This window comes from Mercenaria mercenaria, chromosome 17, assembly GCF_021730395.1.
Source record: "Mercenaria mercenaria strain notata chromosome 17, MADL_Memer_1, whole genome shotgun sequence".
In the NCBI taxonomy this organism is placed as follows: Eukaryota; Metazoa; Mollusca; class Bivalvia; order Venerida; family Veneridae; genus Mercenaria; species Mercenaria mercenaria.
Window position 1 is genome coordinate 43,841,703 of NC_069377.1, and position 133,066 is coordinate 43,974,768.

General features: G+C 35.8%; 6 protein-coding genes across 7 annotated transcripts; 3 read left to right on the forward strand and 3 right to left on the reverse strand.

The window, feature by feature from the left end:
- The first annotated feature begins 539 nt into the window (after nucleotides 1–539).
- LOC123535762 (PHD and RING finger domain-containing protein 1-like) lies at nucleotides 540–22,044 on the forward strand. 2 transcript variants are annotated; one of them, XM_053528043.1, is made up of 9 exons: nucleotides 540–669; nucleotides 7,346–7,540; nucleotides 9,945–10,204; nucleotides 13,089–13,172; nucleotides 14,195–14,402; nucleotides 15,043–15,179; nucleotides 18,449–18,724; nucleotides 20,994–21,202; nucleotides 21,892–22,044. In XM_053528043.1, the coding sequence occupies exons 2-9, from the start codon at nucleotides 7,378–7,380 to the stop codon at nucleotides 22,007–22,009; spliced, it is 1,455 nt and encodes a 484-aa protein (XP_053384018.1). In that variant the 5' UTR covers nucleotides 540–669; nucleotides 7,346–7,377; the 3' UTR covers nucleotides 22,010–22,044. The 2 variants fall into 2 exon arrangements, with proteins under 2 accessions (XP_053384018.1, XP_053384019.1); XM_053528044.1 differs by having other exon boundaries at nucleotides 540–621.
- A 6,822-nt stretch (nucleotides 22,045–28,866) lies between these two features.
- On the forward strand, nucleotides 28,867–30,341 carry LOC128549992 (uncharacterized). Its single transcript, XM_053527810.1, has 3 exons — nucleotides 28,867–28,966; nucleotides 29,403–29,612; nucleotides 30,019–30,341. Exons 1-3 carry the CDS (start codon nucleotides 28,867–28,869, stop codon nucleotides 30,339–30,341), a joined length of 633 nt encoding a protein of 210 aa, XP_053383785.1.
- A 20,371-nt stretch (nucleotides 30,342–50,712) lies between these two features.
- LOC123535761 (complement C1q-like protein 4) lies at nucleotides 50,713–51,228 on the reverse strand. The gene has a single exon (XM_045318511.2). The coding sequence runs from the start codon at nucleotides 51,226–51,228 to the stop codon at nucleotides 50,713–50,715; it is 516 nt and encodes a 171-aa protein (XP_045174446.2).
- A 2,752-nt stretch (nucleotides 51,229–53,980) lies between these two features.
- LOC123537227 (uncharacterized) lies at nucleotides 53,981–55,660 on the reverse strand. The gene is made up of 2 exons (XM_045320868.2): nucleotides 55,090–55,660; nucleotides 53,981–54,565 (listed from the first exon to the last, which is right to left on the reverse strand). The coding sequence occupies exons 1-2, from the start codon at nucleotides 55,658–55,660 to the stop codon at nucleotides 54,102–54,104; spliced, it is 1,035 nt and encodes a 344-aa protein (XP_045176803.2). The 3' UTR covers nucleotides 53,981–54,101.
- A 4,554-nt stretch (nucleotides 55,661–60,214) lies between these two features.
- On the reverse strand, nucleotides 60,215–60,799 carry LOC123535760 (probable serine/threonine-protein kinase DDB_G0286627). The gene has a single exon (XM_045318510.1). The coding sequence runs from the start codon at nucleotides 60,797–60,799 to the stop codon at nucleotides 60,215–60,217; it is 585 nt and encodes a 194-aa protein (XP_045174445.1).
- Nucleotides 60,800–65,570: 4,771 nt separating this feature from the next.
- Nucleotides 65,571–82,431, forward strand: LOC128549993 (pentraxin fusion protein-like). Its single transcript, XM_053527811.1, has 4 exons — nucleotides 65,571–65,721; nucleotides 68,688–68,900; nucleotides 69,970–70,179; nucleotides 82,181–82,431. The coding sequence occupies exons 1-4, from the start codon at nucleotides 65,571–65,573 to the stop codon at nucleotides 82,429–82,431; spliced, it is 825 nt and encodes a 274-aa protein (XP_053383786.1).
- The last annotated feature ends 50,635 nt before the right edge of the window (nucleotides 82,432–133,066 follow it).

Here is a 133,066-nt window from a genome sequence, read left to right on the forward strand (position 1 = left end):
AAACAAATTCATGTGCGGTTCCAGCCAATATTCTCAAGGGGGTAGGGGCGGGGGTCCGACCGAACCGTTACTACGACAAACCTGTGTGTTTATGCTTCATTTTCTGCATTCTGGGCATTTTAGGGGCATTTAAGAACACCTTTTCCACTGCAATTTTATATACAACATACCCCTTATTTTCACATTCTTATGAGCTCACCTGTTAAATCTAGAAAAATAATAAAATTAAGTTTTTTGCTAAAGGTAAAATTCTTCGTTTCTTTGAGATAATTAACATAAGTATGAATTACGTCGGGGTCGTATATTGCTGCAGCCACATACACTTTGAATGCGGTCGGCTAATGTTGCCTTTTCGAAAAATCGGACCCCCGGACCCCCTCTGGATCCGCGCATGAATTTCTGCAGAAAATGTTTCTTTGGCTTTTTAAAGATGATACTGCAGTCAGATAATGAAATGAAACGATTGAATTTATTAAAAAGAAACGATTTACACCTGCCTACAAAAATGATAATTATCACGCATTTTATGTTTGCATGCACCGAAATATCCGGGCACTGCGTTCAAACATGGCGGATAAATTGCCGATTTTGCCAAATTGGTGGAAATCTTGCCGATAGATTGTAAATATGAGCATAATTCTTTGCATCGTCAAGCCAGATCATTGCTAGGTACAGTCTAATAACTGTAAAGTAACGTCATTATGTATCTTATCTATGGAAGACCACCCACTCGTATTTATTTCAGAGAAAGTGCGCAAGAAAGCACGTTACTGAAAATTTGGCAGTGGTTAGGGGTCCAGTAATCGAAGAAAAAATAGAGCTATTGCACTCGCGTCGGCGTAGCCGTTGGTTAAAGTTTTTGATAAAGTCAAATATCTCTGTTATTATCGAAGCCATTGACTTGAAACTTTAAAATAGTTATTTAATATGAACTTAGCCTTAGGTGCTACCTAGAAGGCAGAGCTCCCTTGAAAAATCACCAGTGCCCCTTGAAAATTAAAGGAGTGCTGCTGGAATGACCTGGAATTATGGATCCGTTTTAGGAAGTTTATGTTCTTTAAGATCTATTAACATTTTCATGAATTAATCAGTGATTCATTTTGAAATCTGAAGATACGAGTCCATGGGACTCACATATTTTGAAACAATGAGTCCCATCTAGTGAGTAATGAGTCAAAAAGGGACTCAGTTTAAAAATTATATATCATGAAACAGCAAGTCCCAAATTTGAATTGTTTGCTTTTTCACAACCTGTACATTGTATATTGGTTGACTGATTAATTGATTTAATATGTTTTACATCCTATATATCTGCACCAGAACTGAACTAAACAGGATGAGGAGAAAAAAAATTTTAAAAGTTGTATTTTGAAAGTTTCTGTTCTTTGCAGCTTTGTTCATACCGTTCATTTTTATGTTGTCAGTACAGATCAGGGTTTTCCCTCGGGTTTTTTATTTGGGAGTCCATGGACTCCCATGGCTGCTAATTTAAGGGTCCCTAATAATTTTTGGGGGTCCACAAAGTATTGATCTTGAAAATGGACATTATTACTATAAAAATTTACCCTAAAACCGAATGAACTTAATTGTATCTTTTTAATTTAGATAGCAGTTGATTCAATATTTCGGAATGGTATCTTTCAAAATGGCATGAGCTTCTCAATTCAGACTGATTACAAAAGGTGTGATAGTCTTTTTGTTATGATTAAATAGCCAGTAATTACCGGCAATTAACGTGTCACCTCGTGTCAGTTATGTTGTTCACAGTTTTATCTCGGTTAAAGATAATACTCGATCCTTAATTAGTATCATAATTTCTGTGATTTATTAATATTTTGTCATCAAAATACTTTAAATTTATATGAAATTAATGTTGTTTAACAAAAAAATAAACCATTCAATCTTTTACGGAACGTAACGGCAATCTTAGATTTTAGCGGTGACAGTTAGCGGGGAGAGTAGGTTCCCTTTACCAAAATGGCGAACATCGATAACAAAACTTGTTTTGAAGTTGGAAAATCGTCTATACCTGTGTATAATGAGCACCCACGATTCCGTGATGGTCCCGGTGGTAAAAAACTGCGCATTTTACATGGGTATCTGCGCAAAGGAGGCTTCAGTGCAAAGGAGTTTCTTGACCGATTTTGCGGGTCCAGTGGGATGCAGAGGCACTAAAAAATGCGAGTTCAAAGCAGTAAAAGCGCGTCAGAGACGCAGAAAACCTGCGTCCGGGAAAACCCTGACAGATTGTTCAGTACATATAATCTTCACTTTCGTCATAGTGTTACCACGAATAAAGAGTGAGCCATTTAGAAACAAATTTTCTTTTTTTCTTATCTTGATTTTCCGACGTGCTCGCAGCCGCTGCTTCATTTTTAACCAGGTTTTCGTTGAAAACCTGAGTTATTAGATTGGGGTAGATGTCGGGCGGGCGGGCGGCGGCGGCGGCGACAAACTGGTGTTTCCGGTCAATAACTTTTGTTTCGGTAAAGATATTTGAATAAAACTTGGTATGTATGTAGCTTATATCAAGACAAAGGCTGGGATTGATTTTGGGGTTTCTGGGGTCAAGGTCAAGGTCACTGTTACTTAAAATAGAAAAAGGGTTTCCGGTCAATAACTTAACTTAGGAATGAGCTATCATGATGAAACTTGGTGTATAGAAAACTTATATAAAGTTGTAGCTTGGGATTGATTTTGGGGTTTCTGGGATCAAGGTCAAGGTCATTGTTACTAAAAATAGGGTTAGGGTTAGGATTAGCATATCTTCTACATGCATGGAGTGATTTTGATGAAAGTTGGCACAATTGTTCACCATCATGAGACGGAGTGTCATGCGCAAGAACCAGGTCCCTAGATCTAAGGTCAAGGTCACACTTAGAGGTCAAAGGATACAAGAATGAAAACTTTGTCCGGAGCATATCTTCTTCATGCATAGAGGGATTTTGATGTAACTTGGCACAATTATACACCATCATGAGATGAAGTGTCTTGCGCAGTTCCCTTCTTTAGAATTACTTCCCTTTGCTGTTACTATAAATAGCTTATATTGTAACTTTTTCATTACTAGACGTAGGGAAAAATCGAGACCACTTTTCTGTAGTACAACATGCATGTTACATCCAATTTTGAGGTGTATTTTGACCAATCTCTACCTGGTAAGGTTTTTTTTTTTTTTTTTTTTTTTTTTAAGATTAACTTCCCTTGGTTGATACTGTAAATAACTTATATTGTAACTTTTTTTATAATTGACCGTAGGGAAAAACCAAGACCACTTTTCTGTAGTACAACATAGTTGTTACTTTCTAATTTTAGGTGTATTTTAAGGTATCTCTACCTGGTAAGGAGTTTTTTTGTGGACTTAGAAAAACAAAAGAATTACAATGATTACTAAACAACCACAAAATTAAAATTACATCTGCAAATACAGGTGCTAGAGTAAAGAAATTTGCTGTGACGGGCGTATATTGTGACATTCTGGCACTCTTGTTTATTCTTATGAAAAGTGTTGAAAACCTGGTTTCGTGGCATTGACGCGTTTCTTGTCTATTGAAATGCTCACTTCTTCAGTACCCGACGATTCACTCAAAGTTAAACCAAAAAAAAAAACTGGAAAGTTTTTGCTGTTTGGGATCTAACTTCTGCTGTTTCTTCAACGGCATCGTCAGATTGTTGAAATATTTTGGCCGAAATATCCGGGTACTTTGGAAACAATACTCCCAAACATAAAATAAATGACCGTCACCGATTGGTTAAAAAATCACTACTGTCCAATCAGAATATGCTTTACAAATCGAACGGTGATAAGGTAGTTTTGACGCATGAAAATTATCCACAACATCCGTTCTACTTTTTAAACCATTAGAGGAAGTAAACGAAGGTACACATTATGTCAGTGAAATTGTTTGCGTCCCGCAGCTGCACACATTTCAAATAAACGCGTCCCCGGTGAAAAATATGCGTCTTTGACGCAGGACATGCGGCAAAATGAATCACTAATTAATGATAATTCCTGATTTCTGAATGAATGTCTTAGAATGCATTAAGATTAAATCTAAAGAAAGTTACAGTTCTTTTTAGAAAGTAGAATGTGTCCAACATTAAGGCAAAATACTGCTATGATAGACCTCTGGTATGGCAGAATGAAAATCATTTACATGTACAAAGCTTGTTTAAAAACCAAAAGACTAGCTTTGTACATGTATATGATGAGAATTTTACCCAGAGAAAATCACTTTTTTGCCGAAATTCTTGAAAACTTCTGTTTTATTTACTGAACTGCGAAGTTAACATTTTTATGGTTAATCTTTTAGCACAACTGATATAGAATAGGAATGGTAGTTACTAGTAGGAGCCTTTTTGATGTTTATTGATAATTCATAGTCAATAGTTTTTTCCTAGTAATAAACTCTGGTCAGTGATTTTTAAGCTTGTGGATGAAATATATGTTAACAGGGAGAAGAGCATTTTGTGCTTTTCACAGTTCAATGCCTGTAAATTTTGATCCAAAAACCTTTTTTAAAAAAAAAGTTTTATCTACTGACTACTGTAGGCTACAGACAGTACTACATTGGAACCTGACATCACTAACAAAACACTTGTTAAATATCACATGAATGACTTATCTTTTTTTACAATACTTTCAAAACCCATAATAAATAAAATATAAAAAAACTGAAATAAAAAAGAAATTTAAAAAAAAAAAGACGCTTCTGGTGAGGATCAAACTCTCGACCTTTGCACTTCAACGCGACCTCGCTAACCACTGCACCAGTGTGGAAGTATGACGTCATAAACACAAATAAAAGTATATAGAATAAATTTCAGTTGCGGCAGCGTGACGAAAATCGTTTCACAATGAAAATATTGTATTTTACCTTTCTTTCTTCGTAGAAAATGTATTTAGCACTAAATTCTTATTATCAGGCGCTCATTTACATTTTTATTCAACGTTCAAAGCAGTAAGCGAAACGCTTTTGTCAACTGTAAACAGCAAGCGTCTATTGACGTCTTACTGATTAATTACTATGAGCATTGCTTACTGGAAGAAACCCGAACAACACCGATTCCAAAAACTTACCACGAATTTTCAACTCGATAGTAATGTCTGTACACAGTTTTATTCATTTTCTTTTTCGTACGTCTAACCGTAATGCGACGCTGTCGCGGCGCCGGTAGCTCTGCTGCTAATATGAATTAAGGCACTGCCTAGCATGGGGATTTATCTTTTATATATCTACTTACTGTATGAAGAAATATTCAACACTCAAAAGAAAGTGAAACTTCGCTCTAAACAGTGAAGTACATTTAGTGTCATCATACCTTTTACAGCGAATATCATACTTTGCAAAATTTATGGGTAGCCGTGACGGTAACTTCATTCACGGCGTTCTCACACTGGCTTTAGGTTTTTTTGTTTGTTTTTTTGCACTCCACGCAGAAACTTGGCGGCCTTAACACTTTCTCACTGTTTGAAAGTGATTTTAAGTTGCATGTACAGTTTTCATTACGAAAAAGAATCGTGTTGGCCCGGTTTACGAATTTCTGTGACTGATTCGGTGTGCTCGGATGTTCTTGCAGACAACCAGTCTGCGTTTTGTACATAAAGCGGAACCGGAAAACATCAAAAAAATTCTCAGTATATGCAGACAACAAAGACGAATAACTATATATGGACGTTACCGTCTCAGGGATTTTCATCCTCGGTGCTTTGCGCTGTGTATAAACCCCCTATCAAAGTCTACACCAGGAGAAACAATTCCCATAACTCTGGTTTGGGTTTTGTCAGAGTTATGCCCCTTTTTAACTTAGAATTTTTTTCAGGGATGTACCTGATGTACCTACTTTTGGAGACGCGAGTCGTTAGTTAGACTCTTGTGCCCCGCTCCAGGTTACTTCTTCAGCCCCTAGTTCCAGGATGTACCATATATTTAGTGTCTCCCATAAAATCATCCAATCTTGACTTAAATGTATTTAAAGATGGGTACACCTAAATTAGGTGATAATGCATGGATCCGATCTGTCAATCAAACCAATAATATTGGCCAATAAGATAAAGCGTTATCTGTCGATCCGTAGACTTTGTCGCTAAGGCGCCATTGTGTCTCACAAGCTTACCGTAACTAAGTACCTACAGACTGTAAAGTTCTAAATGAGGACAGTTTTCTTTTACGTTTCTCGACACGGCCATGTGTGAAAAAAGAGATGCTTTACATATAAAATGTAAATATGACATCTACAAATAAGAAAAGAAGTGACCACATGTAATTAATAATCGCGAAAACCCATGTAGCATGTTCGTTTATCAAGTGTATCATTTCAAGAAATTACAGCTATTTTTGAATTGGTTCTCAGACAGGTGTCACAGGATTTTGATTCAATGTTGCACTTGAGGAAACGATTTTTTAAGGCAAATAAAACATATACATGTGAACGGCGATCTCCAAATTTCGGCCACACTCTACATATTTTGTATAACAATTATAATGCTAAATATTCATGAACTGACTTTTTGCTTTTCTCCTAAGAATGTCAGAAGTAATGTCGAATGTATTATCATTATTAGTTTCAGCCACACTCAACAGATTTTGTGTAAGAGTTTAATGCTAGATATTCCGTGAATGGATTTTTTGTTTTTCTCCTTAAGAATATCAGAAGTAATTTTGAATGCGTTATTCATGTTTCTTGCCTTATTTAATGTTGCAGATGGTGCGTGAACCATCTGAAACGAAGAAAGATTGTTATGAAAATGATGTTGGTTGCGTTACCACAATCAGAAAAAAATAAAAATTATAGCCAGTAACAAGAGGAGCCATAGAACAATAACGCCTAACAAACATAAGTTGATGTTCTGGTTCTGATACATGAATTATCTATTTTTATAGATATAAATATGTATTTTTTCATGGGAATCAGCATACATTTGGAAGAAGGTGTTTCTGCATCTTTTTTTTCAACTTGTTACGTATATATTTCGGAATAATGTCTGTGAGTGCGTGGGTATGAGTGCATGAAAGTTTTAATATCACAATGATCAGAAAATTCCGTAACGATGTATAGACATAATTATATTTCTTAACTTTTTTGTTTTCAAAATCCAAATCTCAATGAATATAGAATTAACATGCGTTAAAACACTCTTCCTGTAGAAATCTTAAGTATTTGAAGAAGGCAAAGCTTAAATCATGCCATTGATATGTAAGTGGTGTGTAGTTGAATCATGTTGACACACTTGCAAATTGCCATCTATCTGCCTAACAGTAATAATATTGGGTGAGTTAATTTCGCTTTAAGTACCAATCCCCATATTTGTGTGTTGCTCTAACTTGAATTAATTTATTTTCAGATAAGTGCGATATAAAACTATAACTTTGGAGAATGGAAAGTGCTGATGAACAGCAAGATATAAAGAAGGAACAGGCAGAAGAGGAGGCAGGTTCAGGGATAGAAGATGTCTCAGATGATGATGATGAAGAGGAGGGTGATGGTGACGATGATGATGATGATGATGAAGAGGAAGAAGATGAGGATGGAGATGAAGGTGATTATGTGAAATGTGATTTACACAGTCAGATTAAGGACTGTTGCTGAGCATGTGAAATTGTGCACCTGGGTTTTTGTTTGAGGTTTCATTCAGCCAGACCAAAGTTATGGTCCTTATAGACCCACTACCACCTAGTGACCTACTTTTTTCTCCCACATCAACTTCGTGAAAATAATTCTGATATAACTGGTATAGTGTAGCTATATTACAAGATTACAGATGGACAATTAAGGCCTTGCCTGAATTAATGTTTTTCACAACTTGACCTTCAAACTTATTCAGTCAACCTCTGTTCAATATATTTTTAAAAACATAGATAAGTAACTATCATGCCCTGTAGAAGCAAACTGGTCTAAACTCATTTTATACATTAAATGCTGAGCATACTGATACATTCATTCAATGAAATATTTAGACATTGAACATATTGTCTTGGCATGATATATGTCGCTGTCAATTTGTAACGAGATACTTGTATTTTCACAATCTTTTTGTGCAAATTGTATATACTTACCGCCGTGGAAATACAAAAGGATACAGTTATCCGGTGGTGCGTCATTAAGTAAATAAGTTTGTCAGAAATGCACATGTGTCACATATCTCTCAAAATATATTTGACCTAGTCATGAAATTTTATATGAATTTTTTTAGCATGTGAAGTTGTGCCCCAGGGGTTAAGACTACATTTCTGTAAAATTTTGTTTATAGATTTCATTCTGTTTAACCGTTACCATGCTGGACACGATTGATTGTGCCTTTGCAGTCTGATCATGATCTGCACTGTTCATCATTCAGTTAGAATTTTTAGCTCGACTATTCGAAGAATAGTCTAGCTATTCTACTCACCCTGGCGTCGGCGTCACACCTTGGTTAAGTTTTGCATGCAAGTACATACAGCTATCATGTAAAGGCATATAGCTTTGAAACTTATTTATTCTTTTTCTAGGTCAATTACCAACCTCACTGGGTCAAGTTCCATAACTCTAACATGTATTTTGAGCAAATCATGCCCCCTTTTAGACTTAGAAAATTCTGGTTTTAAAAGTTTAACATGCAAGTTACTATCTCCAAAACTAATGCAGATATTGAATTGAAACTTCACATGTGTCTTTGGGGTTATAAAACTAGTTGATAGCACCAAGTCCCATAACTCTGACCTTTATTTTGTCCAAATTATGTCCCCTTTTGGACTTAGAAAATTCTGGTTAAAGTTTTGCGTGCAAGTACATACAGCTTTTACTAAAAGGCATATAGATTTGAAACTTATTTTTTCTTTTTCTAGATCAATTACCTACCTCACTGGGTCAAGTCCCATAACTCTGACATGTATTTTGGGCAAATTATGCCCCCTTTTGGACTTAGAAAATTCTGGTTAAAGTTTTGCGTGCAAGTACATACAGCTGTTACTAAAAGGCATATAGATTTGAAACTTATTTTTTCTTTTTCTAGATCAATTACCTACCTCACTGGGTCAAGTCCCATAACTCTGACATGTATTTTGGGCAAATTATGCCCCCTTTTGGACTTAGAAAATTCTGGTTAAAGTCTTGCGTGCAAGTACATACAGCTGTTACTAAAAGGCATATAGATTTGAAACTTATTTTTTCTTTTTCTAGATCAATTACCTACCTCACTGGGTCAAGTCCCATAACTCTGACATGTATTTTGGGCAAATTATGCCCCCTTTTGGACTTAAAAAATCCTGGTTAAAGTTTTACATGCAAGTTACTATCTCCAAAACTACTACAGATATTAAATTGAAACTTCACACGTGTCTTCGGGGTTATAAAACTAGTTGATAGAATCAAGTCCCATAACTCTTACATGTATTTTGGGCAAATTATGCCCCCTTTTGTACTTAGAAATCCTGGTTAAAGTTTTGCGTGCAAGTACATACAGCTATTACCAAAAGGCATATAGCTTTGAAACTTATTTATTCTTTTTCTAGGTCAATTACCAACCTCTCTGTTTCAAGTTCCATAACTCTTAACATGTATTTTGAGCAAATTATGCCCCCTTTTGGACTTAGAAAATTCTGGTTAAAGTTTTACATGCAAGTTACTATCCCAAAACTAATGCAGATATTGAATTGAAACTTAACATGTTTCTTCGGGGTTATAAAACTAGTTGATAGCATCAAGTCCCATAACTCTGATATGCATTTTGGTCAAATTATGTCCCCTTTCGAACTTAAAACTCTTTTGATATTTAACATTTTGGGTAATAATTTCCTGCTTCTGTGACAGTATTTCGAATAGTCGAGCTTGGCTGTCTTACGGACAGCTCTTGTTTTGGAAAGCACCCCTTTTAACAGTTTATGGTACTGTCTAATTTGAATGATAACAATTGTAGAAATTTAGCAAGGTAAGGGATAACGTGACACTAAAAGCTTGTTTTACAGAATGGGATTCTGATGAAGAAGTTGGAGAAGAAAATGAGGCTGATGATAATGGAGATGATGATGATGAGGGAGAAGAAGAAGAAGATTGTGATGATGAGGATGATGATGAAGGAGAAGCTGTGTTAGAAGCCAGTGACAGTGAGGGAGAAGATGGAGAGAGGTGTCCTATTTGTTTGAACAGATTTAAGGATCAGGATGTTGGTACACCTGAGGCCTGTGACCATGTCTTCTGTCTGGAATGTATACAGGAATGGTCAGCAGTAAGTAACTATAATACAGTTGTCAACAAAGAGAAGATAGGTCATAAATGAAGAAATACACAACGATTATCCATAATGTAAAAGGTATGGTCAGTTTATGATGAAAAGAAGGATCTTTAGTAAAGATAAATTACTAATGCTGATCTTTCGCAGAATACTTTAAAAATGTGATATTATAATACTTGACAGGATCTTTTTAGCTCATCTGATTTTTTGAAAAAAAATGATGAGTTATTGTCATCACTTGAGCGGTTGTTGGCGTCTGCGTCGGCGTTGCCTGGTTAAGTTTTATGTTTAGGTCAGCTTTTCTCCTAAACTATCAAAGCTATTGCTTTGAAACTTGGAATACTTGTTCACCATCATAAGCTGACCCTGTATAGCAAGAAACATAACTCCATCTTGCTTTTTGCAAGATTTATGGCCCCTTTTGTACTTAGAAAATATCAGATTTCTTGGTTAAGTTTTATGTTTAGGTCAACTTTTCTCCTAAACTATCAAAGCTATTGCTTTGAAACTTGGAATACTTGTTCACCATCATAAGCAGACCCTGTACATCAAGAAACATAACTCCATCTTGCTTTTTGCAAGAATTATTGCCCCTTTTGGACTTAGAAAATCAGTTTTCTTGGTTAAGTTTTATGTTTAGGTCAGCTTTTATCCTAAACTATCAAAGCTATTGCTTTAAAACTTGCAACACTTGTTCACCATCATGAGCTGACCCTGTACAGCAAGAAACATAACTTCATTCTGCTTTTTGCAAGATTTATGGCCCCTTTTGGACTTAGAAAATATCAGATTTCTTGGTTAAGTTTTATGTTTAGGTCAACTTTTTCTCTTAAACTATCAAAGCTATTGCTTTGAAACTTGCAACACTTGTTCACCATCATAAGCTGACCCTGTACAGCAAGCAACATAACTCCATCCTGCTTTTTGCAATAATTATTGCCCCTTTTGGACTTAGAAAATCATTTTCTTGGTTGAGTATTATGTTTAAGGCAACTTTTCTCATAAACTATCAAAGCTATTGCTTTAAAACTTGCAACAGTTTTTCACCATCATAAGTGGACACTGTACATCAAGAAGCATAACTCTGTTCTGCTTTTTGCAAGAATGATGGCCCTTTTTAGACTTAGAAAATCATGGGTAGGACAGTATTTCTATTATACAAAAAAATCAGATGAGCGTCAGCACCCGCAAGGCGGTGCTCTTGTTTATACTCCGTTTTGTAGAAAACAGGATAAATTGTTTTGCTCGTTACTGGTCTTTCATTTGGTGGACTGTTTGTTTTCTGATCAGTAACTAGAAAATGCTTTGGCCTACAATTATCAAACTTTATAGGGAGATTACCTGTGGTCAGTAAATGACCCCTATTGTTTTGGAGATTGGTTGGTCAAAGATCAATGTCTTTTTGATATAGAGATTGCAAACAGATCTTACTCAGTGAGTAAACAACACTGGTCTACAGTTGCCAACTTGATACGATGATTGTCTGTGGTCAGTAAATGACCCCTGTCGTTTTGGGGATCAGTAGGTTAGAGGTCAAGGTAACAATTACTTTGAGACTGAAAACGATTGCCGATAAATAACTAAAGAATCCTTTCACAGACAGCATCAAAGGTCATTGGTCAGTAGATGACCTTACTTTGTTTAGGGTCAGTAGGTGAAGTTCAGGGCCACAGTAATCTGGAGACTGAAAATAGTTTTAATTTAGAATCCTAAGATTCACTGGGCCTACTGCCTTTAAACTTTATAGGATGATTGCCAGTATTTTTGAGGTCAGTAGATCAATACCCCCCCCCCCCCACACACACACACACCACACTAACAAAAAATATGTGGAAAAACATTTAAATATCTTCTCACTAAATGCTGGCTGGATCTTCATCAAACATTTGTAGCATCATTATAACATTGTCTTTCAAACTTGTTCAAATGGTGGCACTTGGCCCCTTTTAAGGCCACTAGGGCTAAAACTAGAAAAAAACTCGATAGAACTGCTTGATGGATCCCCATCAAACTTGGTCTGTAGCATCATTGTAAGGTCCTCTCCTAAATTTGTTCAAATGGTTCTGCTTGGTCCCTTTTAGGAAACACCAGAGCTAGAAATAGAAAAAAGTAACTTCTTATCTTGAAGTTTTTTTCTATGTGTAATACATTTTTAGCTCGACTATTTGAAGAATAGGGGAGCTGTCCTACTCGGCATCGGCGTGAGTGTGAGCGTCACACAAATGTTAAAGTTTGCGTACCACCCCAAATATTTTCTAAGTCCATTGACATACTGCTTTGATATTTTGTATACTTGTTTACCATCATGACCCCTGTCTGTAAAAAGGAGGAGGCAACTCTATCAAGCATTTTGACTGAATTATGGCCCCTTTTCGACTTAGGATAAATGTTAAAGTTTGCGTACCATCCCAAATATTTTCTAAGTCCATTGAGATATTGCTTTGATATTTTGCATTCTTGTTTACCATCATGACCCCAGTCTGTAAAAAGGAGGAGGCAACTCTGTCAAGCATTTTGACTGAATTATGGCCCCTTTTCGACTTAGAATATGCTTATTGTAATGTTAAAGCTTATTGTAATGTTAAAGTTTTACTCATTGCTTATATTATACTATCAAGCACTGAGAATAGTCGAGCGCGCTGTCGACTGACAGCTCTTGTTGGGATATCACAGCAAAATATAGAAATACAAACTGAAAAACTTGTATTTCGATGCACTTCTTAAAGGATGTTCACCAAGCTCGGTCAGATGCATGATCAGATGGTCAAGGTCTTCTTCAGGCGAACGGCTTAGGTACATTTAGGCCTCTTGTAAAGTTGTATATTTTGCAGTTTGCAGAAACATATCTATGTTTAATTTTATTGTTTTACTTTTGTAGAATGTGAATACATGTCCAGTAGACAGACAAGTATTTAAATTGATTTTATGCAAGCATGGAGTTGATGATATCATATATAAAAAGGTAAGTATATTATATGCTTAGAGGTCAAGTTCTTGATAAGGGATTCTTGTGTAAACTGGTATAAAAATGAAAAGAGTTGACTAACAAACAGACGCAGATTCACTTGCTAAAAATTTACAGATAATTGCTTAGATGCTCTTCTTTCTAAATTGTTCAGACTGTTCCACTTGGTTGCACATAGTGGCCACCAGATCTAACAATAGTAAAATCTTCAAATAACATCTCCTGTTATGAAAACTGTGGATGACAGGTGACAGGAAATCACATTTGCTGCAGCTGTTTAGTCCATTCTGTTCATGGAGCAGCTTTGCTGACAAATACTGATATAAAGACTACAGTGTATATGAGAGAGACTGTTGAGTACTACACCAACTTCAGTATTACAGTTTTATTGTTTGAATTCTAGGGTACTACTGTTTTCTTGCAAACCTTTGGCCTCTGCGACCAGTGCATACCAAGATCAACCTGCACACCCCTGCCTGCATTGTTCGCCATTCAATCAGTAAATTTTCTGTGAACACCTTTTTGAATAGTATGTGATGCTGCCCAAATTGAATGATGGACCAATTTATTTTAGAAATTTAGGAGGGTAAAGGTTAAAAGTAAAGAAATATGACCAATAAATGTTAATTTCCTCTTTGAGCATAAGGTATAGCATGCAAGCAGGGCCTCTGCTGTGGTTTGCCAATGTCGCCATTTGCAATAGATTTGAGAATTCGGCAAGATTTTTGACAGTTGGCGAAAATGAGTCATTGACTGGCGAAAGCTTTTTTTTTAACCGTTGCTGCAATGATAAAAGTGGTTTAAATCATCATCATCAAGTGGGCATGTGCATATTCTTGGGAGTCTTATGTTTGATTATTTCTTTTTTTGACATTATACAATATTCTAAAACATTCTGTGGGATCTTATGTGGTACAATATTAACATCAGAATCACTAATATTATTCTTGTTTCAGTTTTATACACTGCCATTCTAAGTATGTCAGCAAAGTGATACAAGTAAAGTTTTCTATATTTAGCTGACAGTAGAAGATGTAAACAAACAAGCTGATGATGAGGAAGAGGAGGAGCCTACATATTGTGAGGTTTGCCATCAGTGTAACAGAGAAGACCGCCTACTTCTCTGTGATGGGTGTGACTTGGGTTACCATCTGGATTGTCTGTCTCCGCCCCTCAGTCAAGTTCCAGTAGAGGAGTGGTTCTGTCCAAACTGTGCAAGAAGAGAAGGTATTGATTATTGGATTATATTATCAGAAATAAACACAGAATGTGAGCCATCCCTCCCTGAAAAGTGATTTTGTTATTTTTGGGGAAAAAAAGAAATTTCAGTTCTTCCAGAAATCAGCTCCTCCCTAAAGTATTTTCACATTTTTGTTGAGAAAATAAAATGTTATTGTCAGTGCGCAGTCTAATTCATTCCTACTTTAAACAATATTTTTACAGGATGGCTGTGGCCAATTTACTTTGAATCACTTGTCACTTATAGCTTTAGGTTGGCTTGGATTATACAATTCTTTCATATGAGGACATTCAGCTTCATTGCTTTTATATAGAAGGTTGGTGTTTCTACCAGATGCTTACAGTGGAAGTATTGCCAGGAAGGGCACTAACTGGGCCTCTGTCCTTCATAAATGCTGGAAAAGAACCATTACAAACTACTCGGTATTTATAGGTTATTTATTGAAACAAGGATCCTAAGTCCACACGTATGATATAGCCATTCTTTGATAGATAAGAAAAAGCCAATCATTCCAAGTGAAAAAAACCAAAACATTTGCCAAGCTGTGTAAGTCTTATTCTTTATAAGTTCTGTTTGCTAATACATATAGGTTTGTTTATATTATAAAAGATACATTTCTGTAAACAGGTGCAGATGCAGACTATTTACCTGCATCAGGGTTCCGTAGACAGATTCCACGTACTCTTGTCATGGAACGTGTGCGAAGTGCAATAGAGGAAAGACGAGTGAGACGAACACTGCGTAGAATTGTCTCGTCGGATGAGGTTTGCATTCTGTCATTTCTCAACATAATAAGCACTAATATATATGCCATGAAAAATTGGTATGTCAGTTTATGGAAAAGTTTGATATATAGGAAGAAAAAACAAAATCTGTGTAACCTTTAGCCTACTGGTGGCAAGTGGTTTTGCCTTTGCGACCAGTGCAGACCAAGATCAGCCAGCACTGTATGCTATTCAGTCAGTAAATTTTAAGTGAACACCCCTTTGAATAAGAAGTGGTACTGCCCAAATTGAATGATGGACCGGTGCATTTTGGAAATTTAGCAGGGTAAACAGGCCTCGACCTTAGCGGTGGACCGTTGGACCGACGCAACCAAAATATCGGCAGGTCCACTAACTATGAAAAGTTGGGTAGACCGACGGTCAACCATTTTTCAGTCATGGTCTGCAAATAAAATAAAACCCTTAAAAGTAAAAAAATAGGAGGGAAAATCATACCCATATCGGCAAATTCACAAAACGAAAGTTGATTTTGCCTTAAGTACGGCATTCTACCGTTATAAGCATTGGCGAGTTAAAGTCAGGAGAGCACGAATGGACTACTCCACTGATCGGGCGAGTGGTTTTTACGTGGTAACTTTACCAAATTGAGAAATTACATCAGGCAAAATTACCTGGATTGACTGGAATTTACCCGCGAATCGTAAAAATATCAAAACGTCATGCTGGTAATTTTCCATTCCACAAGCAAGTGCGCCCTATCGTAATGTCTAATTTACATCGCGGTTACTTTTGACACAATAAACGCGCGTAGTGCATTCATTTTTTAATATAATCGCTTTAAATTTTCAACACCGCTTGAGAACTAATACAGTTTGAATTCTATAACAATTTAATAAGATATCGACAGGAATGTAGGCAAAATTCTTTAAAAATGATCAAATTTTCATATAATGTTTTGTAAAATTTCAAACAGCGCGATCTTGATTATTTATTTCTTTCTTAAAGTAAATATACGGTACATACTATGGTAATAAAATTCAGACTTTTGACCAGAAAGTACAAAAAACACAATTAAAAAATCTTAAATAATGAAAAAGCGGCAGCAATTTAAATACATGGAGTAAAACGATTTTTGGCAAACAGATTTCTGTTAGCGTGGCAGAATAGCTTATGTGACCTAATGAACTTAAATAGAAATGTGGTATAAAATAAAGCAGTATGATGTCGTTCCGGTTTTTAATAAGTTTTAAATGATTCTTTGTACATGTATGTTTTGACACAAGACTTTGTTAGATATTCTTCTGAAACAATAATGTAAATTTCTTGAGGGCAAATAGGTCACAGAGGTAGGACATCCACTATCATCGTTCACGGTTTGACACATTTACATGTCAGTTTATTCGGGATATTGCACATTCGCTTTTAAAAAATTAAAGAAAAAACTTTTTTACTGATTTCTTCTCAACAATTAAAGGAATCGAGAATACGATCAGACAGTGATGTGTCACATGGCGCGAAAACATGACGTAATGCCATGACAATCTCGAGGAAACTATACCGCTTTGATCTCCGCTTCAGATGCCACGAATAACCGACACACTTCTTTTAGCTCTTTGAGGGGGTGTTAATTGAAACTGAAAACAAGGCCAATTACTTAGTTTATCATCAGAATAATTACCGATAATTAATTGTTGATGTTTTCTTTTTTCACTTTCAACACGGGTCGGGAGGATGAAGATTATTGTGTCCATATTTTGGGACACTTTTCAAAATAATTATTTTCGGGATAACAGATTGCTACAGTCTTCCATTTTTAATTATTTTAGAAATAAGTCCTGTTTCTTTGAGTCATATGAAGTTATGACGTCAACAACATCACAATTTATGTGATAGAATTGGAGGTCCACTAAAGTCTGAGCAGGTCTACTAGATTTTAGCAGTTGGTGGACCTGCTGGCAACTGCTGAAAAAAGTTAAGGTCGAGGCCTGGTAAAGGTTAATAGTCTTCCTGAATATTGTATAACCTTGGATAAGTTTTATTCTAAGAAATGTATCATACTGTAAATTGATGTTGCAGAAGTTGCTTGGTAGAAGTTACATAATCCGGCTTCTGTGTTCTCATACATCACTGACCTTGAACCACTTGCCCTCTATAGATGTTTGTTCAAATCTTCTTGAGGATTTAGAATTTTTACCTCGACTCTTCAAAGAAAACGACTACTGCATTTGCAATGGTGTCGGGGCCTGCATTGCTGAAATTTTTTAGCTTGACTTTTCAAAAGAAAAAAAGGAGAGCTATTGCATTGGCCTTGGTGTGGGCATTTGGGTTGGTTGAAGTTTCTTATGAAGTCCAATATCTTCTTCAATACTTTAAGATATTCTATTGAATCTTGCTGCACTTGATAATTTTTATTAGTGAGACAAATTTTATCAATCAACCTGCATCATTTATAACCATTTTTAACTTAGAAATCTTGGTTAAGGTTTTTATAAAGATTCTTATCTTCTTCATTTCTTGAGGTGTTCAAATGAAACTTGCTATACTTGTGACAAGTTTACATTATTGTGACAAGTTGTGTAACTATACCTGCAATATTTCTAGAGTTATTCCCCTTGTTTACTTAGAATTTAAGGTTAATTTTGATACATTTTCACTATATCTCTGTTGTAACAGAAAGGATTTGATTTATACTTAAAAAAGTTGTTCCATATCTTCACACATTTCATATGACACAAGGGACATAAGTCATGCACCAAGATTTCATGAATAATGCCCCCTTTTCACTTAGAATTTCAGTTTAAAGTTTTGGTGCTCTTTCACTATCTCAGTTATTACTAAATGGATTTGATTCAAATTAAAGATAATTGTTCCACATAATCACCCACATCATATGGCACAAGGTCCATAACTCTGGCACCAATATTTCATGAATTATGCCCCTTTTTTACTTGGAATTTAAGGTTAATTTTGATGCATTTTCACTATTATCTCAGTTATTACGAAATCAATTTGATTCAGACTTAAAATAATTGTTCCACATCATGACCCACATCATTTGACACAAGGGCCATAAACCTTGCACCAGTATTTCATGAATTATGCCCAGCATTGAAATAGCGGAGAGTGCTGTCTCCTGTGACAGCTCTTTTTCAATTTGGAAGTTGTCAGTTTCTTGCAGGGAACAAGTCAGTTAACAAGCTGTACTGTATACTAGTACTTGTTATGCAAATTGGCCAAGTTACGGTACTGAAATATTGTTAAATAACTATTTTGAACATGTTCAAACAATTGTGTATCTTATGAATTAGGAAGAGGAGGAGGAGGAAGAGGAAATAGGACCGCTATCTTCAGCAGGGTCATCATCAGTATCTAGTCCAGCTAAAAAATCACCAGTCAAAAAACCTACAGCAAAAAGAAAAACCCCAAGAAAGTACACACGCAGAAAGAAAAGAAAAACAACTAAGAGAAAGACACCCAAAAAGACAGCTACTGGTAAGAAGAAGTCAACTATTAAGAAAAAGAGAACAAAAACTACAAGGAAGAGAAAAACAAAAAGAAGAGGCAAAAAAGGGAAGAAACTGAAGGTAAGTGTGAATGGCTTCACATCTGCTCTCTTGTAATTATGCTACCCAAATGGGGAAGCATATAGCTGCTGTTTCTTCCAACACACACTTCTTGTCCTGAGTGTTATTCAGCAACCACTGGCTGGAATTCAGCAAAACTTGATTTAGGAAGCTTCACTTAGTAGATGCATTGTTCTGGTTGAATGATATTTCACTGACTTATTGCCCTGTGATTATTCAACTGTAGTATACTATAGCACCAATTCTTGTATGGAGATTTTCTCAGCTACCACTATCTTGAATTCATTGACACTTCATAGGAAACCTCACTTTCAAGAGGAGATGGGCATATTGTCTTTCTGTTCCGGTCAGATTATTTTCACAGAGTTATTGTCCTTTGATTATTCAACATTAGTAAGCTATAATGCCATCCTTGGTCAGAGTATTTCTCAGCAACCACTAACTGGAATTCAGCAAAAATTCATATGAAGCTTCACTCTCGAGAGGAGATGTGCGTTATCTTTATGTTTCAGTTGGATAAATTTTGACTGAGTTATTGCCCTTTGATTATTCAACATTAAGAATATTCCTCAGCAATTCCTGGTTAATGCTCAATGAAAGTTCATAGGAAGCCACACTCCCAAGAGGAGATGTGTATATCTTGTGCTTTTTCTCAATAACTACTGGCTAGAGTTCTAAGAATCTTCTTTGGAAGCTTAATTACTAAGATGAAGTATGTGCCCTGTTAACAATTTCCACTTTTGTGCTTTGATATGCAATAATCATACTTTGGGGAGCATCCATTGGTTATACCGATATTTTCTTGTTTAACTTGAGCTGACATGAGCAGACAAGAATTTCCACCGAGTCAGAAAGATTTTCCTGTACTGTGCTAATCTCCATCTAGAAAATCTCAAATAAAAAAACTAACACACTAGAAAGCTTTATGTTGAAAAATTGAAATTTACAAATTTATTTGCCGACAAATTAGCAATTTTGGTTGAAACCAGCCTATTGACATGCCAACGAAACAGTGAGTTTACAGTTGTTAATTTAGATTTTTTTTCATCAGTCTTGGTAGTTGGGCAAGAAATGTCATAAAGATGTATTTGAACAAAAGAAGAAATTTAAAAGTGGTACTAGAAACAGTATTTGTATTTGTCATATGTAAAGGTCAGGGTAAGTTTTAAGCTTATACTTTGTCATTTTGTTTTTAGCTCATCTGATTTTTTGAAAAAAAATGATGAGTTATTGTCATCACTTGAGCGGTTGTCGGCGTCGGCGTCGGTGTCGGCGTCGGCGTCGGCGTCTGCGTCGGCGTTGCCTGGTTAAGTTTTATGTTTAGGTCAGCTTTTCTCCTAAACTATCAAAGCTATTGCTTTGAAACTTGGAATACTTGTTCACCATCATAAGCTGACCCTGTATAGCAAGAAACATAACTCCATCTTGCTTTTTGCAAGATTTATGGCCCCTTTTGTACTTAGAAAATATCAGATTTCTTGGTTAAGTTTTATGTTTAGGTCAACTTTTCTCCTAAACTATCAAAGCTATTGCTTTGAAACTTGGAATACCTGTTCACCATCATAAGCAGACCCTGTACATCAAGAAACATAACTCCATCTTGCTTTTTGCAAGATTTATTGCCCCTTTTGGACTTAGAAAATCAGTTTTCTTGGTTAAGTTTTATGTTTAGGTCAGCTTTTATCCTAAACTATCAAAGCTATTGCTTTAAAACTTGCAACACTTGTTCACCATCATAAGTTGACCCTGTATAGCAAGAAACATAACTCTGTCCTGCTTTTTGCAAGATTTATGGCCCCTTTTGGACTTAGAAAATATCAGATTTCTTGGTTAAGTTTTATGTTTAGGTCAACTTTTTCTCTTAAACTATCAAAGCTATTGCTTTGAAACTTGCAACACTTGTTCACCATCATAAGCTGACCCTGTACAGCAAGCAACATAACTCCATCCTGCTTTTTGCAATACTTATTGCCCCTTTTGGACTTAGAAAATCATTTTCTTGGTTGAGTATTATGTTTAAGTCAACTTTTCTCATAAACTATCAAAGCTATTGCTTTAAAACTTGCAACAGTTTTTCACCATCATAAGTGGACACTGTACATCAAGAAACATAACTCTATCTTGCTTTTTGCAAGAATGATGGCCCTTTTTAGACTTAGAAAATCATGGGTAGGACAATATTTCTATTGTAAACACAAAAAAAATCAGATGAGCGTCAGCACCCGCAAGGCGGTGCTCTTGTTAAAAAATTTCTTAAAATGTTTTACAGAGACTTGCTCGTACGGCCAAACCAGCTGCTGTAACTACAGTGAAGACCCGTATAGCTGGAGCATTAGGTTTGACAAACCCGCCCAAAGGTCGTACCATACCCATGCAGAAGTTGAAGCAGGAGAAATCCATTGATATGAAGAGGGCAGATATAGGGGCAGCATCGTTATCAATATTTGGTCACAGAGACCAAATTAATTTTTATGAAGAGTAAGACTTGCCCATCTTTTCCATTTTTGTGCATCTTTTCTTATACCTAACATAAGAAAGAAAGCATCTGTGTTCCATGTGCGAAAATATTTTTATATGTTTGGGTTTTTCAGAAGTATTTAAATTTCAGTCAAACTTCATTTGCTCGAACTCGGATAACTCAAGCACCACCCTCCACTCGAACTTATAAGTCCACGGCAAAATCTCTAGTTAATGTATATTGTACAGTAACTCGAACCTGCCAATAATTCAAACAAATATTGACAGTCCTGTCGAGTATGAGCAAATGAAGTTCAACTGTATGTTCTGAAGCTGGTTAACTTACAGTGTTTCTGATTACAGTGTCACTACTGACCTGTTCTCTTAAAGTACCAGACAAATGTCCAATACGTATTGAAGGTAGAGGATAAATTACTTAGGATAGATGTCTTTTGCTGAAAAATAATCTGTAATCTAGTAGAACCTTATAGTATTAAGGCATTGTTCATATTTGAACTGTATCGCAGTGATTTGGAAAAAAAAGATTGTGATAATTTATGTAATATGATCACAGAGTATGTTGTTTTCTGTTTCGTAATTACTTTACAAAGAAACCACAACTAAATTTGAAGTTCTGTATAAAAAAAAACAACAGAATTTTAATTGAGGAGCACTAAAATTACAACAATTTTCTAATCACTATATTTCAGTGAACAAGATGAGCCAGGTACCAGCAGTACTACTGTAGGTGGATCTGCAGGAACCAGAAAGTACTCCAAACTATCATTGTCTTCCTACAAACCCATAGGCAGGGTACCTGCTGTGTAAGTATTTGTCAGATAAAAATAAGATAAACCTGTCCTTTCCAAATTCTTTCAGATGGTTTCAAATAGCCCTTTTAAGGGGCCACCAGAGCTAATGATAGTAAAACTCGTGAACAAATTGATAGATCTTTACCAGATTTGGTCTGTAGCATCCTTGCATGATCCTCTCTCAATTTTTTTCAGATGGTTTGCTTAGCTCCTTTCATGCCACTGCCATTGTGGATTTGTGGAATCAAAATTAAATTCACAATAACTCTTTGTACAGTTTGTCTGCAATCAAAGGTCCTGCACTTGTATCAGTCTAGTTATCAATAAACAACAGTTACTGTTATACAGTTATTGTGATGCAGTTAAGATATGTTTATTGAAGCTATTTGCAAATCCTTTTAAGAGGTTGTTGCAATAACGCAGTTGGTATAGTGGTCAATTTTGTTATTGCTTGGGGATATCACAGTGTAGATGCTGAGTTTAACCATGTGTCCTCTACAAAAAATTGTCTTCGTAAAATTAAAAATCTTTTGTCATGCTTTTTAGCTTGCCTGAGCACAAAGTGCTCAAGGTGAGCTTTTGTGATCGTCCTGTGTCCGTTGTCCGTCGTCGTCAACAATTTGACTGTTAACACTCTAGAGGTCACAATTTTGGCCCAATCTTAATGAAACTTGGTCAGAATGTTACCCGCAATAAAATCTTGGACGAGTTCGATATTGGGTCATCTGGGGTCAAAAACTTGGTCACAAGGTCAAATCAAAGGAAAAGCTTGTTAACACTCTAGAGGTCACAATTTTGGCCCAATCTTCATGAAACTTGGTCAGAATGTTACTCTCAATAAAATCTTGGACGAGTTCGATACTGGGTCATCTGGGATCAAAAACTAGGTCACCAAGTCATATCAAAGGAAAAGCTTGTTAACATTCTAGAGACCACATTTATGACCATATCTTAATGAAACTTGGTCAGAATGTTAATCAAGTTCAAATCTGGGTCAGATGGGGTCAGAAACAAGGTCACTAGGTCAAATCAAAGGAAAAGCTCGTTAACACTAGAGGCCACATTTATGACTGTATCTTCATGAAACTTAGTCAGAATATTATTCTTGATGATCTTTAGATCAAGTTCAAATCTGGGTCTTATGGGGTCAAAAACTAGGTCACTGGGTCAAATCAAAGGAAAAGCTTGTTAACACTCTAGAGGTCACAATTTTGGCCCAATCTTAATGAAACTTGGTCAGAATGTTACCCTCAATAAAATCTTGGACAAGTTCGATATGGGTCATCCGGGGTCAAAAACTAGGTCACCAGGTCAAATCCAAGGAAAAGCTTGTTAACACTCTAGAGGTTAAAATTTTTGGCCCATTTTAAAGAAATTTGGCAAATTTACCTCAAAAACTTGACGATTTTGGAAGGGGGTCTCTGGTCAAAAACTGGGTCACCGGGTAAAAATCAAAGGAAAAGTTGTTAACATTCTAGAGGCCACTTTTATGACCAATCTTAATAAAACTTAGCAGAAGTTAATTTTGATGAAATAGGAAAGTTAAAATCGGGGTCAGGGTCAAAAAACTGGTCACTAGGTCAAATAAAAGGGAAAAAGCTTTTTAACACCGGGGCCCATTTAACTGTATCTTCAGAAACAGTCAAATGTTAATTTTTATACTTTAATCAAGTTCTAGTCTGGGTCTTATGGGTCAAAAACTGGGTTTCACGGGGAAGACAAAGAAAAGCTTGTAACACTCTAAGGTCAAATTTTTGGGCCCAATTTAATGAAATTTGGCAAATGCTACCCTCAATAAAATCTTAACATTCGATATTGGGTCTTCCGGGGTCAAAAACTAGGTCACCAGGTCAGACCAAAGGAAAAGCGTTAACACTCAAAGGCCCAAAATTTTTGGCCCAACTTAATGAAACTTGGTCAAATGTTACTCTCAATAAATCTTGGACAATTCGTACTGGTCATCGGGAGTCAAAAACTAGGTCACCAGTCAAATCAAAGGAAAAGTTTTTTAACTTTCTAGGGGCCCCACTTTATACCTATCTTAATGAAATTTAGCAGAATGTTAATCTTAGAAAAAGGGTCAAGTTCAAATCGGGGTCAGAGGGGCAAAAAGAATCACTAGGAAAAAATAAAGGGAAAAGCTTTTTTAACACGTAGTTCATGAAACTTGTCAGAATTTTAATCTTATGATCTAAAGGGTCCTTTTAAATCGGTCAAAAGGGTCAAAAACTGGGTCACCAGGTAAAATCAAAGAAAAAGCTAGTTAACACTCAAGGCCCATTTAGACCATATCTTAAGAAATTTGGTCAGAATTTTAACTTGAGATTCCTAGGTCAGGTGATGTACGGGGCCTTAAAGGGCCCTCTATTTTATAAATACGGGAATTATCATGCATAAATTGATATTTTCACTGTGCCCAAACTTTGTAAGAACACACTTGAATGCAAAAGAAATGAATAAACATCGGAGATTCTTTGCTAAAATACCTTTGAAAAAGAATATTATGAATACCTACACAAAGATAAAGGTTTATTAGATGACTTCCAACTGAAAAAATTAAAAGAATCTGGAACTTTTTTTAAAACTATTTAATTTTTAAACTATTTGTAATGTCATGAAATTTGATGTCATGAGCAATGCATGTGATTTTTGGTGTAAAATAGGTCTAATTTGTTAAATGTAAAAAACCCCATAAAAAGAAGAAAATTTGTTTTTTATTTATGAAAAAAAAATATATTTCATTTTGTGAACACAACAATTTTACTTTTCACTCTTGACTCCCCCACTCATGAAAATATTGCATAGGGGTGTTCACGCTGAAATATTTTAAAGATCTTTAATGAAACAAACAAATATCCCTATATTTTATTTTGTTTCAATAATATCTATTTTTTAGTTTTTCTTAAATATTTTTAGGTTGCCATTTAAAAAAAAAGAAAAGATAGGATTAAAGCATTACCAGGGCAACGGGGCAACGGTTTTGGTTTGACTACTTGTCTATCATGCAGGTCAAAAAAAATTTATCATAGCAGCAAAAAATGTCACCATCCAAGAGAGGGTCTGATAATTTCTCTTTGTTAAAGTATCGGGTACTTCATTTCCTGTAACAAATATTTGAAAGGGCCCTTTTTAATCGCTTTTTCACTGCCCAACATTTCTGTGTTTTTTAGCCGACTATTCGAAGAAAAGAAGCTACCACTTCCCACCACGGCGTCGGCCCCACACCCGGGTTTAAGTTTTTCGTACCTCCACCTTTTGACAAATCTTTTGAATAAAGCTTTGAAACTTTCAACATTTTGTTTACCACACCTGTCCATTTTTATAGGAAGAGATATAACTCTGCCAAGCATTTGACTAAATTTAAACCCTTTTGACTTAAAAGGTGTTTTCGTACCAGTTTCATATTGCAAAGCTTTTGAGATAAAGCTTGAAACTTTAACACTTTTTACCACACCATGCCATTGTGGGCAAATACAAACTCCTCAAGCTTTTTGGGTTAAATTATCCCCCTTTTTTTTTACTTAAAATCTTTTTTTAATTTTTTTCGACCAGTCTACATTTGACAAACCCTTTTGAGAAAATTTTAAACTTTCAACACTTTTTTCCCATCACCATATCCAGTTGTGGGCAAGATACAAAACCCCATCAATCTTTTTGGCTAATTATGGCCCCTTCTGACTAGAATCTTGGTTAAGTTTTCGTACCTTTTTAATTTTTTGTGAAAAGGGGTTTGCAAGGCTTTGAAACTTTATATCTTGTTCAGTATTATTCTCTATAAATAGGCAAGAGTAATAACTCTGTCATCTTTTTTGGCTGAATTATGCCCTTTTTGAACTTGGAAATTTTTTTCGTTTTCTATAGTCCAGTTTTTCAAGTTTATTTGACATAGGTTTTAAAAAACTTTAAACACTTTTTATCATATATTTCCATCCGGGCAAAGACTAACTTTTGACAACTATTTTGGCTGAATTAGGGCCCCCTTTTTTGGGTTTTTGACATTTTGTAAAAAATTTTTGAACGTGGTTTTGAAACGAAAACACATTTAATCAACATGATTTCCATCTGGGGCAAGTGTACTAACCTGTCAACTTTTTTGACTAAATTTATCCCCTTTTTTTGGATTGGAAATTTTTTAAACTTTTCATACAAGTTGTGTGCCTAACATATAATTTAATAACAATTTGCCATCAGGTCAAAACCATTGCCACTTTAGTGCAAGACTTATCGAAATCCAAAAATACGGGAAAAAATTTTTTTTTAATCCATTGTTTTCTTTTGTCAAAAAATCTTGGAAATATTTGACCCCATTCTTCAATCAATTCTTCGAAAGTCGAGCGCGCGTCTCCGACAGCTCTTGTTTAAGCTTGCTTTTGGGATGTAGTATACTTCCTTTGTGAGGAAGTCATCCACTTTCATTTACATGTCGGAAAAATTGTTGAAAAAGGCATTAAACCCGAACACACACACACTTTTCTTGTGGAAGATTGTTGGTTCTACATGTGGGAAATACCCAACCTGAAATAATATTCCTGCAAACTTCCTCTGGAGCTTGTGGAAGATTGTTGGTTCTACATGTGGGAAATACCCAACCTGAAAAAAAATTTTCCCTCAAATTTCCCTCGGGAGCAAAAAACCTATTTTTCCTAAGTTGCATGTACATAAAACCGACAAAAAAAAATGTAATAGAAAAAAATCCATTTACATCAGTTGTTCAAGAGCACAACTTCCATTAAAAGTTTTCATCAAAAATAAAAAAAGGTATATAAAGTTCCTATTTATAGGGACTGGTTTATACGGGTATAGAACCCCTAACAAAAGGGATTTTAATCCCTTCTGCATATAACGAAATACTTTTGAAAATTGGTGCAAAAAACCCAAAAAACAAACTTTATTAAAAAGTACTTTTTGTAAAAACAGTGAAAATTGTTTTTTTTCTTCATTCGTGCTTTATGAACGCATCTTTGCTTTGACAAGTTGTTGTTTTGTTTCAATACAAAAATGTAATTAATTATATTATTTTAAGTTGAAATCTACCATTCTGCTGGCTTAATATAAATGAAGTGTTGAAGATCAATGCAATTTAGTTGAGCAGTTCTTATCCAGTGTTTACCAGACTTGCTAACAATTTTAATGGGAATAATATCTCTGTCCGGTTTGATTACCAACTAGATCCTCCTTGATTTTCTCAAGTTACGCCCCTTGAACAAGAAAAATTGGGTGAAATTCGACTGTGTCTGCCTTTAACTTGACATTTTGATCCAGTTTCACAAACGGGCGTAATGCATCACAAACTTGGGTTACCACGGATTGTTTCAGTGGCTCTGGATTATGACTTTGTTTTACTAAATTGTGAAATTTTAACAGTGTTCACACTCTAGTGAGTATTTCTTATTGAATGTTCACCAAAGTTGGTGACAGATTTTATGTGCATAATATATCAGACAAGTTTTATAACAGCCAAATTGTTCCTGTCAGAGTTATGGCCCTTGAATAAATTTCCCAAAAATTAAAAAATAAGAGTCGACTTATTAATTAAACATCTTAATTTTCCCCAAACTTAGTCATATTTTTAAAAAGGGGTATTTGTCTGGGCCCAGGTTTGAAAAATCAGACAGACAGTCTTTTTTTTTTTGGGAAAAGGGCCCCCTTGAATTATTAAAAATTGAAAAGTAAAAATTTTTCTTCTGAATTAGGGAATTTTAGTAGTCAAAAGTAATTTGCAGTGATTGGCAAATATTCTGATAGTAAGTTACTGTTGTTATAAGTTATAGTTACATGGCAGATTTTTTACAAAGTTACCTTTTAACTTTTACTTTAAATAAATTGAGAAGTTGATAGATAAATTTTGTTTCATGTTTCTGCCGTTTTTTGACTCCCAATTTGTATCACGGGTTCTTAACTGCAAAACCTACAAAACCCCACGAAAACTGCCAAGAAGTTTTCTGAAAAAAATCCTACATTTTTCCATCTGTTTAAATCATCTTTCACTCTGTTGAGAGCTCCAAAAAACCAACCTCCATTCTCTTCTCTGTCGCTGGGAAAGTAAGTCGAGTCACCTCAAACAATCCTTGGATGAAGAGATGACCCGCTTTTCCAACGATAATTTGAGATGAGTCGGGTGCAGATGAAGTTAATGACAAAAATAAAAGCTAAAAGTAAATTTAGACCCACTATCCCAGATAATTTTATTCGGGAAAAGACTTACTGATAAGTCTAAAGATGTATCTACAATAAAGCTGATCAAAAAAGGGTAATAAAAAGGAAAAGACAGAATTAAAAAGGGAAATAAAAATATTTGTTTAATGTTGAAAAGGAAGAAAGCATTAAAAGGGATAGTAAAGGGGCCCCCCTGGCAAAGCTGAAGTAGTAACTAAAGTAACAGGCATTTCAGAAAAGTCACCTGGTGTTGCAAAACGTGCAGAGGTTTCAAAAGTCAAAGACTCTGCTATTTTTAGTAAACTTGAACCAAAAAAAGAACTTTAGCAGAAAGGGATAAAGGAAAAAGAGTCAATAAAAAGACTACCCTGAAATTTCATTTGCAAAAAGCAGAAAGCTCCTGAAAGATGGGTTCATTAGGAAAAAAATAAAACCACAAAAGAAATCTCCAGGTAAAAATTACAGAAACAAACAAAAACCTTTTTTAAATTTAAAAAACCGTTTGAAAATCAAGAAAAACACTTTTTGAAAAAGAATTGTATGGGGGGGAAATAATTTTTCTGAAAGTTATTTTACAAGGACTTTTCCAAAACTTTTGAAAAATGTCAAAAGAATTGAAGAATTTTTTCAAAGGCAAAAAAAGAAAGTGGAGCCAAAAGCGATGACACACAAACTGAAGTTGTAAAGCATGAAAAATCAAATTTAGAGAAATCAGACATGGAATCTGCTGAAAAATTAAAAGCAGAAAAAGTTAATTCAGACAAAGATGTAAAAGAAAAGTCCGAAAAGGAAATTTTAATCAAGTTATCTAAGGAAAGTAAACGGGTTCAAAAGAAAAAATAAAATTTTAAGTCTGAAAAAAATTTAAAAAAAAATAAAATTCCTGGAAAGTTCAAACCTACATTTAAAAATCAATGAAAATGTAGTACAACAAAAATATCATTTAGTGAAGATTTAAAAAAATAAGTAAAGATGAAAAACTCCTAAAATTACAAATTTTTGGGGAGGAAATCCTTTTCAAAAATGAGGAAATTGATAAAGAATGGATCTTAAATTTTGGGTAATGCTGATTTTGGTAAAAAAAAAGAAAAAAAAGGGGGCAAGAAAAGCAAAGAAAAGTTATTTTTAGATGAAAACCTGAAAGAGGGGCATAGAAGGTCTAAAGAAAATAGGGAAAAAAAAAAGGTGATCTGTTTATAAATATTTTAGAAAAAAAGGGGGAAGGTGAAGTAATGATGAATTTAGACTAAAAGAAAAGAAGAAAAGGGATAGGAAAAAGAGGAAAGTAGATAAAGAGAGAGATAGATTTTATGATGAAAAAGTGGAATCTGATATAGACAGAAGAATAGTGATTCAGGTGTCTCAGAATACAGAGGATCGAACAGTATGGGAGGAAGAGGAGAGACAAAGAAAGAAAAGAGACAGAGAAGAGAGAAGAAGAGATAAAGAAAAAATGAAAGAAAGTGAAAAAGACATTAAAAGAGAAAGAAAACATAAAAGGCTTCGTTCTCGTAGTAGATCTCATGAAAGGAGGAATAGGTCTAGATCTAGAGAAAAAAGAAGATCAAAATCTAGATCAAGAGATAGGGATAGATCAAGAGAGAGGTCTCGTAGAAAACGAAGAGAAAGAAGTAGATCAAGATCTAGAGAATGGTCTCCTGAAAGGTCTCGTAAAAAGAAAAAGCAGACGAAAAAGAATAAAAAAAGGATGAGACTTGAGTAAGAATGGAGTCGTAAAAGGGAGTGGGGAAGGATTGGAGTGGGGAAGAGACGGAGCTCAAAACGAGGTAGAGATAGAAGTAGAGGTCATAGTAGAGATAGGAAAAGAAGCAGGGAACATTCAGAAGATAAGGTAGATATTTTCGGCAGATCAAGAAGTCCCTTTACAAGAAGGGAATTCTGAAAGAAAAACGAACCTCCCCCAAAAAAAAACCAAAAGCAAAAAGCGAAAGAATGAAGTGTTGTCAATTCTCCCCACCCCAAAGAAACCGACTTATGACGAAGTTTCTTCAAGTGAGTCTGAGAAAGAACCAGAACCAGTGGCTGGAAAGATAGAAACTATTTCAAGGATTGAAGTGAAGGACAGTAGTGCTAGAGAAGTCACTGCTCCATTTGTTGAGGCAAACGACAAAGAAAATGATTTTGATTCTACCCAGAGGAAAACAGAAAAATTTCAGTATACAGAAGGATGAGTTTTTGGGGCAGAAAAAAAGAAACAAGAGACAAAATTTTAAAAACAATTGGGAAGTGGCAATGCTTATGATCCGCAATCCAACAAACTTCTAGTCCGCACCTCCCCTTTGCCAGACCCAGTCTCCCCCAACTCCTCCTTTCCCTCCGGGGTGGGGACTTCACACATTTTCCCCCTCCCCTCCGGGTCCCCACCACAGGGACCACCACCGGGAAGGGATCCTTCAGGAAGTCCCCCTTACATTTTCAGGCAAATGCCCCCCGGGCAAGGCATTTTTGGGGACGGTCAATTTAACTTCGGGGTCCTCCCCATTTTCAAGGGAAAAACTGGTCCTCCTCCGGGCTTTAAACCAAAAAAGGGCCCACCTAGTCGGTACCGTAAAAAAAAAAATGTTACCCCCCGGGTTATCAAGGGCTTGCCACCCACAATCACTCCAAAAGGGGCAGCTAATTTCACCCAAAAAGGGCAGGCCGCCCCAAGACTTAAAGGGGCTGCAATCCAGGAGGGAAAGGGTTTGGTTGGCGGGTCACAACAACCCCAAATACCCCAAAAATTTTGGGGTCAAAAATCCCTTCTCCAGCTTTTTTTCCCAGGTCATCCATTAAATGGTCCTTTTGAGGGGCTTCCCCCCCCAACCGAACCCCCTTCCCCAACTATTTAACCCCCGGGACACCCCCATTTCCTCCTCCTTCACTCCGGGAACCCTCCACATGTTATTGCTATCAAACAATACCCCTCCTCCAAATATTTTTCAAATCCCAAAAGGGGTAAAACCCTCCAAGACATTTGCCTCCACCGGGGACCAAACCTATTAATTCCCTGGGCCCCAACCCTAAGCCCTCCACCCCGTTGCCAATCATTGTTGCCCCACATAAAAACCCCCCCCCTCCAATTCATTAGGGTTTCCTTTCCCCACCAAAATTTTCAAGTTTAATGTCTATGCCACCTCCTGATCAACAAAACCAGAGTTTTTCCAAAGACTAACACCCCACCAAACCAGTCTCACAATTGGGTCGGGCAAGGAGGGGTACGGCACATTACCGGGCGGTATCCCAAAAGATTCCCCAACTGATTTCAACTGCAGTTATGGTTAAGGGTGAAGGGTTTCTTTCTTTTAACCATGAAAATCGCTTGAAAGCTGAAGCCTTTTTGAATGAATTAGAAAAAATAAGTGAACTTTTGAACACACAAGCTCAATTAATGGTAGTGTCCAAGGAAAGACAGAATTCAGGTGAGTCAGAGACTGTGGATTCTAACAAATCTGGAATCCCTATAAAAGTGAAATTTTTTTAAAGTGCCATTTTGTGCCACGGGAAAAGTCGGATTAAAGGGTGGGGGTTGATGCAACTGAAGTTGTTGAAGGCCCGGTTTTTCCCCATAAAAAGAAAAAAATTTTGAATTCCCCATTTTTTCACCAATTTTGATAACCTTATTGACAATCCTGAAGATTTGTTAGAAGAAGATTTTAATAAAAAGATGCAAAAACTACATGAAAAGGATGTGAAAATAGATAAAGAAAAACCCAAAGATAAAACATTAACTCCAACTAAAAATAAAGATGTGAAAGATCAGGAAAAGAAAGATTCGCCATTTAAAACAAAAGATAAAAGCAAAACCTCCTCTAAAAAAAAAAACCCTTTAAAAATCTGGACAAAAATCAAGAAGCACAAAAAAAACCCGGAAATGACTTAAAGAAAAAGCTGATGTGCACTTTTAGCCCTTTTGAAACTCAGGAAGTACCTTCATCACATGGATATGACCAACAAAAAAAAGGTAATCAAGTTCATTAAAAAAATCTTACTGTTTACGATGGACAATTTTCATAGATTTCATGGTTTGCCTCTTAATAAAAACTTAATGGACTGTTAAAATTTTTCATTTTTTTTTTTTGTAAATTTGAAATGCCAATTTATTTGAAATACCCCTTAGGTTTAAAAAAACCAAATTTTTATGACAACAAAATTAGATGATTGTACCTGTTTGCTGTTGTTCTACCAATTTTATTCGGGCATGTTTCAGTATGTATGCAAAAATAATGTACCAGATGAATTTTAAAATTTTTCAACAGAATTTAATAACACATTATATTTTAAAATTTTGGGGGTACTGGTATTCTTTAAACAGTAAAGTGTACTAGGGTGAAACGTACACGAAAATCGTCATTGCGATACTGAGTGCCCCCGATAGACATCATAGAAAAGTCAGATCCAAAAAAATCGCCGAAGTTTTTCCCTTTAACAATCAATAGTTTTTTAAAAAGTTTTTAATTTTAATAAATACAGAAAAGTTGATTTTAAAAAGCCAAATTTTTGGGAAAGTACTTTTTCCCCTCAACATTTGGAATTAACTTTAAAATAAAGACTTTTTTGAAGGTTTTGAGTATTAAATTTAATTTTTTGTTTCTTAAAAAAAAAAAACTTTTTGATTAAAAATATTTTTTTTTGAAAAAAAAAAAACCTTTTAAAAATTTTAAAAATTTGGGGGGAAAAAAAGTTTTTTTAAAGACAAAAAAAAGGGGGAAAAAGTTTAGGCTTCCTTGTAGGAAAAAAAAAAAATAAAAGGCAAACAGTTTTTTCAGGGTAAATTTGGGTCCCTTTTTTAATTTTATGCGGTTAAAAACCTTAAAAAAGTTTTTTTTTTTGAAATTTCCCGGGGCAAAATTTTTTTCTCTTTTCAAAAATGCTTTACCCTTTTTAAAAATTTAAACCCAACGGACATTTTTGGGGGGGGGAACAAAAAACGGGCAAATTTCCCTTTGAGTAATACCAAAAAAAAATTGGGGGATAGATTTTAAAATTGTTCCCCAAAGCCAATGAAAGGGGAAGCCCAGAAAAAAAAAGAAAAAATTTTACCCCGGGAAAAGAAAAAAAATTAAAATTTCCTGGGGGCCTTTCAGTATAAAAAAAATTTTTTAAAAATTTTTAAAAATTTTTTAAAAAACCCCAATTTTTAAAAAAAAAAACAAAAAATTTTAAAAAAAAACAGTGGGCCCCTTGTCTTAAACCCAAACCCCCTTTTTTTTTTGTTTTTTAATTAAAATTTTTGGGCCCTTTTGGTAATTTAAGTTTTTTTTTAAACCCTGAAAAATTTTTAAAAAAAATGGTTTTTTTTCCCAAAAAACTTAATTTTTAAAAAAAATTAAAAAATTATCGCCCCAAAATTTAAAAAGGGGTTTTTAAAAAATTGCCAAAAAAGAATAGTTCCAAAAACCAAAAAAATTTTTCACAATATCAATATTATGCAAAAGTCAAAATGGGCCCAATAGCCCCCTAAAGGACTCCTACTAAAAAATCCTTAAAAACAAGCAAGGAGAGTCCCCGGGACGTATGCTTTAACATTTGTTTACGGTAGTGGGGCCCAAACAAAAGTTTTTACATCGTTTTGTAGGGAAATTGGGGGTTTTTTTTTTTTTAAAACTTTTTTCGCTCATTTTTGGATTTTTAAAATTTAAAAAGTTTTTAAATACTTACAATTTTCATATTTTCGAACAAATAACTTTTTTAATCACCAATTTTTCAATCACTCTGCGTCCATGGTCCATCCGCCATTAACAACTTCCATTTTCGCTCTCCTCAGAAACTACTGGGCAGTTTTGACCAAACTTGTCAGAATGATGCATTTGGGACCCCAGTGTCCCCTAAAATCAACTGGTTCAACATTTTGAGTGATTTTTGGGCCTTTTTTTTATTTTTTTTCTAAAATAATTCTTATCCATGGCCCTCCAAGTAGTTAATTTGTTTTTATGGCCTTACCTTAGAAGGGGCTAAAGCTGCAGACACTAATGAGATAAAGAAATTTTAAGTTTCATTATTTTCCTATTACCATCAGCATGAATGGGCACCCTACATATTGAATTAATTTTTTTTATACTCCTATTTCCTGGGGGTTTTAAAATTTAGTTTAAAATAAAATAATTATATATGCATTCTTTGTATCATAGAAAAAAAAAATAAAATTGCTAAACCCATTAATGGTTCATCTCTCTTGTTTAGGGTGGTTTAATTATTAGTTATAATTATTATTACCCAAATTTTTGGGTCTTGAAATTTGGAACTTCAAAAATACTCAAGGGGGGCGCCAAGATCACCGTGTTTTTGTTAAGAATAACCCTTTTTTAATGACATACAATTTTTAATAGCGCGGGGATTTTTAAAACTTTAGAAAAACACTGTTAGTTAAGCGTTCAAATTAATCCATTTATTTCAAAAACATAATTTAAAACAATTTAAAATAAATTGCTTTTTTATAGCCTTTCCCTTGATCAAAAAAATTTTTGATTAAATTTTGTTTTTTAAATAAAATTTTGCCGTTAGAAAAAATCACGTTTTTCAAAAAAAAATTGGGTGTTCGGCCTCTGCCCACCGGATCCTGTCTTATTTTTTATAAATAAAAACCATTAGATTTTATACAAACATATCTCCCTATTGTTTAATATTTAAAAAAAAAGTAAAGATCATACACTTCCTGGGGAAACCCCCGGGCTTTTTTTTTTCTTCAATTTTAAAAAATTACAATTAAACATAAGGTTTAAAAAAGCGCTGCCAGGGCAGTATTGGAGGTGTAGAATCTTTTTTTTTTTAAGAATGTATTAAAAAATTTTTCCTTATTATTTTTTTTTTCATGGTTTAAAAGGTTAGTTTTTAAATGGTTTAATCATTAGACAATGTTCTAAAAAGGAACTGTTGTAATAATTGGTGTTACGGAACATTGTTCCCTGATGTCTTACTGAACGCAGTTTGTCTAAGGAAAATTGATGTACGCTATCTCTGATCATGGGTAGTTGTTTGTTACTTTACATAAACAAAAAAATGCTAAGGAATCCAAAATATTTGATAGTTTAATTGAATTTCTGTTGAACCCAACAACAGCAGCAGAAGATTCTGTTACATTTTTTGTTTTAAGAGTGTATAAACTAACTGTCAGCAAGATCTTATGATAGCGCGCTTGACTATCGGAAGGCCATGCAAACATTACCAGCATATGAACGATAAAAGCTTAAGGAAACTTTTTAAAGTAAAAAAAGGAGCATAGTTTTATCAAAAGTTAGCCAAGTATAAAAATTTTTTTCCCATGAGGGGCATCTCATGAAGCCAAACGGAAAGTTTTTGAAGCATTAGCAAGTAGATCCTGAGAAACCTGCTTACATGCAAAACTTCCACAAATTAAAAAGGGGCATAACTTTGAGAAAATAAAAACTAAAGCCTTGTGAGGTCATTTCATGGGGATGAAGGTATGTGAAGTTTCAATGCATGTTGCCATGTAGTCTTTGAGAAATCTGCTTCATGCAAAATTTTAACCAAAATTTCTAAGATAAAAAGGGCCATAATTTTAGTTATGTCACTGGTGTTGTGAGGTCATCTCATAATGCCTAATAAATGTATTAAGTTCGAAATGTGATATAATAAGTTTTAGAGAATCCTGCTTAAATACAAAACATCGTTGCGGGGGACACAAATGCTTGCGAAAGGGTGACAACAGTAGCTCTGCTATTTGAGAAATTTTGAAGTCAAGCTCCAAAAGATTGAGCACTTGTATGTGTTAAATGGAAAAAAAAATTGGGGAATTACTGTTTCAAACCTGAAAAAATTACATTTCAAGAGCTTTTTGGAAGAGGGAAAGATGGGGAATCAAAAAATTTTACTCACAAAAAAATCACAAAAGACAACAAGGGTATCCTCAGAAAGCTTGCCTAAGGAAACATTAAATAATTCTTAGTGATATAAAACAAAGAAAGACTAATCACTGGTCCTTCCTCAAGGGATTAGCCGTCAGATTAAAGTCAAAGTATCATAATCTTTAGAATTTGGGATGAATTCTCTGAAAACTTTAAAATATGACATAAAGCTGGAGGCATGCATCTTTAAAATACTGTTTAAGGTTGTGGGTCCATAATGGCAGTTGGCAATTCCCATGCAATAATGTACTCCTGTATGCTTTTTGGCATTTTTCAACTGATAACATTGGTCAAAAGGACATGTGCCTTCCATATCTTCTGGGGGATGGGAAAATCAGGGATGGAGAAAAGTAATTTAAAAAATTACGATTTTCATTACAGCTTCCTACCTTGGAAGAAAGAAAAGATTTTTAAACAGTGTTGGAACAGTCTTTTTTATCAGATTGTTTTGGAAAAATATTTGATTTTTAATGTATTTTAGGGGGAATTGAGACTTAATTTCAACGGCCTGCCATAGAAAAAAAACATAGTGGGGTTTCGACCAGCATGGATCCAGACCCGCCGCCCCCTCCACGCATCCTGGTCGGATCCATGCTGTTCCTGTCAAAGCCCATTTCAATTTAAAAAACTGTTACAAAAAAGCTGGATCCGACCAACTGCGCGGATCTGCCCTGGAAAAACCCAAAATATGGTTTTTCAACCCCCATGGATCCAGACCATGGCCCTTTTCCATTTTGGGCAGGGTCCTGCTGTTTGCTTCAAAAGCCTATTGCAATTTGAGAAACGTTGCAACAGCAGGATCCCCCGGATTGCAGGCGGTCTGGACCATACTGGTTGCAAACCCACTAAGTTGGTTTTCCCATGGCACGGCCAAATAGATAAGATGGAAAGTGTGTTTTTGGAAAATAGAAGAATAAAAAAAATCCATCGCTCCATTCAGACCAACTTTCCCGTCTCAATATACCAGGGCTGAACCCTTTTTTCTGTGCATTGGGAAACAAGTTTTGAAATTTACGAAATTTTTCAGTCTCATTTTCGGGTTTTAAACTTTGCAGGTTTTTTGAGGCACCATCCATGTCTTGTGGAAGGTTTAGTGGTTTTTCCCCCATTCCCCGCTTTTACCTGAAAAAATGTTGGGAGTGCTGTCTGACTTCCTTCTCAACCATTCAGACTTGAACGTTACCATATCCCCTGAATTGTATTGGGATGGCTTAGATTAAACAATCGAAAATTGGATGGTAAAAAAGCAACTGAGCTATTGTGGTATTTCTAATTTCAGATCTGTCACAGTAAGAGTGGGAACATTAACCCAATGAAGATAAAAAGCTTGGTTGAAGCATATGTACAAAAGTATACAAAACATTCTGACCATTCTAAAGCTGAAACATTTTTTCCCTTTCCCCCGAACTAAAAGGGGACATGCCCAAAACGAAGGTAGCACATATATTGTGTATTTATTAGAAAATTGTGAAGAATTTTATACATTCAAAATATAATTTTACAAAGATCATGTGTGTGTAAAATGTTCTGTAAATTTCATATCTTTTTTTTGAAGGTTTAGAAAATTTTTAATCAGTTCCATACGGTTCAAAAAAAGTTCTTTGACAAAGGGGTTTCACGCCGGGAATCATCTCATTCTGCCTGGGCACTAACTGCCCACAGAAATGAAATTTTAAGAGACTAACCGTTGCCAGCAAGATCAACCCCAGCTCAAAGTTTTTGGCAACTTAAAAAACAATTCGAGTTTGGCATAAAATGTTTCATGCTCTTTGGAAATTTTCAAACATTCTTTATAAATGGCATATTGTGTACTGGGCCTGTCCAGGCTCAATATAAAATCACAAAGAGGGTTATAAGTTTAAACGAAATAGCTTTCTGACTGAAAGATTTTTTACCTAGAATTTCTTCATTTACACACTGTAGTGAAAAGGTATGTTGGGTCTGTTTTAAAATGAAATTTTTACAGAGACAAGTACCATTTTAAAGATTTTGCAGACAAATTGTAGGATTTTACCATCATTTAAAGTTTTTATTTTCGTTGGGTTTTTTTTGTCTCTCCAACACTTTTGGACAGCCTTTTGGGAAAAACATTAAGGCAGGCCTGTTTACATTTTTGTCAAAATAAAATATTTTCCAAATTTTGGTTTAAAATTTCATAATATTTTTTGATAGTTGAGTAAGAACTTTTCTTGTAAAATAACTGGGCCCCTGAGTTAAACTTGGTTTTTGGGGGGCAGTCTGAAACCCCCAGGGGTTGGTTAAGTTTTTTGCTCAGGTTTGAAAGTAAACCAGCAAAGCTACATGTCTTTCATAACTGTCTTCAAACCACGTATAACCCCTTGGGGCCAATGGTCTCATTCTAGCCAATTTTTGGTTTTCTGTGTTTAATTAAAAAATTTTCGCATTTAAAATTTTTGTACATTTTGTGTTTTAATTCTTTTGACAAAGGGTGTAATTTTTATGTTTTAAATTTTATTTTAAAAAACATGTTTTCTGCTAGAAAGTGATGGGGTTTAAAAAGTTGACTTTCATGAAAGGGAAATTTCATTAAAATTTTTACATTTTTTTTTTGGTTTTTCTGAAATTTTTTTTCGGTTTGTAAAAGATTTTTTTAAAAAAAGAGAAGTTTAGCAAGTAATGTACATTTTGTTTTTTTTTAAATGGGGCTTTAAAATATATATAAATGTTTTCCCCTAGTGTTTTTTTTAACACTGTATTGCTGCCAGGATGCTGTAGGATTTGATTAAAAAATTTTTTGAAAATTTTGAAAAAAATACTGAATTTGCACGGGGGAAATACTTTTGCAAATTTTTCTGGCTGTTTTTCATGGGTCCAAGATGGGGGCCTTTTTCATTTTGCAATTTTCTATTTTTTCCATTTTTAAGATTAATCAACAACCTGTCGAAACTTTTGGACTAGACTTTTTTCCATATCACTTAATAGACTGTTTTTTTTTTTCTTTTTTATTTTAAACATAATTAATTGAAAAATAATATTTCCAATGAAATGGGTATTTAAAGACTTTGAATTTTTTTTTGTTTTTTTTAAATTGAAGGGAAAAATACTAAAAATTTTAATTACAACTGAACTTTTTTTTTTAAATAAAAGGATTAAAAAAGACAATAATGAGGTTATAAAAAGTGCCGAAGACTATCATTTAATTCCCTTTAACCTCAAAATTATAACAGATTTCTAAAAGACAAATCACATTTATTTTTAGCTCACCTGTCACATAGTGACAAGGTGAGCTTTTGTGATCACGCAGCGTCCGTCCCCCTTTGTCCGTTCGTGGCCCCTCCCCCCGTTTCCCCCGTCCGTAAAATTTTTCTTTTGACCACCTAGAGGTCACATTTTTTGTGGGGTTTTTATGAAAATTGTCAAAGTTTATCTTGAGATACTAGTCAATTCGAAACTGGGGCACGTGCCCAAAAAAAAGTCATAGGTCTAAAAATAGAAAAACCTTGTGACCTCTCTAGAGGGCAAAAAATTTTACAAATCCATGAAAATTGGGGCAAACTTCACCTTTATATATCTATAAGTTCGAAACGGGGCATGTCCTTAAAAAAAAGGGCATAGGTCAAAAATAAAAAACCTTTTGGGCCCTCTAAAGGCCCTTTTTTCATGGGGTCGTTTAAAACTGGTCTGAATGTTCATCTTGATGATTCTAGGCAATTCAAAAGGGGCAAATCGTCAAAAAATAGGTCATAGGGCAAAAATAGAAAAAAACCCTTTTACCCCCTAGGGCCCTATGTTTCATGGATCTTCATGAAAAAAGATCGAAAGTTCCCTTGATGATATCAGGGCAATTCGAAAGTGGACACGTTCACAAAAAATGGGCAGTAGGTCAAAAAATAGAAAAACCTTTACCTCTCTAAAGGCATATTTTTTATGGGATCTGTCAAAGTTGGGCTGAAAAATTTATCTTGATATTTAGTCAAGTTCGAAAAGGGGGGCCCCGTACCAAAAACTGGGCATAGTCTAAAAATAAAAAACCTTGTACCCTTAGAGGCCATTTTGAATGGATCTTAAAAATTGGTCAGAATGTTCATCTTTTATACAGGTAAAGTTTGAAAGTGGGTCACTGCCTCAAAAAGTAGGCAGTAGTCAAATAATGAAAAAACGTTGTGCCTCTCAGACCCTATTTTTCAGGATCTGTAAAATTTTTCTGAATTTATCTTGATGAAATTTTAGGTCAATTTGAAACGGGGCCTACAACAAAAACTAGGGCATAGGTCTTGAAGAAAAAACCTTTGGGCCTCTCTGACCAACCCTTGAATGGGTCTTTATGAAAAATTTGGGCAAATTTTCACCTGGGGAAAATCTAGTCAGGGGTTTAAACTGGGTCATGTGCCATTAAAAAAAAGGTCATAGTCAAATAATAAAAACCTTGTGCATTCTAGAGGCCATACTTTTTAGGGGCTTATAAATTGGGCAATGTTTCTTTATGATATCTAGGTCAATTTGAAACTGGTCAACTGCGGTCAAAAACTAGGGCAGTAGGTCTAAAAATTTTTAAAATCTTTGACCCCTCTAAGGCCAAATTTTTTAATGGGTCTTCATGAAAATGACTGAAGTTTTTCCTTGTGTATCTAGGCAGTTTCGAAACGGGTCCGTGCGGTCAAAAACTGGCCAGAGTTATAAAAATAGAAAAAACCTTTTGACCCTCTGAGGCCTATTTTCATGAGATCTTCATGAAAAATTTGTGAGAAATTCCCTTGATAATCTAGGGAAAGTTTTAAAACAGGGTCACGTACCTTTGAAAACAGGTCAATAGGGCTAAAAAAGAAAAACCCTTTTGACCTCTCCAAAATATTTTTTCAATGGATCTTCATGAAAATTGTCAAATTTTTTTCTTGAAATACTAGCATGTTCAAAACTGGTCCATGAGCTCAAAAACTAGGCACTAGTCAAATAATAGAAAAAACGACATCATCTCAAAAAGGGGGCATGGGGAAGAGTGACGATTTAACCATCAGGTCCTCTTGTTAAAACCTGGGAATGGGAGACATACTAATAAACTTGCAGCAACTGAAAACAGTCTACCATATTTGTTCTAAATTTTTACATAATAACACATAAGAATTAAATTAATACATATCAGATGAATCCCACACTGCGAGAATAACCAGTCGGGCTATAATCCAGGGGAAACATTTTCTAGGGAAATTTCACTTCTTTTACTTTTTAGATGAATTTAAAAATGCTTTTCCATTGATAACTTCTTAATGTTAATGCATTTTCAAAAGCTTTATTTTTTTGCATAGATATTTTTGAATTGGGTTGAATGTTTTTTTACGGGCTATACAGTTATATGGGGGTTTTTTATTTACTTAAAAATGAATAAGGAAACTAAAAAACATTCCGGAAAAAGAGGGTAGAATTTAAAAACCAGGCTTTTGGGATGAAAATACAGGGTGTGATTTTTTTTTACATATTACTTTTTTCCTTGTTTTCTTTTTCGTTTTTTTGGGAAATGTGCATGCATTTTGTTTAATATTTGTATATAGTTTCTAAAAGTTTTTTGTTTTTTTTTATTGAATATTTTTAAAATTTCCTCTTTTTCAAAAGGAAAATTTAAAAAAATTCAAAAAGTTAACAAGGGTTTAATGTAAATATCAAAGACTTCTATAAAAAGAATTTAAACATTTTCTGTTTTCTTATCAAGTAGGGGAGGTAATTATGTTATGTCCATAAGTTTGTACAAGCAGGGGAGCTAATTATGAAGCAGGAAGGAAATTATGTTCATATTTTTTACTGTGACATGTATATTGTATTTTAATCTGTCAATGTAAGTCATGATCAGGTATCTGATGATTTTATCATGTACATCTGTATAATATGATCATGGAAAATAAAATTTTCAGACTGAAGTTTTCTTTTTTTTTCTTTTGTGAGAAAGTAAACCTTTAATGACTGGAACTTTCTGGCCCTTGGAGTAACAATACTACACGCAGTTGTATATAGTAAAACAAAGCTGGTTGGTGAGTCCTAGGCAGTATTTATGGGGGAAAAATACAGTCAGTAAAATGTATACTTAGTCACACAGTAAAAAAAATTATGAAAAAATAGGAGGGATTTATATGTGCTTTATGTCAAGCTTATGAAAAGTTAGTTTATTAATTATACCCCCTCACTGGGGGAGATATTGTTTTTGCCATGTCCATCCATTGGTCACACTTCACTTCAGATCAATAACTTCAGAACCATTTTACTTAGAACCTTCAGACTTCATAAGGTGGTAGGGCTTATAGAGTAGACGACTCCATAACTGAACATAGAAATCCATTTCCAATCAGTAACTTGAAAACAATATGACCTAGAACCTTCAAACTTCATAGGATGATAAGACTTGTAGTAGATGACCCCAATTGTTTTTAGGGTCACTCCATCAAAGGTCCAGGTCACAGGGGCCATCTGTCTGTCAAAATCCATTTTTGATCAATTGACCATTTGACCTAGAACCTTCAAACTTAATAGGGTGATAAGGCTTACAGAGTAGATGACCCCTATTATTAGCTCACCTGTCACAAAGTGACAAGGTGAGCTTTTGTGATCGCGCGGTGTCCATCGTCCGTCGTGCGTCAGTGCGTGCGTGCGTGCGTCCGTAAACTTTTGCTTGTGACCACTCTAGTGGTCACATTTTTCATGGGATCTTTATGAAAGTTGGTCAGAATGTTCATCTTGATGATATCTAGGTCAAGTTCGAAACTGGGTCACGTGCCGTCAAAAACTAGGTCAGTAGGTCTAAAAATAGAAAAACCTTGTGACCTCTCTAGAGGCCATATATTTAACAAGATCTTCATGAAAATTGGTCAGAATGTTCACCTTGATGATATCTAGGTCAAGTTCGAAACTGGGTTACGTGCCTTCAAAAACTAGGTCAGTAGGTCTAAAAATAGAAAAACCTTGTGACCTCTCTAGAGGCCATATATTTCACAAGATCTTCATGAAAATTGGTCAGAACGTTCATCTTGATGATATCTAGGTCAAGTTTGAAACTGGGTCACGTGCCATCCAAAACTAGGTCAGTAGGTCAAATAATAGAAAAACCTTGTGACCTCTCTGAAGGCCATATTTTTCATGGGATCTGTATGAAAATTGGTCTGAATGTTCATCTTGATGATATTTAGGTCAGTTTCGAAACAGGGTCATGTGCGGTCAAAAACTAGGTCAGTAGGTCTAAAAATAGAAAAACCTTGTGACCTCTCTAGAGGCCATACTTGTGAATGGATCTCCATAAAAATTGGTCAGAATGTTCACCTTGATGATATCTAGGTCAGATTTGAAACTGGGTCACGTGCCTTAAAAACTAGGTCAGTAGGTCAAATTATAAAAAAACCTTGTGACCTCTCTAGAGGCCATACTTTTCATGGGATCTGTATGAAAGTTGGTCTGAATGTTCATCTTGATGATATCTAGGTCAAGTTTGAAACTGGGTCAGCTGCGGACAAAAACTAGGTCAGTAGGTCTAAAATTATTAAAATCTTTTGACTTCTCTAGAGGCCATATTTTTCAATGGATACTCATGAAAATTGATCTGAATGTTCACCTTGATGATATCTAGGTCAGTTTTGAAACTGGGTCACGTGCAGTCAAAAACTAGGCCGGTAGGTATAAAAATAGAAAAACCTTGTGACCTCTCTAGAGGCCATATTTTTCATGAGATCTTCATGAAAATTAGTGAGAATGTTCACCTTGATGATATCTAGGTAAAGTTCAAAACAGGGTCATGTACCTTCGAAAACTAGGTCAATAGGTCAAATAATAGAAAAACCTTGTGACCTCTCTAGAGACCATATTTTTCAATGAATCTTCATGAAAATTGGTCAGAATTTTTATCTTGATAATATCTAGGTCAAGTTCAAAACTGGGTCACATGAGCTCAAAAACTAGGTCACTATGTTAAATAATAGAAAAAACGACGTCATACTCAAAACTGGGTCATGTGGGAAGAGGTGAGCGATTCAGGACCATCATGGTCCTCTTGTTTTCTAGTTTACTAGATCGAAGGTCAAGGTCACAGGGGCCTGAACATGGAAAATCGTTTCTAATTCTAATCGATAACATAAGAACCACTTGACCCAGAATGTTGAAACTTCATGTGATGATTTGACATACAGAGCAGATGACCGCTATTGATTTTTGGGTCACTTGATCAAAGGTCAATGTCACATGGACCAGAACATCGAAAACAGTTTCCGATCAATAAATTGATAACCATTTGACCCAGAATGTTCACATTTCATAGAATGATAGGACTTACAGAGTAGATGACCCTTATTGATTTTGGGGTCACTTGAGCAAAGGTCAAGGTCACAAGGGTTTGAACATAGAAATTTCTTTCCCATCAATAACTTGAGAACCTCTTGACCCAGAATGTTGAAACTTCATAGGATGATTAGACATGCAGAGTAAATGATCTCTATTGATTTTGGGGTCACTCGATCAGAGGTCAAGGTCACAGGGGTCAGAACATGGAAATCAATTTCCAGTCCATAACTTCAGAATCACTAGGCCCAGAATGTTGAAACTTCGTGGAATAATTGGACATACTGAGTAGATGATCCCTATTGCAGCCAACCATCAGTGTTTCAGACTTTCGCTCCTGTCCCCTATTGACTTCTTGCCTATTACTACTATGCATTGGGGAAATCATGCGCTTTCCTACAAAAGCATCAAGTTTTGGCATTGTTTGTCCGTCTGCATCAGTCCAAAGTCCTATACATGGTTTGGAGTATAAAACGTAGTAGAAATGTTAACTGCTGTCTGCAAGTTTCAATCAGATTGCATGAGGAAGCAAGATTTATGGCCTTTTGTATTTTGTCCTTGGATATATATTGTATATTATAGTGATATTATTGCCGAGCCATCCTTCAGCTTAGCGAAGACATAGTTGTCCAAATGGCTGTTTGGTGTATGTGCGTGTGTCCGTCCGGATTTGTTTGTCCGGGCAATAACTTTGACATGCATGGAGCAATCTTGTTTATATTTGGCATGGATGTTAATCTCAGTGAGACGGAGTGGCATGCGCAAACTCCAGGTTCTCTCAAAGGTCAAGGTCATAATTGGAGGTCAAAGGTCATGTCAGATCTTGTCCGGCCCATAACTTTGACATGCATTGAGGAAGCATGTTTATATTTGGCATGAATGTTTTAACTCGGTGAGGCGGACTCTATCTCGAAGGTCAAGGTCATAGTTAGGAGTCAAAGGGCGGACTCGACATGTTGCCTGTGGGCATCTAGTTACATTTTCCATCCGTCTAGAGTCGTATACTAAACATGGTTTGAAGGTTGTTTTAAATTTAAACTACAAGGAAGTGCGGCCATGCATGTGCCAGTCTTAATGCTAGTGGAAGGCAAGATGTTTGGTCTATTGCGCTGTACTATTTTTTTTATGCCCCCACTCCCAACCCATCTGGGAAGGAGGGGGTGGGGGGGGGGGCAGGGCAAAGTGGGGAGGCAGCATACAGTAATGTCCCAACAGGTTTCGTGTCTTTTCTGTAATTTTGCTGTTCATAGATGAATTTTAAAAAAAAAACCTGCACAAATGATCAACACGACATGACGATCTGTTGCGTGCAAGAACCATAAATCTACCAGTCCTATTTTTAGCTCACCTGAGCCAAAGGCTCATGGTGAGCTTTTGTGACCGCTCAATGTCCGTCGCCCGTAGTCCTTCGTCAGTCGTCCGTCGTCCGTCGTGCGTCCATCAACATTTTCTAAAAAAATCTTCTTGAAAACCACGCGGCAGAATTACACCAAACTTCACAGGAATGATCCTTGGGTGGTCCCCTTTCAAAATTGTTCAAAGAATTTAATTCCATTTAAAATTCTGGTTGCCATGGCAACAGAAAGGAAAAACTTTAAAAATATTCTTGTCCAAAACCGCAAGGCCTAGAGCCTTGATATTTAGCATGTGACAACATCTTATGGTCCTCTATCAAAATTGTTCAAATTATGCCTCTTGGGTGAAAACAGGCCCCGCCCCAGGGGTCACAAGTTTTACATAGACTTATATAGTAAAAAACTTTAAAAATCTTCTTGTCTAAAACCACATGACCTAGGCCTTTGATATTTTGTATGTAGCATTGCCTTGTGGTCCTCTACCAAAATATTTCAAATTATGCCCCTGTGGTGAAAAGAGGCCTGCCCCTGGGGTCTCATGTTTTACATAGACTTATACAGGAAAAAAACTTTAAAAATCTTCTTGCTTGAAACTGCAAGGCCTAAGCTTTTGATATTAAGTATGTTGCCTGTCCCTAGGGTGAAAAGAGGCCCTGCCCTGAGGGTACCAAGTTTTACATAGACTTACATAGGAAAAAAATTAAAGATCTTCTTGTCTGAAAGTTCAAGGTCTAGGCATTCGATATTTGGTGTGTAACATTGCCTGGTGGATCTCTAACAAGTATTTCAAATTATGTTCCTGGGTTGAAAAGAGGCCCTGCCCTGTGGGTCACTTGTTATAATTAAGAGTTATATAAGAAAAAATACTTCAAAAATTATCAGGTCCGATTTCCTAGACTGTTTAATTATAATTACCTGATGACCCAAGCGATTAGGGATCACTTGACTGTGACCTTGACCTACTGACCTACTTTCTTGTCTTTTAAGATGCAGCCTTGAAATTTGGATGACATGTACAGTTTTGCACACCAATCTTAAGTCTGTCTTTCAGTGACAATGAATGCGACCTACTGACCTATTTTCTAATATTTTAGCATCAGTTTGTCATTTGAAACATGTGGCTCATATTACTCAGGTGAGCACTTCAGGGTCATCACGACCCTCTTGTTTAATTTCTCCCTTTAATGTATGTACGTCCGGATATCGTGGCCGGTCTGTAACTCATTTATCGATGGATTTCAAAAAGAATGGCATCAGTGATCAGCATGATCATTTATAGCTCTTTGGCATAATATGCAGATGTATCGAGTGAAAGAACCATAACCCAACCCTCCTTGTTTTCATCTCCCTATATTGATTTTTTCGTCTAGGGAAAAACTTCATTTTGCATTTAGTCGAATTGTAACGTACAAGCACCATACTGGTAACTTGTTTTCAGTTATCTCCCAGTGTTATACCCCATCGAAAAATGACTTGTTTCCATAGACACAGTACCATAACCACTGAGGCAACTGCCTCGGTGTTTTTCAGCAGACCGCATTTTTTTAGTATCTATAAAAATCGTATTTTTATGCAAAAAGAAAAAAAGCAACAACGACAACGACACACAAACACATACAGAAAGATCAATATATTATCTGAAGGTAAATCTACAATATTTCATTGTGCAACTTCCAAAATCGTTAAATCTTTTTAAGTTGTATAATAATAATATTAACATGACACTTGAAAGTGGTCTAACAGATCTACAGGCATTTCTAGCATATCCCGACCGGATTAAGGACGTATTTACCTGTTTAAGGGACATGTCAAAGTATTCCACTGAGGTTTTTGCCAAGTTAAAATAAAACCTTTCTTTCAGATGATGTCAGAATAACATTAATGTCACGACATTATTTATTTTGAGTCGTGCCATGAGAAAATCAACATAGTGGGTTTGCGACCAGCATTGATCCAGACCAGCCTGCGCATCCGCGCAGTCTGGTCAGGATTCATGCTATTCGCTAACAGTTTCTCTAATACCAATAGGCTTTGAAAGCGAACAGCATGGATCCTGACCAGACTGCGCGGATGTGCAGGCTGGTCTGAATCCATACTGGTCGCAAACCCACTACTGTTGGTTTTCTCATGGCGCGGCTCATTTATTCTACACCCGTGACTCTGGTGGACTAAATTTGATTTCAAACAAGGCACGGATATCTTTGCAACTTTTGTGTAGTCACACTGTACATATATAACAGGACATTTAGTTCTAACCTTGTTGCGCAGCAAAAATAAAGTCAATTTTTTTAAATGTATGTCAACGTTTAGACTTCTATTTCGACTCATTTATATAATGTTTGTTTTCAACGGTACAGATGCCTTAATTCATATACAAGTACAGATGTACAAATAATTACATTTAACAAAACGTGTGTAGGATTTGAAAGGATTTGTAGGTAGCTTGTAGTTGCAATAACATGTCATTTTCATTATAAATTTCTTGATATAAACTCCGCAACCGGTCCAGACGGAGACCGCCCACTCTATCATCTCGCACAATACATTGTTGGGCATCTGTCACTGAATGCAGATGGTTAATCGCATTATCTTAATTTTAATAATAATGATAATGATAATAATAATATTAATCATTCGGCTTATATTATTGTGTATTTAGGGACGAATAACTTTTATGTAACAACATTTTTGTCGTATTTTTATAGTGCTTTTTTAGCATAATTTTGCTATAATGCGTACACTATCTTCTGTTGAGTGATTTAAGAATTTAGGTAGCAGTGCATCTTAATTGTTAATTGCAGAAAAAATTCAGGCTGAAGCCATTTTCATGTGTACAATACAATAGTAAATATTAACAGTCATTTTTATATATACTGGATTCCGGTCCGTCCGTTCGTCTGTCCATCTGTAGACAAAATTTGTCCGGGCTATTTCTCAGCAATTATTTGCCAGATTTCCATCAAACCTTGTAATTATTATCAGTACCAAGCCTAGTTAAGCATGTGCGAAGCGGGTCCATTTGGATGATTTTTCACTTAGTTATGGCCCTTTTATTAATTTTTTCTTCCTATGTATATATATGGAAAACATTTGTTCGCACTATTTCTCAGTCATTGTATGCCAGACTTTAATTAAACCTTGTTATTATTACTTGAGCATTTGGGAAGCACGTTCATTTGAATGATTTTCACGAAGCTATATGACCTTGTTTAAAATATGAATAGTATGTTTGTTTGTTTTGGGTTTAACGCCGTTTTTCAACAGTATTTCAGTCATGTCACGGCGGGCAGTTAACCTAACCAGTGTTCCTGGATTCTGTACCAGTACAAACCTGTTCTCCGCAAGTAACTGCCAACTTCCCCACATGAATCAGAGGTGGAGGACTAATGATTTCAGACACAATGTCGTTTATCAAATAGTCACGGAGAACATAGCCCCGCCCGAGGATCGAACTCACGAGTTATATTGGAAAAAAACTTCAATAGTTTTCTAACATATTTCATATACTGTTGAGTATAAATAGTTGATGACCCTGAGTGATTACATGGTCCCTTGACCATGACCTTGACCTACTGACCTACTTTCTTCTTTCATAAAATTTGGACTACATGTACAGTTTTGAACATACATCTCAAAACTGACTCAGTGACCTTGATTTTGACCTACTAACTTTCAGTGACCTTGATTTTGACCTACTGACCTTTTTTCTTCTTTTTAAGATACATCTATGAAATTTGGAGATCTTATACAGTTTTGCACATTTTTTGTGCATCTTTGTACATTTTCTCACTGTACAATATACAAATGCACTGTATCATATTTTCAATACCCCTGTTCCTCTGACAATAAGCTGCTGTCTGGGGGTATTCATCACCAGTAGTGAGAGGTCTTGTTTTCATTGATTCCACATTTCAAGTTTCATGATGAACAGTACAGAAATAATGCGTCTCCCTGAAATGTTTCCTAATTTTAAAAATTTTTACTTCAACTGCTCAACTGTGCAGCGTAATGTCAACATTACGACACCTGAAGCACCTAGAATATGCAAAAATTAAAACGCTAAAACTTGACTTGTAAACAAATAATTTTATCTTGAACGGAATTTTTGTCTTATATATCAAATTCATATATATACGAAACGAAGGTTGCATGGCTATAATTATACCGATGTTATAATCCCATTATCGGACCTTTTTGAATATCAATGGAACAGGAACTTCTCTGTATTTTTCTTTGCGCGGACATCTCTTATTCTTAGGAGCTGCTTAAAAAAGAAATTGTATTTGCATGTATAAAGACTTAAATTTTCATTTTTCAATTCACCTCACTTTTGCACTATCTACCATACATTTATTGTTCTTTTAGTTGGAAATAATGGACACGTAGGCTATTGTAAATACCGGTATAGTTTACTTTCAATCGGAAAACTACTTGTATACTATTAAATAATCTTGAACCGGTGAAATGCGTCATTTCAAAGTAGAAAAGTGCTTGTTCACAGCAGTTTTCATTAAATTTTGTTTTCAGATCGGTCGGATATGTATTCATGGCAAGGATATACTAGTAGTTTTTCTCAGTGAAATAAAAGTGATAATCCACAGTTTTGAAACAGTAGATTATCATTTTTCATTTTTCACTGTTTTTGCCGAACTAGTTCCGATCCTCCGTCGCGATTGAAGTCAAATTGTATACCAAGCGTTATGAATACCGGGGACCATAATAACGATGACGTCGTTAAAATGACGTCATTTGTGTTCTGCTTTCAGCTGACCTTTCCCGCGATTTTCGACATTTTATAAATTACGCAACAAAAGTAGAGTTTTACACATGAAATAAAAAGAAAATTTGTTCGTTTCAGCGAAATATCAATTTTATTTCACTCATGAGCACCAAAAATGTCATTTTCACTCGTGGCTACGCCACTCGTGAAAATATCAGTTTTTGATGCTCACTTGTGAAATAAAATTGATATTTCACTGAAACAAACAAATATCCTCTATATGTTATTTGCTTTTAATGTCTTTTATATAGATCTAGGCTATTATAAAATTAAAAAGCAATTTGGAAAAAATTGATTATTTGCCAACAATAGCTTGATTTGAAAAGTCTTGTTGTAGCAGAAAGCCAGAAAATGCATTGTATGCATACCCGAAAAGATATTCATCAGGATCGATGTTTTGTACGGAGACACTGTCTCCTTGTTTTAACTCAAGCACAGTTGTCAGGGCGGAAGAAGTATAGGCGCCATCTTGACCACGAAGATAGATATTGCCCATCCCCGTCCCGTTCTTCACAATACGGTAGTGTGTTGTGTGTCCGCCATATGCCATGAGCGTTACTGAGAAAACATAGGTTCCTGATACAGGGGCCCTAAAATCTCCCGCATACTTGCTGTAAGCAGTTCCCAGATTTGTGATGACGTCATCGAAGACAATTGCCTGGTTCGCTCCTGCATGTTCAATATGATGTTGACCAACGGTAGCATAGAAAGCGACAATAACTTCGTTCTCTCTCCGCACAATGCGTTGTTCGTCAGCATCTAAAATATTTAACTGTATGATTTCACATATCAGTTCTTTAAAAACTGTCATATAAGTAAGAAATTTGCTGAATTTGTTTACACATACAAACTTTAATTTACAAAGATAACGCAGGAAAATGAAACATATATGACGTATTCGTCTTCTCCCCATTCCCACTATTTTATAGTTAAACTGCATACATATATATGTGTAATTATTGGTTTTGAGTAATTACCAAGATATCGTTTTGGAATTTGATTTGCATCTGGTATTTCTCTATTGTTCATGTTGTTCTAGTCCTTTTTCTTCAAATCGTCTGTCAGTTCATTCTGCACACTTGGTTCGTTTATTTCAGGCGCTATGTCATCTAGGAGATGTTTTGTTTCGAGTTCCGTGTCATTTGTTTCATTTGATAGACTTGTCTTGTGATCACGTATGTCAGTTTCTAGCGTGGAAAGTAAGGTTTGAATAAACATTTCGTTCTGCTGGTTCTTCGTTTGTAGCTTGGTAATTTGTGACTGAAGATCGGAGACAGCTTTATCTGTCTCTGCCGTAAGGAACGAAATATGTGTCTTCAAATTGGTGACTTCTCGCCGAAGTCTTCTGTTTTCATTTTTGATGTTGTTGTCGTTCGATTCAAGATGTTCGATACGGCGAACGATATCAAGTAAGTCGTTTTTGTTTAGGCTTTCAGTCAACAATGAAGCCTTATTTTCAAGTACGTCTGCTAAACCATATTTATCCATGTAGAATAAAACCAAGAACACATTTTGGCTGAATAGTATAATCCCTTTCATATTTTTCGTATTTCTGTACTAAAAGCAAATGTTAAAATGCAGACCGTAAGTACATTTGTATATGACCTACCGGTAAATACTGATAAGGCGAGTTCATAATAGTTTTGCGTTTGAAATGAGAATAAGAAGTAAGCTAACGCTTGTTTAGACAGACTCTATTGTCTTTTTGCTATTTCAATATTACATGTCTCTGTGACCCCTATATTTAGTCCCCTTCTGGTTTAAAACATGTTTCATGGACTATAGGTCTGCATCTCGTCTGTCCGTTCGTCAGTCTGTCTATTATAATACGTCTTCTTGGAATACAAATACAATTTCGCTCAGAATCTTATAATGCCACGAGATAGTTTAATATAATATTTGATCTTTTTAATTTAGTTAAATAGTGTTACAACCAAAACTATCATCTGAGAATGTAAGTCTCTTTTGTTCCCTTCACAACCTTGGTTTGCTTTGAGTCGACAGGTTTAATTTAGCTGGGGACCATACGCCGGTTATCGTGGGATTGCACTCTGTGTATCTTTGAAGGTTACACGCATACGTCTGCAAATATATCTTTAAATGTTTGTACTTTTCACATGAATAAATGTTCTGCTCAACCCGGGGCTAGAGTGCGTGGAAGATAGCTCGATTTCCACTACCTACTTACATAAACATGCTCAGTTAACCCGAACCTGCAACATCAACATTTTCATTTATGTCTTGTTGGGCGACCTGTGGAGTTTCCACTTTTTTCTCTTTTAAAATGTATGGAGTGGACACAAAATAAAGTTCTGTGAAAATTGTGACCTTGGCCTTGAACCTAGAGACTTGAATCATGCGTTTTGCACGGTGTCTTGATGAGAATATAGCAACTCATGTCACAAGAACGGAAATCCTTCCAGTAGTTAAGACGATTCATTACAGACACGAGAGAAAGTATTTTGACTTCCGTCCTCCAAGTGTGACATTGACTTTGGACCTAGAGACCTTGGTCACACCCTCTGCACATAGTTTTGACCAAGCTAAACAATTGGTGCCAGTTTCAAAAAGTTGACAAAAAAATGGAACAGACACGAAATAAAGCTGTTTAAATTTTGGCCACAAGATCTGATATTGACCGTGGACCTAGTAGGCGGTCATTTTAACTTTTGGAGTTGAACTAATTCCAACATTAACATTTTGGTGTGAAATAAGTTATATATACAGTAAGGAAATGAAACACAGAAAAAATCCTCAAAAATATCAATCTTGCGCATTTTTGAGATATTGCATCTGCAATTCTGAAGTAACGTCTACATCTAATACTTGTAAACTAAAGTATAGATATGTTCTTTGAATATCAGTGAAATCTCTAGCACCTACTGATAGCCTACCTTTAGTATTTTACCATCTTTGTCATAAAGCGTTGTGGTGTCAAAATTGAGAGCATAGATGTCAAAATTCAGAACAGAATTATCAACCAATGTATACATACATATTTCTAAAACAGACTCGTCGGCATAGGACTTAATACGTTTAAACACCAGACATGTGTATCTCAATGTCAGAAACAAGAGAATAAAAACAGTCACAGGGAATTCGTGAAACAAAAATGTATTCACAATGTTACTGCAGATGGGCGGGGTACTTTATAATATCAATATTTGCTCGAAATTCATAAACAGTTAAGACATTTATTTATTATCTTGAACTGCTTTATTATTAAATCCAATGCACGCATGTGAATAAAGAAATATACTAATATTTTGTTTCATCGATTTTTTGGGGGGATAAATAAATTTGCAAGACATTGTGGAATTAAAATCTAAAGGAAGCTGCCCTTAAATATCACATAATTTTCAGAGTCTGGCTTTGATTTTTTGAGGACTTTTTCCTGTATTGTATACTTAACTAAAGATTGTAAATCAGTAATAAAACTTGGAATAAGTTTGAGGTTCGAACATTTTGTCTAGTCATATAACCGGCCTAGTATGGAATCATGAACACTGGTTAGATTAATGACATTGAAAAAAAAAACATTCAAAGCGAATACAAAATACAACTAAAGAATTAAATATCATATATCTTAAAACTTTCCATTTTCTAAGACAGTAATAAATCCGTAAAATATATTTAAAGTTACAAAGTTATATTTATTTTTCGTCCGATAACATTCAAAGAAAATCATTTTCCAACAATTGCTGTGGAAGAATAATCTTGCTGCAGAAGAAACCCTGAAAACGTGCTGTAGGCGTAGCCGTGTAAATTTTTATCGGCATCAAGATTCTGTATAGACACATCATCTCCTTGCTGAAGCTGAAGAACTGCGGTCATGGCTGACGTAGCGTCCGAACCATCTTTACCGTGAAGGTAGAGGTTGCCCATAACTGTCCCGTTCTTTGCTATACGGTAGTGCGTGCTTTGCGTGTTGTATGCCATGAGCGTTACTGAAAACACGTAAGTTCCGGAGACTGGAGCTTTAAAATCCCCGGCATATTTATTGTAAGCATTGCCCAAATTAGTGATGACATGGTCGAAAATGATATTCTGGTTTACTCCTGCATGTTCTATGTGATGATTACCAACAGTAGCGTAGAACGCAATGTTTGCTTCGTTTTCAGCCCTTGTAATGCGATATCCTTTGTGCCCTGCAAATTGATAGAAATCAAAACGTTTTTTTTTATATAATATTTAAAATAAATTACATAATCATAACATAGTAAAATGTCGGGTGATTCAAGTCACATGTTTACGTCGTCGGGTTCTGATTTTGAAACAATAAATAGACATTCATTCTCAGAAAACATATCTTGTGTTTCGGAAGGATATACTATGTACTACTGCGCATAATTTGAAATACATGTCGAACATACGCGACAAGCAATAACCACACATATCAACTCATAATATTACAAAACTTTATCAAAAGAAGATAATATTTATCACAGACGTGTGAAAGAAGTATAGACCTAAGGTGACCCCAGTGGCTAAGTTGTTAAGGCTTATCTCTATGGGTTTGGAAATAGTTCTTTCGTATTTCAAGCTTTCGATTTGTTTTCGAAAGACTGGTGGTTCTATTCTAAAAGATCACCTGTGATTCATAAATCCTACTTGTGTGGCTGTGTTCAGCTAAACGAATTTGAGAGTTTATGGGAAATATTTGCGTACTCACCTGTCAGTCGTTTCTGTGTCTGGCCAGTTTTGAACCCAGATGCGGAAATGTTTGTAACTGGATAACCTTTCCTCTGCGACTCGTGCAACTGTTCATACTGCGGAGCTGATTGCGTCCAGTTTGTCTGGGACGCAATGTCGACCAGAGTGTCTTTGTTTTCAGATTGCAGGGCATATGTCTGGGATGGAAAATTCGACGTATTTTCCTTTATGTCACTTTGAAGTGTTGAAACTATCGACTGAATAATCTGTTCATTCTGCTTGTTCGCAACTTGTAGATCGGAAATTTGTGACTGAAGATCTGAAACAGTTCTCCTGTTCTCTGCATCAAGGGATGAAATAAATGTCTTTAGACTGGTCACCTCATCTTGAAGTTTTCTATTTTCACTTTTGATGACGTCATTACTTGATTCAAGATCTTCGACACGGCGAATAATTCGAGTAAGATCATTTTTGTATTCGTCTCTCTTCACAAATAATGACGTCGTTTCGTGCGCGTCCGCTGTAGCAAATTTATCCGCATTAAATAAAAGCAGGCATAGTATTTGGATAACTAGTATAGACTTTGCCATATTTCTAAAGTCGGATTTCAGTAATGAAAATGTAAATATTAAATTTCAGACCATAAGTTTTTGAACAAGTTATGAATACAGATAAGACAAGTTTCTTTATTTAGTTAAGGTTAAAACCAAAGAGTTCATTCCTGATAAGCTAAGTTTTATGGGGGCTAATTCTTGCCATGCCGCGCTGTCGTTCTGCTATGCTGGCGGAGACGCGAGAACACGACAAATTATTTTAGGCAAGTGGTATAGAAAATTTCGAAAAAAACCCAACAATGTTCAAACTCTCTATTTTACATACATATGTTGCGTTCTTGATGATTAAAATATTCTGTAAGTTTCACGTAGATCATGAGATAATGTGACAAATGCGGTCAAAAATTGCAACTGTCTGAAGTTTTCGCGATTTGGGAATAAAATATGTTCATGCAGACTATATGGAAAATATACAAATATTTAAATATCATGTTACTACAAAAATAATTATAATAAAAAAAATAAATCAGCTCATCTAAGAATGTGTTCTGTTTTATATTTCAGTCACAGGATTTGTATACACCCTATTTAACATTTCTTTGAAAAAATAGAGCAGATCAGTACGATCTTATATCTGCGTACGTTATTAACAATGAAAAAATGTGCCGCTACTACTGTGCACAAGAAGCTCTAAAAATGTTTCTGTATCCGATTTGCGTAATTTTGTTTATATATCTTTCATTAAAAAGTTTTTATTAAATATGATAGAACTGTTTGTTGGCGCATGCATGGCGCCGAATATTAGTAATAGCAATGTATTATATTTTAATTAGGGGACCTGTCCTTTTATACATCGTCATACAATTTACAGCTTCTGCTACATCGCGGTACAAATAACGTCTCTGTTAAAGTTCTAACAGGAATTTTTAGGAGGCATTATTTTCTGTCTGTATATGCAGTTTTACTCTATCTTTCTTGGTCCAGTAATTGAAACAGTACAATAGATACAGATCTGAATATCTAAGTACTCCATACCTTAGTCCTAGCTTTGTTGTTAGATAGTCGTGGGACTTACCACGCCTCATCACTCTTCCTTAACATGTGCTTCCGCTGCAATAATATACAGAAGTGTTAAATATAAATTGAGTTTGATTATTACGCGACTTCAGCCTTTGATCCGTTTCCTCAGCATGGAAATGTTCAACATTTAGAATTCACAATAAATGCAGCGTCGTTCCTGATTTCCGGTAAAACTATTCATATGATTTGAAAATAAACACGTATTTCCTCTTTGCATGAGACTGTTTTATAAATAATTTAACTATATTTGAAAACACAGTGTAAAGTCCACGTATTATGGAACTTAAGAGTCAGAGGATATAAACTTTTGCATACAAATCAGTCCCAAAGTAATATTTTGTCTCATTTTCCCCCGCATTAAAGTAATTTTTGTAGTTCTTCATACCCTTAAAATATCAAGTAGTTTATAATCTAAAGGATGACTAGATTTTACACGTTGTTAAAATTACAAGAGCTCGTAGAACACGAAATGCCCCCGCCCCCCTTGATCCATTCAGTAACTGCAAAAGGACCATAAAAATATTTAGGTCACTGTACACTGGACATATGACATCCTGCCCTGAAATCAATAATTTTGGGTCATTTACCAGTCATAAGTGTATCTGTATCAAAATCTGATATTAAACCAAAGCATTCTCTAGTAATTTAGCAAAAAAAGTTCTACTGTTCTGCATCAATGTGACCTAGACCTTTGACATACTGACCTCAAAATCGATAGGGGCCATCTGCTGTCAGGATCAACACCCCTATCAAGTTTCATGATCCTAGGCCCAAGCGTTCTCACGATATTGTCTAGAAACGCTTAAATTGTTCCGGGTCATTGTGACCTTGACCTTTGACATACTGATCTCAAAATCGATAGGGATCATCTGCTTGTCATGACCAACGTCCCTATCAACTTTCATGATCCTAGAACCAAGCGTTCTTGAGTTATCATCCGGAAACCGTTTAACTGTTCCGGGTCACTTTGACCTTGACCTTTGAAATACTGACCTCAAAATCAATAAGGGTCATCTGTTTGTCATGACCAACCTCTCTATCAACTTTCGTGATCCTAGGTCCAATCGTTCTTGAGTAATCTGTTTAAGTGTTCCGGGTCACTGTGACCTTGACCTTTCGCCTTCTGATCTCAAAATAATATGGTCCATTTGCTGGTCATGACCAACTTCCATTTCAACTTTCATGATCCTAGCCCAAAGTGTTCTTGAGTTATCATCCGGAAACCGAATGGTCTACATACCGACGGACCGACCAACAGACAGACATCTGTAAAACAATATACCCCTCCTTCTTCGAGAGGGATGGGTGGGTGGGTGGAGAGGGGATCACTTAAACTTTCCATGCAGATTAATGTGAATAGAACTCCATAAAGACTTCAGTTTCATTTTCTTGTCTGGTCATGACTTTGTTCTTATTCATCGTTGAAATTAGTGTACTTTCTTGATTAGTTAACTAATTTTGATTTTGGAGAAGTATTTATCGCTATCCTGGTCAATGATTTGTTATAATTTGAATTTTTTGTATGGGTTATACCTGTGTCATAATTTTTGCAACTGCTGTAAGCTTTAAAATTAAACAACAAGTATATAATTATGTAAAATGCTTTTACCCTTCCGAACTCTGATGGTATTTTACAATAATCTGCAGACTAATTCTTATGTGATGTTTGTTGATATGATTAACAGTTAAGGAGATATTGATATGAAGCTGATATTGAGAGGCCTGCTGTAGAACTTTAACCTGAAAACAGCGGCGACGACCACGTCAGCGTCAGATCTCAATATCCTCCTTATAGGTCAGAGACCACCAAATCAAATAAGTATTGGAACTAACTGGGAGTAAGGTGATGTGATCGTATACCTGGGAATAAGGTTATGTTTGTCCGTTCTGACTGGTCAGTAATGTAAACAAATCCAAGAAGTGTTGTTTTTTTCAAAATTTATATTTTTACTGCATTTATAGTATAATTTCATATTTTGACAATATTAGCTACATTATATGTGTATTGAAAAAAGTTTTATCACGCCATGCCAACGATGAAAGCAGGTTTTCTCATTCGCACGAAAATTACTCAAATTACTCAAATGAAGTAGGAAATATATACTTAATCAACAAAAAAAAGCCATCTGAAAATTCAACTGAATTGCGTCATTTTGTATCCTGAAGTAACATTTCTCTCACTTGATCCTCCGTTGATGCATGTCTACGTCCTGTCTCCTTTTAAAATGAGATGAATAAATATTCAAGAACACGAATGTTTTTGACTGATCAGATGGTTTGCAATAGTATAATTAAACAATCTTAACGAAGCCAGACTAGAAGTAAATTTTATGGGATACGTACCAGATAAACTTTAAAAAGTAAGAAAGGATAATGCTTACAATGTTTAAACAACAAAGGAACATTGTCAAAATTGCACTGAGAAATTAAGACAAGAGGACGAAATGGCCCTAGGCCGCTCACCTGAGAACACTGAATAATCTTGCTAAAATGTGACTGAAGAATTTGTGCTAAGAAAAGCCTGGAGAGGATTAATTCCATACAAAATGTTTTTCTTTTATTTGACTGGATGACCTAGTATGTGCCTTATACTCAATCTTGACCTAGATTTCATCAAGGCAAACATTCTGACAAAATTTCATGAAGATCTAGTGTAAAATGCAATTCCTATTGCATACACAAGGTTTTACTTTGGTTTGACCTGGTGACCTACTTTCGTATTCAAACTTGACATAGATTTCATCAAGCCAAACATTCTGATTGAATTTCATGAAGATCCAGTGTAAAATGCAGCCCCTATTGCATACACAAGGGTTTTTTTTTTATTTCACCGTCTGTCCTTGTTTCTGACCCCAGATGACCTATATTTTAACTTGACCTAGACTTCATCAAGACAAACATTCTGACAAAATTTCATGAAGATCCAGAGAAAATTGCAGGGCAACCTAAGGAACATTTCTGTGAAGTTTGATGTAAATCTGCCAAGTGGTTTTGAAGAAGATTTTTGAAGTTTACTATAGAGACATATAAGGAAAATAAGTTCAGCCCCCAGACAGTCATGTTTTTATCGAAATAGAACGGCTTGGGCAATTTTTGTAGAGTCATCCAAAGATCATTCCTACAAAATATTTTTCAAATCAAGCTGACAGTTTCCGAGAAGAAGATATTTAAAGATTTTCCTTTCAGTTGCCATGGCAATGACAATTCTGCATGGATTTCAATTCTTTGGGCAATTTTAAAAGGGGACCACCAAAGGATCATTCCTGTGAAGATTGGAGTAAATTTTCCCAGTGGTTTGGAAGAAGAAGATTTTTGACGGACGACAGTCATGGTGTGGTCACAAAAGCTCACCTTGAGCTTTTGGCTCAGGTGAGCTAAAATCACACACAATTTCAATCAACTATGAGACATCGTTAAATCTAACATAGGACTAAGCTCATGTGAGCCTATACAACTGAGATATATCTAGATTTAAACTCTGCAATAAATTCAATAGCTGCCTGCCGCTCTTCACTGTTGTAATTTTAGGCCACGACTGACCACGTTTACCACTCTTGGAATAGCCTGATCTTCCAACATGTTTCTGAAACTGTATAGTGTTTCCTTCTTTTCCATAAGTTCAGTGATTTCCTTCAGAGAATCTCCCTCTAGAGGCCATACTTGCTCTTCTGAAAATACCTCAGATATAATGCATGACAAGCTGCAAACATCAGTGCTGTTACAAGCAGGTGAGTGGTTCAAAATAATTTCAGGTGCTTGGTAGGCAGGTGTTCCGGGCTGAAGTTCGTTTTGATTTGCGAATGTTGTCAGTGTGCTGTTTAATGTATTTAATTTTGAAAGAGCTATATCGCACAGTTTCACAACATCAGCATTCTCTGAAAAAATAATGTTTTCTGGCTTGATGTCAAGATGAATTATAGCCAGTTTCTGGTTATGCAGATGTGCCACAGCTTGCGCAATTTGCAATGAAATTGAACACTTTTTGCCCACATCTAGTTTCTGACTTTCCTCACTAAATATTACATCATCAAGATTCAAACCTTTAAAATATTCTGCTTTCAGATACAGATGGTCTTTGGCCACTGCAAGATCCATTATGAGCACAATGTTGGGATGTCTTATTCTGCTGTGTGTAGCAATTTCACGCAAAGCTTCTTACAATACCTCATTCTTTTAACTTTGAATTTTTTAATAGCGATATCAGTGTCAATCCAATTGCCTTTATACACCTCTCTAAATGATCCCTCTCCTATCTTATTTCCAAAGACAATATCATGCAAATCAATATGTGCAACTGATATCTCATCAGAAGATAAGGTCTTCACCTCCCTAGTGACTGTCTTGGGCTGAGATAGACTGGTATCTGACTGATTCTTGGGCACACATGTATTATCTGCTTCTGTGGCAGACTACTATCTGTCTGAGTCTTTTGCATACTACTATCTGTCTGTGTCTGGGACAGACTGGTACATGACTGTGTCTGGGGCAGACTAGTGTATGTCTGTATCTGGGGCAGACTACTATCTGTCTGTGTCTGGGGCATACTGGTATATGTCTGTGTCTGGGGTAGACTGGTATATGTCTGTACCTGAGGCAGACTGGTATATATATATATGTCTGTGTTTGTAGCAGACTACTATCTGTCTGTGTCTTGGGCAGACTGGTATATGTCTGTGTCTGGGACAAACTACTATCTGTCTGTGTCTGGGGCAGACTGGTATATGTCTGTGTCTTGGGCATACTGGTATATGTCTGTCTCTGGGACAGACTGGTGTATGTCTGTGTTTTGGGCAGATTACTATCTGTCTGTTTCTGGGGAATACTGGTATATGTCTGTTTGGGACAGACTGGTATATGTCTGTGTCTGGGGCAGACTACTATCTGTCTGTGTCTGGGGCATACTGGTATATGTCTGTGTCCTGGGCAGACTTCTATCTGTCTGTGTCTGGGGCATACTGCTATATGTCTGTCTCTTGGGCAGACTGGTGTATGTCTGTGTCTGGGGCGGACTACTATCTGTCTGTGTCTGGGGCATACTGGTATATGTCTGTGTCTGGGGCAGACTGGTATATTCTGTATCTGGGGTAGACTACTATCTGTCTGCGTTTGGGGCATACTAGTATATGTCTGTGTCTGTGGCAGATTGATATATGCCTGTGTCTGGGGCAGACTACTATCTGTATATGTCTGGGGCATACTTGTATATGTCTGTGTCTGGGGCAGACTACTATCTGTCTGTGTCTGGGGCATACTAGTATGCAAATCTCGTCCAACATTTATAACCTGTCCATCCCTGTACCAATAAATCACTGGATTTTCCGGGACATTCCTTGTAACCACACCAAGAACCAAATATGTACCGGTATCTTTACCTCAAGCTGCTTCAAAACCATGTATATCATGGGGAGTATATATGACTACTTCATCTAACTTAGGTTCTGCATTTTGTGTGTTATCACTGGCATTTGTTTCCAGTACATTGTGTATCGTTATTCCATCAACTGACATATTTGCCATCCGAAATCCATACAGGAAGGGATTGTATTCTTCGAAGGTTGTATTCCTTGAAGTCGTTTCATAACATCCTTTCACGGAATATCAACTCAAATATGATATAGAGTTGTCATACAATGACTGTTTTTCTTTTGTGTACTTGATTGATATTTCCCCTGGTCTCATTCCATTTACAAGAAAACTTGACTTCTTAAAATTTTAATTTCATGTCTAGTTTCAATACCTTGTGTTATTGTGCTTTTCATCCCTGATTCATCTTCAGAGGCCTCTTTAGAAGATTCATCCTTTTTAATCTGTGGCAGCAATTATTTCCAATGACCTTGTTCTAAGGTAAACATAAAACTGAGAAGAATAAATTCCATTTGATCTCAAGTGTTCATGGAGACTTCACTTATTCCCATCAATGTCATGAAATGCTTCAATCTTGTCACCCTTAAATGTACTCGGACAAGCATCCATTTCTGACAACAAACCAAAACAGTTTTTGCCATGAGGGAAAAACATTTTTTGCCATTTCGAAAATTGTTTCAACAGACTGTAAACGTCCTTCTCATAAAAAAATTCTCGAGTGCCACCGCCATATCTAGATGTTACTTATCGAAACTTCCCTTTCTGGTAGTTCACCCAGCCAATGTGCAATTTGTACTTTGTAACCTTCGTTTTCGATTGTTTAGCAGTAAGTTCTGGTTCCTTTTCGTCCTCCTACAATGCCAAAAACAAGTTTCACTTAGTACATGTGATGTCATAGACAATGATAACAAGAGATGTCAGAACAACACAGAGGATGTGCTGTCAGACGAAATTTTCCAAGGTCACTATGACTTTGATCTTTAACATACTAGGGTCATCTACCAAAGCAGGAACGGCTTTTGTTTTTGAGACTTATGTGACCTTAACCTTTGATTTAGTGACCTAAACAACAATAGCGTTTATGTACTGACAATGACCAATCTTTTCGCTACGTTTGATGGTTCTACAACATTGCATTGGTAGATATTAAACACAAACGGTTTTTTCTATCTGATGTGACTGTTACCTTTACCTTTTAAATAGTGACTTTAGATACCATAGGGGTCACATAGAGAACATGACCAGCCATAAACGTTCAAGGTCCTAAGGTCATTGGTTTGTAAGATATTGAGCAGAAGCAGTCTTCTTTCCCAAGGTCACTACCCTCAAAGAACACCATGCAGAAGACAGGAATTTTCATTAGTTGATTATTGGACGGAACTGCTGGATAATTCAACTGTTTCGATCTTTCTCAATAAACAAACTTTATCTCAGCAAATTCGTATTCGTGGAAAATACGAAAAGTGTCTTACCTCCATTCATCCGGCTTTCTGGATCCAATATGGCGTTTTCCCGGGTGTATGGGGACATCTAATACCTAAGTTCTAAGATATACGATCTAAGTTTTAAGATCTAAGTTCTAATTTCTAAGATCTAAGTTAAAAAGTCTAAGTTCTAAGTCAAAACGGCCCCAATAGGCTTCCGTAAACGATTAACAGCCCAATAGGCAGTCAAGCGTTTACCAAACATACTATTTATCCTCGCGCACGTCGAACAAGACATTGTGCGGGAATCTTGAGGATAGGGAACTAATTTGCTTACTATTCAGATAATTGCGCTAACTGCCGTGCGGGAAAATGACACCCATTCATTTAAAATTTCAGGATCTCGTTTTGCTGCTTTGCAGCTTTTATTTGGGAGCAACACTTGTTCTTGGGAATGGTAAGTTGTCTTTATATCAATTTCTTTTATCTAAATTTAAGATATATTTTTTCAAAAGCATGTGACAATCCACTTAATTTACGCAAGTATGTGTTTGGCGTCCTTAAATTTAAGACACAATAGAAGTTATATAGCAGTATATATAATCTCACGGTACTTTTAAAAATGTCATTTATAAGATTTGCCAAAATTTTATAAATTTCAATGCCTTTTCTTTCCTGTTATGAAAATTGATTCGTTAATTGTCCCGAAAAAAGAGATATAAGATTGATAAACGAAAAATATTGATAAAAAGTGATTACTCTGATAGAAACGCATTTGTGTATAATATATACTAATGATCAAGAAATTTATATGACCAAACAATCTGGCTATTTAAAATACTGGTTCCGAAATGCAACACAATACGTTGGGATACTAAATCATATTTACAACAGTATTCAATTATCATGAAACGAGTCAAATATTATTGTGATAGAAAATAAAAGGATGCATTATAAAATGTTATGGTAGATCATTTTGTCTTAGGTCCAATTAATACTCAAGTCTAAACTGAACAAAAATGTTAAGAAACTGTTGTAAACAAGTAAATATGAGATGCCCGTTTACATGATACATTCATGAAATAATATTATCACATGTTTGACATCGTAGGAGTGAAATAAAGCCATTACATAAAATTGACGATACACTGGTGAAATAAAGCTCAGACGTCGACGTCGTTTTAAGTATAGGAGACGTTGGTCAAATTTTCTTGTTTATAATTTAGTTAAAGAAAGTAACTTTCTGATATTCCGACAGGAAAAGCTAACATGTGATAAATAGCATATTACATTTGTGACTTTCCGCATTGAATTTATTAAACGTAGAGCCTTGCATTTTATTATTTTATTCAACTCGTTTAATAAATTCAATATGAAAAGACACTCATGTAATATCCTCTATGTAATATAAACGTCACGTCGGCATTTTGTTTTACACAATACAGGCGCCGAAAAAGTGTTCGTATAACAGATCTTGTTACACTAAATTTAAACACTGTGACGCGTAAACTAATTCAGTAGACCCCGACTCTCACAGCATTTCTGTACGGTTAACATACAACAAAGTCTCACTTCAGTTTCTCTCTTGACAGGATAGACATACTTGATATAATATAGTCGCTTCAAATGTGCTCAAACAACATGAACATTTTTATTTAAAGTTGGCAGAATGATAGTATCTTTTTTTCCTTGCGTTATAATTTTGTGATCTTTCTACGGAATCCTATCGTTTAAGAAATGATGATCAGCAGAAGCCCGCGGGAATGTTTTTGTGACCGAGACCGGAGACTTGTATTGTTTTGATTTACGATTCAGGTACAATTTTGATTACCATTCCGTTGGTCTTGGAAACGGTCAACGTATACGTTCTAAATATTCATAACTGAGGCGCACATATCTACAACATTACCAAAAACACGAATTCAAGGTTTTATAAACGATTTTTTATTCCTCGTGATTACAAACATGGCATTACCTATAAACCTGTTCCGGTGTTTTCTGGTGATTGATCTACATTCTCAAAGGTATATTGCACTTTGGTAGTGACTTACTGTTATTTAAATATATTTCCATCGAGAATGCAAGCAAACCAGAAGAATAATGGTAATAATTCAATTCTTCGTGGTGGATTTAGCTCGCAGCGTGGACGAGGCGGTGGTCACAGTCATGTTGGCCTTGGCGGCCATAACACGAATGCGTGGCAGGTACATGACAACAAACGAAACAAACGTAAAAGAAATTCAACCGGTGGTCGTACGAAACAAATATAACAACAGAACAATGTAAAACATTGAGAATGGACGATAAATTAAACACCATATTTGATAGGCTATATAAAATGGAACATATTGAATCGAAAGTGCTAATTATAAAACATTCCATGCAAGATTTGAAAATGAAAATAAATGCACAGATTTTAGGCTGAAGATATTAGCATACAGAGGAGCTATAGACAATGAAGTAAAAAGTCGTAAATTGAATCTGGTTTTCCGTGGAATCAAGGAAGAACCCCATGACAAGTTAGAAAGGAAAACATCAGACATAATTGCATTGTACCTTGACTCTAAATAATATATGTAAACAGCGTGCATCAAGTGGGATTATCTAGTGCCTCGGTTTGCCGCCAGATTATAGTCTGTTTCTAAAATGAAAATGATATCGAACTGATTCTACGCAATGCGTATAAGATGAAAGGTTCTGAGTACGGGATAAATAGGGACTATACTTGAGAAATAGTTCAAGCACGCTCAAAATTACGGAAACGCTATAAGACTGAGAAATCCAAAAAATCCGAGAGAAACTGTTGTCATTGGATACCTGGCAAAACTTATAGATAAACGGAAGGTAGTACAAGATGAATTCCCGGATTGGAAATACGTGATGCGGGCTGCGAGAGGCCCGCGCTTGGAACCGTCTGTTAATCCCGGATCTGCACGTGCGGAACGTATAACCAGACAGAAGCTCGTGACAATGGCCACTGCCACGGTGTCCACTTCAAATATGTTCAGGGCACTTTCTACGGAGTCTGTGCGATCGGACTCTAGCACGGAAGGCTAAAATTCTGACCGTGAAACTACCTCTTCGGACAAAAGTGAGACGGAGTTGGACGACTATAGACAGTCCGTACTCCGAATGCAGGCTCAACTCAACTCGAGCTCAGGCAATGGATCGAGAATCTCCTCCGCTGCTACTGGTGGACCCAGTGACCAATCAAAACCGAGATCCATTACTAGTGCTATGGGCTAAGACAGTGGGCGGAGGGAAGAGCGACCGTGTGACGTGTCAACAACAGATTACTGTGAACCAAAATGTTAAAACAATAAATGAATCGAATGTGACTTGTGTATTCCATATCAATAAATAAATACTTTAGTTAAATATTGTCTGTTTCAAAAGCTAAAGTTTCCCTTGAAAATGTAATTCTCTTTCATAACATATTTTCAAATTGAAATTTTTAACACCATGTCATGTAACAATGTATTGTATTTAGAGCATCTGTTTGCTCATACATCAAGTAATATGATTTGAGACGAAATAAAGTGTTGTCTATTGTCTATTGTCCTATAACTTTACATATTACTGAAAACTCGGTAAAGAAGAACACAATTTCAAGAAATATAATTTTACTTTCTAGCTATTTTAAGTACGAATCGTTTTCAACATGCTTCTAAGATTAGAAAAAATCTGTGAGATATGAAATATGTAAAGGTAAATCAACTGTTTTTTTTTCCAAAGTCGTCATTATGATTTCTGAAAATAAAGACTCACGTAAATGTGACGTGATTCATTACATCTACGTTTTCCTCACGTCAAGTTTGAATGAACGTAAACAGCGACGCATTAATAGATATTCGGCCCTGAGCCAGAATTTCAGAACGAAATTTATGTATTAACAACACGTGGATTTCAATGTTAATGCACGATTTTCTCCCGTTAATACATAAGCGGATCCAGTGCGAAAAGTAGTTTTTATGTGAAAACATAATAACTAAACACTACAAATCTGCTAGACGCCGCGTAGAATAATTATTTTGCAGTCTTATGACCTCGTCATCTGCTTCGACTGTGTCAAACATCATGCTGCTTTATCTTAATTTTAATTCATTAGCAACTGAATTTCGCTACTTTGGAGTAATTTAGCTGAACGATGATTCATTTGTGAACTTTTTACTAATTAAACTTCAGATATAATGTCTGATACACAAATCATGTAATACTTTTTGTATATTATTTATTTTTTAATTTCAACGGACTAGAAAAAATTCTTATCTACTCAAAATGACGAAACAAGACATTTTTCAAAATAATCTAATTGTTTTAAAAAATGTACTTCCGAGAAATCTACCCGTACCTATTATCTTTTGTTTGGTATACTGAAGGGAGTTCCGTAATAAATTATGATAAAGCTAGCGGATCACATGGAAGCCTGGCTCCATTTTTGTCGTAGTTTACGCGGTACAATAAAGGCAGTGAAGTCAAACGTAAGGTTGAGTCTTTTTGTTGTTTAGTTTTTGTTCAACTCACGGGATGTCTAAGGTAGAAGGCATCATAAATGGAATCCGGTTAAACGAATGGTTACTTCCATTTGCTGTCGTGCTTTTATGCAACTCAGTTGTCATACAGAATATTTTTGTTCATGGAATTCAAAAGATTTAAGTTACTTCAAGGCAATACTCACACGGAAAAACACAAATCAATTAGGTGCATAATTTATAAAACCTCAAACAGTAGAGTCATATTATTTAGATAAACAATTTTTGATATCTATCTATCCATCATGTTGGAGAATCTTACTCAAATGTGTCCTATTATTTTATATGAACAAATATTGATACTGTTCATCATTCAGTCATTTTCAGGGTATAGTTAAGAATAATTTGTTAGTTGTTTTATAAACATATTTTGATTAAGAACCTTTCTGCAAAGGGCTCTTTTATTTTATATAAACTATTTTCAAAGTTGGTACTTTTTATTTATCATTAATCAAGCTGCAAATTGACCAGTCGTTTTTACAAACCGATTTTGATAATTTTCTCGCGATCACTTGGAAAGTATTGCTACATATGGTGATTTTATTATTGTCTAGAAAATTCTAGAAAGTCTTGATAATCTTTTTATTCATCATTATGAAAATCTTAATAAAAAGGGCCCTATTATTTACTATAAAGTAACCTTAATTTTCAATCATACTTTAGAGATTCTTGCACTTCACAAGATCGCCTATCAGTCATCTACTAAGGTACCGGCTGACTTAGCTGTAGACGGAGGACTGTCACAACATTATTTCCATGGTTCATGTACACATACAAGTGACTACGAAATTGCGGCAGGTACCTACTGGGAGGTAGACTTGTGCGGAAAAGCCTTCATTCATCACGTGACGATATATAACCGAGAGGATTGCTGTGGTGAGTACTACTATAAGTACTCATGTCCCCTATAAAATGTGTATGGTTCATATAATATTCTGTATATTCTGTTAAGTTGGTTTATGCAGTAAAACGAAATGTCGACATAAATGTATTTGATCAGATAGATGTATATTTTATACCGTTGAGGGTTACACATATCGTGCTGTCGTATCTATACATATTGTAATTTGGTTATAAGCGGATAAGATTCTGACTAGCTTTTGTGTGTCATTTCAAACTACTTCTTATTATAAACACACCATGTTAGCGGAAAGAATACACGACAAGACGACACATGACGAAATGACAATTAAAGAGTCATTCTGTCAGGATGTCGAGTCTGTGGGGTGAAGACACAACAATACGACAGCTCGACAAAGAAAGAGGACGAGAATGTCATTATCATACATATCTATTTGAAAACGGCTGTCGGGGTTGCGACTTTTTTGTCTTGTCGTCAATTCGCATAAATATGTCAAGTTATCATATCTTCGCCAAACAAACACAAAAGCGTCAGTCACACGAAAGTATAAGTTGCACGAAGGTGTAAGTCGCACGAAGGATTAAGTCGCACAAATGCGTCAGTCGCACTATGCCTATGTCGCCAAAGGTGTAAGTTGCACAAAGCTGTAAGCTCGGTACGTGTTATAATGCTAAAATATTGGCTTACAGTTGGCAGGGGCGGATGAGAGTGAGATGTCCTTACCCAAAGTGTCAGTGCTTGTTTCTGTTAGTACCAAAAAGTCTGTTTGAATGTACTTTGTTACAAACAATGGATCTGTCATAACATGAAAAGTATAGTTACGTAGTAATCTGATGTAACAACTTTACAGTAGGTACATGTATGATGTAAAGTTTTACATTACAGATCTGATTAGAAATAATTTAAAAACGAGCAAAGGTGTAAATTGCACGAAAAATGCAACTGACCACCAGTACATATTTATTTGTTCTGTAACACTGCACTGTCAAGATACAACATAAGACCAAAACAAAAACGTGAAGCTGTATATATGCAAAATAATGACGTTGATTTTTAATAGATGCTTGTATTTCCAAATTGCAGGTGACAGACTGAGAGATGTCGAACTATACATTGGTAATGAGAGAAGGAGCTACAGATTAGTTGGTTTTCATAAAGGTGTTGTAGGGTCTGTGTACACATTCGAACTTGAAAACGATGTGTTCGGGCAGTGGGTTCGGATAACAAGGATTCCATCTGTTATTGATATCTTGGCGCTTTGCGAGGTTCAAGTTTTTGGATATAAACTTCAGTGTAAGTAAATTCGGCAAATTTCTGTTGCCATATCTTAATAGAACATTTGTCTAATAATCTTTAATTTCAAGATTTTCGGAGGACTTAATAAATCAAATGTCAATCTAAGGTATCCATTGCATCAGAAAATAAAACCGTCTCTCGTCCTTGTGAATATTGCCATATATGAGCCGCGTCATGAGAAAACCAACATAGTGGCTTGGCGGCCAGCATGGATCCAGACCAGCCTGCTCATGACATGGCTCATATTATTCTTGTCATATTCTTATCACGTTACAATTAAACCATGTGTTCCTCTTCAATAGTTTACCAGCCATGTTGTCAGCTTTATCATTTTATCTAGTTAGTCCCAATATTTAGAAAATTAGTACACATTTTAGATATCCAACTCATTTATAGATACATATGTGACGTTCATGACGTCTGTTGTGAAAAGTTCTTTTACAGTTATATATTATATTGTTTTTGCGCTAGCTTCTTTTAGAAATGGGTCGACTGGTTTTATGACCGCTACTTTCCAGATTTTATTTTACACAAACTTGACATAGTTTATCAAGCTACATAGTTTTGTTGTAAAACCGAAAATTTCCAGAGCAGATAATTTTGAGGACTGCTATCTGAGTGATTGCCTTGTAGGATGTATCTACAAGAGAGAGCGAGGATATGAATCATTGAACGATTTAAAAACTTATATTCCATTCAATTGAATAAATAATAAATTGAATAACGAAACATAGCAAACTTAACTGATATGGCGCAGATATAATTCACAAAAGAATATAGTAGAGATCCTCTTATCTGTTCTAATGGACAACCATAAATAAATTACATATACAAGTACGTTAACTTATTAATATATCAATTAATGAATATACCTGTGTGATATTTCGAAATAAATTGTTCAAAATTGGTATTTTCTAAGAGCAATAAATGCACAGTCTGAAGAGGTTAATGCTAAAATACAAGTTTTTATAACCTTTAATAAAACGAATGTTCGATCTTATATTCTTGTATATTATTCAAGTTATTAATCATACAAAAGATGCATGTTTGTAGTCTTTAATGAAAACTACTGAATGGTATTTGATTATATTTTAAATGATCATACAATAATTGTAGACTGAACGGTCAGTCTACTGGTTATTGTGGGTATATCAGTAAGGTAACGGATTGCTTTCCATCTATATATCTCGAAAAGAAAACGTTTTTTTTATTTCTAAGATTTCAGGATCAGTGCGAACCAGATGGGTGCGGATATTCTTAGTTCAAGGTGGACTGCATCAATGATACATTGCGCTCACACTTGTTTCAAAACAACCGAATGTAAGGCGGCAAAATCTGACGAGGATACGCAAATGTGTTTCATGATGGCGTCAGTTTCGGATGGAGAAGATGATACAGGGACGATGATGATCACTTACTAAACGCAATTCAGTGTAATAGCTAGACATGTTAAAAAAAGACTTGATGTGTCTAATGACTTCTTGAAACATTCTTAAGAAAAATAGGCATTCATACAAGGAACCTTTACAATCGCTTTCTTCGTTACAATGCAAGCTGTTATGAATTGGCAAATAAAAATCAATAACCATGCGACACGCTTACAGCAACATTCGTTGTCTGTCTGACTTAATTTATGGCACTATCAACAAGTTATGCATCACATTTATCGATCTATTCACTTGAACACGACAAGAACAATACTGTCAATTATTAAGAATGTAAAATACTATCTTGTCCAGTCTCCTTAAAATCCACCTTACTCGTTACTCATATTTAGTTTTGAAAGTCTGGGCCTTGGCGTTTGAAATGATATTTAGTAAAGTTAGGTACCCTAAGACGGTGCAGCTGCAAGAAAATGGTAAAATAGATAGTGCCATTCACTGCTGGTCAGCTTTCAGTTATTTCTTCATTTTGTGTATTTTATCTGATATGTTTTCGCTAGGAAAATCAAATTCTTCTTAGAAGAACTTAACATTTTGTTTATATGTTTGTTGATTAACAACTCTCTAAATTTCGTAACAGGTGATTGCTTTATTAATTATGTTTTGGATTAATTGACTTTGTTTACTATTATTACTGGTCAAACATTGCGGGCTTCTCAATGGAAATTGATTTCATCGACCTAAATATTTTATAAATATTTTTAATGGAACTTTCATTGATTACTCAGAACTATTAAATACTTTGATTACTGGTAAAAAAATTGTTGGTTTTGACAACTTTAATATAGTGAATCACACTGGAATGTTTTGTCTATTAGATTTGATCTTAATTAGTTTGCTTATTTCAATACTTCACATGTTTTTATGAAAATACACGGTAGTGTCAGCTTTTAAATCTGTTGTTTATAGTTTTTTTGTGTACATATTAAACATCTTGAATGACATGATTTTGAAATTGCGATGAATATTTTGAAATAGTTTTTAAACATGTGTTTGCAATGCAGTTCTTGAAAAAGTATGAATACTCAGTAAAAAGCTTAGAAAAAGTAGAGAAACGGAAAATATTTTACAGAAAGGGAAAAGAACTACTGAACAATATGTATGATAGGAGATCCATTTAGAAAGAGGGACCGGTCATAGAGGGTTATGGAAGATATGGAAGGGGTTAGAATGGATTGGTTAATGTAACATAGAACTTTCGGTTTAGAGTAATAAATTACTTTAACGTTTGGCGTGACACAAAATCATTTAAGAAGCTGATGTATTTATACCTTGATTCTTAGTATAGTTCATATTGTAGGTATACTTTTATATGTTAAACTGCATACCGTCTTGATATATGTAACCTGCAAAAGGGCATCTGGTGCACATGTGACAAAGAGTTCAACAGAACATTTTGAACGATCCATAATGTGTTGTGGATATCTCAGCGAAAGTACTTAGGAAATATATATCATGGATACTCACGTGGATAAACTGAAGCATCAACAGCCGAAAAGATAGTAAATCAGAATTCCTTTTACATATGAAAATGATAAAACATTATTGGCGGATAAAACAACGAGAACAAATTGAATGATTACTATACGTCGAATAACTGGGGCATCAACAACGCATAAAAAGTTCGGATGCTTGATTGCCGATTCTGAATGAAAAGGAAAACTGGTCTGAAATATTACGAAAAGAACGCAAGTACATTTAAAAACCGCACACGTAATACTAGCCAATTAAAGACCTGCAACCGCTCATTACCGAACGAAGTAGTAACTGCAGAACTTTATGTAAAGTAATATCAAAGGAAGATGCGATAAGGGAAACTCCAGAAATATCTTAACGTTAGAGATTGTTCAAATTAATTCTCGCAAACCAACGTATATGTTCCGGATCGCACAATTTCGTGATATTATTGCAATAGAGACTACAATTAGGCAATCAAAATACATGTACTATTCATTTCGAAGATACAAGTAATTTACTTCTTTAAAAAACCGCTTAGACACGAAAGCATGATTAGTAAGATATGTTTAGTATTCATTACTTAAAGAGGCACGCGGTGTTGTAAAGGATAGCTCGGGATGTTGAATATTATGGTTTCAAAATGTGTAGAAGTAGAGAATGTTGACGATAAACTGTTATTTACAGCATAGATGCAGGTAAGTCTTAAAGCATACTAGGTAAAATTCTGTATAAAATGTGTAGGGCATACGGCGTGTGTAACGTCCTCGGAGCACGTGTAATGCTCAACTATAGTGAATAAGACGCTAGAAATGCGACTTTTGTAAAAATAAATTAATGGCAGTTTGTATTTGGAGCCAGAGAAATTTAGACTACTATTTTACTTGATATATTTGGAATGGCTGTTCAAGGGCGATATAGTTTTAAAATTTCGGGCATAATTTTAAGTATGATGGTTAAAAGGTCATAAGACCTTGTTACTTTTTTGAAAGAATGAAAAATTGTGTATCCTTATTTTAAAATTTCAATTTATTAGCTTAAGTTTCAAGGGAAGATATACAAAACAAATCTGAATATCGTAAAATATAATATTCCAAACCGTTGTCAGAGGTTTGCAGAGAACTGAACAGTCCTAACCAGTAAAACCTGGTGCAACGATTAAGGGCAATGATGATGATGTATGATAAAATGATAACTGTTGGAGTCGACGGAAAATACATGGATAGATTATATTTCAATAACGGCAAATCAGCACAGGAAGTACAAACGTTATTCGAAAGATTATATGCATATGTATCCTTGGATGAAATCATTCGTGATCGTGTTCATATCTTGAGAGTTTGTCGTAATTGTTATTATTCTATAGACGTGTTTCTTTTAATAGACATGTTTTTATCTTATAGAAATGTTTTCATTTTATAGAATGTTTTTTTTACAGAGGTGATTCTTTCTATAGACGTGTGTTTTCATCTTTAGAAGTGCTTTCTTTGTCTTTATTTTATTGACTTGATGTATGTAGTGACAGGTTTTAATCTCAGTTTTGTGTGCGTTTGATAGTTATAATTTTAGGAAAATGAAACAGATCAGTAACAACACTGGTTCAAAAAGATACCAAGGAAGACTTGATAGTTGGAGTGGGCTGAAAAACGTAATAGAAAAAAACTAAAGCCATGATTATCATTTTGGTCACATCTTTTATTGTGTTTGAGGAAATGACTAAATAACATTTGAGGAAACATGTAAAGTAAGGTAAACAGGTAACATAATATATATATTTCGATTGGTTATTAACATTGCTTAAAAGACAGTATTTTTAAATTTTGAATGTCGGTGCATAATACATTATAGCATTCCATTTTGATTTATCAATATCCAATCTGTTTCTACACCCATAAAAATCCCTTCGTTATATCACGCTTGAAAACAATTAAACCGTCGATGAAGTCTACAGATAAAAGTTTGATAGCTTACTTTTGATGTTCCATAATATATTGATTAGATTTTAGATGCAATCTTAAGTGACATTACTATAAATATTCTCGATTGATTAGGATAAACATTGATAGGGCCAGCTTTCATTTAATTTATTATTTTGTTTATTTTTTATCTGATATTGTTTAGGGTGAAAATCAAATAATTCTTAGAAATATTTATCATTTTGTTTACATGTTTAGATTATTGTTTATGTTTATTACTCTGGCAAATTTTGTAACAGCGGAATGCTTTATCCATTACGATTTGGCCTTAATGACTTCGTTTACTATTATAACTGGTCCGGTATTTTGAAGTGTTCAATGGAAACTGATTTCTTTGACCTGAATTATGTTTTCGATGGAACTTTCATTAATTGCTCAGAAATATTAATTACTTTGTTTACCTGGTCAGCAAATTACTGTTTTCTTTACAACTTAAAGAAAATGAACCACAGTCATTTTTATTGTCTGTTAGATTTGACCTTAACTATTTTGTTTATTTCAGTACTAGTCATTTATCTGCGAAAATACCCAGTTATGTTTGTTTCTACACCTGTTGCTTATGGTTATATGTGTACATTATGAACATTTTTATTGGCATGTTATTGAAATTGCCATGAATATTTTGAACTTTGACTTGTTAACATGTTTTAGAGACGTAAGCTTTGAAAAGGTATGAATACTCAACAAAAAATACTTTTAAAATAGAAGAATTAATAACTTAAAAGTTTGGTATGGGGGACAAAATCATTTAAGACGCTGATGTATTTATACCTAAATCAATTCTTAGTATCATCTTGTTAATAAACTTTTGTGTGTTAACAAAAACTGCTGACTTTCTCAATCTATGCAACCTTCAAAGAGGCATGTGGTATTATAGTCTAGACAATAGCTTTGGGTTCCTGTCTGGATGTATAGCTAACACAAATTTTGCATGCAAATTCAATAAAATGAATAAGGTAAGTGACACGTAGCGAAAAATAAAGTTTGATTTATTTTCGAGTGCGTTGCAAACTTTCGATTAATATTTTTGACTGGAGTTTACCGGAACAACCATTTGAGGGGCTTTACGGAAAGCATTAAACGTAGTGTCACGTATCGCCGGTATAAAATGGCGGATAATGTATATTCATATCTCTATGATTGACAGTTAAATGAGACGGTGTGTTCCGCGTTTCCGTGGTGTTTTCACTCGCAGAATCTAACATCCATTATAGTTTTAGATGATGAGAAAAAGACAAAATTAGGTCTTAAACTGATAAATTCTTAAATAATCATTCGCTGTGCAATATAAACGTTAAGGATTTATTTTTGTAAAAGTTACAAATACATGTATTGTTCGATCATCTGTTTTGACGCTCATGAGTTGTGAAGCCCATTTTTATTTTGCTGTCAAATAGTTATAAGTGACCTTTTAAGATGTTCAGTTACACTAGTTTGCAAAGCAGGCAATATTTTACTTTGTCAAATAAAAAATGTATGCATTTAGTATTCTTTTAGTAAGATTATACATTTTTTTCTTATTTTGGTATATTTGGTATATTTGTATGTCTTTTTAATAATGCAAAAATCTCCAATCCTTTAAAAACGTATTTCTTACAGAAGAAACTGTTGAAGAATTCAGATCTTGCGATGTTTGTCTCGTTCTCTCAGCTTTTTCATAGTCACAAGACACTCCTTTGACTGAATTTTTGAATAAATTTTAGATTTTTTACTCTGCTGTAGACTATATACCTTGTATCATTTAAAAACGTTTATTCATTTTAATTGAATATGGTTTTGTTGCTCTTCGTCAAACCTTATTGTAAATAAAGAAGGTCATTTTTCTAATAGGTTTTCACTGAAAGTACCAAAGTTAGAATTGCGAGAAAGTGCTATATATTTTTGTGTCCTCACTGTTTTGACAATGAGAATGACTGCTATTTAAGGAATGTAAAGTGAATAAAAAACACATAATTAACAAAGAAATAGTAATAACATAACTGAAAAATATTAATTGATTATAAATAAAAGATTAACTTGTTCATTGTCCTTTTAAGCTTCAGGTCTTGAGTGAATTCACATAGAATTATAACAGCCAGATAAGATTTTGGCCATACAGGCTACAAAAAAAGTGAATGTTTGGTTAAGAAAGCCAGCCAATAAAAAGTCGTCATTTATTATTCATCATTTTGCCCGAAAAACCCACAAAACAGAAATAAAGTAAAGGGAGACATTTTACAGTTTATAACAGTAGTATTTATCTATTTAATTGATCTATAGTATTAATTAAATATATGATAGACTACTTAAGGGCGTCAAAACTAATCACTTCAGGAGACCATGAAAAGTTGCACAATTCTTTCTATCGCATAAAATGCATGCAAACATAAGTACTAAAATCATTTTGGAATGATAAATATTCAGAAAATGGCATGGTTTTATAGTATATATAATAAATTGCCAAATGAATCAGTGATAGTCTATATTAGTTTTTATCTATAACATAACATTGTAAAATCGTCTCTTGAATAAATACATAACAAGAAAAACGAGATCAGTCATATTACACAAAGGAGCACTGACAGGCGAAATGAGGATTTATGCCTAGGGAAAATAGGACCTGGTGTCATAAATGTCAAATTTAAGGTTACTTAAACATGATGCGCGGATCAAACACCTACCTGCAATACGTGACACGTTCTGGACACATAACGTCCTTCAGCATCGCGCACTAACCACGCTTGGAGATGAAGTAGCTGCCCCGCCAACTTGCCAGTGGCGTTGCCGTGGTGCTCTGGCCCTCTGACACAGGTAGTGCGCCGTACCACCCTACGATACGTGACGCGTACTCACCTACCTACCTGCACTACGTGACACGTCCTAGACACAGAGCAGCGTTTCATATCTCATTCTAGTTACCTTCAGAGATCAGCTGGGTGCTGTACGCATTGGAGAGAGTGCTTACTTCCACAGTCTCGCCCTCCCACACACCGATTACGTTGTACCACTCTGCGATGCGTGACGCGTGGATCAAAAACCTACTTGCACTACGTGACACATCTTGGACACATAACGTCCTTCAGTATCGCGCTCTAACCACGTTTGGATATGAAGTAGCTGCCCTGCACACTTGCCAGCGGCGTTGCCGTGGTGCTCTGACCCTCTGACACAGGAAGTGCGCCGTATCGCCCTACGATACATGACGCGTACTCACCTAACTACCTGCACTACGTGACACGTTCTAGACACAGAGCAGCGTTTCACATCTCATTCAAGTCACCTTCAGAGATCAGCTTGAAGCTGTACGCATTTGAGAGATGACTTACTTCCACAGTCTCGAAACCTACCTGCAATACGTGACACGTCCTGGACACCTAACGGCCTTCAGTATCGCGCACTAACCACGCTTGGAGATGAAGTAGTTGCCCCTGCCCACTTGCCAGCGGCGTTGCCGTGGTGCTCTGGCCCTCTTAAACAGGTAGTACGCCGTACCACCCTACGATACGTGACGCGAACTCACCTACTTACCTGCACTACGTGACATGTCCTAGACACAGAGCAGCGTTTCATATCTCATTCTAGTTACCTTCAGAGATCAGCTGGGAGCTGTATGCATTGGAGAGAGGGCTTACTTTCACAGTTTTGCCCTCCCACACACCGATTACGTTGTACCACCCTGCGATGCGTGACGCGCGGATCGAAAACCTACCTGCAATACGTGACACGTCCTGAACACATAACGTCCTTTAGTATCGCGCTCTTACAACGCTTGGAGATGAAGTTGTTGCCCTAACCACTTGCCAGTGGCATTGCCGTGGTGCTCTGGCCCTCTGACACAGGTAGTGCGCCAGAGCGGCGTTTCATATCTCATTCTAGTTACCTTCAGAGATCAGCTGGGAGCTGTACGCATTGGAGAGAGGGCTTACTTCCACAGTCTCGCCCTCCCACACACTGATTATGTTGTACTGCCCTGCGATGCGTGACGCGCGAATCAAAAACCTACTTGCAATACTGTAAATCACTTTATATTAGCGTGATCTTTATTTCGCGAATTCCGGCACCCTGAATTATTTCGCGGATTTATGAATTTGCGACGGAAGTTTCAGAAATTTAAATTCGCGGAAGTTCATATCTCATGTTAGCGAAATTTCAGTTCCGGAAGTTGTGATTATATCAATGCCAATTTTTTTGTACCGTACCGAATTTATGCATGCCGAAGACTCGTCAAACACATGGTCCGTAACGTTTATTTCATTTTAGCAATCGGTTACTTTATTCACACAAACTGAAATAATCGAGCCTTTAGATCCTTTATTCAATTTACTGGCGATTCTTCTTATTACACTTTATAGCTGATAAAATGTTTGTTACAGCAATTTCATAAATAATCAACGTACAAGTATATAATACAATGGTGTGATAAATTGTCCGCTTATCTCTATTGTTGTCTAAATAAAATGTGTAAAAAATCAGGTTTGTTGAGAAGATAAGGGATGATATAGATCTTCTCCTCGGACAATACGCGCTCAGCTTGTTTGACACATACGAAGTGCATCCAGAAGATGCTCTCCGTTAATAACTGCCAGCTGCATGTAAATGTAACCTTAAGCAGTGTATTCTACATGAATTATTCACAATGTATTGAAATGTGAAATGATTTGAAATTCTTGCAATAAACACCGATGTATAGGCGGCTAGTATTCATTGCTGAACTTGACCGTATTTTGGACATATTTTCGGATATGTCTGTATGTTATGGAAGGATATTTACGCGGATTAATGATTTCGCGATGTACCCGATTCGCGAAAAATAGCGAAAATCAAAACACCGCGAATAATTCCGGATTTACAGCACGTGACACGCCCGGAACACATAACGGCCTTCAGTATCGCGCTCTAACCACACTTGGAGATGAAGTTGCTGCCACGCCCACTTGCCAGCGGCGTTGCCGTGGTGCTTTGGCCCTCTTAACAGGTAGTGCGCCGTACCACATTACGATACGTGACGCGTACTCACCTAACTACCTGCACTAAGTGACATGTCCTAGACACAGAGCAGCGTTTCATATCTCATATAGTGACCTTCAAATATCAGCTGGGTGCTGTACGCATTGGAGAGAGGGCTTACTTCTACAGTTTTGCCGTCCCACACACCGATTACGTTGTACTACCCTGCGATGCCTGACGCGTGGATTAAAAAGCAACTGCAATACGTGACACGTCCTGGACACATAACGTCCTTCAGTATCGCGCTCTAACAACGCTGGGAGATGAATTAGCTGCCCTGCACACTTGCCAGCCGCGTTGCTGTGGTGCTCTGACCCTCTGACACAGGTAGTGCACAGTACCGCCCTACGATACGTGACGCTTACTCACCGACTACCTGCACTACGTGACACGTCCTAGACACAGAGCAGCGTTTCATATCTCATTCTAGTTACCTTCAGAGATCAGCTGGGAGCTGTACGCATTGGAGAGAGGACTAACTTCCACAGTCGCGCCCTCCCACACACTGATTACGTTGTACCACCCTGCGATGCTTGACGCGCGAATCAAAAACCTACTTGCAATACGTGACACGCCCTGAACACATAACGGCCTTCGGTATCGCGCTCTAACCACACTTGGAGATGAAGCTGCTGCCACGCCCACTTGCCAGCGGCGTTGCCGTGGTGCTCTGGCCCTCTTAAACAGGTAGTGCACAGTACCACCCTACGATACGTGACGCGTACTCACCTAACTACCTGCACTACGTGACATGTCCTAGATACAGAGCAGCGTTTCATATCTCATTTTAGTGACCTTCAGATATCAGCTGGGTGCTGTACGCATTGGAGAGACGGCTAACTTTCACAGTTTTGCACTCCCATACACCGATAACGTTGTACCACCATGCGATGCGTGACTCGTTGATCAAAAACCTACCTGCAATCCGTGACACGTCCTTGACACTTAACGTCCTTCACTATCGCGCTCTAACAACGCTGGTAGATGAAGTAGCTGCTCTGCACACTTGCCAGCCGCGTTGCCGTGGTGCTCTGACCCTCTGACACAGGTAGTGCGCCGTACCGCTCTACGATACGTGACACTTACTCACCTACCTACCTGCACTACGTGTCACGTCCTAGACACAGAGCAGCGTTTCATATCTCAGTCTAGTTATCTTCAGAGATCAGCTGGGAGATGTACGCATTGGAAAAAGGACTTACTTCCACAGTCTCGCCCTCCCACACACTGATTACGTTGTACCACATGCCGCTGGCAAGTTGGCGTGGCAGACACTTCATCTCCAAGTGTGGTTAGAGCGCGATACTGAAGGGCGTTATGTGTTCAGGGCGTGTCACGTATTGCAAGTAGGTTTTTGATTCGCGCGTCATGCATCGCAGGGTGGTACAACGTAATCAGTGTGTGGGAGGGCGAGACTGTGGAAGTAAGTCTTCTCTCCAATGCGTACAGCTCCCAGCTGATCTCTGAAGGTAACTAGAATGAGATATGAAACGCTGCTCTGTGTCTAGGACGTGTCACGTAGTGCAGGTAGGTAGGTGAGTAAGCGTCACGTATCGTAGGGTGGTACGGCGCACTGCCTGTTTAAGAGGGCCAGAGCACCACGGCAAAGCCACTGGCAAGTGGGCGTGGGAGCAACTTCATCTCCAAGTGTGGTTAGAGCGCGATACTGAAGGACGTTATGTGCTCAGTGCGTGTCACGTATTGCAAGTAGGTTTTTGATTTGCGCGTCACGCATCGCAGGGTGGTACAACGTAATCAGTGTGTGGGAGGGCGAGACTGGAAAAGTAAGCCCTCTCTCCAATGCGTACAGCTCCCAGCTGATCTCTGAAGGTAACTAGAATGAGATATGAAACGCTGCTCTGTGTCTAGGACGTGTCACGTAGTGCAGGTAGGTAGGTGAGTACGCGTCACGTATCGTAAGGTGGTGTTAAAGAGGCCCAGAGCACCACGGCAACGCCGCTGGCAAGTGGGTGGGCAGCAACTTCATGTCCAAATGTGGTTAGAGCGCGATACTGAAGGCCGTTATGTGTCCAGGGCGTGTCACGTATTGCAAGTAGGTTTTTGATTCGCGCGTCACGCATCGCATGTTGGTACGTGACATGTCCTAGACACAGAGCAGCGTTTCATATCTCATTATAGTGACCTTCAGAGATCAGCTGGATGCTGACGCATTGGAGAGAGGGCTTACTTTCACAGTTTTGCCCTCCCATACACCGATAACGTTGTACCCCCCTGGGATGCGTGACGCGTGGATCAAAAACCTACCTGCAATCCGTGACACATCCTGGACACATAACGTCCTTCAGTATCGCGCTCTAACAACGCTGGGAGATGAAGTAGCTGCCCTGCCCACTTGCCAGCCGCGTTGCCGTGGTGCTCTGACCCTCTGACACAGGTAGTGCGCCATACCGCGCTTACTCACCTACCTACCTGCACTACGTGACACGTCCTAGACACAGAGCAGCGTTTCATATCTCATTCTAGTTACCTTCATAGATCAGCCGGGTGCTGTACGCACTGGAGAGAGAGGGCTTACTTCGCAGAGCAGCGGGTCATTCTCATTCTAGTTACCTTGAAAGATCAGCTGGGTACTCTACGCATTTGGGGAGAGGGCTGGTTATCGCGGCATTGCCCCCTTTTCACACTCATTACGCTGAACCTCCCTGCGATTCGTGAAGCGGACAAGAAAAACGTTACCTGTGATACGTGACACGTTCTGGACACATGACGGAGTTCAGTATCGCACTCTAATCACTCTCAATGATCAAATAGCTGCCCTTTCCACTTGCCACTTGCCAGCGGCGTTGCCGTTGTGGCCTGGCCGTCTGACACAGATGATGCGCGGTCTCGCCCTATGATGCGTGACAAATACTAAACCTACCTACCTGCACAACGTGACAAGTCCTAAACTTAGAGTAGCGTTTCATATCTCATTCTTGTTACCTTCAGAGATCAGCCGGGTGATCGACGCATTTAAGAAAGGGCATACTTTCGCAGTCTTGCCCTCCTACACATTGATTACGCTGTACCGCCCTCGATGCGTGCACGGACCAGAAGCCTACCTGCAATATGTGACACGTCCTGGACACATAACTATCGCGCTCTAATCACTCTCGGAGATAAAGTAGCTGCCCTGCTCACATGACGGCGGCGTTGCCGTGTAGCTCTAGCCCTCTGACACAGATAGTGCGCCGTACCGCACTACGAGGCGTGACGCGTACTCACCTACCTACCTGCAATACGTGACACTTCTTTTACAGGTATTGACTTTTATTTTTATAGTCTTACTATTTTCTGAAAACACTTGAAGGTAGAAAACACTTGAAAACTTGGTTCGTATGACTATTTTGCACGCACATAGTATGGTTACGCTATTACCGAGAACAGATACGTGAGATTTCATCGCCTACATACATCCAATACGTGACACGATTTTTAAAGATATTTACGTTTATTTTACTAGTTTTAATATTTTCTGAAGACACTGGTATGAAGAACACATTTGAAAACATGATTGATATGACTGTTTTGCACGCACATAGTATGATTACGTCATAACCGACAACAGATGCGTGAGATTTCTTCGCCTACCTACCTCCACTACGTGATACGAATATTACATATATTGACGTTTCATTGTATAGTCTTACAATTTTCGGATGCCAATATGATGAAGAAAACAGTTGGAAAGATGGTTCATATGACTGTTTTGAACGCACATAGTATCATTTCGCAATTCCGACAATAGATGCGTGAGATTTCTTCGCCTACCTACATCCAATACGTGACACGTCTTTTACAGATGTTGACGTTCATTTTTATAGTCTTACTATTTTCTTAAGATACTTGGATGTAGAACACACTTGAAAACTTGGTTCATATGATTGTTTTGCTTGCACATGGTATGATAACGCCATTACCGACAACAGATGCGTGAGATTTCATCGCCTATCTACATCCAACAATATCCGACGTTTATTTTTTTAGTCTTACTATTTTCTGAAGACATTGGGATGAAGAACACATTGAAAACATGGTTCATATGACTGTTTTACACGCACATAGTATGATTTTGCCATTCCGACATTAGTTACGTGAGATTTCTTCGCTTACCTACATCCAATACGTGACACGTCTTTTACAGATATTGACGTTTATTGTTGAAGTCTAACTGTTTTAGAGGCCAGTGGGATTCAGAACACAAACATACTAAGATTACGCCATACCGACAACAGATGCGTAAGATTTCTTCATCCACCTACCTCCACTAAGTGACACGTCTTATACAGATATTGACATTTATTTTTATACTCTTGCTAGTTTCTGAAGCCACAGAGATTGAGAACACAGTTGGAAACATGGTTCATAGGACTGTTTTGCACGCAGATAATATGATTACGCCATACCGACAAAACATGCGTGACATTTTTTTCGCCTACCCATATCAAATAGGTGACACGTCTTTTAGAGATATTTACGTTTATTTTTGAAGTCTAACTACTTTTAGAGGCCACTTGGATGTAGAACACACTTGAAAACTTGGCTCATATGACTGTTTTGCACGTTCATAGTATGATTACACCATACCGACGACAGATGCGTGAGATTTCTCCGCCTATCTACAGCCATTATGTGACACGTCTTTGACAAATATTGACGTTGCTTTTTATAGTCTAACTATTTTGAAAGGCAACTTGGATGAAGAACATAGTTGAATACCTGGTTCATATGACTATTTTGCATGCACATAGTGTGATTACGCCTTACCGACAACAGATGCATGAGAAGCTGTCGCTTACCTACCTTCAATACCTGACACGTCTTTTACATGTATTGTTGATTTTTTTGTAGTCCAACTATCTTGAGAAGCATCGAGACTACAATTGAAAACATTGCTCATAGGATTGTTTTGCATGCAGATAGTATATCGACAACCGATGTATGAGACGCTCTCACTTAACTACCTTCAATACGCGAGACGTCTTTGACAGATATTAACATTTGTTTTAGTTTTCCAATCATTTTTGAGGCCACGGATGAAGAATACAGCTGACAACGGGTTCATTTGACTATTTCGCATCCTTATATCTATATGATTACACCATACCGACAATACATGAGTGAGACACTCGCGCTTACCTTCCTCTAATTGGCACGTCTTTTACAGATAATAACGTTTATTCATGTAATCATTTTTTAGAGGCAACTGGAATGCAGAACATCGAACCGTGTGAATCTTTCATTTTTCCGAAATTGAAAAAAAAACAACAACAAAAAACAAAAAACAAAAACCGCCTATCTGGTACGAGCCCATTTGGCAGGAGATATAGGTTCAGACGTGCATTGGACTTTGCAGTTCACCAGTTTCTTATGGGTGTATCAAAAGATGAGTACGAAAATTGTTTCAAAAATTGACGGACAAGGAAATTCTGACAATAAGTTAATTTCATATGAAAGCCATCCTCAAGACTTTCATAACGCTGATTTCCTTTTTAATCGGACTATTATTGAAAAAGATATGGCGGTTTGAAATTTAAGAAAATTGCTGATAATGGAGGCAGCCATTTTGTGTGTTTATGACGTCATTTACACACTGCTGAATTCTTTATTTAGTAAATAACCTTCCAAAAAGGTTAATTTTATATATTTCTTGAGTGTAAGATGTAAAACATGGTAATTTATTTCATTATAGCTGGAAAAAATAGAAGAAATATGTTACAGAAATAAGTAAATAAAATTCAGATATGTGTCTAGAAATTTAATAAATACGTCATTTTGTTTTTGGTTGCCATGGAAACAAAATGGCCTACATTTTGATCAATTATTTAAATGCTCATAACTTTCTCATTTTTAAGTCGATTTTGAAAATTCTTCCACTTCTTTAAATGATTAAAGAAATCCCAGCAGATAGAATTTACTTCAAAACAACAAAAAAAGATATTTTGAAGGTTACTGGACAAAACAATAGAAACGCGTTATTAATATCTCTGAGAAAACCTGTCATTTGAAGATTCCGAACATACCTCGTATGTCAATAGATTCTGAAAATAAGGCGATCATTCGAGAGCACTGAGAGCAAAAGGAAACAGCGAAAATTGCAAACTCGGTTGAATTCTGTTCATGGGCAGTAATGGAAAAAGCAACATTGTCCACGCCCCTTAGCATCGGCTTTAGAGGTATTCAGTTTCAAATCTAAATGTCATGAAATCAATGATCTTGATGAGAGAAAGAAAATCAGAAAGTATGACAACACTGAAATAAAGTACGGGACAACGTTTTACGGCCGCCAAAAAGCACTCAACATCTGCTGTTGTGAAGTAATAAATTCTGAAATGAAATAAGGGAATCTTTCGAAAGCACTAAGAACAAAAGCAAACAGCGAAAATTTCAACCTCGGTTTAATTGAGCCTGTTAAGGCCATATACACAATGTATTCAATCGGGGTCTTGAAGAAAACAATGACTGTGATTATGAAATGAAAAAGTGTTAAAAGACATACTGCGTATCGTGCACCCTAGGCATTTGAAGATGCGGAGAAGCTCTCACCTGCCTGAAGTGCATGGTATGCAATATCTCTTTGGCGTATGGTTTAAAGTCGGAGGTTACATGACGGCAACATGAACCCCATTCTCGACTGTGTTATCTTCCAACAGGCTTCTTAAACTTGGTGAACTTAAAACATATGTCCGTATGTATGTTTGACATGTCGCATATTGAATGTAAGTCTGCGAGGTCGTGTCACGCATGAAGCATCTAATGACGGTATATCAAAATTATGATTTAGAAGCATGGGAAGGTAAGTTTAACACAATTCCTGGTGTGTTTTCTTCAAGAGAATTCCAAAGCATATTACAGAAGGATACATCAAGTATTGAGGGTCATTGTCACATCTAAAACACATTCAGACCAGTGTAAGCTAAATGTATGTTAACAGAGTGAAAATAAACTTCAGATATTATTAAACAAGAATATCGACTTTAATATGTTTATTTATTTGTAAACAAACAAGTCACACACTGCTTCAACATATTATTCTGTATAAGTAGTTATGGAAGTTCCGAAATTCCAAATTAAATGTTCTGGTGCTAACGGATTTGTTTAAGAAATAATTTATAGCAAAAAAGGCTATAACAATATTTATGCACGATGGGCGGTTATACGTCGGACGTAATAATTTCCCGGGAGCACAGCCCTCACTGAAAACAAACAAATTTTCTTTCTATTTTATGCTAATTTTCTGTTTATTACATGCTTACATGTTCAAATAAGACCAATGCATAATGACATTCGGATTTATTTAGGCTGCCGTGTTACATAAATTATGATGCGTCCGTTAAATCATTATGGACACTCACGGACATTGTTATTGAATGTTGTGATTAGGTCTGTGAAATCAACACGACGCTGCATTTAAAATATTTTGTTTAAAAAGTGCACAATCCGCGACCAACAGTCAGTAATTAAGTAATCATATTTATAACTTTTCGGGTCAATGCCATCAGTTCGTTGAATAACCGGAAGCTTGCTTTGTTAGCACTGATTGGTTTAATGGGCGTTCCCAGGCACCTGTAGACGGAGCTCTGGACTGAAACCTGACAGCAGGGAATGTATTTTTTGGTTATGCATCGTTTTGTTTAAGGAATAGCAGTGAGTATGAATTTGAAATGTTACTAGTGCTTAATTATCTCTGTTTTTAGGCTTGTACTGCCAGTATTAGTTACTTGAGTTTATTGTGATTAAGGGAAGACCCGGCGATTGCATGTTGGGAGTACACAAAATTTATATTTAAGAGCAATGTTATATATAGTTCGCATATGAAAAATATAATCTACTAGTATTTTTTCAGCTTTCCCTCATCTATTATTAATTGCATCTGAACATATCTTTGAAAATTTAATATTGATCTACAATTTGAGGGATATCACCGCCGATTTGGTTGATTGGTTAGGGCAGGGTGACGGTATCAATTTGAGAAAAATTTAATATTTAGAGAGCAATTTGTTATTGATACGTACGTTTGCAGGCTATAATGAAAAATATCGTACGGTGATTCTCAGACTTTCTCAAACTCCATCCGTATTCGAGTACTTGACTAAGTGTTTTGTCCTTATTATTGAAAAATATCTTGTAATTAAGCTTTTGATCTACCATTTGAGGGGTTTCGATCGGTTCATGGTTAAGGGCAGTGGACGAATCAATTTGAGTAAAATTGATATTTACAGAGCAAATGTTACTTCGTGTTGCATTGAAAAATATATCCCGACTAGTGTTTTTTTCAGTCTTTTACAAAACGCAATGGTAATTACGACTCAACGCAGGTAAGGAACCGCGTGCAATTCGCATTACAAGCCTGTTTTAATCCCGAGCTACTGTGACTTATGTGTTTGTCCTTCTCTATTATTGAAGATATATCTTTGAAATTAATACTGTTTGAGGGGTTTCACCACCGATTTGGTTCATTGGTTAGGGCAGGGTGACGGAATCAATTTGAGTAAAATTTAAAATTTACAGAGAAAATAATAGGAAATTGCGTGCAAATCGCAATTCAAGCCTATTTTATTCCCGGGCTGCTGTGACTTGTGTGTTTGCCCCTCTCTATTATTGAAGATATATCTTTGAAAGTAATATTGTGATCTACAATTTTAGGGGTTTTCGGTTCATTGGTTAGGGCAGGGTGACGGTATCAATTTGAGTAAAATTTAATATTTACAGAGCAAATGTTGTACGTTCGTTGCATGCATATGAAAATATATGGTACTGGGTGATTTCTTTTGCAGTATCCGAAAGTCAATTTATCATGTATTTAGGACTCATATCAGCCAAGAGTAGAACCGCGTGCAAATCGCATTACAAGCCTGTTTTAATTCCGGGCCGCTGTGACTTCTGTGTTTGTCCCTCTCTATTATTGAAGATATGTCTTTGAAAGTAATAGTCTGATCTACATTTTGAGGGGTTTCACCACCGATTTGGTTCATTGGTTAGGGCAGGGTGACGAAATCAATTTCAGTAAAATTTAAAATTTACAGAGCAAATAGTAGGAAACCGCGTGCAAATCGCAATTCAAGCCTATTTTATTCCCGGGCTGCTGTGACTTGTGTGTTTGCCCCTCTCTATTATTGAAGATATATCTTTGAAAGTAATATTGTGATCTACAATTTGAGGGGTTTCACTGCCGATTCGGTTCATTGGTTAGGGCAGGGTGACGGTATCAATTTGAGTAAAATTTAATATTTACAGAGCAAATGTTATTATACGTACGTTGCATGCATATGAAAAATATATGGTACTGGGTGATTTCTTTCAGCTTTCACAAAACTCATCCGTATAGGACTCAATGCAAATGAGGACCTCATATTACGATGTTACAAGCCTTAGTCATTCGGGCATCTTTGACCTAAGTTTTTTTCCTTATCTGGTCTTGAAAACATATTTGTGTGAATTAAACTTTTGATCTAGCATTTGAGGGGCTTTACTGCCGAATCGGTTTAGTGTTTATGGGAGGATTGCGAAGTCAATTTGGAGTACCAAATTGATATTTACAGAGCAAATGTTACTATAGGTTGCATATGAAATAAATATATCTCTAGTTGTTTTTTTCCAGCTTTCACAAAACGCATCCTTATTCGACTCAACACAGGTAGGAACCGCGTGCAAATCGCATTATAATCCTGTTTTAATCCCGGGCTACTGAGACGTATGTGCGTGTCCCTCTCTATTATTGAAGATATATCTTTAAAATTAATATTGTGATCTACAATTTGAGGGGTTTCATCGCCGATTCAGTTCATTGGTTAGGGCAGGGTGACGTTACCAATTTGAGTAACATTTAAAATTTATAGAACAAATAGTAGGAAACCGCGTGCAAAGCCTGATTTATTCCCGGGCTGCTGTGTCTTTATGTGTTTGTCTCTCTCTATTATTGAAGATATATCTTTGAAAGTAGTATTGTGTTCTATAATTTGAGGGGTTTCACCGCCGTATAGGTTCATTGGTTAGGACATGGTGACGGTATCAATTTGAGTAAAATTTAATAATTACAGAGCAAATGTTATTATACGTATAAAAAATATATGATTCTGGGTGATTTCTTTCAGCTATCACAAAACCCATCCGTACTGGACTCAACGCAAATGAGGACCTCATATTACGATGTTAAAAGCCTTACTAATTCGGGCTACTATAACCTAAGTTTTTGTCCTTATCTGGCCTTGCAAACATATCTGTGTGAATTAATCTTTTGATCTACCATTTGAGGGGCTTTACTGCCGAATCGGTTTAATGTTTATGGGAGGATGGCGAAGTCAATTTGGAGTAACAAATTGATATTTACAGATCAAATGTTACTGTAGGTTGCATATGAAATAAATATATCTCTAGTTTTTGTTTCAGCTTTCACAAAACGCATCGGTATACGACTCAACGCAGGTAGGAACCGCGTGCAAATCGCATTACAAGCATGTTTTAATCCCGGGCTACTGTGACTTATGTGTTTGAGGTGTTTCACCGCCGATTAGGTTCATTAGTTAGGGCGAGTGACGGTATCAATTTGAGTAAAATTTGATATTTACAGAGCAAAACTGTAATTACACGTACGTCGCATGCATATGAAAAATATGTGGTACTGGGTGATATCTTTTAGCTTTCACAAAACTCATCCGTATAGACTCAACGCAAATGAGGACCTCATATTACGATGTTACAAGCCTTAGTAATTCGGACTACTATGACCTAAGTTGTTACCGTATTACTGCAGTATTGAACAAGCATGTGCTTTAATTATTTCTCCAAATTAGCACCAAATATCTGAACAACTTATGACGCAGGATACCTCCTTTTTAGCAAAAGGAGTTCTACAAAAAACAAGGAAGAATATCCAACAGGGAAAGCCACGTTCAAAAAAACGCAGCCTCCCCAAAGACACACACGAACAACTCTTGCACACCATACACAAACATGAACACAAAAGGACAAAACAAACAAATACAGGAACACAGTGAGGCACCGCCTTGGAACGGTCAGTGGCAAAACCACCACTGGGGAGCTAAAACCGGTTTATGGTGCACCTAACCTCACTCTTACCCCCACCATGTTCTAAAGTCACAGGACAGTGTAGGTAAAAGTAATCCCCGCCAGGTGAAACCCTAACATACGTAAAGGCAACAGAAGGTACGTTATGTAAAACACAAAGATGCCCTTGTAGATATAATATAAAAATGCAATCCTTAAGAACCTAAAAAGCATGTACTACTTGCCTTTGCAGAAGACAGAGCAGAGCAACAAGGGAAACACCCTTAAGGGCCCGACGGAACAGGCCAGAAGACGGAAATCAAAATAGCTCAGTCCTGGTGGGATTTAAGAACTACTAATCATAGAGTCCTCCACCTGATCCGTCAGACTCAATCAAAGAGGAAAGCGTAGCGTCCAACTGTAAAAGGGTTGAACACCAAACATGCGGTGTGTCTCAAAACAGTTGGGTCATAACCTCTTTTCATAAAACGTTTAATTACTTTACTAAATACAATTGGAAAATTGCCACGACCCAAAATCTTACGAAGTTTGTAAACCACATCCCCATAAAAAGCGGGTTTTGATATACTTTCCCGCAGAAGTGATTTTAAATTGCTATTGTATTTTAAAACCAAATCTGAATTACGATAGTAAAATTTAGAAAAGCATTTTCGTAATTTATAATAACGGTAGCCCTGTTGAAGAAGCTTATTTGTAATAAATAAGTTACGTTCATTGAAATCTTCAACATGACTACACGCTCTTGCAAACCGAATTAACTGAGAAATATATACCCCATAAGATGTAGCCTGGGGTACATCTCCATCCAAATGTGGGAAATTTACAATACTGAAATTAAAATCATCCCTCTTCTCATAAATTTTGGTATGTATGAAATTGTCGTAAATAGAGAGATGTAAATCTAGAAATGAAGTAGTATTATCCGAGTTGTTAGTTTTATTTAACTGCAGCTCCCTGGGATATATATGTTCCACTAACTGATCAAAAAACGAATTATCCATATCAAGTATATCATCCAGATAGCGTGATGTATTATTAAATGCAGTTATAATGTCTGCCTGTGTATCTTGAGAAAGGCTCAACATAAAATCTCTTTCATAACAATTTTAAAAACAAATCTGCAACACGGGGTGCACAACTTGTTCCCATGGGAATACCAATTACTTGTCTAAAAACCGCATTCCCAAACCTGACGTAAATATTGTTCAATAAAAAGGAAAGGGCTTTACAAACTTCGTCACAGGTCCACATAGTAAAATTCTTTACAATGCAACCAGTAAAAAATGCTTTATCGAAGTTGCAAGCGAGAAAATAGCATTTTCCCTGGCAAAAGTCTTTTGAATTAGGGCAGTAAGATTTTCCTTTATTAAGTTATGAGGTAAGGTCGTATAAAGAGTGGAAAAATCGTAAGTACTGACTGAAGACACCCTGTAATTTTAAATTCTAAATTTATCTAGAATTTCGCCAGAATTTTTTACCGACCAAAATAAGTTTTTACCCGAGTTTTCGTATACTTTGTCACAATATCTTTTCACGTGGGCTTTAACAGCAGTAAGGCATGATGTTAATAACTTGGAAATATTTGTGGTGGTACAGGAGCTTGAATTAGCGATAAATCGGGCTTTATATGGCTGTGTATGTAATTTTGGAATCCAGTACATAGTAGGAAGTTTAATTTGCTGGTCATCTATACGAACTTTCAAATTAGAAACTTCAGTGATGTGAACATTGGTCAATCGTTGTTCATCAGAATTACTCGGTGCATAAGTTTTGGTACTATTTAGTTCGTTTCGTAAAACATTTATATAATGTAAGAGTCAAATGATGATAATATTGTTAGCCGCCTTGTCTGCTGGAACTAAAACATATTTAGAATGAAATTCTTGGATTTCTTTTTTCAGATGTCTTAAAGTGAACTTGGGCTTAGGTGGAAGTAGGTGCTCATTTGTTTTATAAAATTTAATACGGGAATCGACAATTTTAAAGATATTACGTTTCCAAGAGGATAATGCATTTGAATCAGCATCTTCACGTCGGCACCATTTTACACAAAAAGTTTCGATGGATTCTGCAATCTGACCACGACATGCATCAAAGTCGATATTTGAAGGAATTATGGTTTACAAGATTTGAGACATATATGCTTAAATGAGTGTAGTAGTAACAGGTAAAAAAACTTGACCATATTGCAATACGTTTATTGACAGTTAAAAGTTACATTTTTTAAAAGAAATTCGCTGCACATGATTGTTTTTACTTGGTTTAAATCACACCGACACAATAATAAGTTATATAACGACTTTCCAGCTTTTGGTGGTGGAGAAAGACTCCAGGGTGGCCCTCCGGGCATTATTTCATCATTGGCAAGCACCTTGGTAGATCAACATACCTTTCGTAAACCAGCTGGGTGATTTCCTCACATGATGAATTATACGCCCCATCGGTGAGGGGCAAGTGATTTGAAGTCATCGATATTAACCACTCGGCGACGGAGGCGCGTTATAATTGCATGACGGCTAGTTTTCTTAAAAAAGGAAAACAATAAAACTTGAATTATGTGACACAGAAAGTTACATATATGAGATATTCAGACGTTTTCAGTGTTCTCAAATAATTGAAGTAAAAAGTATAACAAAAAAAAAACTGTCTAAAAATATCTAATTTTGTATGTGTATCATTTTCGATATAATATGTGACGCTGTGAAGCTATCAACTTTGTAGACAGGGTGCTTCAAATTTGATGTAAGACGAGAACAAAAAAAAAAAATATAGTGAACTAAAATTACACTGAAGGCAGGAATTGATAGGTTGGCAAGGTTTGACAAGACGAAGGTTCGTTACTCCTCGGTTATGGACTTTTTCTGGAAACGTTTTTTGAGTCCTCATGAAAAAAATCCACACACACACACACACGCACACACACACACACACACACATATATAATGCCTAAATAACATATCTTATTATTGATCAGCAGGAAACAATTATACAACGAAAGAATCAATAAGTAAAAGTATTTTCTTCTTCTTGTTTGTGTAATAACATTTGGTTATTAAGTGGCGAGTAAACGTTGCCAACACTAAAACATTGATACGCTAGCTACATTTGTATGACAATGACAGAGCGTTTTGAAAGATTAAGCATATGAATTAAAAAAATAAGAACGCTAAAATGACATTTGCAAAGAAAGCGCAGACACAGAACGTCCGCTTTTATTCACTTTTGTATTAAATTATTCATATATCTGTACCCTTGATAGCCACAGTTATTCATATTCTGAATTGTTTATGAGTCATGGAAACATTACACGTGCTAAAGGCCCTGTAACTTTATAAATGACGTCATTAAATTAAACTCTATAGTGTGTGCCTGCTTTTTAATTGCCAGTTGAATAACTAACTATCGTCACATATTTGTTAATAATTAAATACAATGCCAAGAAAAAAATCTGTACTTTAGTTCTATCATATGTTTTCACAATTAGAAATGAAGGCCATATTACTTTCAGTATGAAATTTGTGAGCGACATCATTGTCTTAAGTATGATAATATGAATCTTTTATTGAATTGTCCTTACAAAAAATAGTTATGTATCTTCATTACATTGTATATGGTGATATTAAATTGTCAAAGATTAACATTTGAACAACTTTAAACATAAGAATACTAGAAGTAATAGCAGCTCCTGGAGGGGGTCATGCGTCCCCATTCTGATCATTTGGAGATGGCACTAAAACGACGCTAAAACCAAGATTGATAAAGGTCAGTGCAATGGTTCAGGAGAAGAGGTCTTTTTAATTTTAGCCATAGCGGTTCCAAAAAGCGGCCAAGTGCCATTTTTTAAACAAAATTCGAAGATGACCTTATTATAGTGCAACAGACCAAGAATGATGTAGATCCGCAAAGCGGTTAATGAGAAGAAGTCGTTTAAGTGTATTTTTATCTTTAGCAATAGCGGCCCTGAAAAGGGACTAATAATTCCCATTTGAACTTCAAGACTTCAAGAGAAGACTTCATTATGACCCTTCAAACAACGTTTGACGAAGATCCATTGAGCACTTCATGAGAAGATGTTGTTTAAAATTATCTATATGTTTTGCTCTTGCGGCCTTTAAAAGGTATCGAATGCCTCAATTCAAGGATAATTAATATAGGACTTTATTTAAAGCTACACAGATCTATTAAGCGCTTCATGAGAAGATGTTATTGAAAAGTATTTCTATGTTTAGCACCAGCGGCCCCTAAAAGCGTCAAGTGCCCACATATAATCAAAATTGGGAGAAGACCTTACAGTTGTACTATAGACCAGTTTTGAAGAAAATCTATCAAGTGGTTAATGAGAGAAGTCGTTTTAAGGTATTTCTATTTCTAGCTCTGGCAGACCCTTATACAGACAAGCTCCCCCATTTGAAGAAACTGTAGAGAGGACCTTATAATAATGCTGCAGACAAAGATTGATATAGATCCATCATGCCGTTCATGAAAAGAGGTCATTTAGATTTATTTCTATTTTAGCTAAAGAGGCCTCTTAAAGGGGTCGAGTAACTATATTTGAAATATTTTTGAGCGGACCTGAGAATAATGCTACAGATCAAGTTTGATGATATCCACCAAGCGGTTCATGAGAAGAAGTCGTTTAAATCTATTTTTATTTTTAGCTCTAACGCGTCTTAAGGTATTGGACCCCTAAAAGTAATGTTTAAGAATGGCATTTTGCTTGGTATATTCTTAAAGTTGACCATGTTTCGCACTGTGTTGCAAATTTTAAATAACTTTCACCGTGCTGTTTTTTGTTAATTTTGTATAATTTATGGAATTTCCTCGAGCTCAAGTAGAGACAAATTTCATTGTGATGACCACTATCTAAAACGTTTGCAGAGAATTCATTACAGCATTAATTTTGATAAAAGAAACATCAAACTATTGTTAAACAATTATAAAACACAAAATAAAACTGTAAATATCATTTTTATAGGGTGCCTCAAGTAAACAGATTTAATGAGACAGAATTCTAACACCAGCAATGAAAAATTAAGGTCGAATCCTGTGGGTCTGTTTTGAATTTTGCTCACTTCATTCAAAAATAACCCTGGGGCAGAAGTAAAACCTACCTGCATTTCTTTCACAGTATGTAATCTAAAGAAAGGCAAAATAGAGAACTTTTACGGCAGGTAACTCAATATCTTCAAAGATGTCTAACTCTACCCCTCCTGATTCAGAGGTAAATTCACTTTGAACAGCAAGAAATCGCTTGTAAAATGAAAATTTCCACTATAGTACAATACATCCATAATAAGTCTTGAAAGAAGTAAAAACTTACTAGAAAAAAAGAAAAATATGGAAAAAAAAATTTGGTCCCAACGGGGCTTGAACCTATGAAAATTGCAGTCAAAGTAGGTTTATGGTAGGAATTGAATACTCTTCAAAAAGGAGGTACTCTATTACGGGTCCAATACCGTAAAAGAGGCCTAGTAACCAATCCCCCATTTGAAAAAAAATGGGAGAGGACCTTAAGATAATGATGCAGGCCATGTTTGCTGCAGATCCATCAAGGGGTCCATGTAAAGAAGTCTTTAAATGTATTTCTATTTTAAGCTATAGCGGTCCCTAAAAGGGGCCGAGGAACCCCAGCCGAACAGATTTGGAGAAGACCTCGTAACGATGTTACAGATCAAGTTTGATAAAAATTCCTTCAGCGCTACCTGAGAAGAGGTCATTTAAATGTATTTCTAATTTAGCATTAGCATTAAAAAAAGGCCGGTGTCCCCATTTTTATAAAATAGGGAGAAGACCTAATAATTAAGAAATGGACACATTTTTAAGCTCAGCTAAGCACTAATGTGCTCGTGGTGATCTTTTAGGATCGTTGGATATCCGTTGTACATCTGTCTGACATCCATACTTTCTTTAAAGAATATCTCCTCTTAAATCAGTAAGTCAGTTTCAGCCTAACTTCACAGGACTGTTACTTGGGTAGTTCACTTTCTTAATCTTCAACTGTAGGTAATCCCTGCAGAATCTAGTAGCCATGGCAATCAAAATGAAAAAAAGTGAAAATCTTCTTCTCTGAAACTGCTGTACTTTGATACTGTGTTGTTAAATACCCAGTTAAGGATATTTCCAACATTTTAGAATATAAATATGTCTGCTTCAGTTTGTATCATTGTCATATTAAGTTAGCCTGATGCTCTGCAAAGCAGCTGTATTCGGATATTCGACAAATATCCGCTTCAACTTTCCGCATGCCTAACGGTTCATTCCACCTTTATTAGTTTCTACTATTGCTTTTTGTGTGTAAGTTGAATATAAAAGTGGTACACTTGTGTATTTAAGTGTTTGCATTCTGTAATTTTATTTTTTAAATTTCAAGTGAGTTTGTGCCAAAGAACAAATATATCTTGTTGCAATCTATTATTATAATAATTGTGAATTCCTAATTACGCCCTGTTTAAAAAAATCACATACTAGGTATATGTAAGAAGCCAAGAAATCCATAAAGTATTTGTTACCTAGATGAGAATAAACAGAAAAAGTGGAAACTCCGCAGGTCGCTCAACACAACAAAAACGAAAATGTTGCAGGCTCGGTTTGATTGAGCCTGTTCATGGACGGTAGTGGAAATGCATGCTACCGTCCACGCCCTCTAGCCCCGGGTTGAGCAGAATTCAACATTTACACATGTTAAAAGTACAAAAAAAAATTAAGAGACATCAGCAGATGTGTTCATACGGCGGTGCACATGGAACCTTCAATGCTACACTAGTGGGTAATTCCATGAAAAGCGGCGTATGGTCCCCAGTTAAAATAATGGGTTTGCCCTAAACGAGAAAACAATGAGCAAACTATTCAGTAGACAGTTTATGCTTTGGACTCCAGTCATTTTAAACAGGGAAGTGTATTTCATATTAAGATTGTATCTGCATATCTTAAAGTCATTCTATAAATGAAATCGGAAAACAGTCATTTTACTTGAAAAGCAAGGTCAGACATGATTATGGCAAAATAGATAGCCCCTTAAAGCACTACGTTACGATCCGATCATTATGTTATTGCAATATTTCGTAAAATAAGATGCAAAAATGGCTACAAGCAAATTTCACTCGTCAGCCTGCCATAAAACAAAATAAGGCTGTTACATTTTCTCTTCATTTCATAGAGTAATGTGTTTGTCAAAAATAAATACGACATCAGAACTAAAGTTTAGCAGTCTTTCCTGCCTTTTAATGATGTTTTAGCAAATTCATAACCCAATGCTCTTATATTTGAAGCTATAGATTGGAAGTCAACTGGGCAAAATCGGAGTTTACCAAATGACCTAACATTTGAATGACTCTGGCAATAAATCGAAGCCACGATGTTTTTACATTCATATATACATATGCTACCAAATATTCTGAAGGTCACTGCCAAGAGATATGCTTGAGAGATGTAATACATCTACTGAAATGTAAAAATTAAGCATGGATGAATAGTCTTAAGTTGAAAATATGTATCACTAGTTTATACTGGTTTCATAATTATTGTGTAGTGAGGGTTGGGATACGGAACATATACCTTCAGTTATTATTTAGAAAGTTTAAACATCGAGTATGATGAAATATTATATTTATATCATGATTTGTTACAATTTTATCGGAAATGACAAGAAAATGCCACGTACAGCATTGCAAATAAAAGCGTTGATTAAAATAATTGTACGTTATAACCAAGATTGTGCCTTTATTTATGGCGTCATTTAATTTTCCAGTCGCAGTCCACAAAAGAGATACATAGGATTTTACATATCTATAACGTGTATTTTCATTTGGAATATGTTGCCATGTGAAACATTTTTTTTCGAGCTGCATTTATTTTCGATATACACAATTCGAGGCTACATTCTCCAAAGCTACGTTTCGTCTTACTTGTTAACAGACATCTCTTTTACCTTTCCTTTAGACTGAAACTGACCAAATCGCTTTTACCGACTAAAACATGTGTACATTCAATTTGTTTTCATTAACGCAAAGTGTTCGATACCGTCTGAAAAGAATTCAACTTTCTATTTAACGGAACACATAATCTATAAGTAACTGACCGGCCACTGCATGTGCAGTAGGGAACGAAGTAAAAACTGACTGTCGGTAATCTTCACTCCTTGGTCAATAGTATTATGACTATATTACGTTCTGCATGGTTAATAAATAGATGAATGATACATTATTTGTCTCCTATTTTGAGTATACAAATGTACTTAGACACCGGACCATAAAAACCCGGAAACCAGGCAAATGTCATTAGTGTAATTCATAAAGAGACTCGTTTTTGTTTAGTTCGTTTGGATACTCTTCATTTGTTGAAATACAGTACAGTCTTCCTATTGATTGGTGGTTAACATATGATGACGTCACCATTTCTTTTCCTAGAGCTCAAATACTATTGTTTTATTTTTTGAGCCACGAGTTCTACAAAATGTTTATCTATAAAACGACATACAGAATATTTTCTGGAATTTATAACTGCCTTAATAAGAAGCAGCGAGGCGGGAGACAAAAAGCAATGTTTAAAACTAAATTCATGTACATAGATAGGCCTACATCTTCTGAAATAATATATATCACACTGTATATTGTAGCTGCTACAAAGCCGGATGTTAGAATTTTTTACACAGTTTCCATCAGAATAAAGTTTTAGTATGTTGGACGCCTCATTGGTTAAAAGCACAAAACTTCATTACCATTTACTTGATATTGGATTCTCTCCCTCTGTTGTGCGAATTACAGTGTTATTTGGTTGAATATAAAAAATATTAAATCGGGCAAATGATATTTAAAGTTGCTCCTTCACAAGTATGTGTCATGTCTCTCATATGTACTGAAATACAATAACGTTTAGCCTGACCTATCCAAGATTGCGAAATACCTAAACAATATTGCAATACATGGAATTGCACTCTGTGCATCATTGAAGATTCCATGTGCACCGCCGTATGAATACATCTGTGGATGTCTCTAAATTACATTCTGGTACTTATAACATGTGTAAATGTTGAGTTCTGCTCAACCCGGGGCTAGAGGGCGTGGACGGTGGCTTACACTTCCACTACCGTCCGTGAACAGGCCCAATCAAACCGAGCCTGCAACATTTCCGTTTATGTCGTGTTGGACGACCTGTGGTCGTTTTCCACTTTTTTAGATGATTAATTAACATTCTGTATGGATACTAAAACTGTGTTATGAGATCGATTTTAATTACTTTTGCATTTCTAGGTGGAGAATTCTCAAATTTTGCATATGCCATTCATAGCCAGAATCAATACAATCTTTAATCAATCCAGCCACAGGCGAGTTGCATTTTGACGACAAAAAACAACAACAACAACAAAAAAAAACACTTCTATTTTAAACGTTTCTTTGCTCAGCAATCCCAGACTGATTCAACTACAAGTTTTTCCAACACAATCCTCTGAAGTGTGACATATGATGAAGTGTTTAGATTTAGCAAAAGCGATCTACTAAATGCCGCTTTGAGCTCAGCAACAATGCCCACAGCATGGGAACTGTCTCTATAGAGAAAATCTTCGAAAACATCATATTCAAACACCTGCTCAATTTTTTCCATGACATTAATTTCTTCACTTGTTTCCATGTCAAGTGACTAAACATAAAATCAATTGCCTTTCTCTACAATATATTTAGCAGTGCTTTCAACAAAAGATTAGAGGTAATGGTTATGCTCTTTTACATAAGCAAAACATCTTCTCTACAAGCTCGAGCGCGCGGGTATCTGTTGGAATTAGCTGCACATCTCATGTTAAAGTGTTGTTATTAATATTATATTGTTGTAATTATTTCTAATGGATTATTCCTACAATAGTGATACATCTGTTAAAATATGACAGATGTTGATACGGAGGCAAAATTGTTTGTTTTTGGTCAATGCAAATAAAACAAATATTCAGCTTTACGCCCTTGGTGGGGTAAGGTAAACTGTAAATATACTAGTATTAAAGAAGATATATACTATTGAGCAACGGTATTTGATTCTAGTTTCAATTTAAAAATAACATTCACCTCATTTTACCCCAGAGAATGTTATTTTGTACTGTCAAAACATTCTTCAGTTGTATAAATTGATTGTTTGCCTAACAGAGGCTTCATAATGTAACATTATGAGACGTTGTGGCGTTCAAAAAAATCAATTCAGTGGCATGAAGATTACATCTGCAGATAGTCTCTCTGAGGCAGGTTCATAATTTTCCTAATTTGTACTAACACTGCAAGTATACTGTTTCCGAGTAGAAATACGTACCAAACCAGGTAAATTATATCAATCTAAACTGTATGAAACACTAAAACTTCAATGATTGTTAAGAAGGTAAACATATTTTGAAATCTATTATTCTTGTTTGATAATAAACAATACCCAAACAACGTTAGTCTTTGAAAAGTTTAGACATTACAGAATATAGAAATGCATCTTCTGACATACATCTGCAAGTTGGCTCATGCTGCCAATGGCATAAAGTTGAAATATTCGTTTCATGTAAGATAATCAAAACCAAACATTTTGACTTGCCTCAATGCCTTATCAAAATTTAATATTTTATCACACAAATATGATATGTACTTTATATCATATTACATTTGCAGAAATAATGAAGTTTAAGCATCTGCTGTTTCTCATTGTGAAGTTATAGCTCCTGAAATTTGATGTGTTGTGTAGTGAATTTCGAAATACAACAAGGGAATAGTAAAAGAATCACGCAACTCATTATATCGAGATAAAAGGTAAGGGTAGGTTTCCCGGAAGCACAGAGCACCCAAAACACAGCCATAGAGCCATGCATGGCAAAGTAGGCCCACAACAAAAGAAGCTGTAACGGAAAAATATTGTAGATGGGTTGTTTCAAAAATCCTAAAACAAGTACATTATAAATATATGCAAAATACAGAAAATGGGGGTTGGTGGTAAGGGGTAGTTGAAAGGGTCGGATTTTGGGGGAATGTGGAGCAAGGATGAATATTAAACAGGGAAAGCCGCGTTCCTAAAACGTAGTATTCCTACAACGTCGCAGACACGCACGTACAAAAGACAAACACACATACATACAGTTATTATATCGAGGACTGAAGTTAAATGAAACATAAACCTTCCGCAGACGACAGCAGTCTGTTTATGATAATGCAATCTTCTCATGCAACAGCTACTCAGCTACAATATGATGTTAACAGGAATTCGAAATTGGCCGACACATGACATGTCAGCGTCAATCCAACAAAATCAAATCTCTTGTAATCTCTCATAAAAGGACGAAACAAATCCATCCTTCAATTAGAACAACATTCTCTATTATGCATTCTGTCCTCAGCCACAAACATGTCGGGTAATGATTTGAAATGATTGTACATGGCATTAGCATATTGATTTGATCAAAACAAAGGCTTTGCAAGAATTAACATAAAGAAACGGCAGAGATACTTCATAAATAGAAAATAACTCGATTTACTTCGGTACCATTGATATTCATGGTGGACTAATTTCTGTAGATTTCGTAGTTGAAAAAATCCATGAAATTTAATCCCAACAATTAAGTAAAATTAAATGATTTCACACCATTTTTTAAATTTTTAGCCCCATTAAAAATATGCAGATATAGTTTGAAAAGGTGATGACTGAAAGATGATAACTGAATTATACGTGGTCCCTTGTTCGTGATACGGTAAGCCAGGCTACACTAACATGGTTGAAAAATGATGCCAATTTGCTTAATATCCGAGGTAGAACTGTCCAATATGTATATTCTTTTGTTCTGCTTAATGAGGATACATAGATCAGAAGTCATCTCTTTCAAGTTCTACATAAATATCATCAAATTCAAACCCAACCCTCTGTTCTGTAGTGGCGAGAACAGTTTATTCATTCATGTCTTACAACTGATTACTGCGGCCTCAGCGGAGAATATTTGCGGAAAACATAATTCGCCTCTCTATATCACCTTATTTTATTTCAATGTAATATATTTATAATTGCATATTTAATGCTTATATGTAATTAATCTGCAAGGAGAGGAACTAATCAAGTTAACTCTATCGTTCCGATCCTTATCCTGTTGTATGTATATTGTGAATTATGTATGTTAAGCAATACACGAAATTTTAGATTTTAGATGTTTCAGTTTTCATCATCACTACATCATTACGGCCTTTGATGTATTCCCTTTCCTCATTGTGTAGCAAACACAATGCACCCACCTGTGACTTTACTTGAGGAAGATAAATTATCAATTCACCAAACGGAAGCGACTACATTTGATAAGGTATAGGATTTTGTCTATGGAGGATATTTTGCGAATGATAGAATATCTCTAAACACGAAAGATGTAAAACATTGCACCGTACTTAGATTCGGTGTAATTATATTTTTCTGAACCTTTGGGATCACGGAGTTAATTTTAGACCAGTGTAATAAGAGTTCTGCTTAAGCCAGTGCTAGTGGGCATGAAGGGTGCTGGAATTTCCATTACCTCTCATGAAAAGACTCAGTCCTACCGAGCCTGCTATTATTTTGCTTTTTTGGATTCTGTACTTCGAAAGGAAACTCTGTATCAATTCAGTTTTCTTCAAAATTGCACCGAACAGATTTAATAAAATGAAAAATGATTTCGAAGAACATGGATGTATGCAATGCCTGAACAGTGTAGATCCTTAAATATTATTTGCATATTATCATATAGGTTACAGGGTACTAATTTATTTTCTTTCGATATTTCATAAAAATGAATACATCCCTAGACATCATTTCAGTACATTAAAGCATTTCAGTTACATGAAAACCATATACAGTGTATAGTATAACATGTTTACTTATAAACTGTTTAAAATATTGTGATGTTTTGTTTATTTAGCTAAGGGGTATGTCACGAATAATAATGCGTTTGCTTAAACAGCTGAATAGAATTCTAACTCCATACACTTCCTTGTCAATGTTCGCTTTATATTTGTTACACAAAAACTACATGCATTTTTGTTTTGCTTTTTGTTATTGTTGGGTTTAGCATGACATCTACATAGTTATAGGACATATGGCGATTTGTCAGCTTCTCGCGCTAGAGGAAGAGTCCAGCTGCACCTCCAAGCATTATTTCATCACGGGCGAGCACCTGGGTAAAACTACCGGCCTTCCGTAAGCCAGCTGGATGGCTTCTTCACATGAAGAATTCTACGCTCCAATGAGTTTTGAACCCACATAAGTGAGGGGCAAGTGATTTTAAGCCAACGACATTAACCACTCGGACACGGAGGTCCCCGTGTGCATAGTACCCGGCATAAAATATAATTCATTATATATAATCATCAATATTTCCTTATTTCTGTAGTTTCCTTCTTGGGTAATTTTATTCAAGTTATAAAACTAATGTAAGTCAGCAGGCATACGTATTTCTTGTGTAGCAAAAAAGTGAACATTCTGCATTTACTTGGTATTTGGAGAGAGAAACCAAAGATTTCAATTATATACTGATTATTCCGTCTTTTTTTTGAAACACGGATGACAGATGCTTTTAAAACACCATAAGTCCTCAAAGTTTAAAATAAATAGTATACACAAATTACAGCTCCACTTAAACACAATACTTTTTATATATCATGTTTTTTTGTATACAGAAGAAAACAGTACTAAATTAACTTCAAATAAACAATGCCTTTATATCATTTATCGATTCAGAGTTCATATGCGCAGGAATTGGACAAATAGGACGTAAGATGAAGTGATTAACTATTCAGGCATCTGAACGATGAGCCGTGGTAAATCACACGATAAAGCACATTAAGGCCTTATTTGTTACAAACTGTGCTGAACTTCATTCATTCATACAGACCTGAATCGTACGTCATGTGGATAACTGACGCCATAATTGACCTTATTATGTTAACTGACTGGTCCGCGTGTCAACTTGTTTATCGCAGAATTCACAACACTTGACTTCTTCCTCTGTCAGAATATACACTGACCATTTCTAGGCTAATGTTGATGATCACCATGTAGTACAGTTTGCAACAGCGTGGCAAAAACCTCCCTCAGACAACGTCGAGCTGTTCTGCAGTTTATACTTGTCCGAGTCAAGCAGGAGACCTCTCCCAAATGGTATTGCAGAGCGGAAATGCTGTCGCAAATCAGACGGACGGGTTTCGACATTGCATCGTCGTGCATGAATGAGAAGGACGTGGAAGATTGGAAACTGATCACTTAATTAAAACGAAATGATAAAAGCTAGCAGAAGAAGTAAAGAATGGGACGTCATGCGACTATTTGATGTCATGACTGACGTCATAACTGACGCTTCGTTTGCAGCATATCTGTAATACTTTCAGCATGATTTGAATTTTTGAAACATATTACATGAATGCATGTTTGTTTGCAGTATAATCTAAATATTTGAACTTGCATCGTTCATGCATTGGAGTGAAATGTGTGCAGCATGGTTACAGCATTGCTGCAAATACAGTTAAGATATACTGCAGAAGCATCAGCAATAACAACGAAAACAAGGTGCAATTCTGTAAGGGTTTACAGCAGCAACAACAAAATAAAACAAACGTTGTAAATGAGATGATAGAGTTTTAGTTGTACAATTAATAGATGTGTCTTTGTGGTTGTTATTAATAAATTATTGTTATTAATATGTCCAGTTATCATGTTTTCCACGTTCATAGCCTGCATACCATGTTTTTATTAAGCTTGAGGATAAAAGATATGTTGCTTCGTATTCGTTTCATACTTATAATGGGGTTATCTGTATGAACTTCCGCATACTGCATTTGAATAATACAGTTCATTGTTTTATCACGGCAAGCTCGAATATGTGTCAGCATTTCTTGTCATCTGATCACAACACATATATTGTCATTGCAATTGCTCTTAAGACTGCAGTTGATTTTAAAGTGTTTGTTAATTATGGTTTCAATTTAATATTTCAGGCGTTCCAAATGGTCTGATTCAACAATTGTAAAACTAAATATATGCTACTCACAATCTGACGAGATCAATTTTTTTACCTGATCAAACAAAAACCTTTACATGCATATGCTAACATGTTATACCAAAATAAAGATTAATGGATTTGCCTCATATACTGACACCATAATTATTCGAAGATCATTTAACTCATATCTAATTCTAAGCATTTTGATATCCTGGAAATACTTCTGACCTCAGACTATCAAGTTTTAATATTGACCTAGATTGACTAGGTTTCATGTACCGATAGAAGAAAATATAGGCTTTAGAATTTAGAATGATAACAAGGGTTTTCTTTAATTTGACCAAGTGCTTTTTTATGACAGAAGATAAACTAGTTTCAGTATGGCCTACATATCGTAAAGACAAAACTCTGGCCAGGTTTCGTGTAAAGATCAAGCCTCTAGTGTTAACAAGGTTTCTGTATGATTTGACGTAGTGACTTATTTCATTTAACCCGGTTTAAATCTTTGCCTAGATTTCATAAAGACAAACACTTCGATAACTTTCATATAGATCAAGTATCAAGTAGAAAATACAGCCTCATTATCCGGAGTTTGATTATAAAAGGAACAGAAGATATAGCGAAACGGCGGAAAAGCTTGACAAAAACAAAAACGTAACTGAACGCAACGGCAACACTGACTCAAGGGCGAGTACAATAGACCTACTTATTTTTCGAACTAAATGTAATGGTGAAAAACACCGTTTTACACAAACATGTACTGTACTTCAGAATGACTTAAAGTTGAGGAGTAGATCATCAAAACACAGTCATATTTGATAAACGAACAACATCTTTACCAGCAATCTACGTGAACATAACATGTTCTGCCCCGTACGATGGATACTTAGAATATTCTGAAAAAGATGTCCCCATTTAAATATGATTGCCAATTGTAAAGAAATAAAAATAATCCATTGCTGAAAACTACGTTCCACCTAATTATGTGAAATTTCAGCACTGTGACATTATTGTAAATGCACCAAACGAAGACATGTAACAGTTCTTTGAAAGTGGTGAGTTTTTAAAGGCGTTGTACTGTCCGAAAGTGTGACGTGACCCTTTCATGCAGTCCTTTCTCGGAATTCAATGTATGTATGTATCAGTATACTGACAATTGTTTTGTAGAGTTATGTTTACATGCTGTTCAGTTTCATGTGAAACAACCCTTTCTTTCTACGATTTGGTGTTGCTTCATTTTTTTCTGAAAATGTGAGACTACGCATTAAGTAGTTGCCTTTCGGACAAACCCATTACAACTGCGGATATCTCTAAATTGTTTTGGTACTTGTAACATGTGTAAATCCCAGGGTTAGAGGGCGTGGACGATAGCATGCATTTCCACTGCCGTCCATGAACAGGCTCATTCAAACCGAGCCAGCATTTTTGCCTCTTTGAGCGACTTGCGGAGATATACTTTTTTATTTCATTAAATTAAATGCGTGTTTTTCATGCTTTTTTATTTTGGACAGGTGCTGTAACAGGTGTTTTGTGTACACCGAGTAATTGAAATTAACAGAGAAGAAGTTTAGGGTTCGAAAACAGGTGGGGTTTGAAAAGAAATTAGTTTGCTCTTTCTATCATCACTTTTTTGCACGGTGGCAGAGAAAATTGTTTGGCCATGTTCGTTTGCGGTGTGCTTGCAACTGAGCCTGCAACAATATTTTCGTGTTCGTCATGTTGAGCAACCTGTAGAGTTTCCACTTTTTCTATTTTGTTGTAACGCCAGTTTAAAAGTAAGTATAAATAAGTAATGTTTCCTTAAGCAGACCCAATGTCATTTTTCATATGACAATGTCAATAGAAATTATTATCCAAAATCATGATTACCTAGTAACAACTGAATGGAAACATGAGACTTGACTCATGGCATTTTCGTAAAAATTGCTAGATTGCAATGACAGACACAACCATCACGTCATGATTTTATGGAAATGCCAGTAACAGTGTGGGGAATCACGTGACCCAAAATGGTACGGAACACGGAAATCAATATGGCGGATTTTTTTAATATTTTAACAATTTTCAAAGGTAAGTAAAAACTACAGCATCTATTTTACTCTTATTATAGCGCAGTCTATGCGCATTTTAATGCTCTTTCCAGCAATGTATGTGTCTTGTCTACGTTTCTTCTAGTTCCTTAGTTACCTTCTCGGTTCTTCATGTGAGGAAGCCATCCGGCTGGCTTACGGAAGGTCGGTGGTTCTACCCAGGTACCCGTTCGTGATGAAATAATGCACGGAGGGGCACCTGGGGTCTTCCTCCACCATTAAAGCTGGAAAGTCGCCATATGACCTATCATGTGTCGGTGCGACGTTAAATCCAACAAAATAAAAAATAAATAAATGAGTTACCTTCGAGGTTTTGACCGAACCGATGATAATTTTCTGTAAAAACGCAATGGTACGATACACGTAATTACTCTTTGCAAACAAAAATCTATGTAATTTGCAGCTTTTTGTACTTGTTTCAATTTGTAACTGTTAGATCTTTATCATATAGTAACCATGCACAGTGTTTCTTTATGATTTTTCGTGAATTCTTGCAAAAAATAGACAAACTATTGAAATGGTACGCGACACGTGCTATGATACGCAACACGTACTAACTGTTGGCAGTCTGATACGCAACACGTGCATGTGTCAACAACGGCGATCTAGCTTCAAATTTGTGTCACAATTAATCTATTGAACTATTTCAAACGTGGTTTTCAGTTTTCAAGATCGTTCAGAAGTACTGCAATCTTTATTTATGTTTAAAGAGGTCAGCACACTAAGACTTTCATGTTTCAAAATTACATAAAATCTATTAATCTTATTTTAAAAAATGCGCAGTTGTTTAGTTTTCTAATCTTGTATACTTTTCTTTTACAGACATGGCCAAACTTAAGAAGAAACGGAGTCTGACACTTGGAAAATTATTGTCAGAAGTTTTCTCGGTATTATAAGAGGAAGATGGACTTGATGATGTAATAATAAAATTTCTAAAATTGGCTAAAGATAAAAAAATCCCAGTGAACAGTATAGCATTTTTTTGTTTTGTGGATGGAGGTTGTTTGTTGGTTTGGGTGCACTAATACAATACAAATGAGATACTCGAACAAAACTAAGATGTTTGGATACTTGGCTGGAGAATATTTGGAGGACTGTTTATTCGTTTTATGAGCGGATACAAAAATAGGGTAGAGAACTATTGGGAATGTTTGATCCAGGGCTGGCATCACCCTAAACATCTTTGATAAACTTTGCCGTACCAGATTTGCTAGTGTTCATAACATTTAGTAACAAATAACATCATCTAAAATTTGAACTAATCATTAAACACTAAATAAATGTTAAATATATAATTTTTTGACGCATTTTTAGTCGATAGTTCCGATAGTTTCTTCATTTTTTTTGCAGTATCATTGAAAAAAATACTACACTACATTTTGTATGGAGTCTTGTAAACCTATCCCCCTTGGCCAGGCCAACATTATCCGCTACCCCCTGTACAGTATATTGTAACGTTATGGTACATCCCGAGACATAAAACAATCATACAAAATAAATGGTCTTCATCGGATCATGTTTTAAAAAGTTCACCCGCCACACCATGTTTGCGAACTGGGTGAGCTTTTATATTATGTACGATTGTTTTATGTCTCGGAATGTACAATACTGTATATGGGCGTAGCTAATATGGGAGTCTGGCCAAGGGATTATGTTTTTCAGACCCCATGTGTCTGTGTGATATTTTGAAGCGAATAAATCGTCTTTGTATAACTGTAATTGTTTTATAATACTCTTATCGCGATTTTAAGGATTTGTGTTACTATGTTTATATTTGGCATTTTTATGTTGTTTTTTTTTATGTGACGGTATCACCATTTCGACACTGTTTCTAGTTTCAGTTTTGTATATCCGTATATATATATATATATACTTGAAATTTGCTAAAGTATTATTTAAGTGTGATTTAACCAGGAGTTCAAGTTAAATAAGTATTTTATATTTACGTACAAAAGATGAACAATTAATAAATAATTATAATAATTTAAACTGACGTTGTTTTTGGTGGCTATATTGTCCATTGAAACAGTATTCCAGATACTTACGAGCGGAAAGAGGCTTTGGAAAAACCAACACAAGATCCTACCTAGTTTTCTCATATAAAAAGGCTGGTATTAGTGGGGCTATAACATAAATAGAAAAAGTGGAAACTCCACAGGTCGCTCAACACAACAAAAACGAAAATGTTGCAGGCTCGATTTGATTGAGCCTGTTCATGGACGGTAGTGGAAATGCATGCTACCGCCCACGCCCTCTAGCCCTGGGTTGAGCAGAACTCAACATTTACACATGTTAAAAAGTGCAAAAAACAATTTAGAGACATCCGCAGATGTGTTCATACGGCGGTGCACATGGAACCTTCAATGCTACACAAGTGTGTAATTCCATGAAAAGCGGCGTATGGTCCCCAGTTAAAACAAGAGCCATGTCAGACATGGCTAATCCCCCCACCGGGCATATCATAATTGAAGGATGTGGTACACATCAGGGGTTTTAGATGTGGAAGAAAGAATAGGTCAGAAGTGAGGTGGTTTACGCTAAATTTTATCAATTTTCATGAAGAGTATAACTATGATGTTTTTCTATATGGCTACTGTAAAAAGAAGGAATGGAAAGCTAACAGGGAACAAGAGTGCCAGAATGTCACAATATATGCCCGTCAAAGCAAATTTCTTTACTCTAGCAGCTGTATTTGCAAATGGAATGTTAATTTTGTGGTTGTTTAGTAATCATTGTAAGTCTTTTGTTTTTTAAAGTCCACAAAAAAACTCCTTACTAGGTAGAGATACCTTATATATAATAAAATTAATAAAATACACCTAAAACTGGAGAGTAACATCTATGCTGTACCACAGAAAAGTGGTCTTGTTTTTTCCCTAGGGTCAATTATAAAAATGTTACAATATAAGTTATTTATAGTAACAACTAAGGGAAGTTAATCTTTTTAAAAAAAAAAAAAAAAGAAAAAATTGCAAGTCCACACAAAAATCTTTATCAGGAAGAGACTGGTCAAAATACACCTCAAAATTGGATTTAGCATGTTTGTTGTACTACAGAAAAGTGGTCTCGATTTTTTCCCTACGACTAGTAATGAAAAAGTTACAATAAAAGCTATTTAAAGTAACAACAAAGGGAAGTAATTCTAAAGAAGGGAACTGCGCATGACACTTCGTCTCATGATGGTGTATAATTGTGCCAAGTTACATCAAAATCCCTCCATGCATGAAGAAGAAATGCTTCGGACAAAGTCATTCTTGTATCTGACCTTTGGCCTCTAAGTGTGACCTTGACCTTAGGCCTAGTGACCTGGATCTTGCGCATGACACTCCGTCTCGTGGTGGTAAACATTTGTGCCAAGTTATATCAAAATCCCTCAATGCATGAAGAAGAAATGCTCCGGACAAGGTTTTTTTCTTGTATCCTTTGACCTCTAAGTGTGACCTTGACCTTAGGCCTAGGGACCTAGTTCTTGCGTATGACACTCCGCATCGTGGTGGTAAACATTTGTGCCAAGATATATCAAAATCCCTCCATGCATGAAGAAGATATGCTCCAGACAAATTTCTTTAAGAAAATATGATAAAGGGGAATAGCTCAAAAAATAGGCAAGGTAGAGTTATTGTTCTTGCACACTGCACTTCCTCCCAATGTGTTCTATCAGTGTATGAAGTTTGAAGAAAATCCCTCCAGTACTTTTGGGGTTATGCTCCGGACAAAATGTTTTAAGAAAATATGATAAAGGGGAATAACTCAAAAAATAGGCAAGGTAGAGTTATTGTTCTTACACACTGCACTTCCTCCCAATGTGTTCTATCAGTGAATGAAGTTTGAAGAAAATCCCTCCAGTACTTTTGGAGTTATGCTCCGGACAATTTTTTTTAAGAAAATAAGATAAAGGGGAATAACTCAAAAAATAGGCAAGGTAGAGTTATTGTTCTTGCACACTGCACTTCCTCCCAATGTGTTCTATCAGTGTATGAAGTTTGAAGAAAATCCCTCAAGTACTTTTGGAGTTATGCTCCGGACAAATATCGTTGCGGACGCACGGACGGACGGACGGACGGACGCACGGACGGAGAGCATTTCTAATATCCCCTTCACCTTTGGTGGGGGGATAAATTAAGGGTTTGCCCTAAACGGGAAAACAATGAGCAGAACTAAACAAATTGGAATTTAGAAAGGGGATCTGAAGTTATGGAGCATGCATATCACAAGAACTGCCAAAAGACAAAATTAAAAAGCAGGCGCCATATCCAAGGGGTGATTATACAATACCCAAAGCTATAAAAGCGGGAGTATTGGAACCACCCAGGCCGAAATGCTCATGTTCAGAAACTAAACAGTACCAATAACACGACATAAAAGTCGTACTGAACAATCTGAGGAGATGGAAATATAACAGCCCTCTTTTCAATTTCACAGTGATTAGAAACTTGAATAACAGTTCGGTTACTACTTTATTGCAATTAAAAACATAATTAAAGAAAAATTTGTCACAAAAACATGTGCAAAAAAGAACCGTTGATATCATTTTTTTTCAATTGACAAATAAGCTATCAAAGCTCATTTTCATTATCTATACAGAATCTATACAGCAAGCTTCCAACAATAAATTAAAACTTCTTAAAATTTCTTTTTTTCAATGTCATTGAGCCTTTCTATTCCCATTTAGTATGTCAATTTATATGACATAATGTCCTTTTGCATAACATTTAGCCCCATGATTTTAATCACACTGTTTACTGAGTATATCAAATTTTCCCTACCATTTACTCTTAAAAAACATCGGTTCTTTCTTCACTCAGTATCTATTTCACTTCCCTTATTTGTTCTCATTTAGTGTATATTTATATCATATTCCCTTTCACATTAAGTACTCAAATATTTTTTCTTTTCTCCAATTGTATTTATATCATCTTCCTTTTATTTTCGCCCGCCCGCTTAGCTCAGTAGGTAAAAGCGTTGGTCTACGGACCCCTGGGTCGCGAGTTCGATCCTCGGATTGTGTCTGAATCATTAGTCCTCCACCTCTGATAATTCATGTGGGGAAGTTGGCAGTTACTTGCGGAGAACAGGTTTGTACTGGTACAGAATCCAGGAACACTTGTTAGGTTAACTGCCCGCCGTTACATGACCAAAACAAACAAAACAAACAAACAAACAAATCCTTTTATTTTCGGTACTGATATCGTAACTATTTCTTTTCTCGTTCATAAGCACTTCTCAGTCCAGTCCCATCCTCTTCTTCGGTAGCATTTCATTTCATTCGTCCTAGCCTTCTCACCTTATACACTGAGCTCCTTTCTGAACTGCATTCCTTGATGTACTAACAGTTCCCTGTTTTCTTCTCACAGGAAGTATTTTTCTGCTTGCAGTATCGAACATGTGATTTCTTCACATTTCTTCACATAGTAATTCAGTGTTTAAGAAGTGTTCTACATCGCCTCTGGTATCACTGTTTTCCTCTACATGTCCAAAAAGTGATCTTGAAGACCTTTATCGGGAGTTATTGTCAATTGGTTTTTTTGGAAACGACAGGTGACCAAATTCACTTTATTTTTTTATTTGCTGGAGATGAGTTGTACAGAGGGGATTTAGATGGCGTAAGCAGTCTTTTTGTTTGTTTTCTCGCTGGTGATTTCTTGACGGATTGCGGCAATTGGAAAAGTACTTTAATATTGACATTCTTGTTTTGCTTCTTTATCCACTTATTTTTCCCAAGTGTCAGACCCGATTTCTTCTTAGGTTTGGCCATGTCTGTAAAAGAAAAGTATACAAGATTAGAAAACTGCGCCATTCTAAAATAAAATAAACATTTTATGTAATTTTGAAACATGAAAGTCTTAGCGTGCTGACCTCTTTAAACATAAATAATGATTGCAGTGCTTCCGAACGATCTTAAAAACTGAAAACCACGTTTGAAATAGTTAGTAAATTAATTATGACACAAATTTGAAGTTAAATCGCCGTTGGTGACACATACACGTGTTGCGTATCAGACTGCCAACAGTTAGTACGTGTTGTGTATCATTGCAAGTGTCGCGTACCATTTCGATAATTTGTCGATTTTTCGCAAGAATTTGCGAAAAATCATTAACAAGCACTGTGCATAGTTACTCTATGATAAAGATCTAACAGTTACAGATTTAAACAAGTTCAAAAAGCTGCAAATTACATAGATTCTTGCGTGCAGAGAGTAATTACGTGTATGGTACCATTGTGTTTTAAAGAAAATTATCCTCGCTTCGGTCAAAACCTCGAAGGTAACTCAGAAACTGGAGAGAACGTAGACAAGACACATACATCGCTGGAAAGAGCATTAAAATGCGCATAGACTGCGCTATAAAACGAGCGAAATGGGATGCTGTAGTTTTTACTAACCTTTCAAAATTGTTAAAAAGTCAAAAATCCGCCATATTGATTTCCGTGTTCCGTACCATTTTGGGTCACGTGATTCCCCACACTGAGTAAATCACTGCAACAACATAATCGACCCCCGTGTCCTGTTTCCAGGCAATTTCGTAGGAGTATGAATAGCCCAAGAATAAATTTATTAGACCTAGACAATGCCACAAATTCATTTGGAATAACCACGTTCGAACAGCGTAGCACATCTAGCAGAGTATGTATGAATACGTCCACGATAGATACGAACGGAAGGAATAACAAGATAACCAATTAAACATTAATCTTATGACAAACCCAAGCGTAAAGTAATTTAACATAAGTCAACATTTAATTATTTTGATATTTCATATGCATTTGGAATAAAGTACTTACATGCTGGCGGTGATATCCAACGTGAAAGCTCAATTCTTGGTGCATTTCTTGATGAAACCTTGAACTTTAAAGATAATGTAACCCGCAAATTACCTATGAATTAAGAACATCCGAAAATATTTAACCAAAGCAGCCATTGAAATTTGAGTTTTGTCTCTAGTTATTTCATATCTGGATTAGTGCAATATCATACTGTATAGTGTAGCTAACGGTGAGGTGCGTAAGATGCAACGTATTCAAAGCATGTATGCAAAACTTGTCATTAACAGGAGGAGATTTGACAATTCCAAACAAGCATTATATGACTTACATTGGTTGTCGGTGAAACTAAGGATTGAGTTCAAGATCCTTTCTTTCATGTATAGCTGTCACACTGGCATAACACCTACGTATTTAAGGATGTACGAGCGGTTTTTCAGGATAACCGCCATTTTGAAAAATGTTTCTTTGAATATTGCTTTCTAACAAAAGTTTAGCCAAAATTTAATGCTTAATAATTAAAATATGGCTAATAATGTACCAATTAACCAAATATATTCTACTTTTTGCGAATTTTTTTTTTCACCCTTATTTTTGGCTGGCATTTGCCTAAAATTGACGTAAGATTTACAATGGGGTAGGGGTAGGTAATTTCAAATATCTATTAAAGTAGATCAGGTTTGGTTTTGATATTTTCCTGACTGATACATATAATGATAAGCTATAATTAAAAGTTTTCAAGATAGCACTTTATATTATCTAGAAAATATAAATTAAAACAAAAAGAACAAAAAATATCAAAATTCGCCAGTTTTTAACAGTTTTTTCTTAATAATTCTCTTAGATGCACGATGAACCCAACTTTTTTATTTCCATTTTGAAGCATTTTTTTGTGTGTCATTAAAGCTACAAAATATTTTGAAAATCTTAACGTTTTAGATCTAAATACGTCTTTTTCCATTGAAAATAAGGTGGGTGGGGTAATTATGTCAACATGTAAAAATGAAAGAGATTTGTTAGTGACATTTATGCTTATATAATTCTGACATCACCTTATATTCATATCAACTTGTAAGACCTGAAATCCCTATAACATTAAGTGGGATATTATATGTTTTATAAAGTACCACCAATTTTTCAATTTTACAAAATTTTAGAAATGGTTAAACAGTGGGTGTAGAAAATGCCCTATAAAATTAAAACGAGTTCGGTGACCTGTGTTTTTTCTTCTCTTGTTTGTCTTGGAAACTAATGTTCTTCAAGCTCACAAATATGAAAACATTCTTAACGTTAGAAAAAATTCGTTTCTACATCCTTTAGAATGTCGTTATGTTGTTCCATTCAACAAGTGCAAAACATTCAATGATAGAAGTTTCTGTACTGATAGAAGTTTCTGTACTGTTGGTCCAAAACTGTGGAATGAACTGTCAAAGTGAATCACTTGATACATTCAAAAAAAATCATAACACACTATTTTAGAGACTTTATAGCATTGTTTTAAAGTTTTTGATAATTGTTTTAAATCCAGTAACAGCTGGTGTTAGTTTTTAAATTTTTGTGAGTTTTTACATTTCATCATTTACATTTTTAATGCTTGTTAAATTATATTTACACCGGCATTGAATATGTCATTATATAGAAATAGGCGTTTAATCAAATTAATCAGTTTCAGTTTCGTAAGTATGACACACCATTAAGCAAAATATGTGTCAGACATTGTACAATTATTAAGTCAGAAATAGAAAATATAGTATTAAATTTAGTATTGCCATGCAATACAAAGTCCCCTGTAAGGTTATCAATTATCTCAACTGCAGTATAAAATAATAATCTGAAATCTGTCAGTGATGTATATACAATATTGTGCTATATATACAATATATTATAACGCAAAATGTTTGTATATAAATATCTACAAATTTTCATTGCTTTGAACGTTTATTAGGCGTAAAAAAAAAAATTGTTTGTATCCGGTATCCCGACCTACCCTAAATTTTTGGCCCGACCCTGAATGTTTTTATTGCCTTGGAGAAATTTTTTTCCAACTTTTTCACAAAAAGTTGCAAAACTGCACTTTTTCTGCTTTAAACATGGCCAGTGATGTTAGAAATCAACTTACTGATGCTCTAAAGGCATAACCCCCTTATTTGTAATCATTTTTTGACACAAAAATAGTTTCCGAAAAGTCTCCCTTAATAAAAAAAAATTCCAAAAAAAAATATTTTTCCGACCTACCTACCGTAATTTTTTTGAGCATGTTACCGGAAACAAAGAATTTTTTAGGCCTTAATAAAAATAGTTTTGATATCATTTTAGTTTTAAATTTGTGGGAAAATAAGAGAACAGTTGTAATGAAATCCTTAATCATATTAAAGGATAGTTATTCTGAAGAAAATACACAGCATTTCTAACTGTTAAATATTTGTACTAACTTATTTACATATTCGTGCATGCACGAAAAGGTTATAGACAGGACCAGTAAAGTGACCTTAAATATTCTATAAACCATACAGGGTAAAACAATATTGAAGTTTGAACTACAGGTGTGACCTTGACCTTTGAGCTAGGGATCTGGATGTTGTGAATGACACATTGTCTCATTAAAGGAAGAAACATGCCAAGAAATAAAAAATCTCTTAATGGATGACAAAGGCAAGGACTGGATAGGAAAATTAAAACCCTCCAAGTTTGACTTAGTATCTGAGTGTTTTCAGGATACGTGATCTTATTATGGGGAACATGTGTACCAAATAATACTAAAATCGCTTGATAAATGATAGAGTTATTGACCGGACTTGAAAACACTTCTGACATTTTATCTTCAAGTGTGACCTTGACCTTTTAGCTACGGCTCTGGGTGTTGCACCTGACAAGTTGTCACTTTTGTCACAAGTAATATGATAATCCGTCAATAGGCGGCACAGTTGTAGACCTGATACAAACAAACCATGCTAACTTTTAACCTCAAACTATGACAGTACATTTGTTTTTTTTTTTTTTTTTTTTTTTTTTTTTTGTTGGGTTTAACGTCGAACCGACACAATTTTAGGTCATATGGCGACTTTCCAGCTTTAATGGTGGAGGAAGACCCCAGGTGCCCCTCCGTGCATTATTTCATCACGAGCGGGCACCTGGGTAGAACCACCGCTCTTCCGTAAGCCAGCTGGATGGCTTCCTCACGTGAAGAATTCTAACATTTGTTTTTATTATAGCTATGGTAATAAAGGAACTGGATCATCTTGGGTAATTGGTCAATGGGGTAAAGTATAGAGTATTTAGGCAAAAGCCTTGTTAAAAACAAAAGCTAAATAAACCAATTGCAAAATTTTTATGGTGATTTAAAAATATGATAATTTTGATGAAGTTTCATCGTTCTTTTGTCTAAAGGCATTACCAATGTGGAGTTTTTGTCAAAACAAACTTCAGAAAAAGTTAGATACATCTAAATTCGCTAAATGTCGAATTGAAATTCAGGTATATTACCCTTTTTAACCCAAAATGCTGTAGAAGTACATCTTTTAAGGGCTATATCTTTTTTGTTTCTAGTCCAGTTTACATAATTCACTCACCAGACTTTATGTTCTATTAAACTCTTTCTAATATGAAATGTTGCCAAATGTTACATATTCCCGTTTAAAAAATCTCTAGATTTTACATTTATATATGTTCGTCTTGAATTTGTCTTTATAAAATCTAGTCCAAGTTTAAGTGGGTTGTAAGTGATCAGAACAATCTAGTGTTTTTATTCTGTGACCTCGTGAGTTTTGGGTCCCAGATGGCCATGCTTCAATCTTGACTCTATTGCATAAAAGCAAACATTCTTATCAGGCTGCTGCATGAAATGAGAAATGAGGCCTCTCTAGAATACAATTCGACGTAGTAACATAGTTTTCATTACAAATAACTCACTTTTAAAGCTGGCCTAGATTTTATAGAGATAAACATTCAGAAAATGATTAATGTAGATCTGGCAGAAAAAGGTTGCACCTAGTGTTGACAAGTTTTATGACGGTTTTACCTAGTGACTTTAATTCTCATTCAGTGACACACTGAAATGTTGGCCTAGATATTATACAGACTATCACTTTGACTCGGTTTCATATATGTCGAGTCGACAAGGAGGCATCTAAGTGGTAAATATTTGACATTATTTTCATTTCTGAAATAATGATTGTTTTTCTCAAATAAAATATTCTGATGTAAAACATTCTGATGAGGTTACATGCCTGTCACGACGAAAATAATATTATCTAAAATATGGATAATATTTAAATGTGATTGACCTAATAACTTCTTTTCGAAACTGACCTAGATTTGATAATGACAACATTCCAACCAGGTTATATATAAATCAGAGTAAGCATGGTTTTTCTACGACATGGTCTTAGTGATCTTGTTTTTTTACCTTAGTCTGACCAAGCTTCATATATATATATAAAGTAGATGTGGCATATAGAGTGCTATAATTTCACCCAGTGGCTTAGTTTCTTAACACAGGTGACCCAATGTTAACATACTGATTTGAAAATATATTCTGACGATCTTTGAGGTAGGTTATTTAGAAAATGTTGCCTATGTAGTCTTAGGAAGGTTTTGTGTTTTTTATCAGGTTATCCAATTTATCATCAGATAACTCAGTATCACAGGGTACCTGGCGATCCCATGTGAGCTAGTTTTATTGAAAACTGTCCAATATTTGGCCTAAATCCACTGTTTACCTTCACACCGGTCTGTCGCGTGTACACCATAAATAGATTTTATTCATGTTTGTTAACCATGCCATTTGCTTCCATGTATTTGTATGTTATTGTCCGCTGTATTCGAAACAGTCATATATTATGATTTACTTTTATTATTAGAATTAAAATTCACTGAATAAAATATGTATTTGCTGTCATAGGAAAGCAAATGAAATAAATAATCCATACAGTGTCCTATCGCAATAAAATCTCACTTCTCATTTACCTTTTTAACGACACTGGGTGTCATAGGTTTTGTTTCTGTTATAAGGACCTATGAGATAACCGTGGTATTCCTGACAAATGTAGATCGAATATTTTTCTTCTACTAACCTTATTTCAAGACATGTGGGTTGCATTATATTTACGCACAATCTGAATAAATAACATACTGTTTCATGAATTAATTTGATCTCGCTAACTAAGCACATTGTTACCCCGTAGCTGTCAAACAATATGTCTCTCGGTTTAAAAACATATATTTAATGAAAGGCTCATAGGATTGGTATGCCTTGAAGGAATTAAACAACTTTATCTTTCAGACTGTTATATAAATTAAACGCGTTATTATAAAAGACAAGATCGCACAATTATAACAAGAAATTCAATACATGATGTCCTTAAACTGTAATTTATAAAAGTGTTAGAATCTTGGTAGTGATATATATTTCAGCAATTAGCGTCAACAAATGTCTGCAAAAGTAAAATTTAATTCAAAACTTTGATATATTAATGACTGCAATAGGTAGATAGATACAGTAGATCAGTAACAGGTAACAGGAATTATTTGAATGAGTTCATCATATCTTACAGACTATAAAGATGGTTAGATATGTTAAACAGACCGGCATCAGGAAAAGTTCAGTTTGTATTCAGCACAAATAACAGTCTACAAAAATGGTTATATAGGTAAAGAAGACCAGTAATAGGGATAGTTCGGAAGGGTCCAGCTTATATTACAGTAGATAAGTTAAGAGATATACACCAAGTTCGACAGCAATGAATTACAAGACTCAATATACTATGCAATACCTACGGTCAAGGTCAAAGTCAAAACTATAAGGTCAAGTAAGTAAAAAGGTCTTAACACATGCCATGGTTTTACTATCAAATACATTGCTAATTTCATCATACAACTTAGCAGTATTGTTGTCACTTAGAAGTTGTTCCAAGTAATCACAGTTAATCTGAAGGTCCTTCGCTGACTTTTCAAATCTCAGTTATCTTTAAAAACCGTATCGTTTTCGTCAATGACTTCTGTAACTCTGACTATCGGCTACTTCTCTTTTTAATAGGTCAACCTGCTTTTTTAGCAATTGTATTAGAAATTAAACTTTTGTTACGTGATTTTATATTTTATTTTTCAACAGAATGACACTTCGGTTTTTCAGTCTTTTTTCAACTTTTGCTTTCTTGCAAAGTAGCTCCTCTGTGTCTTCTTTATACGTTTGACTTAAGATTCTGTATGCGCACATAGTTCTAATTTACGTTTCATACGTACATTTTGTTCTACTAAGCTGTTTATTTGTTTCTTGTCATCCTCCGTACTTGCAATTTTGCATATATTACAGAGTTGTCTTTTTCTAAATATTTAATCTCAGTCTCTTTACTTTCAATATCATTTTCACTATGAACAAGTTTACATGCTAGGTACTTGGTTACAGTTTCAAATACTTCTTCATTTTTACTACCTTTAGGACCATCTTATGACAGAAAAGTTTGAATTGGAATATTAAATTTCATATTAAGGAACCCGTCTTTATATTCACCTCTTTCACTCTTTTCATCATTGGAAAGTCTTGACAGATTGGTTACCAGTGCTAATGTTTTAACTTCATTAATATTGATATCAGAACGCATTGGGGAAATTATAGCTAATGACGTTTCTTCTAAAGCAGCAGGATTATAATTTCGAACGCTTTAATGCATACTCCACCGTAAGTCCTTTTTCAAGGTCTGTATTCCAAACTGCTATTTTGTTCCAACATGAACACAACAGAAAACTAAACATATCACTGAAGGTGATGAATGTACCCCCCCCCCCCCACCCGCCGCACGCACTGACTCAGTGCATTGCAATTTGACGCACACAAGATTGCATAATTATGTGGACGGTATGTGTATAGAATCTATGTATATAGCACAGTAACAAAACACAGTGTCCAATAACACGGCAGAATATTTATCTAAAAGAATGTAACATGCACCATGCACAACTAGGGTTGGTACTGATTACTTGTGTGAAGTTTCATTAAACTGTGTGCAAGGGTTCGGGAGTTTAGGCGCGCACAAGATTGCATAAGCAGACTGTATGTATATAGTGTATTAACTAAAAACAAAGTCCCGTAACTGAAAGAACCTTACATGCATCATGCACAACTAGGGTTACTACTGATCACTTGTGTTCAGTTTCATTAAATTGTGTGCATGGGTTCAGGAGATAAGGCGCGCACATGACTGCATATGTCGACTCTATGTACATAGTACAGTAACAAAAACAAAGTCCCATAACTGTGCAGATTCTTTTCTGAAAGAACGTAACATGCACCATGCACAACAAGGGTTGGTACTGATTACTTGTGTTAAGTTTCATTAAATTGTATGCATGGGTTCAGGAGATTAGGTGCGCACAAGATTGCATATGCAGACTCTATGTATATAGTATAGTAACAAAAATCAAAGTCCCGTAACTGTGCATATTTTTTTCTGAAAGAATCTAACATGCACCATGCACAACTTCTGTTGTTACTGATCACTTACAAGTATAAAGTTTCATTAAATTGTGGGAAGGGGATGAGGAGAGTTGGTGCGCACAAGTTTGTGTCTACGTATATAGTATAGTAACAAAAACATAGTCACATAACTCTGCAAAAATATTCTAAAAGAACGTAACATGCACCATGCACAACTACTGTTGTTACTGATCACTTGTGTGAAGTTTCATTAAATTGTGTCAAGGGGACTAGTAGAGTTGGCACGCACAAGATTTGTCTACGGACGGACAGACGGAAATACAGACAGCCTGAAACCAGTACAACTTCGTTATTCGAGGGGTACAATCAAATATATCAACATCCTTGCTAGCTACCTCGATAAGTTTCTGTTCCTAATACATGTACTAAGTCCGTCTGCCTTCGTCTGCAAAATTAATAACGAGGATAAATTCAGGTTGAAAATTATCTGTTGAAGAGCTGAAATTGCACAATTACAAATGTCTCTGTCACTAAATAATATCGCCAACCCTGTGTTTGACCTACATTTTCAGCACGGTCGAGTTGAAGTGAAATCAACAGGGAAAGTTACATTTGACTTCATTTTTACCATTCTTTATTTTTTATGAACTTGTTTTAAGTTTTTGGTTAAACTTCCATTCTACTGTGAAGTGAAATTATTTTTAATGTTCATTACAATATATTGTAAATGGCACATTCGTAAAGTGGGCTTTCCTAGCGGAAAAGGTACTTCCCCAAGCAAATTTTTATTTTCAAAAAAGCGGGCATATCCTTTATGCCAAACATTGCTAACTTCTAACGTATTATAAGGGTTCCCAAAATACAGGGAAACAAAATAAAATGTCCTGTTGTACAAGTGCAATTTCGGTCAAGTGAAATTTTAAAGAAATTTTACAAAATAGAAAAGACGACTTTAGCAAAAAAGTTAGTAGGGACAAGTATTCAAGTCTATGAGTTTGTCGCCATAGAAATATATGTGACCATTTGACTAGCGTGGTAAAACAGGATTGGTCTGATAATGTTGAAATACCAAATACGTATTCTATATACAAGTGAATTATACCTTTCGGCTGAAAGACTCCCACATAAGATGGAAAACTGGGACATCTTCAAATTTGTCAGACAGCCAAACAAACAAAGATCAGCATTCACTTAATCAAGCAATATTTGTCACTAGTGACAGTTTCAAAGAATGCTTTAACAAGGTTATAAAGTACAGTCCAACCATTAGGCCATTTAAATATGGAGTCACTGAATGTTATATTCCTGCAGACATTTTTGAAACAATACAACAAACTATTTATTTCTATTCACTGAACCCACCCCTTCACTCACTGCGACGCATTAGGTGAGCTCGATTGTGTTCCCCGTTTTCGCCCGATAGACCGATTTCATCAAATTTGTACTCGTTTCAGCCGCGCATAGAGGAACATGCCGAATAGCCCGATATCGAAACATCACGGCGCATTTCGGTGAACCGGTCGTAAGATCGGGATAGCCTTGTGCTGTATGAATCGAGCCCACCTATTGTTGATTTGTTAGAGATCTATAAATTTTCCCAAGACTGTCATTCAACAAAATACAACAAATAGTCCTTACTGTACATGCAGTGAAGTAGAAACAACAAATCACTACCGTATCATGTCCGATTTATACGCCAGAAAGACAATTGCTCCTAAATGACTTAGGGTGAGCGGTGGTCTAGCGGATAAGGTGTTGGCCGCTCAATCCAGGGGTCATGGGTTCAAGCCCCACTGGGGTCACGACCATGACTTCTCATATGACACAGTACTGGTTTTTCCAGGAAGCGGACTCGAGAGTGGTTCCAATAAGCTTCAAGCTTTCACCATAATCGAGCTAAAACAAATTGGTATAAACTAAACTAAATGACTTACCTTGTGCACCTACCATTGACAACTTACTATTTGGTAATGAACACCTAACTGCGACTCCGAATACATGTATAATAAATAGGTGTATTATTTACATTGTTTCTTTATCGTAACATTATTTATCGATAAAATACAAGATTTCTGTTTGATGTTGCTACTAAATATTTACCGTGTTGACATTTTTTCTTCATTCGGATATTCGTAAGGAATACATGCTTTATCCGAGATACGGCAAAATACCTCTGAAAAAGAACATGGTCAAACATTTTGCATAATTTCTTACGATGCCACCCCATTACTGTTGTATTGTCCATTCATATCGAAGGTTTACATATCACTAAACTAATCTTTCTAGGTTTCATCACCGTAACAGTGCGTAAAAGGCTGAATGTTCTCGAGTTCATTTTTCAATCTTGCCTCATTTTTTTTCTGCGCAGCCCGGACACAAAATTCAAACAATTACACATGCGCATATCATAATAATTTATGTGTTTCTTTTAAAAAGTTATGACGTTTTCCTCGCCTAATGAAATAGCTTTATTGCAGACAGACCCGTAAATCAAGGCTTTCCCGGGATGACTATTTTATATCACTGCGAATATCGCTGCGCAGCGCCTGCTAGCTAGCGTAGCATTGCTACAACAGGAACAGTTCAGTTGTGTTCAGCTTTTTAAATAGTTAGATAGTGAAAATAGATCAGCAACCTGTATTTAGCAGATATTACAGTCTGTAGATATTTAGAAAGGTAAAGCAGATCAGCAACAGGAACAGTTTGGTTTGTGTTCAGCAGATATTATAGTCTATTAAGACAGTTAGTCAGGGCAAATAGATCGTCAATAGAAATGAGTTGGTTTGTAGTGAGCAGATTTTACAGTCTGTAAAGACAGTTAGGTGGCTAAAGTAGATTAGAAACAGGAATATTTCGGTTTATATTCAGGATATATTACCGTTTATACAAATCGTTTGGTAAGTAAAAGTAGATTAGCAACAGAATAAATCGGTTGATATTTAGTAGATGTTGCAATCTACAAAGTCTTAAAGTACAGTCGTATCATCTTTTAGAAATGTATTTTTCTTGCAGTTTGCATTTTTGTGTCCATACTAATTTCCGGATAACAGTGTGACTTAAAATACATTTAAGCTAGTATATCTATCAACACCGTAAACTATGTAAGTTTACATGGAGTTGTCTACAATGAAAGTTGTAGCAATTTTCATTATCTATAACATGAACATACTTTTTCAAACCCAGTGTCTGCTGTTTTAAAATATTCTTAGATGCATTCTTACTTTCCAAGGATTTTCTTAAATATTTGATTCAAAGTCAACAGACTTTTGAAAAGGCACATATTGCTCGTATACATTGCATCAAATTTAATATTTTTGTAGCTGATCAATGTCCCTAGGTTTAATAAAGCTAGGACAGACAGCACATAGAACAATAACTGAAAGACTTTTTATCATTTAATTTCAGAAACAATAACGCAGCCAGAACGCAATTTACTTTACCAAATTGTGAACGAAGACATTCGATATACAAAAGTTCTAAGCTTAATCTGATTTTGTCTGAAATATTTGATTGTAACGGAGGAAAGTTTCATTTATTTCAAGTATCAAACTGTATGTATCATTTGCCGTCTCAGAAGTAAAGAGGCATGAACTGAAACCAAGAATTTAAAGTATCTTTCTAGTCAATATAATACGATCTTGAGTATACGATCAAAATCAAACACAGACGTGGGCCGCTTTTAAAAATAAGATCTTGAGAATGGAAACTTATTCATTACCTTTGGTCACATAAAGTGTATAAAATATAAATGCCAATATTAATTTTTTTCTTGCATGCCTTTTAATCTGTAAAAGCCTATCATGTAACATAAATTTATGACTTCCTTTAACCGCTATAGCACAAATGTAAGTTCACACATGTTTAGTTATTGTAAAATTGAACTAGACACTGCTTGAAGTAAAAGCGATATTCTGTTTCATACCGCCATTTAATAATTTTCTTGGTACATCTGGTTGCATGTTGTTTATATCGTTTGTTGTCTCACAATGAGTTTTGTTTTTGCACATGCTGACTTTATCTATTTGATTAACCACATATGACATTAGTTAATCTCGAGATTGACTTCCACAGCAGCAGTCTCTTGGCCATAAAACGTCACCCCGTACTTCTATCCAGTTTTTTCTAGTTGACACTTGACTGGAATCCATTAAGTTTTACTTTAGAAACGTCGGAGCTAGTGGTTCGTAATGATGATACAAATTCCATTTTGTTCTATTACTGTTTGGTTTAAGCCCATATCATTTTGCCTTTCACATAATTATGTAACCACAAATATAACCAACAACACACAACTTTTAAAATATATTCTTACATAATGATTTGCCTCAGAAAAAAATCGGATTTCAAAACTCTAGATGCTATATGTAAATGTTTTGGTAAACTGTCATTCATGCATTGACAGACACATAAAATATTGTTGTATGTATGGACTATAGTATGCTGCACGGTATTACGCATTGCGATCTGGAATTTAAACTGAAGACCTCAGATTTCCCATCGGATGATGGTGTTTTCTTGGGTTTCCCTTACTCTGTACCATCGTAGCCCATGTAAAAGTCAAATTACAGTAATATTGATGAAAAAACACTATATACATCCAGAGAAGATAAAGATTAATAACGGTTCACAAATACAACTTAATGAAATGCAGTGTGTGTGTGTGTGTGTCTACGACACGGATATGATATTTGGAGTTTGGCGTTCAAACTATAAACTGTGATGCGTCGTTTGGTAGACGGCTGATGTCTAAATTTGGAAAATGCACTTATAGTTTGATAGTGGATATCATTGTCAATGCCAAATTGAAATAACTGAGTTTTAAAAGTTGCCTTGGTACAATTATGTGGCAAGACCCTTGACCCTAAATGTTATACATAAGCTTATGCCGGTCCGGTATATGAAATGGCAAAGTTAAAGTAGATATCGAAAATGGAACACTTTGTCAACACAATATTTGCTACAATTATGATGCGGAAAACCATTAATATAAGATATTTGTTTGCTTGTGAAGAAGTGTTTAACTGTCACAAGATTTCGAAATTACAGCAAACATTACATACCTTTACTGAAAGGCAGTGCCACCTACGTAATATAGGCCAATTATTTTAAAATAGTCAAGTTTGATAAGACAATCCTATATTGGGCGGGTTTGTCGTACGGACGTTTTCAAAATAGATGTTGATGTGCATCAGACACATTACACGAAGTGTTTTCAGACAAGCTGCTTTGTTTTTTTTTTAATTATATCTCAGTTTTTGGGCATTCCAGAAATTAATAATTATAGAATAATACACCAATGGCAGTGGTGATTCGGAAAATGTCAAAAATGTGAATATTTATAACTGTAATTATCGACCTAAGGCGACAGGTCTAAGAATTTGTCTGTAACCTCAAAAGTTTTGATTCTTTCCTAAATTACCCATTTACAATCTGTCGAAAACGTTTCTGACCTCTTTGAAACTTGAACAACTGAAGATGAAATTTAAGCAATTAGCAGAAGATGAATACATAACCACATTTACACAGAATAGATGTGACGTAGCTTTAAAAGCATCCGCTTCGGAAAACATTGAGGAGGTAATACTAAGGGATGTATAAATTACAGTTTTATAGCTTCATAATATTCATATGTACGAATAGCTGTTCATTTGTACAGTTCTTTGATATTTGTATTGTAAATAATTAATGTTGCATAATATGATTAAGTTAAAAGAAAATCTTGTTCACTGGATTTGTTTCATAACTTTTCATGTACATATATAAAAATGCATATATGTGCAAAAGTAATAAAAGTAAGTTAATATTTTTGTGCAATGTTTTCCTATCTTGTGTGTCATGTCAATATGTACGGAATTCCGTTAGTGCCATCGCCTTTGAATGTGTTAATCTGAAACGCGATACTCGATAGTACGGTGAGAATACGCAAATCACGAAACTACGATAACGAAAACGCGACAACACGATGATGATAATGCGATACTACAATAACAAAAACGTGATAATACGATAATACGATGATGATAATGCGATATACTATCGCGTTTTCGTTATTGTAGTATCGTAATTGCGCAATTTCATTATCGTATTGTCGCGTTATCTACGGAATTCCTTTAGGGCCATCGCCTTTGAATGTATCGCGTTGCAGATCAACACATTCAAAGGCGATGGCCCTAACGGAATTCCGTAAGTATGTGATACTTGTCGCATGCTTGTACGTAGTACACAGAAGAGCTATTCTTCTAAACATTTCTTCGGCATCTCAATCCTGTCTATAGCTTTGATAAAAAATCTTCTTTTCTTTTATTTCTTGATGGATTTACTTTAGACTTTAAACAGTAGAAATGTTAACTGCTACAAGGATTTGATGCCAAGCAAGGTGACAAGACTTATGGACTTTTGTACATATATTGACAATCCTAAAACCCGATTTTGGCAGAGAGGAGGGAGATGTGTGCGTATTTGCTGTGAGTGCATGTATATCCTTGCTAATAAAATAAATGACAGTTTTATGTTAGTTCAACCCTGTTTAATTGAAATTTTGGACGGAAGGAAATTTGAATAAACATATAATCTTAACTGATTCTGTGTTCGCCCACTTATTGATCATTCTTAATCTTTCACCTGATATAAATCACATACAGGCTTAAATTGTCTATTTTGTACCTTTTAAGTACTTGATTGAAATCTGCTTTGACATCCCCGCGGGGATGGAAATAATTAGGTATATGGTTCTAATACGTTTTCTCAGTCTTTCCCTGTTTGTCGTGTCATTTGTGTCTACGTAAGAGGCCGAAATGTTGAAATATCACTCCATAAGAATTATGTTCTAATATTTCTTTTAAGGATCCACCGCAGAACAACCATATTCTATTGTTTTCCATGATGATAATTATACATGACTTTCATAGAAACTCTGACAAACTCGTTTTTACAGATTTCAGAGTGACATTTAGGCGGCCAAGAAATGAAATTCTAAACGTTTGATTATATTCAAATATGCCATCAAACTCATCCTTCTTCTTGGTACATTTGTGTGTAATAATTCGATATGTTAATGCGTCTTTGATCTCATGCGCAGTTAGTCATTCTGTCATACCTGATTCAATTGGATTGCGCTCGCGTAATCTAGGCCTTTTTGTTACAAAAGTATTCAATAGTTTTTTTCATTTGTAGTATATTTGTAATGTTCAATCGCTAAGTGTTACGTCCAAGGATATTGAATTTGTACTTCCTTCACCGTGATTTAGGGGGAGAAGAAGAAATACATGTAGTGTGTCTTAAAACAGTTCAGATATAACCACCTTTAGTAAATACTTTTACTAAATACAATTTGAAAATTGCCTGACCCAAAACCTTACTAAGTTTGTAAACCACATCCCCATAAAAACCAGGTTTTGATGTACTATGTTTAGAATGGTCTTTAAAGTACTATTGATCTGAATTATGACAGTAAAACTCAATAAAGTATTAAGTAAGTTATAATAAAGGTATCCCTGTTGAAGAAGTTTATTTGTAAAATATTGTTTACGTTCATTGTAATCTTCAACATGTCTATCTCAAATGCATTTTATGCAGTTCTGAACGTTTATTAGTGTATTAACGGAAATGTGTATAAGGTTAACAAAGCTTCACTTGGTATATGTGTGTTTTTGTGTTAATCATATGTATAAACCGCTTTATCGCTTAAATGTTATAGGCGAGAATTAAGCTGTTTTATACGTACGGACAGAAAGATTGACGACCAGTGTAATTTTGATTAAAGATAATGATTCAAGGGTTCAGAGTAATAACTACTCATCCTCCTCTATTCTTTATTATGTTTCGTTTGGACTAAAGAAGGCCTTGCAGGGAGCGCAAACTTACGATGACGAAGCGCGAAATTACGAAATTTTGCCATCCTGTGTCGCGTTTCGCCATCGTAATTTCGCGGTTAGCACTTCGCCATTATGCTCAGGCGATACTCGAAGCGCGAAATCACGACGGCGAAGTGCAAAATTGCTAGAATATCATGATTTTGCACTTCACCATCGTGATCTTGCGCTTGTCGTATCGCAAGAGAAAGTGATGCACAAAGCGCTATGCGCGAGATCATGATGGCAAAACTGTAAAATAATTTTGCGCTTCGCCATTATGATCTCACACATCGTCATCATGGTCTTGTGCTTCGCTATCGTGATCTCGTACTTCGCCACCATAATCTCGCGCTTCGCCAATGTGATTTTGTGCTTCGTGCATGGCCACTATAGAGGAAGCGGTTGCCCTAACGGAACGCCGTAGATCCTCGAGCCCCTTCCTGGTCTCATCAGTGCCTAATAATTCATGAGCAGGTGTAAACTGTGTCAGCTGCCACTTACAAAATTGTGAAAAAGGCTGATTTTATTTCTTCGTATCTGTAAGTTATTTTAACACTTAAGTACGCCAGATTAACCATATGTATAAACCGCTTTATCGCGTAAATGTTATAGGTGAGAAGAATTAAACTGTTTTATACGTACGAACAGAAAGATTGACGGCCAGTGTAATTTTGATTATAGATTATCATTCAACGGTTTAATGAACATAGTTTTACCAATCAGTAAAATCTGTTAGCATGTGTTTTTGTAGCTTGTTTATAATAACTACTCATCCTCCTCTATTCTTTTTAATGTTTCGTTTGGACTCTTGTTTCCTCTCTGACGAAGGCCTTGCACGGAGCGCAAAATTACGGTGACGAAACGCGAAACTATGAAATTTGATATCCCGTGTCGCGTTTCACCATCGTGATTTCGCGGTCAGCGCTTCGCAATTATGCTTAGGCGATACTTGAGTCGCAAAATGGCAAAGTGCAAAATTGTTAGAATATCGTGATTTTGCGCTTCACCATCGTGAAGGTGAAGCGCGAGATCATGATAGCGAAACTGAAATAATTTCGCGTTTCGCCATCACGATCTCGCACATCGTCATCATGATCTCGCGCTTCGCCAGTGTGATTTTGCGCTTCGTGCACGGCCACTATAGAGAAGACGGTGGCCCTAACGGAACGCCGTAGATCCTCGAGCCCCTTCTTGGTCTCATCAGTGCCTAATAATTCATAAGCAGGTGTAAACTGTGTCAGCTGCCACTTACAAATTTGTGAAATAGGCTGATTTTATTTCTTTGTATTTGTAAGTTCTTTTAACACTAAGTATGCCAAATTGTCTTTCTATAAATGTCCCAGTTAAAAGAAATGCAAGAAAGAATATAAATACTCCGGCAAACACCTGATTCTGTCAGTAAAATCTGGTGCAGTATTTACTAGAAGATAATTTTAAAACTGAGCACAAAGTGTTTTCAGTATCTCTGCTTACTGCCCTAAGTTCAGACAAGTAAACCTGCTCATGGTAGAATTTTATATCCATTCACCTCACATACTTCTTTTATCATTTTCTGCATGGGTCCTTTAGTAAGCAAGACTGCAATTTTCTCCTTTCTGCTCTCGTGTTAATAAATTGTGGGAATTAATTAAACTTGTTTTCATTTTCTTTCTAAATTGTATTTGTAATTTCATCATAATTTACAGTTAATTGGAAGCAAGTCTTATATGATTTTAGAAGTAATCATTATTATTTAATCTCAGTAAGACAATCATATGACGCCTATTCTTCTCTCCAGAGCAGTGTCATTGCCCTTATCGATGTCACACACAGCAGCACAAAACAGTGCTGCAGGAGAAAAGATTCATAGGTTAGAACTGCTATGAGTATGAAAGTTGTATATATTGACTCTACAAGGACAAATTAAGGTTTAAACTTTGGTTTCAAGGCCGTGCTAGAAATCGTAAGCGGCGTTGCATATTCTTTTACCGCTCATGAACAGACTCAATAAAAATAACATTGAATCAGTAAAATAATTCCTGCTCTGCTCTGCGAAGAAGTGCCGTTGCCGTTAGCGGTTTGAATTAAAGCTCAAACTTTGGTTTCAAGGAACAGTTCCATTTTTTGTCGATAAATTTCATTTAACTCCTCTCTCTATTTTTATTCTATTCATACCAAGATCAAGTGCTCACAAGCGGTATCACATACAAAACGCACGCGGTCTATTGTGTAAACTAGGTCGATCGTATTTGACAGTCTCGACTGGACAGTCTGTTTTATGTTAACATTAATGATTGACAGTTTTGGATCCGTACGAATGGTGTTGAATATTTTTTACCGCTCATGAACAGACTCAATAAAAATAACATTGAATCAGCTAAGTAATTCCTGCACTGCTGTGCGAAGGAGTGCCGTTGTCATTAGCGAGCACAAAACCACTGCTGCAGGAGAAAAGATTTATAGGTTTAATGTAGATTTTCTGACAAAATTTACCTACACAGTAACTATAAAATGAAACGATTTTAGTACCTTAGAATTTGGTTTTAATAAAATCTGGAAAGTAGATCCCTCGTAAGCACCGAAAACAATGCAAACAGTGAAAATTGCAGACTCGGTTTGATTGAGTCTGTTCATGAGCAGTAATGGAAAATGCAACACTGCCCACGCCCTCTAGCACCGGCTTAAGCAGTATTCAATCTTCAAATCTAAATGAGTTGAAATCAATGATCCCGAAGGACCAGAAAATATAACAACACTGAGATGAAGTCGGGGCGACTGTTTAAGCCTGTGCTGCGGATCGTGGTTGGTGTTGCAAATTTCATTACTTCTCATGAATAGACTCTAGATTAAAAACAAGGATAAATTACCAGTAGGAAAAGTCATATTCCCTAAACGCAGCCCGCTCAATCTGCAATCAAACAG

Coding starts and splice junctions, on each gene's coding strand:
- LOC123535760 (XM_045318510.1), bottom strand. CDS start 60,799: ATGGATCTTGCAGTGGCCAAAGACCATCTGTATCTGAAAGCAGAATAT.
- LOC123535761 (XM_045318511.2), bottom strand. CDS start 51,228: ATGACAGTTTTTAAAGAACTGATATGTGAAATCATACAGTTAAATATT.
- LOC128549992 (XM_053527810.1), top strand. CDS start 28,867: ATGGAATCTGCTGAAAAATTAAAAGCAGAAAAAGTTAATTCAGACAAA. Junction 28,967..29,402: donor AATCAAGTTATCTAAGGAAA/GTAAACGGGTTC, acceptor TTAGACTAAAAG/AAAAGAAGAAAAGGGATAGG. Junction 29,613..30,018: donor TAAAGAAAAAATGAAAGAAA/GTGAAAAAGACA, acceptor TATTTTCGGCAG/ATCAAGAAGTCCCTTTACAA.
- LOC123537227 (XM_045320868.2), bottom strand. CDS start 55,660: ATGGCAAAGTCTATACTAGTTATCCAAATACTATGCCTGCTTTTATTT. Junction 54,566..55,089: donor GACACAGAAACGACTGACAG/GTGAGTACGCAA, acceptor ATCAATTTGCAG/GGCACAAAGGATATCGCATT.
- LOC128549993 (XM_053527811.1), top strand. CDS start 65,571: ATGCAAGCAAACCAGAAGAATAATGGTAATAATTCAATTCTTCGTGGT. Junction 68,901..69,969: donor TAACCGAGAGGATTGCTGTG/GTGAGTACTACT, acceptor TCCAAATTGCAG/GTGACAGACTGAGAGATGTC. Junction 70,180..82,180: donor TTTTGGATATAAACTTCAGT/GTAAGTAAATTC, acceptor ATCTCATTATAG/TGACCTTCAGAGATCAGCTG.
- LOC123535762 (XM_053528043.1), top strand. CDS start 7,378: ATGGAAAGTGCTGATGAACAGCAAGATATAAAGAAGGAACAGGCAGAA. Junction 7,541..9,944: donor AGATGAGGATGGAGATGAAG/GTGATTATGTGA, acceptor CTTGTTTTACAG/AATGGGATTCTGATGAAGAA. Junction 18,725..20,993: donor AAAAAGGGAAGAAACTGAAG/GTAAGTGTGAAT, acceptor AATGTTTTACAG/AGACTTGCTCGTACGGCCAA.